General features: G+C 41.2%; 1 protein-coding gene across 1 annotated transcript; it reads right to left on the reverse strand.

Moving 5' to 3' along the window:
* Nucleotides 1-4,017: 4,017 nt before the first annotated feature.
* SPRED2 (sprouty related EVH1 domain containing 2) lies at nucleotides 4,018-100,699 on the reverse strand. Its single transcript, XM_087716822.1, has 6 exons — nucleotides 100,557-100,699; nucleotides 30,636-30,813; nucleotides 26,876-27,044; nucleotides 26,001-26,065; nucleotides 8,710-8,859; nucleotides 4,018-7,893 (listed from the first exon to the last, which is right to left on the reverse strand). Exons 1-6 carry the CDS (start codon nucleotides 100,580-100,582, stop codon nucleotides 7,240-7,242), a joined length of 1,242 nt encoding a protein of 413 aa, XP_087572948.1. The 5' UTR covers nucleotides 100,583-100,699; the 3' UTR covers nucleotides 4,018-7,239.
* Nucleotides 100,700-144,179: the final 43,480 nt, after the last annotated feature.

The raw sequence follows: 144,179 nt of genomic DNA on the forward strand, positions 1-144,179 counted from the left end.
CTCAAATGGTCAGTAAAAAACATGTGAAATTGTATCTGAATAAATTCAAATACTGCTGCTATGGTCTATTTATTATCTGTCATCTACTATCATTCATTATCTATCCACCTATCCATCTGTCTGTCCATCCGTCTGTCCGTCCATCCACCCACCCATCCACCTACAGGTAAAGGCTCCCCTTCGCAATATGTGCTAGTCATTCCCGACTATAGGGGGCGGTGCTCATCTCTGTTTCAAAGCTGAGGAGCCAGTGCTGTCCGAAGCAGTCTCTGTGGTCATGTGGCCGGCAATACTAAATATCGAAGGCACACAGAACGTTGTTACCTTCCCACTAAAGGTGGTTCCTATTTTTCTACTTGCATTTTTATATGCTTTCGAATTGCTAGGTTGGCAGAAGCTGGGACAAGTAACGGGACTAAGCGGCACTAAGGATTCAAACCACCAAACCTTTCTGATCGACAAGCTCAGCATCTTAGCCACTGAGTCACCGCATCCCTTACCTACTTACCATCTGCATAAAATTTGTATGATATCCATTTCACTGTCCCAACCTATATATCATTCATTCTCACTGGAAAGGCATCTTACATGGGGATCCTGCTAATGGCGTCACTGCTTTTTTCTCAAATGCATATTTATTCACATGACTGCCATCTTCATGAAAAAGGGACTCCTCTAACCAAGTAGAAAAAATACAGGATGTTTAATTTTCCAAACTGACTTGTTTAACATTGAGTCCAGTTTCCATTTTTCTCTCTCTGGAAGAAACCCAGATTTGGGGGAAAATGATACTTGTTACTCTAGTGGAAACCCTGAAAATGGAATTTCCAACAAGTTAACAAGCAGTTCCAGTTCTCGATTGTCTAATCTGTATTTTGATACAATCAAACACAGTATATTCTTGGAACATGATGGAGTGGTTTCAGCAGTCCTATCTTAATGGAGGAATAGTAAAAGATTACTGCACTATTTTATAACTACTTGGTGGAATTGATTCCTCAAATAGAGAAATAAAATAACCAAAGCCACACCCAATCTATTTTGGATATGCAGACAAATACAGATCGTGTAGGTAAGATGATTATGGAGACTGAAATTCTAGGCACACATATTTGGAGAAAAGTCCTGTGAAATTTAGTGAGTTTTACTTTGAGGACCAAGAGAAGATCTGACAGCAGAATAAAACATATCCTTGAATATATTTTTTTTACGAATCTGCTTTAAATTGCAAGGCTCTGTATAGCTGCGAAAATTTCTTGTTATCTGGGCAGTCTAATCAAAAAGCTTTTGTAACACTAATTCCAAGTGAGATTATGAAGTTCCTGCCTCTAAACTCTTTGAATGTTACATCCTTTTATAAGCTTTCTTTCTTCATTTTGACACTGCTGGTTATTCCTGGGGAAATCAGTCATTATCAAAATGTTTTTGATGACAGAAATCTGTTCTCCAACTAAAAGTGTTGATAGCTTGGTATGTTTTGGAACTTCGGAAGTTTCAAGGACATCCTTTCACCAAAAAGAAAACAGGAAACCATTACGACTTATGTACAAATAGCAGACATAGCGGCTCCTGGGCCACACATCCAGATCAGCCATTAGACTGCTCTCGCAAACTCTTCCTAACAAGAACATATTTACTACTATTGAGCTTCTCATAATTGCAATCTCACTCTTGATTTGGTTAACTTGGGAAACTGAATACTTATTTGTGGAAAGGGAGCCCGGTAATATCGGAAGGAATTCTCAGAACCCAAAATGCAAGAATAGAATAGGAAATTGATTTTTATCTGCTTAAGTGGAGATGGAGAATTCTGATATTACTTCAAGGAATAACTTGCAACCATAACCCTCTCTCAAAATGTTTTTTAACACTTAATGAAGTTTCAGAAAACATGAAATCATTCTGGTTTGACTGTGTCTCTTCCCATCAACAATGCCAAGCACTGAAAATGCTAAGTGTTAAAATAATTGCAGGCAGCACAATGAGGCTTATTCACAGATATAAATACCTATAATCCTTATAGTTGAATAGCCAATCCTAAATATGTTTATTCAATGGGCTGTCCAAAATAAGTGCTTGAAATTGCAACACAAAACATCTATCACATGCCTGTGAGATATATGTAGCCACCACCAATGTCACCCAGCACTCAAGCCAGAAATTAGCATCTACCCAGAATATTGTCTGAATTCCAGGAAAGTCTGTCATACCCTCACCTGTAGTCAGTCTTTTAATTAAAGGTCAGCTTGTTTATCTGAATTTGATCATTGGGTGCAGAATCATGTGAGCTAAAACCCGGAAGTTCGGCTTTTCTGGAGCTGCCCCTCCGATGAGCATGTGCATGCACACACAACATTTCCGTACCATCTTTTCGGCACTCGGTTCCGAAAAGGTTCACCATCACTGCCCTAGACATTTGTCTTGAATCTTATCAATTAACCAAAGTGTCCAGTTTGTCAAAACATGAAAAACACTTACTTGTTTTTATATGATGTATTTGTATTTACATGATACATTTTTAAAGCAATAGCTACAATGATCATACTTATTAGAAACAATAAAAAAGAAGTTAAGAACTAAAATGTACATCATACACTTGTATATATATTCTTTACACAGAGGTAAAAAGGCTTATAAAAATCAATACAACTGAGTTTTTAACTTTTAGTATACAGATACATAATGGAAGTTTGCTTCAGGCACTTAAATCTGTTAACGTGAGCAATAGCTTGAAAAAAAAATCACAACTGAGGAAAAAAACCCACCTTTTCGTTAATGGATTGTTACCACAGATACAAAAATAAAATCTGAATCATTTCTCAGATGATTAATGTCAGTACTGAAAAGCTGAGAGGAGGAGAAAGCCACACACTGATCAGCTGCAGTGTGGCGATCAATAGGAAATATTTACACCCCGCCCCCCAGTTATCCCCATTTCTGCTCGTGCTCCTCTGAAGCCTCCTTCCCAAAACAACCCTCTTGCTCCAATGCACAGAGAGAAAGAAGGAACATGAAACAAAGTGCCAAAGATTCAAAGAAAGCCAAGGTAGATATGGGAAGAAGGAATTTACAGGAGGAGGCAAGGTGGAAAGTTTTAGCTGCTTTAACAAAATAAATAGGGTGAATTTAAATGGGGAACCTTGACAATCCTTAAGATATCTTCTGTAGTGTTGTGCTTCATAGAGGAGAAAGACCTTATAGAAATTCAGGAAAATGGGACAACTTTGCAACAATAACTAGGATAATGAAGTTGTTCCATTATTTGATTTTTGAGGCTGGCTTGATGTTTGTTAGTCACCCTTTGGAAAGATGTCATTTGCTGTCAGGCACATAAAATATGCATTTGCCCCATAAATTTCTCCCCAGTTAAAAAATAATACTAATACTAATACTAAGTAAAGTGAAGAGCTTCCTTTACCATTTAGCACTTTTCCAAAAAAGGATATTTAACAGCAGTATTTTCATTTGTACTATATCATGTTGCCTGTATGTTACATACAAAATCCCAAATTTGGAATTTGAAAAATGAACAATGTAAATTTTAGAGCTAATTGACTCACCCTTTGATTGAAGGCTGCAATTGAGGAATTATTTTTTAAATAGCTGATGTAAACTAGTATGTTAAGGAGATTATATGAAGTTTTACTGAATTCTTACTGATAAACAAAGAAAAAAATATTACTTGGTTCCCTATGTATGTGAAAGATGAAGTGATCTAGTTCAGATTTTTACTTGCTATTAAGGATGAAAGAATGTTGAATTTCAATTCCTCATTTTTTCCAAGCCTTAACCCAGGCTTATCCCATCTTTGTATTTATCTTTTTAAACACTAACTTTAGGCAACAATTGTACCATTTTTTGTGCTAAATGGCAAGCATATTTCCCAGCAGAAGGCAATTCTACACTCTAATTATTTTTGCTCACCTTTCTCCTGACACCTTGGTATTGTGTCTTTTTGTTTGGAGAACTGCAAGCCAACATTCTTGCGTAAGTGCACATTTTAAAAAGATAAATTAAGGGTCTGAAAATGAAAAATCAGGTAGATTCGCAGTAAAATGCAGAACTAAAACTAATTGCCCCAATCCCAGTATCGTTCTGCAAATTATGTCAAAGATCTGAGTTTGCACTCTCCTCACTTTCCCTTTATGAGAGGAGGGTTTACAGCCAAGTGTTCATTGTTCAGCTGTGAAGATATGAGAAGAAACTCCAGGGGCTCTGGAAGGGGAAAAAGCACCCCACCCCCCTCACACACACACACAAAGGAGGACCATATTGACAGGGGGAGGAGCTTTAGCATCAAATCATCTCAATACAGCCAGGGGAGAAAAACAGGCCCAGCCAGCAGGGGAACAGGATATGTTTAATCAGTTCCTGCCTCTAAAGGCAATGCAAGGAGAATGCAAGATCTTTTTTTGGCTGGTTTCTACACTGACACCTGCAAGTCAGTGTGGCCTCTCCTCAAGACTTCTCCTGAGGTGCCCTGAGTTTAAGAGTAGCTTGTCATGGCAAACGGTCGGGTTGGAAGTTGCGTTCAGGAGGGTTGTTCATTGAGAGGGTGCTGGATCCATGTCTTTCTGGATTGGTCCAATGCATTCTATGAAGTGCCCAAAGCAGAGAACTGCAAAAAAAAGGGGGGGGGGAATGTCCTCTGATTGTGAAATCAATGCCTGAGTATAACCAGGGTTGCTCTGGCTGCAGGATTTGGCCATAACATCGCAGATTGTTGCATATGCAATTAAACAAGATCAAAGCGACAACACTCCTAGAAGGAGCTTGCTGGCCTGTTTCGCATGGAACAATGCAAATGTGTTCACTCTTGGTTGCTGCTATTTGGCAAAAACGAAAAAGCCATTTCCCTTTCTTTTAATTAAGACTCCTTTCAATGTGCAATAGAAGAGGTGGGAGAGGGGCAAGGCCACGCATGCCCCGGCAGTCAGCTGCCCAAAGCAGGAACAGCAGTGCCTGTTCTCACAAGCCAGCGCCTATAGCTGCCTCAGAATATTCAGATTGTACTATGCTATATTATAGCTAAACTGTTCTACACTTTATTCCTTTGAATAAAACCTTTGCTATTTCCACATCATATATTAGAAAAATATCATTTCCCCAGCTAATTACAAGCCTTGTACACAAGACATGACTTTTAAAAGAAGATAAAAACCTCACAAAATTAAGGTTATCACTTTGCCCTGCTGTATTTTACAACTCAGAAATCAAAAAGTGGGTTTGATACAGGTTTTGCAATGCATGCACGCTTTGTACACTACCAAGTTATATTGAAATTCACTGGCTTGTCGGTGTCGGGATGCCTAGTGATTTCAGCAGGGCCCACCTTGAGGGCTACGAAAATATTTGACCTAGTATCGGCAAGATGATAAGAAGGGCCTGGGATTCGTCCAGTTTTGAACTATTCACCCTGGTTCTCTGCAGATGCCAAATATGCTGGTTCAGTGCATTTGAGAATGAAGAACAGGGTGGCCTTATGCCAACTGCAGGTTGATCCTATTGTCTGCACAGCAGATAGCTGGGGATGGGGTGGGGAAGGGATGTTGGTTTAGGCCAATGAACCCTACAAACACCCTGATGCAACTTTGCCCGGTTACTTTTTCTTCCTATCTGTGCATTATGTCACTGAACTGAGAACAGAGGAAATAGTAACATTGACCCAACATCACTAGGAATTAATTACGTTCACAGTATAATTACTGTGCAGATCCAGGAACTTGAGAAATGGCTGCCTGGATGGGGAAACTGTTCTCAGTCAATTTCACCTAAGAACAAAGGCATGCAGGTTAGTAAAGAAAAGGAGGAGGGGACAGCTAGAGCACGCATTGGTACTAAAAACATGAGTAAATGCTTCTTTTAACTCTCCCCTCCCCGTTTCTGCAATGTCTCTGGGTTCATGATTGGGACAGTATGTGTCAATTCTTCTTAGGCTTTTCTTTAAAGGAAAAAGAGAGAGAGAGAAATAAATGCACTTCCATTGAAAGAAACTGAATGATTTTTTAAAAAGCCATGTTCTTACCTATATCTAAGTGATTGTCAAGTGCTATAGCGGCGGTGCCCTCTGGCTCTATTAAATCCATACCCAACCAATCTAGGTGCAGGCAGTCCTATGTCCTACTCCATGATAGAAAATGTTCAAAGCACCCTCATTGGTTCAAAGGCCTTCAAGGCAAAGACACTGGCCAATGAAATGCCTTGCAATTGAGGCTTCCCTATATTTCTGGATTAGTTTGGAAAGCATAAAATCTTCGATTAATTCCAGACACACTCCCACCCTGGATTCCAAAAAGTGGGGGATGGAGGAGGATTCATTCCCTTATCTTTAGCATACTGACCTGTGGACAAAGTTTAAAAGCATCATTCCCACTTTTTCTGTTCAAGGTACACAAGTGCATGTCAATCTCAAAACATGCAAACTCCCCCTTTGCCTCAGATAGGAACACCACAGCATAAAGACTGCTTTCATCGGGAAGAACATCAATGCAAAGCTAATTTTTCCACTGTTATTTGGAAGAGAAAGGCGATGTTGGCTGGGGAAAGAGGAAGAGGAGAAACCTATTTATAAATATTTCACTTTGTGTATAAAATTGGTCTGAAATCACAGGAGTTCTCAGATTCTCACATATAATACAGATAATACTAAGGCTCATTTCCCACATTTTAGCTGACTCCTGAAAAATCAGAAAATCCCAGAAGACCACCCCAAAACCATGATGGGACTTTTCAGGAACTGTAGGTTGTGCAATTGGTGGCCCTACATTACCATGGTGCACAATTATTACCCACAAACATCTTTTGTATACACAAGAATCCATACCCTCAAACTGGCTGCAAGGTGCTCACAATCCAAAGTGGGATTTCACTCCATTGTTATATACTCTCACGGGTGTGTCAAGCTTGCTAAATATAGGTAACCCCCGTGAGATGTTGCAAATTCTGTCCCAGTCAACCGTTCCCATCTCAAAATGCTTTCCTTGCAGGAGGGAAGGAATAATCACACAGAAGACCTTCTGCTAGATGACAGATCAATAATACAAACGTCTATGTGGTACATTAGTCTGTTAGAACTCCGGGAGCAATCAATGCATAGCAGCCAAGTGGGAGGGAAAGAGAAGGAGCCGTCTGGTTCCTAGATTCCAACAGGCTCCCAAGGCCGGCTCAGATGGGCGCAAACCGAGAATGCTCCAGACCAAGAAGGGGAACAAAACTGGCCTTCACCGGCTTGGAGCGCTGTCATCCAGCTGCTTTGTGTTTCCCACCACAGCACCTGCACATCACCCCACAGTGGTAGCAAGCCCGGAGGGGCAAGTAACAGCACATACAAGGGGCCAGAAAGGACAAGGCGATTAGGGCCAACCACCGGAGGCAAAACTTTTCATCGCTGGTATCGCAGGAGCAAGGGTCTGTATAGTCTCCTTCTGGATCAGACATGCAATGGTAGAGCATACTGTCTGCACACCACATGCAGCTGACTCGGCGGATACAGCTTTGGACTCGGTCTGGAGCATCCTGGCACTGACCCCGCCTGTTTTCCTCGCGGTTGAAGATGTCTCTACAATAGACACACCGTGACCTTTCCCCGTCTTCTTTTCGCCGCCGCTGTTTACACCTGACTGGCTGAGTTTTAATCACGGCACCCTTAATGTCATCCCCTCGATCAAAGTCAGTGTTACTGACATAAGGGTAATTGTAGTCATGCTTCGAGGCCTCCGTTTTGGCAAACCGCACATAGGAGTCCCCATCATCGGGATCAATGTACTTCCCCCGCACAGGGGTATGACGGTAGTCCTCATAACCTGTCACCCAGTTCTTTTCCCTTGGATTAATCCGTACAATCTCCTCGTCGTCATCGGGGAAGCTGACGTGGCGGCACGATCGTAAGATTGACTATAGGAGAGAAGGGGGGGGGGAAGAGATTTGAGAAAGCACAATTTTTTTAAGCCAGCAGGCGAGTATGACATTTAGCAGTAGATTTATCAGAGATACCAGCACAGACAATGACACAAGTAAATGCAAAGGCTAAAAATATTATATGTACAGTAAAAGCCAACACTGCAAATTATTGTGGCACACAAAACTATAATTCCCATAGAAAGGCACCCTTCCTCAACTGATACTCTCTAGAGTAGGGAAGGACACCAACAAGGGTGCCTTGAAGCTTCCTCTCCACAGCAGGATACAAGCTGGGGTTTTGGAGTATACAGTAACTCCCACAGTCACTTATTATGGCCTTAAATGAAGCCCCAAGTACCCCAAGATTGACTATTCCTTCTGAATTTAGAAAGCTAAGCTACTGTATATAACCAATCAGGACTGTAGCATTTGGAGAGAATACCAATGCATTTTCAGTTACAGTCAAAATGTACAATGCTGTTTTTTATATACATATTGAGCAGCTGTAAGAAACAGCTGGTCTCAAAGATAACCTCTTTTAAAATAGGTTAAATTTTAATTAAATTTAAAATTAAAACAATGTTTTTAAATAGGAAATTTTAAATAGGCAACACACCAAGCCTAATAAATCTTCTGCTATTTCTAGTCATGACTTGGAAGACAATAGTGGTAGAGCTCATATCACAGATCTCTATCAAAGAGCTCCTGCTTTCACACTAGCAGATATTCACTTTGGCTTTCTGGCCAAGCGAGTATGAAGAAAAATCAGCATGCTGGAGCAGCAAGGAAAGAATCTAAAGAAAGGCTCACTTGTTCTAGATGGTAAAGCTCAGGGCTAAACTGGTCATGAAAGTGGCCACGGGTGCAAATTCGGTGATGCTCAAAGGATGGAGAAGATGCTAGTGTTCGTAAAGGCTGCTCTCTTTTCTGAGAAGAATTAGAAGAACTGTCAGTGGCATTCTGTAAAAAACAAACAAATGGGACAATATTAACTAAATTGTGAATACAATCTTTCTGCAGATTTGGGTCACAATACACACCTCCCACCCTAAAAAAAAAAGCAGCTAGATTTTAAATTGACCAACTTTTCCAAAATCACGGTTGGTTATGTCAAACACTAAAACCCAGGAAAACAAGTCACAATTTTGTATCCATATACAATGTTATATCTGAAGCAGGATGAACCACAGCTTAGTCATTAGTTTTAATAAAATAGTGTTGTTTTATGAACCCAGGTGGTTTACAAACCAATATAAACAATTTCGGTGGCAAAAAGCTAGTTGAATAATCAGTCTAATCTACATAGAGGGATTTAACATTGTTTAAACCTCTTATTTCATGAAAATTAAGGAGGCATCGGGAACACTGCACTGTTGTATGTCAAAATACTACAAAACGTTGCCCCTTGCTACTGGCTATTATTGGCAGAGACCAGAAGAGTCACTATGTAGTGACTGCATAGCTGAAAGTCTGTGGGTCTTAAAATGTTAACGTTAAGAAGCAGAAATGTACCCAATCTATTTAAGTTGCTGTTACACAAATTACAGCCATAACATCAAGTTTCTACCCACACACCTGCCTCCTGTTTGACAAATTCAAAGAGATCTCTGTATACTACAATTCAGAGAAAAATAACAAGGAGTAACACTTATTTATTTATCTTTATTTATTCATCACATTTCTATACCGCCGATCTCACCTAAGTACCCTTGCATTTGCATTTCAAGTCACTCTTAAATTTCTCAGGCTAATTTTTCTGCCTTTCAATCACCAGGAAAATTTGAGACAAATTTTAGCAAATTTGTACTACACACTCAACGAAGAAACCGGAATTATTTATTTTCAACCAATGTGCAATTTGAAAAAAAATGTACAGTGAGAATTCTCAAGTCACAAAGTGGTGTGATACGCTGAAATACCCAGAGCCAGAAACCACATGTCAATATTCTGACTTGGGACTATGCAAAGGACTCCTTTAGAGATGCTGGAAACTGCATATAAACACACACACACATGAACGAAAATGGGATTTTATCCCCTTTATAAACAATGTGTACATCTGAAATGAGAAAGAATTAAAAACATGTTTGAAATCCTTATCTGATGCCCAGAATATGCTTTCACTACTCATATACAGTTTTGGCCCTCCAGACAGGCTTTTAACAAATTCGCCTGGGGCCCTGTGATCCTAACTTGCAAAACTGGGCTGACATCTGTTGCACAAATGTTAGATCGTCATGCTAGTTACCTTCCAGGTAAACCAACATTCTGGCCTGTATCCAAACAGAAAATGAATTGTTTGGATCAACTTCATCTAGGTCTACTTAGTACATCACCACCTCTTGATGCTGAGCATTGTTAAGACAACCCAATTCTTATGAAACAACCTAAAGTATTTTACAGATAAATTAAATGGCTGCTTAACTTCTGTTTCTTCCCAAAGAAGAAACTTTAGATCAATAAAAGTAACTATGCTTTTATACAAAGCTTGGCATATTTTGAAAGAATATTTTCAAACTTTTAGCGGCATCAGCTGTTGAATTCTATTTTGGCAATGGATTCCAGCTCAAATAAGTGTGGATGAACATCATAACTGCAAATAAGTGACCCCATCTGACTTCTTAAAATATCATTCTGCCTGCTCTGAGAAATCTCTGCTTGCAATAACGGTCTTTTTAATGTATCAGCATAAGCTCACAGATGCGCAGCTGAAGTCGGAAGGAATTTTTAAAAGCTGTAAATAGCAAAATATGAAGGCAGAGCATGTGAGCAAAATTTAACACAAATTTTTAATTGAAATGCTTCTATTGCAGACAAACATGGTATTTCACCTGTCATGCTAATATTAAATCTTAGACAGAGGGCAGGAATGGAGAAAGGTACACATGCTTTAGAGACTCACATTTAACACAACACCCAAACCCGCATCAATATGACTCTTCCCCTTTAAAGAAGCAACAGAGGCACTCACGTTTTGATTCCCATGCTAAGACACTATACTGTCTTAGCACAGCATCCATTGAAAGGCCCACAATGCTCATTTAAGATGTGAACAGTTAGCCTTACTGTTGCCTCTGAAGAGCATGTCTGCATAACCTTGATCCGGAGACTATATGCTGGCCCCAACTGTCCTTTTGTACTCCCAAGACTACCCTGAGAACATGCCACTGAACTGCTAAGTTTCAGAATAAAAGAAGTTATACAAAAAGAAAGCCCACATTTTAACAAATCGACAAATACAAAAAAAAATAGGCAAGAGATGCTTGTCCTTCTTCCTCCTAGTGATACCTCTTCATCAATGGTCCTGCTCCCCATGATTTCTGGAGGCCAAAAAAAAAAAATCACTTGGCTAATTAATGTTGCCTCCTCCTTTTTTAAAGCCACCGTTTCCGAGTTCTTCTGTACAGTTGGTCATGAAAAAAGGACCTCCCAATGCATAACACTGCCTCTGGACAATGCAACAGGCAACCTAGCGATTTCAAGCAGCCTGTCTCTGGGTGGCAGCCAGTATGAACAGAAAGAAAAACAAGAGGTCCATCCAGCATTCAAAAGTATCCATTATGTTTACAAGAGGTTATTTTTCCTGCCCCAAGCTATCCTTCCATTTTGCAACCATACTGGTTTGGCCATAGCATGCCTTGAGGAGACCAAATCAAAGAAACAATACCTGTTTTGAACCAGTCCTTGTTTCCTACCAGTTGCAATAAAACAGCATTCTAAAGCAGATCAGAGTATCCCGAGATTGCTTAAGGAAGAGAGCAATAATCTTGCATTATTATAATTAATTTTTGCTTTTGAATCTTCATTGGTTTATTTTCTGCTTGAATAGCATTGGAGGGAACCTACCCATAGGACAGGGAAGGCAGAAATCACTTCAAAAACTAGTTGCAGATCCCTTCCTTTAAGTATCCTTAGCTGTATTGATAGCCATTCATTATACTCTAGGCTAGTGGTTCTCAACCTTCCCAATGCCGTGACCCTTTAATACAGTTCCTCATTTTGTGGTGACCCCCAACCATAAAATTATTTTCGTTGCTACTATGTAATACCGGGAGCCACAAAACCTGGGTGGGTATGGCCAACTCAACATCACTCCCACCCAGTCACATGACATCCCCCCCAGACATGCCTACCAAGGTTTCATGGCTCAGTGTTTTCATTTAGAATAGGGTCTCTCTCTCTTCTCTCTCCCTCCCTCTCATTTCTGTTTTTCTCTATTTTTCCCCTCCCTTTCTCTTCTTTCTTTCTTTCTTTCTTTCTTTCTTTCTTTCTTTCTTTCTTTCTTTCTTTCCTTCCTTCTTTTTCTTTCTTTCTCATTGAATACGATAGCAAATCCAAAACAAAGTTATTAATTGTAGGAAATTGCTTCTCTGTAATCTTTTCATAGTGAACTCTAAGTTGATAGAAGCTGGCAAGATTGTACTAACAACAATAAGATATATATTTTGATTTCTTTTGAGTTTGACAATATAATACGTTATCCAAAATTATAAATAATCTTATTTTCAGATGCATTTTTTGCCATCACTGTTATTTTCTTTTTAAAAAATCAGACTTGCTTCCAATTTGTGCCTTCTGGCAAACTGCAGTTTTCTTGGTAAGAGATCTAGCTTGCCTTTACTTTCATCATAGGTCTGAGAAAGTTTCATTTTCTTTCTTTCTTTCTTTCTTTCTTTCTTTCTTTCTTTCTTTCTTTTCCCTTCCTTTCTTTCCCCCTGATTTGTTTCCCTCTCTTTTCCCTCTATCTCATTCTCTCCCTTTAGCTCTCTTTCATTTCTTTCTCCCTCTCCCCCTTCTCCCTCTAATTTGTTTCCCTCTATTTTCCCTCCTTCCCATTCTCTCCTTCCAGCTCTCTTTCATTTCTCTCTCTCTTTCTCCCCTTTCATCTCTTTCTTGCACGTGCAAGCAAAATGCCCTCCTGGGCATGGAACACGGCGGCGGGGACAGCGACTCCTGCTGCTGCTGCCACTGAGAAGTGAGTAACTAGCTGCGCTGCGCAGGAGACTCCTCAGCGCCAGACTCAGGTCGGTCCCCTTTGTGTTGACTCAGGAAAGAGCCAGAGCAGCCATTTCTGGATGCAGAGAGGGAAGAGTTCCAGAACCCTGCGCAAGGAGAGCCCTGTGCAGCACAGGAGAACTGGAGTTCTTCCCTCCCTGCACCCAGCCACCTGCTGCTGCTGCTCCCCATTCTTCTCCTTCCTGAGCCAACACGAAGGGTACCACGGCTCGCGCTGACCTGAGTCTGGCGCTGAGGAGTCTCCTGCACTGCATACCCAGTTACTCACCTCATAGCGCAATGGCGACAACGGGAGGAGAGTCGTTGTCCCCTCTGCCTTGATCCTGCCCCAGGAGGGTATTTTGCTTGCGTGCAGGCACTCAAGGGATGAGCACAAGAAAAGGGCTGGAGCTCTTCCCAACACTGAGTTGCCTGCGAAGGATGCGGAATCGCAAAAGCAGGCGAGAGGTTCGTGCCTTCTCGGGGCGGAGAGGAGATTGTGCGATTGGGTCAGCAGGGAGCCGCAGGAGAGGGGCCAAAGCCTATTAAGACTGTTACCCATGCTAAGCACTGTTACCCATCTCAGCGTACACGCATCCCACGTTCCTTTATTTTATTTTCCACGCCTTGTTTTATGCCTCAGAAATGGTACCTCTTGGCTTCTGTAGCTCTGCCCATCAACCTCCATCACTCGGAGAGAGCTGCTTTGCAGTGTCCTCTGTGCTGCGCGTGTCTCTCTTTTCCCCCTCCTCGTCTCCATTCCAACTCCTACTTCCTTCCCACACACCCCTCTTCTTCCGCGGGGAACCCGAGCCGCTCCTTCCCTTCGAACCGGCTTCTTGCCAGCCTCTCTATGGGAGGCTTCCCAGCGACCCCTGTGAAAAGATTGTTCGACCCCAAAAGGGGTCACAACCCATAGGTTGAGAACCGCTGCTCTAGGCTAAAAGACAATTTCCAAATTCGGTGCTCAAACTAAATTGGAACTTGAGGAGATGACGCAGGGTGACTTTTTCAACCTGATCAAGCTTTTATAGGCAATATAGATCTGCTCCCAAAAGTCACATAGAAAAACAAAGAACTTTCTTACACAGTTTTTACTATTACCATTCATTTATCTGTCTTGAGAAAATGACAAAGAGATCCAAGCAAGCTACTTCTTGGCTCAGGATCAAATCCTCACACATGGATGCACAGATATAAGTAAATTGGTTGCATTTGAGATGAAGGTGCTCTTGAGGCATGTCTTCAGTCAGCATATAGTTCAGTTTTGCTGTCTATAGAAATTCTCAATTGTCCAGGTCATGTTGTCCCAAAGGTGCTTCTTCCAAAAGGCAACTGGACTTTCTTGGTTAAGCTTCTTCAGTTCTAACTACTACTCAGTTTTGATGTTCAAAATGTCCAGCCATTTCTATGACTCAAACCTAACCCTAACCCTTTGCTATTCTATCTTTAAAAACCTTAGCAACTGAACATTAGCATGCAAATGCTATTGTGAATAATTAGTACCAACACATTTAGCAGCCTTTTAATTACAATGTCCATTAAAAGATACTGAGCTTCTCTACACATAAGTTCATCTTGTTTGCATTGCTCTTCTGCACAGACACAGGTTGCAATGAATTACCTAGGGTCTAATTTTGCAAATGCAGTTTATAAAAAATCACTACCAAATGCCCAGTTTATTTATAAAAATTGTTTATATAGCTCCCCAGTAATCAAAAGGAGCACATACCCGACTCTGGGCAGCTTACAGATCCACTTGATCAGTAAGATTAAAACACGATACAAAAATATAACAACAAAATATCAAACCTTAAACCCAAAACAGCTTTGCATTCAGAAGAATTAGATGGTAGGGGAAATATTGTTCCAAAGAAGGGGGGGCAGCAATAGAAGTAGCTTGACTCTGGCATGTCAGGAGATGGTATTCCTTAAGGGATGGGATCCAGAGAGCTCAGTCTTCAAGAAACAGCTGGAAGTAGTCAATCCTGTGTATATTCATGAAGGACTTTGAAAGTGACAGCCAGCACCTTAAGTTGCATCCAGAAGGAGATTGGTAAGAAGTGCTGCTCTCAGAGTGCTACACAGTCAACTCACAATATATTCATATCTACTGAAGTCACTGCATTCTGGACTAGTTGGAATTTCTGAGTCAACTTCAAAGGCAACCTAATGTTGAAGTAATATCAGTGGGAGGTGACAAACACCTGAGCCAATGTTGCCTTCTCAGAGATGTACCCACCTGGGATTTGGTTCCACCAGCAGCTTCTTACCTCCCCTCCACTGATCTGAAACATTCAGTCATGAAGAACACTTGCAACACTGTACCTCCCCCTTCTTGTTGACAATTAAAACAGACACTGTAGTAAAGGTCACCAAGGGATCAAACAGGCCAGGACTTACACCTTCCCATCTGCAATAGTGATTGATGTGGATTTCCTCTAGAGTTCTCTGCAAATGCTGCCATACAACCCTCTCAACAAGTCTTCCCAGTAAGGGACTGTCACTGACACACTTAATAGGCTGAGAGTTAACTAACTTTGCTTGGCCAAGCAATTTGTCAGGGTTCCAAGTAACACCCCCAACGAAAGAAAACTCCGAGGCTTGAAGTTCCTCAAAATTCCATTTTATTAGAGATGGCATATTGGCACATCTGGGAAAACCCGAATCTGAAAGCTTCCAGGTTTTTGCCCACCCAAATTAAAGTCCAAGTCATGTCCATCACATTGCCCAATCAGGCACAGTCCCAACTGGAGATGCTTCCCAGTCATACCCCTCCAGGTGCAAGGCAAAATGTCCTTGACTCTCCCGAGAAAGGAATGCTATTTTGACTATATATCTCCCATACTCCATATAACCCCACTCCTATTTTCCCATAGCATTGAATGTGGCAGGCCGAAATACAAAAGATGGCTTCCAGGCCTGACACAATAATGTCTTGAAGAAGGATTGCACTACTGCCTCTTTCAAGGCAGGTGGCACCATCTTCTCCTTCAAGGAAGCATTCAGTATTGCTTCCTTCTTGAAGGCTTTCATTAACCAAGATTCCTTCTTGAAGGCTTTCATTAACCAAGAAAGGCAGGTATCTAAGATACAGTATTAACAGAAAATGGAAGCTGGGTTCAAGCGTCATGTTTTGTCCATGGCTTACAGAATAAGGAATAGTGATCTGGTTCACTTAGAATATAAAAGAATAGAATATAAAGATTTTGGTTTACAAGTCAACAGGCTCCCAATCATACTATACCATTTGAACAAAGATGCAGCTTTTAATATTACGAAAACCAGCCTTGTAGATTCAGTCTACTAAACTTCAATTGGTTCTCCTATCCTTTCTAAACTTCTGACATATTGCAATCAAAAGTTCTTTTAGGAACGAAAATACAAATTTTTAGTTGGGTGGGTGTAGAGAACTGAACTGGCTGTAATTTGTGAAATCAAACTTAGCTTCTCTTGTTCCCTCTCACGCACATTTTAGCAATGTGATTGTAGCATATTTCACACTCCTCTGGGAGACAAATGTAGGCCAAAAGCTTCAGGAAGGAATCTCTAGAAAGGAACATAGTTCCTTAGTTCTGACTGTGAGAGGGACAAAGAAAATAATATATATATTTAAAAATGTATAAATGGTTTTGCATTATTTTATTATTTATGCTGACAATGCAGCCAAAGGACGCTTGGTTTAGTAAGCAGGAGCCAAATGTGAAGAACTTACTCACATACTCTATATGGGACATTGCAATTATCTGTACATAAAGCAGCTGGAAAAATCATTATTCTAGCTAGGCCTATGGTCAAACTAAATATACATATGCTAAACAAATCCTCTGTATTGTAAGCAAAAGTAATTTCATATTAGCAAGTTTCGCAATATCTCACATCCCTACAATCTATCTTACAAAGATATTTCGGGTCCAGTTTTCTTGCCCTTGGCAACTACTTCACATATCTCCATCTCCGAAGTTTTTTTTTGTTTGTTTCCTCCATTTCTTGGATCTGTATATTTATATCGTCTCTTTATGCACAATGTTTCCACACTCCTTTCAAATGTTTTTTTGTCTCATTTTCCGACTGCCTGCAAATGTCCCGTAACTAATATGCTTGTTCTGAGCAGAATAAATGAACGTCATAAAGTAGTGGGCTCAAAATCTGATACAATCATTGAAGGTTTGAGATTAATGTAACTGATCAAACAAGCCTGGTATATACTATTGAGAATATTTTTAAACTCAGCAATTTGGTGTTGGCCCAACTTGCCAGAAAGAACATGAAATTTCTGAATGTGGCAACAGAGAGACAGATGCAAAAGGAGATCTTCAATCTCTTATGTGATGTCATAGAGACCCTCAGGTTCATTGCTTTGTAACAAAGATAGAATTTGCTTGTTTGGCTTTACCTTTCTAGCCATATCTGATGGTCATCATTGCCTTCCCCACCACTAGGAAATCCTTCCCTCCCTCCCCCCCCTCTCTCTCTCACACACACACACACATACAAACACCAGCATCTTCATTGAAAGGCATGCATTAGTACTATAGAAAAACCAGGTTGCATTTACATAATAAATATCCTTTTACAAATAAAATACATACAATAAAGATCTCAGAAGATACTTATTTTTTGGCTTGGCACTATAGACCATGGTTCCTCAAACTACAGCCCGGGGCCCACATACAGCCTGCCAAAGTTATTAATCCAGCATGCACAGGACCACAAGGCTGCCCCACTCACATTGCTCTGGCCACCCTTTGGCCCCAGGAGGCCCAAAATGGGTGAAAACAGCCTGTTTTTGGCCCAAAATGGCCCATTTTCACTCATTTCTTGTCTGCAGAATGCTTCTGGAGGTGGGGGAGTTGAAAAATGGGGTGGACAGATGCCCCAGGATGCCAAATAATGGGCAAAAATGGCCCATTGCTGCAAAAAAACAGGCCATTTCCACCCATTTTTTGCCTGCAGAATGCTTCTGGAGGTGGGTGAGGTGAAAAATGGGGTGCACAGATGCCCCAGAAAGGCAAAAATGGGCCTATTTTTCATCTCCCTCACCTCCAGAAGATAGATAGAGAAAGAGAGAGGTAGACAGACAGACACACGCACACACACAGAGAGTTGTCGATTGTAAGCTCCTTGGGGCTGAGAAGAATTGCTGTAAAACTGAGTTTCCTGAAGTGGGCCAGTAGACTCCTAAACAACTGAAAAAATAATCTAGTAAAAAGAAAGGTCAACCAAAAGAGCAACATGCAACAAAAGCAAATAAAACACCCCCAGAAGCAAAACAAATTAAAGTTTAATTTGTGTGCATTGTTTAATGGACTGTTAAATTGGCCACACCCACCTATTCACATGACCTAGCTACGCCCACCCAGTCGTATGCCCACCTGCCCACCAGTCCAGCCCCCCAACAGTCTGAAGGACTTTAAATTGGCCCCCTGTTTAAAAAGTTTGAGGATTCCTAACATTTCCCCCAATCTATCCCAAGTAGAAGTACATGTGGAATTTTTTTTTGAAGATTTGTATAGTGAAAACTATTGAAGTGCTCTGAACTGAAAGTAGGCCTTTGACAATTTTCCACAAACACAACTAAGATTCAAAAAAACATTAAACTGTATCCCTGCTGTCAAACAAAAATTCAAGATTATTTTAGCAAGGCTGTATCTCTGTATAAAACACTGACTTACAACTTTCTCAACTCCAACACTGGGAGCACGCCAGTTAAAGATATTTAAAGAGATCCAGTAAAATTACTTTTGTTGCTGTATTTTGACAATCGACTTCTTTAAAAAAAACAAATGCATAAACCAAACTAAAGAACAATCAACTGGCTTCTAGAATTACAATTTGCTGCAGAATATAAATCACCCTGAGTTCTTAGAGAAGAGTACAATCTGATTGCTAGAAAAGAAAACTAAGTTAGTGTTTTATATTTAAGGTGCAATTCCCTTTGGCCCAACCACTGTCACCTTTCCACCAAGCCAGCCACCAATTTTCAGAAAGCTGTCATCATTTCTAACGCATTCTCGTCATTTGTTTAAGTATAGCCTGTAAACATGTAATTCAAGAAGTGGCATCATAATAACCTTAGAACAATTGTGCTGTATCAGCAAACCAAAAACTATGCTAGTGCTCCATTCCATTTTCTTGCTGGCCAGTTGAATGGCTAATGTGCCTTAAAAAAACAACCAACAACAAAATATATTTTATTTAAAAATGCCTTATTTAAAGGTCAAAGATCATTAAACCACACATATCTAAACAACTGAAAAAACAAACAGCAGGAGGAATGTAAATATAACACCACAGTTTTTGTCAAAACTGGTAGTGTTCCTCTACCATGTATGCACAGATAACTTCACTATGCAGAATAAAGTAGGTTATTCTCAAGCAAGCAATTTAATAATGATAAATTTCATTAATTAAACTTCATTACTCATATACTTCTAGCATTTTGCCGCTCACTTTCTTTTTCCCCATTCCCTTAAACATTAGGAGGAATTCTTATTGATACTCAATGTTTGTGTAGTATCCTCAGTGTCTTTCTACTTCAGAATTGAACTTCCTGTCTCTCATTTCTCTTAGTAACTGGGTACCTTCTTCATTCAGTGTTTCTGGGGAGTTTTAGGATACATCTGTGCAAGCTTTCAACCCAAAAGGCATGACAAATCCTAAACTAAGCCAAAGTGTAGTTCTGCAGTATGACATTAGCAGTTCAGAAATATGCCAGAGAAATGAAACAGGGCTGAAATGGTGAACAGGAAATCAAGGCATTGATATCCCCAGGATCTCTGCCTCAGTGCTGTGTGGGATGAGAGCAAATAACTGGTCCAAGGTCTCCAGCCAGCTTCATGCCCAAAGTGAGACTAGAATTCACAACCTCACAATTTCTAGCTTTTAAGTCTTAACCACTGCCCCAAACTGTCGCTTTCTGCACACCTTGATGATTATCTTGTTTATTTTGAATTTTTACTTTGTGAGCCTATATACAATGTATGTAGAATTCTCCTGATTTTCTATCCAGATGACAGATAGAAGTACCACACTAATTTTCATTTTTAAAAAATGAACAACCCCCTGCATCTTTTAAATCAAGGAGTGTGAAGAAATCAGTGATTGCAATCACAAGAGCCCTCAGAACAGGAGGCCGCACTCGCTGAATGAAGTCTTCCTTGTCCCCAGTCCATATAGTTTGTGTATAAGCTTGCATGTGTGTCCAGGTTTAGCTAATGTACATGATTAGCCTTAGATTCAGGAAGTGCCAAAGAAAACATTTCAACATACAGTAAATAATTCATGGAATTTACTGAAGGCCACTGTCTGAAAAAAGTTTTAAAGGGGAATTAAATACATTGATGAAATATGGTAATATAGGAATTCTTCACTCAGAAGTAACAGGCATCTCAGTACAACAAGTAGAAAGAAAAGCTATTGGCTTCATGATGGTCTAATTAGCATTCTTACTAGGTTGCTTAAATTCAGGAAGATGTCTGAAACTACATCCAATCTGGCATGTACTTACATTACTCCCTTCCATCCCTATTGACTCCCAACATGATGCTTCGTCCAAGTGACCATTCAAGCTCTGAGCAGAAGTGGCCTGACTGCTAATGTAAACAAATTCTCCTGGAAAAAGCTTGTCAAAACCAATGGGGGAGTACATAACTTTAGCCATAGATTCCAAGGCAGGCAGTAATAGCAACCGCTTCATGTTTTCCTTGGTCTGGCTTCTCCTTCTGCATTAAATGTGAACAGTCAATGTATATGCTATCCTACTATATAAAAAAAAACCCTGAATGGTTCTTCGTTCAACTAAAGCTAGATCGTTCTGTGCCTCATTAGTAGCAGTATAACTATCAAGCAATCTGGTTAGCCTATAACTATTTCATTTCATTTTCCCTTTATTTGTATGCCGCCCTTTTCCCTGGGGGGACTCAGGGTGGCTCACAGTTCAAAAAAAAAAAGGGGGGGGGGAAGGACAAACAATTTCTAACATAAAGACAATACATCATTATTAAAAACACAACAGTCACACAATTCGAGTGGGGTTAGAATCTTAACCCCAGGCCAGCCGGGACAGCCAGATCTTTAGGGCGGCACGGAAGGACTGGAGGGTGGTGAGGGTCTGAATCTCCACGGGGAGTTCGTTCCAGAGGGTCGGAGCAGCCACCGAGAAGGCTCTCCTCCTGGTAGTTGCCAGTCTACACTGGCTGGATGATGGAATTCGGAGGAGGCCTAATCTATGCGATCGTATCGGTCTAGTGGAGGTAATTGGCAGTAGGTGGTCTCTCAAGTACCCAGGTCCAGTACCATGAAGGGCTTTGTAGGTGATAAGTAGCACCTTGAATCGCACCCGGAGATCAACAGGCAGCCAGTGCAGCTCGCGGAGGATGGTTGTTACGTGGGTGAAACGAGGTACACCCACGATCGCTCGCGCGGCCGCATTCTGGACCAGCTGAAGTCGCCGAATGCTCTTCAAGGGCAGCCCCATGTAGAGCACATTGCAGTACTCCAGCCTAGAGGTCACAAGGGCACGCAATTAACTAGAACTAACTCAAAAGTGTTAACAAATCAGGAAGACCTGCCCTAGTGAGTAAATACTACATGTACAGTAAAGGACATAGAATGCTTGAACGCCACAAAAGGGGGAAGAAGGGGTGTTCTTTCAGCTAACGGAGAAACTAAGGGCAACCTCTGATCGCATTCATAAGCTCTTTATAAGTATTCAACTCAAACCTTTGTTCTTGAGAGAGAAGAATAAACAAACAAAGGTGCCAGAGTGAGAGAATATGCGGAGAGGAGGCACCCATTTTGGCTCTACTCTTATCTGGAATTAGCTTCAGCCCTGCCTTACCACATGATACAGTCTTTAACAAAAGGGGGGGGGGCAATAATTGCCAAGTTCTGCTTTATGAACTGGGCTCTAATATTGTTGGTAATTTCTGAGTGTATTGCTGGTGTATAACCATACTAAATTGATGATGATTTCTTAGACTAATTTTTAAATGCATACTCTGGAACCTATATGTAGGCCTGTGGCTTGCCATAATTTTGTTAGTAGTTATTTCCAGTATGACTGCAGCATAAACAAATGGGTTGCTAAATCAAATGGCAGCATGTCTGGAGAAATCAAGATTATGGAACAAGAGCTTGTTAGAGCCAAAGAACCATAGCTTCAAGTAACAATTGTTACATTCGGATAATAAAAAGTCACAACTTTAGTGATGGTCCAAAATTCGACGTTAACAGTTCCAGAAATTTATTTTAAAGGCCTTTTGTTTTATCATGGAGTCTCTATTCAAATGGGTTCTTAAAGGAAAAAAAACAGTACATCCTTTGTGCTAATTTTCTGACCTAATGTTTTATCCATTCAACATAGTTCCAGCCTTCCAAAATGCCACTCTCAACCTGCCAAAATCAACATCTCTACATTATGTACAGTATGATTTGATAAACCTTTTAACTTTTCCAGATGGTTATCTTGGCAGGAATCATTTTGACAAAATGTGCTATCCAGTGCCACGCTGCAATAACGATTAGTTACATACAACATTAAGTGGTTAATTCCTGAAATACACTATTCTTCACCAGTATATTACTTCTCCCCCCCTGCCCCACCAAGGATAAGCTGAACCAAGCCATTCAGGATGGCTCATCCCATTTCAGAAGTAAATGCCGATGTGAGGAGGTGGGCGGGAGGACAGATAGTATCCAATTTATCTCAAATACCCAGCTGCCCTATTATGGAGAAAACCATAATATTGACAAAGATAGAAGGAAAAGGAAGGCAACAAGCAGCAAGATGGATGAGCTCAAAAGGCACTGGCAATAGGTGCTCCATTAGAAAATCTGAAGGAGAGCCAGATCATCCTGGAGAGATCCATCTATGTGGTTGCTAAACGGTGACACTAACTTGATGGCACATCAGGTCATCAATAGGGGTGTTAGCAATTATGCCAGTTCCTTGGATTGTCTTGTGCTTGCGACTAGAAGGTAAAAAGATACAATGCTTTCCACATGACACTGTTTGCAATTCCTTGAAAGAAAATCTGTTCTATCCCCACGTACACAGGAGAAAAGGTACAGCCACTCTAAGAAGTTGTAACCTGGGGTTAAGTATCTTTAAATCTGAAGCAGTGAGGAGTCTGAATATTTATCACCTCACATCAGATGCTTCTCTAACAGTTGCACCGTGAAAGGCTGAGTACTACAAGAAAGCAAAACATCAAGGCTCAGTACTGCTTCTCTGCAGGTGAACTTTTTTCTAAAAGGTGCGTTGCCTGAATGCACTCAAGGCATATGTTTGTTGCTGGCAACCCAGTATTCTTTCACAAAAGACAAACTGAAGAAGTGACTTTACTCAGGTTGCCTCTAGAGAAGAGCAAGGGGTCAGGATAAGAAGCATGAAGAAATTTATTTTCAAGCATATGGGGAAAAAAGCCCAGAGCCTTAAGAGTTAAGGAAACAATACATGGAAGAAGAGTCCCCTAAAGTGGTGCTTCATCTTAGGAAGCAAGGACATGTTTTTCAGCCGCAGCTGAATCATTTTTTGCTCCTTTCATTGCAATGTGTGCTTTTGGCCACAAACTGGGAGAGAAGACAAAAACTAAGCTCTTGAAATTCAAACATAATTAAAGTTTATCATCCAAAGGAGCAATAGAGATCTTTTTAGGGGGAAGAGAGGGAGTGGAGTTTCAATGTCAGAGAGGCTAAAGTAGAGAACATATCTGCTTCTTTCCAGGGATATATCAGGACCAATAAATACTGGTATTTGGGGTATTTTGAAGCACTGTAAGTATGGATAAACATTTGTGGAAAGCTATATGTCAGTGTTTCTCAACCTTGGCAACTTGAAGATGTCTGGACTTCAACTCCCAGAATTCCCCAGCCAGCATTCGCTGGCTGGGGAATTCTGGGAGTTGAAGTCCAGACATCTTCAAGTTGCCAAGGTTGAGAAACACTGCTATATGTATCTATTGGGATCCTCTCTCCCTTTGTGCTCCTATCTAATTGTGTAGAAGAGGAAGCCATTCCAGCTTTGTGATGCTCTCCCTCCCTTCCTGACTTTCTTCCCTCCCTCCTCCACCATGGAATCTATAAATCACTTCTGGCAGGTAGCTGGGAAGCAGCGGCTAATGATAGTTCTGCTCTGGAGGAAAGGAAGTCACCTTTTAACCCTGCCTGCTGTTGTTTGTCTTACAATAAGACTGGAGAACAGATAAAAACAACATGCCAACTGTCACAGAAGATCTGATCACAACTGCAGCAGGAAACCTTATGCCAGACCCACAACACGTTCAGACTGAGGATGTCTGTCCCTCAGTCCGAGTGTTTTGATGGGATGCCTTTAACCCTACACTCATTCAAATGCTCCGTACATTAAATCAGGGAAGAATCAGCCAATTTTCTGAATGGAAAAATCAAGAATATTGCATGCCTGTTTCAGTCCACTAGAGATGATCCCATCAACACTTCGACTTATGAAAAATTAAGGGAGGGGGGAGAGAGGGAAATAGAGAAGCATCATGCAGTTTAAGTCATGAGAGCTAAGGCTTAATAACAGACCAAATTCCAAAGGAAAAACTGTGCCAAAAGTACAACACACAGTACGAATTAAATTTAATAGGAAATGGTGAGATGCTGATAGCCTGAACAGCTTTGTGAGTAGGTCTAGGCCAACATATGAATGGAACCCTTTTGTTCCTTCAATGATAAATAGATTATAAACATAATAAAAAGGTGAGTGTGTCTGAATGTCTTAAAAGCTACTCTTCAAATAATGTCCGGTAAATAAATCATATGAAGTACTGAAACAGAATCAATTCAAATAATCACCAAGGATCTATCTAGCCAGTTTACTTTTCAGTTTGTGAAACTTGAGAAGGTGGACAAAATTCCTGGAATGATAAGGTCTACCATGCCTGTTTTAACTTATTAAATCTTCTAGGACAGAGCTGAGCGATTGGGTCAAGGAGATGATAAATGCTTTCCTGAAAGACAGCAAGGTCCTGATTCATCTTGAAGCTCCTAGCAGTAAACCTTCTAAAGACACCAGCCTTTTGCTAAAGCATACTTTAGAAAAACAAAAACAAAAAACAGATGTGGGGAATAAGCTCTGAGCATATGGTTCAGAGTGTCATGGTCTGATTGAGATAGATTGTTTAGATCTGCTCTAGCAGAACTTCTGGAAGAGATCATTTGGAGATTACAGTTGGAACGCCATTAATATGTCCTTCTCTTCCTTCTTTTTCTTACCTGGGAAGAAATGAAATTTCTAAACTAGTGCCACAAAACTTTCTGAAATGGATACAAGAACCTAAGCATTAAGTAAGATCCTAGATTTTTCTATTTACTTACTAAGGTTGGAGATTGTTGGTCTTAGAAGATTCATTAACCTGTGAGATGAAGCTGCATTCCCACTTGAAGCAAAAAAGAGGAGTGAATCAATAGAGCTATTCCCACTTAGGGGTGCCTGTGGTAGTGCAGCATTTATCACCTCCATCCAATTTGTTAACTGTTCTCTTTTCCTAGGGAAATTAATTGTGAGAACTTTAGAATGGCTGCTCAGGATAAATTTATCAACTGAATGGCATTTTTAAAGCCAGAGACTAAATTGACAGCTTTCATTTTGTTATCTTTACTTTTTTTACTGATAGAATTATGCCATAATATCTATTTTGTAATTTGTCTTATATTTTTGTTACAGAAAAGCAAAAGAAATGTTTAAAATAAAGACATCAATAATGAATATTCTCACATGTAAATTTGCATGTAACCATTTAGCCAAAGTTGGCTGACCTCAAAATAGCTAAGTAGTATTCAGCCTGATAAGTGCTTGGATGGGACACCACCAGGATATCTATGCCTGGGAAATCAAAGCAGTATTCTAGAAGAGTACCAACCTAACCATTGAAATATTCTTTTCAAGAAAACAAAATGGAGGTGATCTTTGTGTTGTCATCAAGAGCTCCGTTTCGCTTAAGGAAGAGTTTACTTTCACTTTTACAACAACCTTCTGTTTGTGCATATGGCAATCAGTCCCCTAAGCTCTACTTTCTCATGAAAGACAAAAACCATTCACTGGCCACAAACATGAATTTGATATGGAGGGTACTTACAGTAAAGACATCGTCATCCCCAACTTCAGTTTCATTGTGGATCGTGGAAGATGATGTTGTAGAACCTGCAAAGACATTTTAAAATGTGTGTTGCTCATTTAGATTAAATATTATATTCCAGCCCATCCTATTTATAAAAATTAAGCAGAGGGTAAATATTTGTTCTGGATACAGCCATCCCTCTCATAAGCCACCTGCTAAGCCCACATTTCTAAAGTCAACCAAGCCAGAGTGTTGTGCTGGAATGAAGTAGAGCACCTGGTCTCATGCTTAAAAACCAGGTCAATGTTCTTTTAGAGCAAAGACATTTTATTGCATTTTCACGAAAGCAATTCTATATGGTATTTATATATTTTGGGTGAATTCCTGATCAAGTGTTTTAGAATGGTACAAAAAAATAGGTGAATTAGGACTTCGACTTCCTCTTGCCACTCTCCAACTGTATAAAGCCCAAGGTACGAATCAGTTGGCAAAATAATAATGAATAATTACAATTTAACATCAATCTTAAAAAAGTATATTCAAGATAACAGCAAATATGGAATAAAAAGAAAGATCCACAGTATGAGAAATACATGACACTTGGTCACTCTGGATTAACCTTACAGTTCCTTCTAACAAAACAGTTCCTAGATAGTACAGAGGACTGAATGATGGGCTGAATGATGGGATCACATTCTCTGAAAGCCAATACAGAAGGTTAAGACTCTGATTTAAGTAACGTAGCAGGGCTTCTGTGAAAGACATGCAACATTCTGTCTTCAAAGTTAGCACCAAAATCAAAACAAAAAAATGGGAAAGGGGTGGGGGGGTGGAGAATAGAGAAGACAGCCATTTTGCTACACACATTAAAGTGGTAGGATTTTGTATAGTACCTTCTGTGAGATCTTCAATGGCTTTTCTCACCCCTCTGTCAAATGCTCGTGCATCAGCAGGGCTTAGAAAAGTGAGTCCAAATTTTCGGTTGTCAACTTTCCAGTGGTGAAATGTAGGATTTGCCTTAGTGTAGATCAAGTCTTTTTTCACATAGCATTCCAGCACCACCTGGGGTGAAAATGCAAAGATGTGCAATGATGATATTTACAGGCAAAGGACACAAGTTTATTAGCATAATTTACTACTTCCTCTTGCAGGCATGAAAAAAAAATCTGCTTGCTTTGCAGTTGTTTGGTATGACTTTTCTTTCAACACAAGAAATCAGGAAAATTAAATGACACGACAACATGCTTGAAACATTTCCTGCTTGGCTAATACAGGAACAAAAAAATTTATATTACACACAATATTTCATATCTCTGCAAAGCCAAGTTTAACTTCCTTAGGAACTTATTCTTCACATATGTGTGTATATAAATGCTGTACCATTTCAGCATTCATGACTTTACTCCTTTTCATGCAAAATGAAATCCAATCTATATTGCTATATAGTTAGTAGCATGGAGTCATTGCTGCTCTTCGTTACCCATTTTATAATGAAAACTGCTTAATCTCACAACACATGGTCAAACTCAACCACAGTTTCAACTGGGAAATTATCTTAGACCAAGCCAAATCCCAAAATGCTAGGGAATTCCTGGAAGTCTGGCATTCAGACAAATAGACATGTAGAGATAAATCACATTTAGTACAGTACAAAAGAGAGAATAAAAAAGCTAAAAAAGGAACAAAAAATTAGAACACATCCTCTTCAGCAGTTTATACCCAGATAAGCAGGGATTAACACAACACAAACAATCAAGCAGAAAACAATACCCTAATCAAGGGACTACCAAGGAGAAAACTATATTCCTACCAACACTGGCAGTACAACCTACTGAGAGCAAGCCCCACACTCACTAGGACTCATGATGTTGTCTCTGCAAGCAAACAACTAAGCTCAGAGAATACCAAGGATTCCAACCCTGAGTTACAAATATTCTTTTCTTTTGGGCAATTAGTACCACACTGACCACTCACATATCATAATCAACCATGTAATCATTATGCTTTTTCTCTTCCTGTAACAGCTTTGTCTAATTTAGTATCCTCTGGACATATTGGACTACAGTTATCATAATACATTGGTAGAAGGCCAACTGGCATGCTAATTAGAAGATACTAGAGTTTAATTTATTATAGTGCTTTGACCTTAAGCACATCTCCAAACCAGTATCACTGAATCAGTAAAGCCCAGCTCATTAAAAACATCTGTATCACCAAACCATAATAACAGATTCATCATCTCATTCATATTTATTTTAACAGTACCTCCATTTATCAGTGGTTTATCCACTCACTGTAGAACAGCCACATTTTTAACAATTTCCAAAAATGTTATGGTTTTGGGGGTTGTGGGAACTACCCACCAACAATTTTGCTATTTTCTCTTTTCAACAGGAAACAGCTAACATCTATGTTTTGCGATACTGGTTAAGACATGGATAGTGAGATCTGAATTATAACTAATACTGAACATAACAACCTTATAAGTTATTTTAAGTTATTCATTTATGATTGAGTTGTAAATTAAGTTATTCATTATAAAGGTTTAAATGTTTCTTCTGTCCAGCCAAGGGAGCATGGCATTGCCTGAGAGATGTTCCCATCATGTGGCCAGCATGAAAATATGAAACACAGTGACTTTTCCCACCAAAGCAGTACCTATTTACCAGCTTGCATTTGCATGCTTCTGAACTGTTAGGTTGCCAGAAGCTGGAGCGAGTAACGGGAGCTCACCCCAATATGCAGCACTTGGGTCTCAAACCTGGGCTTTCAGCTTTCCAGCTGACAAGTTCAGGGTTTTAATTGCTGAGTCATCACTTCTTACTCATTATGATTGCCACCAATCATAATGGCCAAATGCAATTCAGAACTCCCTGGAGAAATGGCAAGCAATTTGGTTAACATGCATCTTTCTTTCGGTTGACAGGATATGCATATATATACTCGCCCACGATGCAAAAAATCCTGGCCATATTTTCAGTGACAAACCTGAAGAATTTGGGGTGCAGAACAAAGGCAAAAGCATACTCAGAGTCACCTAGAACCTCAAGCAGGCCCCACATTTGATGGGACCACTCCAATTGTGAGGCCACCTAGAAAGCTAGCTTGATTTGAGGAAGCAAAACTTGCTTTAAAAGAAGTGGAAGAGGCAGAAAGATTTAATGAGGAGGGTAAAGCCAGAAGCAACCCAAGTAGGAATGAAAATGTTCAGTAGCCACAGAAAATGAAAGGATGGAATGGTTTTCTTCATGAATGTGACTGTCTGCTAAACAGCATTAACTTACCTTATCTAAAGTATCTAAAATATATAAACTGCTTCTAGTTCATACTCTGCTTTTACCAACAATAATTCAACCCACAACTAACTTGTTTTTTGTTCTTTGTCAATTCTTCTTGCCTTAGAAATATTGTCTCCCCTTTCTTGTATTTCCTGGCTAGCATCACATTTGACTACAATTGGAATGGAATATTGCTGAGAAAGGCACAATTGGCTGGGACTCTGAAGACTTCACATTGTAACGTTTTATTGCAGGCCTCATTTGTTATGTCCAAGACCTAAAGGTGCAACAAAACATGTATCTATTATCTCTTTAGCTTGTTACCCCATCTTTGGATTAGACTAGAATAAACTTGTGGACAGGGGCACCTTCTGATTAAAAGTGGGCAAGAAGAGAATTCCAAAAATTTGTCCCACAAAGAAGCAGGGAGCTATGGCCAGAGCAACTCACAGTCACGGCAAAGAGCTAAGTTTAAATCATCACAGCATTTTTGATCTTCCAGACTCTTATCTCAAATGAAATGGTATGAATAATTCAGTCCAGAAGTGGGTTCTACCAGTTCGCACCTATTTGGTAGAACCGGTTCGTCAAATCTACCGAACTGGTTAGAAGAGGTTCCACCAGTGGACCCCAGAAAGCAGGCCACACCTACAGAAGAGGTTCCAAAATTTTTTGAAACCCATCACTGGTCCTTGGATATTATTATTCTATACTATCATGCTCATATTTATAAAACTCAGTGCCTCTGTGAAAGGTAAGGATGACTACTGCGTTTGTGGTGCAATCAGAACATTTCGTGTGTTGAAGTTGTTTTAACGCAAACCAAAGATGCCTTTTAAAAAACAAGTTTATATCATATTCTTATGCATGCCAGTGCTGTGTGTGAGGTAAATTAAGGTGGTTCTGACAAGTGTCGTCGGCATCTTCATATCCGGTCACATGGGCGGCAAGCCACTCCCATCCAGTCACATGGGCAGCAAGCCACTCCTACAAAGGAGGCCACACCCACAGAGTAGGTTCGAACAACTTTTGAAACCCACCACTGATTCAGTCCCATTTCAAAAGCTTGAGTTACCTCATATAATGTGGCTGGCTTTGCTAGTTGTTTAAAAGACATATTTCTAATCTGTTTAATAAATTATGGAGAAAAAAATGTGTTGTTTCCCATTCTCATTCTCTTTAAATGTTTAAGGAGTTTAAACATGAATATGCACCTTACTCTTTGTGAAAATAATAGATAACATCCATTTACAATAAGAGAAGCTTTGTAGATGTATCACACAGGAGTTTAGGAAGTGTTAAGGAAGTTTGGGGGTGGGGGCATTTGGGAAGAAAAGGGGCCAAAGACAATAAATACCAAATCAATTTAATTTACCAGTTTGTCTTTTTGCCTTTCTCCATGGATGAGAAATCCATTCCTTCCATTGGCCTCTGTGCACTGGATCTTGCAGACACCAACCCTACTAAGGCCACCTCCTTCTTGGGGCAGCCATCCTCCACTGGAGTCATCTCGGGTCATAACCACAGCTTTGACTCGCACAATATAGCTGTCACTGCAACAGACAAAAAACAGGAGGCGAATAAATCACAGAGTACATTTCACAGATTTCAGCATCTAATTATCTAAAGCTGCAGGAAAAAAATCAGTAGTCTTCTGGGGTTGTAGACCTCAATTAAAAATGTGATTTGCCATCACAGTTAAAAAGTGATACCACAGAAAGATTCCAGGTGTCATTCATGCCCAATCCAGCCGAAGACCTAAAACTGCCTCGAAGAAAATCTTCATACATTGAGAAGGTAGATCTCACTCTGCACGCGAGTAACCTACATTCGGCACCAAATTTAATTCCACACACTAAGTGACACAGATGATTTTTTGAAACAGGGATGCGGGGGAAGATGAATAGCTAACGGATCTATGGAGTGAGATCAATGTTTATGTTTCATTGTGAAACCAAAAGATTCAATCTGGCTTTATGGGCCCTTGCCGATAAAAGCTGACATCAGAACAAATGCATTAGACAAAGCTGCTGTGTGACTCCGGCAGCATGGAGCTATTGGTACTTGAAACAGGAAGGTCAGAGTTGCAATAATATGGTTATTGGAGATGAGAGAGAGGAATGGTAGGATAGAAGGGCAAGTTGAAGGGTAAGGTGTCCAAGTACAATAAAACAGCATTAGTCAGCATTCCATCCTTCCGAGGTCGGTAAAACAAGGAGCAAAATTGTTGGTGACAACATGCTGACTCTGTAAACTGCTTAGAGAGGGCTGTGAAGCACTGTAAAGCGGTATATAAGTCTAAGTGCTATTGCTATTACTCTAGAAACCCTAGGACTGAGAAAAGAGAAGGATTCTTTAATTTTGCTTTTATTTCCTCCTGTTTTGCCAGGTTCTGAATCCCACCCAACTTATCACAATCTGACCCAGAGGAATCTTTTGTTACACTACAAACATTCCAGCAGGAATGAAGTGCTGGCTATTGTTCATTCTCCTTTCTTAAAAGATCAAATCATGTAGCTTGCCTAAGGAAGCGCCATCTCCCTTTCTCTTGCTCTTTTTCCGGTTATTTTATATAATAGAACTTAAACTATTTTCCTTACAGAAAGAAAACATCCAACAGGATACTCACATAAACTCATTATCAAATCCTTAATGAAAGAATGCATTAGAATAAAAGCAACTGAATTTCACAGACGCAACTTTCAAGCTGCTTGGGAGTCCGTTTTCCCAGGCAGAGTACTCAGGCCACCATAGGCACCCCGACACGAGTGACATTGAACTGGCCATGCCCTCCTCGGCCCCCTGAAGTCAAACAATGCAGCCCTCAATGAAATGCAGCCCTCAATGAAATTGAGTTTGACACCCCTGATATAAAACATCATTTTCTAAATATTTGAAAATTTAGAGTACCTAAATATTCTAGGTAAACCATTATTGACTGTGAAACTAATCTGTTTAGAGATTCAAAACAATTATGCTTCCTTGCTGACATGATGAGCATTAGCATTATTAATAGTACTTATATAGCACTGCTCAATTGCTTAAAAGTATTTCTCATACTTTACCCTTATGATAGTCATGTACAATAATCAGCAGCATTCACAGGATATTGCAGCTATGGGGCTTTGAGAATGTGCTAGCCTAAAATTTTAGGCACAGGTACATTGTTCAGTTTATGACAGGTCAGACTCCACTCAGACTTGCAGAGATTTCCATGCACTCTTTCTTTAAAATAAGCCCACCTAGTTCAATAGGTTTTCTCTTTCTTTAGTATATTCTTTTCTTTCTTTTTCCTTGTACTTTTCCCTCCTCTTGTTTCTTTTCTTTCTTTCTTTAAATTTAGCTTGTATTATTAATATGGCCTAAGGGATGCGATGGCTCAGTGGCTAAGACGCAGAGCTTGTCAATCAGAAAGGTTAGCAGTTTGAATCCCTAGCGCCGCGTAACACAGAGAGCTCCCGTTACTTGTCCCAGCTTCTGCCAACCTAGCAGTTCGAAAGCATGTAAAAAAATGCAAGTAGAAAAATAGGGACCACTTTGGTGGGAAGGTAACAGCGTTCCATGTGCCTTTAGCATTTAGGCATGCCAGCCACATGACCACGGAGATGTCTTCGGACAGCGCTGGCTCTTCGGCTTTGAAATGGAGATGAGTATCGCCCCCTAGAATCGGGAACGACTCGCACATATGTGCAAGGGGAACCTTTACCTTTATTAATATGGCTGTCAGACAAAAGGCCCTATTTATTTCAAAGGGGTGGTAGTGGTGAAAAATTATTAATTTCAAAAAGTTTTATGCTGTTTCAATCCTTCCAAGTGACTGAAAGGAAATGGCCTCTCATGTCTCTCTCTTCCTGGCCCTCCACCAGCGTGAGTTCATTACAGCACCCAGTACCTGACACCCAACGGTGTGCTTCCTCCCTCCATGGTTTTGTGGCAACGCCAACTCTTGGACATTGACAACAACACAATGAATGTGATAATATTCAACGCCATCTTCAAAACCATAGGTTGTAACTTCTCAACCTAATATAGATCCATCCATCCTCAACAGATGTGGATGTCTTAAAGAGCAAATGGAAAAAGATATCTGGTGAGCTGCAACTTGCAAGAAGTTGATATAATGGGAGAGATAATAGTAAGATAAGGAGAATCATATCTTCTCCATCTCCACTGAAGAGACCCATTCATAGTAATGGTAGCATCCTGACCTGATCTACAGATTGGAATGAAGATAAAGGAAGAAAGATCCATGATCAGATGTACCATGGTTTATTATTATGGCTAAACAATTGCAGTTGCTTATAACTTAATATCTTCTAGGCATGATGCCCCCTCCCCATCTTAGCTGGTATGAATGTTGCCAGTTAGTTGGAAACTTATGAGAGGCAGAGCAGGTGTGCAGTTTTTATAGTTATGACTTTTGTATTTCTTAAGAATAATTATAATATTCTCTAGGAGACAATCAAAGGTTTGTAATTTCTTCAGAAAATCACAAATAGCCTGATATACTATTAGCATGAAATAGCACTGAGGATATCTAAAGCAATCTATTTATTGAATTGTGCATTTTGAAAACCTCAAAGAATATTCCTATTCAAGACTCTAGGGCACCATTTTATGCACATCCTATGTATTTGTAAAAAAAAATCCTTTGTCATATTACATTATCTTTTTTTTTAAGAACTTCATAGTTAGGACCCTAGACATAATAATTAAATGATACTGGTAAAGTTGCATTACTTATGAAAACCTGAGAATCAGCTGCTCTTCCCTTTGTTAAGCAGACCTTGTGACTGGATTATCAAATTTATGTCAAAATAAGGGCAACCCATTCAGTATAGTTGAAATCTTGACAAGTGAAGCTGCTTTCTGATTTTGTCAGCTTGAATGCAACAAATGCAATTGTATAATAAAAGCACAGACCAATTATAAATATTAAAAATGCCTAATATTCTAATTAAAGAAATATTAATATACGTAAGGATGTGATAAGGGAAAAATCTGCAATGAAGCCAAAGGCAGATCTATCACTTTTAACTGAGGAGAAGTGAGAGTTGTATAATGGGTTGCAAGAACAACCTTTAGATACAGAAGAAAGAACTGCAGCCTAGATAATGATCCGATAAGAGGAAATTGAGTCCATAGCAGGAATGGGGTGGATAAAGCATTTAAGGGAGAATTGATTCTCTCTTGTTCTCTGGTCAGAGAGTGGGGGAGTGCTTTCTGGCTTGCAATTACCATAATCCTTAGAATAAAGGTAATATTAGTATTCTTGGTTTTGGTTTCTGCAGCATCTTGAAGGGCTCACAAGCTGGAACTCTTGGATCTCCAAAAACTGGGAAAGCAACGAGCAATTGAAATGATCTGTGAGAAAGGTGGACAAATCCTCCTCCAATAATATATCAGAATTCAGGGATATTGTCCGTTTAGAGGAGGGGTGTCAGACTCAAGGCCTGCCAGCCAGATCCGGCCCACAGGGTGTTAAATCTGGCCTGTGAGGCACCTTGGAAACAGCAAAGGACCAACCCCCTCTTCAGAAAACAGAGCTCTGTTTTTGCTGGCAGAGGGTTGCAAGAAGCCGTCAAGAGGGTTGCAAGAAGCCATCTCAGCCAAAAACGGAGCTCAGGAGCACATTTTCATTGGCAGAGCATCCGGGCCTCCACAGGCACCCTCGACACAAGTTACATCGAGTTGCCTACGCCCACCATGGCCACCTGAGGTCAAACACAAACCCTCAATGAAATTGAGTTTGACACCCCTGGTTTAGAGATAAGGGAAAGTGCGCTGGCTATGCAATCTACAATCAGCAAATGTAATGATGACTATCAAAACAGATGCTTGGAAAGGGAGACTAAATGGATCTTCAGACTACCTGTAGTTTCTGTGAGAACATGTAACTAACTTCAATGAAGTGATTATTTAATGGGCTTTCTGATACCTCTGTGGAAGTTTCCTGCACTTCTAAGGCAAACATCATTTTGAGGCCTTAGGCCAGTGATGGCTAACCTTTTCCCCATCGCATGCCAAAAGTGGGGGGAGCACAGGGGGTTCATGCGCAGGCATGCTCACACCCATAATGCTATGCATGTGACCCTCTGTGCACATGCACGCGCAACCCCCTGCTTTTGGCGTGTGATGGACCCATTTTTCACCCTCTCAGGCTCCAGAGGTTTTCTAGGAGCCTGGGGCGGGAGAAAACAGCTCCCCCCTGGTGGAGGTCCTCCGTAGGCTTCCCTGAAGCCTCTGGAGCATGAAAAACAGCCCCAGGGGCAAACTGGAAGTTTGGGAACTGACTTCTGGTTTGCCCATAGGGCTGTTTTTCGCCCTCCGGAGGCTTCAGGAGGCTTCACTGAAGCCTACGGAGGGCGAAAAATAGCCCAACATGCAAACCAGTAGTCCATTTCTGAACTTCAGCGAAGCCTCCGGAGGGCAAAAAATGGCCTTAAAAGAAGGCTGAAGTCAGCTGGTCAGCACGTACATGCATGCTGGAGCTGACAGGGCAACGCCTCATGTGCCATAACAAATGGCTCCGCATGCCACCTGTGGCACGCTTGCCATAGGTTTGCCATCATGGCCTTAGGCCATAGCACTCAGGAGGGGGGGAATAGATGGGTAACCTAGATATTGGGGTGTTCTCCTTCCAATGTCTTTATGAAAATTGTAGTACCAAGTCAGGTCCTTAGAATTCTATGCTAAACATTAAGGTTCAACAAAAACAGAAATAGTAAACTGCCAATACATTTATAAATAAACCTAACTTAAAACTCATTAGCAGGCATATTTTACCACTGTTATGACTTCAAAATGGGCTATTAACAAGTGGATCAGCATGGGAGATATCTTTTGGAATTCTTTCCGGAGAAATTATCTTTAGATTTACCTTACCACCTTCCAAAATATAAATATATGAGTAGGAAAGACTAATAATAACTTATTAATTATGGTTGCTTTAGACATTTAGATTCAGGAGTAATATATGTCTCAACTGTAATGCTAGAGAAAATGAGCAAGAGACTTCTATTCATATCCTTTTTTTTAAACTTCTGATGGGCATCTGGTTGACTACTGTGGGATGCTGGATGAGGAAGTTTTTAATCTAAGTCAGCTTGACTATTTTTATTTCTACTTGACTCAAAGTTTGGTGACCAAGGCAAAAAACTTGGAATTATCCACGCTGGTTCTCTTTAGACAGGTGTTTCTTTTCTTTTTTTCATATTTTCTTTTTCTTAAAGAGAAAGTGTCAATAAATGGATAGAGAAGTACTGAAGTTATACAATTCACTCAACCTAACATTAATAAAATATAAGCCATAACAAGCAACATTTTATTATATTTAAATATTAAATGTTTTAGCTTAATGCCAAAATCTGTAATAGCAATCTATATATGTTTAAAAAAAGGAAAAACCCACCCTAAAATATTATAATTATATTTTTTTTATTTCTCCCTCCCTCCCTTCAACCTCCCTTCAACCAATTTATAGTACCTATTGGCATAAACTTAAGAAACCATACTCGAAATGCTTTTATTTATCTTGTCGCATATTAAATGATATATGTTGATACCATTCTTACTGAAAATTGTTTGAGACAGGTGTCTCTTTCTTTAAACAAGTTGATGCATTCTGGAAAAAAAAGGGTGCTTGGGCTTTGCAAGCTCAAAATTGGTCACAATGCATGATATAAGATTATGTGGATTCACGATATAAAGAGATGAAATCTGTCTTTCCTGACAAAATAGCATTAACATTCACAAATTGGATCATTACTTTCTCATTTAGACAGCTTAGCTTGTGAACATAGATGCATTTTTCACAAGAAGTAGAACATTTTAAAATTTATTTTGAATTTTGAAGCCAAATTTCTGTCATCCTGACTTTTTAAGCATACCCTGATATGATATGATATAAGATGATAATGTGCTGACATATGGATCTGTGAATTTGTGAATCCACATAATCTTACATCAATGCATTGTGACCAATCTGATCTTGCAAAGCCCAAGCATCCTTATTCCCCTACAAAAGCATCAAATCTCTTTGGCACAGCAATGCACTTTAAGAATGGAGTGCTCTTAATGACTTCACAATTTACAATGAAATAATCATCTGGCTCTGAAGCACCCATTCAGCAAAAGAACATTATAGTGTCAGAGGTCAAAGGCAGGCGTTGTTAAATCAGGGGCAGACAAAAGGGAAGGGTGGAATTCAATAACGAAGCAAATTAATGGTTGAAACTCCATTCAGAATCTGCACTAATTCCATTCAGCTTCACATTCTGCGTTTGCATTCACATGATGTGTTCGTCAAAAGCAGCAAAACAGATTGATCCAATTATGTCTAAAGAGGGCATTTAATTGGATAACTGGAAGGTGTACATATTTTTTAAAGCTTTAGACTTTTTGGGATGGGGAGAAAGACTGATACTTTCTTGAAATACTGTCAAGCATTTTTAACAATTCTATTTTCACTTAAGGGCATAATTTTATTTCAAAAATTAATATGCTAACACATTACACAGATTAAGGAGGTAATATTGTAAAATGAATCACCTCAGGCTACTGGTGTTATATTTTTGGCTATATTAATATTTATGATACTCTCAGAATTACAAATTAAAGTTGAAAACTAGAAAACATTTTAGTATACTGTTTTGTTTTACTACCTATAATTCTAAGCTATCTTTCCCATTTGTTTTGTAAAATTCTGTCAAATTTAGAAATGCTAGTGGTCACTAAGAGCTTTTACTCTAAACCCCCAGATGAATTTGCATTGAATCTTAATGACTGCCAGGCTTATTTAAAAAAAGAAACCCAAACCTACAAAAATTGTAGCATGAAAGAGACTACCTTCACTGCTCCTAGCAGGAAAATAATACTTTGTGCCAAAGTCCTGTAGTTGCGACTCTGAAACACACCAACTTGGTTGACTGAAAGATTAGATTTTTGCTCAATGTGAATAAACTTTACATCATAAAACAAATGTACTTTTATTAATGCTATCTACTCATTAGAAGCACCAATTAACTATCTTTAAGGGTTATACCAGGAGAAACTTTCTGATGAGGACATATTTGGAATTTTCAGTGGCTTAAGATGGGCACAAATGTGAAATGGCTGCCATTTGCCTCTCTGCAAAATGGACACCACAGCAGGCACGGAAGTTTCAAAACCACCATTTACAGAAGGAAAACTAGTTCTTGAAGATATTCTCATCTCAGTAGAAGTTTGAAGGGCCAAAGGCATTTCTGCCAATAAGTATGTTAAGGGACAATGTTTTGCTTTGCAGCGTTTCTGCCACCTGTTTAGTTTCATTTTTAGTTAAAGGAATATTTTTTAAATGACAATTGGGACAATGAGTCAGGTGAGCACAATGGGAGGTGTCTACTGGTCTACTGCTGCTATGTATAATATATGTTGCCAACACATGGATAGTTGTACTAATTGATCAAAGCAGGGAGAAAAGTGATTAATTTGCTTTTACAAGCAAACAGGATTCAAGTCTACTCCCTATAGTGGCAATCCAGAGACTAACATTCTTCAAATGCATTGGACGCTGACTCCCATCATCCTAAGTCCGTGATGGCGAATCTATTGCACACATGCCAGAGGTGGTATGCAGCACCCGCTCTGAAGGCAGGTGAGCCGTCACCCCAGTTCAGCTCCACTGTGCATGTGTGTGCTGGTGTTCGAGTCTCTGCCGTGCATGCGCAGGGCACGTGGGGGACTGAGCACACATGCACGGGGCAGGGCACGTGCATGCATGGGGGGGCACATGTGGGGGGGCTGTGCACATGCACAGGGGTGGGCTGCATGTACAGGGCACGTGCGGGGGTGGGGCATGCATGCATGGGATGGGGTACATGCAGGGGACCACAGGTGCATGCACGGGGGGGGGGGGGCAAACATTGCATTTTGGGGGTTTGGGCGCACACGCTTTGGGCACTCATCCAGAAAAGGTTAGCCACCACTGCCCTAAGCCAACAGGGAGGAAGGGTTATCATATTCTAGAGTTGATCTGGAAAATTTCAGCTAATAACCGAAGTGTTGCCATAAAGCAAACTGCTAAAGTTGGTTCTTGCTGACCGTGTCATAATTCAAGAATCCCCTTCTTAAAATGAAGGCAATATATTACTGAACATCAGTTAAGCCAAGAGAGACAGCCCGGAAAACTTCCTGGTGATGTACTTTTAAAAAGAGACCATTCTCTAATGGTTGCTTAAAGCCATTAGTCAGGCTTTCTAGGAAATGAATTCATAATTAGCCTCATGTCAGATAACGCAAAAGCACTTCAGTCACAGCAGGTAACACGTGGAGAGCTTGCCAGTTCTTCTTTAGCATGTTCTCATGTTAAAGCATGGTCAGCTACCAGCCTTCATTTATGAGAAGGCAAACTAGTCTTCTCGCATCAGCCCTACAGCATACACAATATATTTAATATCACACCCTCAACTTTGTTTATATATCATTTCACATAATTTTTCTATTAATGTTTCTAGAAAATAGCTAGAAATAAGATATTTTCTATTTCTATTTTCTATTGGTGGAACATAGTAAGTGGTAGACTAGTTGCAATTTTGAAAGAGCTAGTTCTTATCTGTTCTTAAATTTCAGTTTTGGTCAAGCTATCATGGCAGAATTCTATTACATTTGTCTAGAGGCAACAGAGCTTCTTAGACATCAGAATGTTCTGCCGCGTCTAAATTGCACAGCGTTATTCAAAAGTTATTACAACACTACATTCCTGGCAGACAAAAGCATGTAAGATAACTGCTCCAAATGCTCCATGAAGTGCTCCAAAATCTCCTTGTAGACGGCTGCGTTGACCCTGGTTTTAATGAAGCACAGTGGTCCAAAGTCCTGTTGCTCAGTGGTCCAAAGTCCTCTTTTCTGATGAGAGCAACTTTTGCATCTCATTTGGAATGAGTATGGAGGAATAATGGAGAGGCCAATCAAGCACAGTAATCCACGGTCATTGAACCAGGTTTTAGTGCTTTTGGCAAAAGTTCCTCTCATCAGAAAAGAGGACTTTGGACCACTGAGCAACAGGACTTTGGACCACTGTGCTTCATTAAGACCAGGGTCAACGCAGCCATATGCCGGGAGATTTTGGAGCACTTCATGCTTCCTTCTGCAGACGAGCTTTATGGGGATGCTGACTTCATTTTCCAGCTGCCACACTGCCAAAAGCACAAAAACCTGGTTCAATGACCATGGGATTACTGTGCTTGATTGGCCAGCAAACTCGTCTAACCTGAACCCCATAGAGAATCTATGGGGCATTGCCAAGAGAAAGATGAGAGACATGAGACCAAACAATGCAGAAGAGCTGAAGGCTGCTATTGAAGCATCCTGGTCTTCTATAACACCTCAGCAGTGCCACAGGCTGATAGTTTCCATGCCACACCGCATTGAGGCAGTAATTGCTGCAAAAGGGGCCCAAACAAAGTACTGAGTACATATGCATGCTTATACTTTTTGATAGAGGTTCAATATTGTTCTATGTACAATCCTTGTTTTATTGATTGCATATAATATTCTATTTTTGAGATATTCTACACCATAATCATCACAATTATGACAAATCACGGTTTGAACTATCTTGCTTTGCATGTAATGAGTTTTATCTCATATATTAGTTTCACCTTTTAAGTTGCATTACTGAAATAAATGAACTTTTGCATGATATTCTAATTTTTCGAGTTTCACCTGTAGTTTTAACCTATGCAGATCCGAAAAAGCCTGAACTAAGAGAGAACTTCTTTGCAGTCCTATATAATTTAGACTTGTAAATCTACAAATTATGGGGGACAAAATGGAGAAGCAGCAAGGATTCCCAAGTCTTCATATCCTCCCTGCCTACAGATATTCCTCAACAGTCAACTGGATTGTTTAGCCTTATTTAGATGGCTTTTGTTGGCAATGGCTTGGTGTGTCAGTCCAACTTCAGCAAGCATTATTTTTAGATATAAGTTATAACCAAGCTTGGGCCCCACCCAAAGGTGGGGACAAGATAGAAACGAAATGTTTGACAGTCAAAATACAGGGTAGCTTCAAGTAATTAAGTGGAAAGGGCTGAAGTCAGTTTGTCTTAATTATGAGGATTCAAGTTGACTTGAATAAACTTGCCAAACAACACACCTTCTTCCTTCTAGTAATTCTCCTTGATAACAGAGTTTTCTCCTTATAGATATAGGCCTGGGATGGTGAACCTATGACATGCCTGCCACAGGTGGTACACGGAGGCATTTGTCAGGGAACGCAAGGCATTGCCCTGTCAGCTGGCCAGCACATGCATGCGCGTGCTGGCCATCTACGTTCAGCCTTTTTAAAAGCCATTTTTCACCCTCCCCAGGCTCCAGAGGCTTTATAGGAGCCTGGGGGGGCAAAAAGAGCCCCCCTGCCCCCCAGAGGCTTCAGGAGCTTCCCTGAAGCCACCAGAGCGCAAAAAATGCCCCTATGGGCAAACCGGAAGTTCAGGAACAGACTTCCGGTTTGCTCGTAGGGTCAGTTTAAGCCCTCCGGAGGCTTCAAGGACCTTCAGGAGGCTTCCCTGAAGCCTCCGGAGGACTAAAAACGACCCTATGAGCAAACCAGAAGTCACTTCCAATTTGCTCATAGAGTCGGTTTACGCCCTACGGAGGTTAATAGCAATAGCAATAGCAGTTAGACTTATATACCGCTTCATAGGGCTTTCAGCCCTCTCTAAGCGGTTTACAGAGTCAGCATATCGCCCCCAACAACAATACGGGTCCTCATTTTACCCACCTCGGAAGGATGGAAGGCTGAGTCAACCTTGAGCCGGTGAGATTTGAACCGCCGAACTGCTGAACTGCAGTCAGCTGAAATAGCCTGCAGTGCTGCACTCTAACCACTGCGCCACCTCGGCTCCTACGGAGGGCTTAAACCGACCCTAGGAGCAAACCGGAGGTACTTCTGGTTTGCTCGTAGGATTGTCTTTAGTCCTCTGGAGGCTTCAGGGAAGCCTCCTGAAGGTCCCTAAAGCCTCTGGGGGCCCTCTAGGGAGCGGGGAGGCTGTTTTTGCCCTCCAGAGGCTCCTATAAAACCTCTGGAGCCTGGGGAGGGCAAAAAAAGCATGCAAAAAATGGGGGGGAGGTGTCACAGCTCTCATGCACGCATGCGCACTGGGGGGCATCGTGCATTGCATTATGGGTGCGGCATGCCCGCACATGACCCCCCTGCGCTCCCCCCTTATGGCACGCGAGCCAAAAAAGGTTTGCCATCGCTGGTATAGGCAAATCAAAATGTTTCACTTTTTTTTTCATTGGTATTTATATGCTCATAGTTTGAACAGCAATTATTCCTGCAGGAATAGAAGATGTAGAATCTTGGAAGATACCTTAGAGCCGTGATGGCGAACCTATGGCACGTGTTCTACCCGGAGCCATTTCTGAGGGCACGCGAGGCATTGCCCTGTCAGCTCCAGCGCACATGCACGTGCTGGCCAACTGATTTTCAGCCTTGGTTTTCAGCCATTTTTCACCCTTCAGACGCTTCCCTGATATTGGGCTGTTTTTCTCACTCTGGAGGCTTCAGGGAAGCCTCTGGAGGGAGAAAGCGGCCCAATAGGCAACCTGGAAGTCCATCCCCGAACTTCCGGTTTCTGTGTTGGGTTGTTTTTCACCCTCCCCAGGCTCCTAGGGAACCTGGGGAAGGTTAAAAATGGACCTACCAGGCACACCGGAAGTTGGAAAATGGGCCATTTCTGGCCTCCAGAGGGCATCTGAGGGACAGGGGAGGCCATTTATAGTGCACACATCCGTGCTTTTGGCACCCGAGGTGAAAAAGGTTCCCCATCACTGCCTTAGAGGTCATCTGGTCAACTCTCCTCAATTCAGAATCCATTAGAATACCAGTATCTCATAGGGATGATTATATAGCCTCTGTTTGAATACCACCAACAAATTAGAAGTCATTAGTTTATGTGACAACCACTGACTGACAGCTATATTATCAAAAAATTCCTACTGATATCTAGTAGACTCTCTTTCTTTGCGATTTTAACCCATTGGTTTTGGTCCTTCCCTCTGAGACATTAAAAAAAAACAACCAAGTACATTTCCTCTTCAGTGTAACATCCTTTCAGATATGGTAATAGATATTGCTGCTATCACATCTCCCCTCAGCACATCTATTTGACAGGTTAACCATTCAACCAATGGTTGAACCAAAGTTCAAGCATTCCTCACAGTACTATCTTCTATACAGCTTACCATCTTGATAGCCTCTAAACTAATTTCAATGTATCACTGTGTCTTTTTAACTGGAATGCCCAGAACCGGTTATCATACTTCAAGCAGGATCTGATTTAAGGCTGAGTGAAACACTTCCTTCCCATGATCTGAATTCTGTGCTCCTGTTTGTGTATCCTAAGATTGAATTAATTTGGATTGGATTATCTGGGGATCTTCCTGAAGTCATGACTCCTACTTAAAGAGCAGGTGGCAGTTGTGGCTAGGAAGGTCTTTGCTCAATTACATCTTGTACCAATTATACCATTTCCCGGGTCGGGAAGCCCTTCTTTCAGTCATTTATGCACTGATCATCCCCCATATGGACTACTGCAACATGCTCTACAAGGCACTCCCCTTGAAGAATATCCAGAAGCTGCAACTGGTGCAGAATGCGACAGTGCAGGCAGTCTTGGATGTCCCCAAGGGTTGCACATATCCTCTGCTATAAGGAAGATGATAACTGTATAGCCTTGTGCATGAAATTTCTGAATTATGAAACTAGATACTCAGTTGTTGCCAAAGTCAACAATAAACTAACATCTGCCCATGTCTTCCTTTTTTCCCCTTTGCACATTAATTCATAACTTAAATGCTTATTTAAAAAAAATAGGCATAAGTTAGGAAAGACTGAAGACAAAGGAATAAAAACCAGAAAACTTTATGCTAGTATTTATTTTTTCTTGATACAGTCAGAAATAAAAGCAAAAAGCCAAGTCACTATTAGATGAATGGAAAAGTACTGTTCCTACTGAATTATTCTCTGAATAACACCCAATACAAAAAAACTGGGGACTTGTACAAAACAGATAATGCCATTTTCACAGTCAGATCAGAAGTCTCCCTGCTTCGTCCATCACAGGGAGACAGATGAAGGGCCCACACCCATTTTGTGTGGGGGACATATATGCATGCACAGGTAGGCATAAGAGAACTACTGTTCTTTTCTTTAAATATTAGGTGTAACCTGATACTGACAGCACCTGCCTTCAGTCTACAACCTACTTGAGACTTTGAACTATAGATCTCAGGGCTGAAACACCTGGCTTATTTTTTATTTTATTTTATTTTTTAAAGAACTTTCTTGCTTTTTCTTCATTCACTCAAGCAATTGGCCATGGTGGTTTAGGCTAGAGTTATATTCCAGATATCCTCAAATTTTTTCTTGAACTTTCCTCAGGCAAGGCCACTTGTTTGTTCATCTTCTTTATTTTTAAAATCCTCATGTCAAAGTATTTACACAAATAAATTATTCATTTCTGTACCTAGCTTCGTCTTCCTGGGACCTTGCCCTTGAAAAAAAAGCCCTGGAAAATTAGTTGAGAGATAACAGTCATAACACTGATTTTTTCCCCCTTTTCTTTTCTTTCAAAAATTGTACAATTACACAAACACAGTACCAAGAGATTAGGTAATTCAATAAGATTTCCAGGAAAATTCTTTTTCACCTGTAAGCAATATTCCAATCAAGTGAAGAAAAATCTATTAAAATGAATTAAAAGATGAAAAGGGTGCAACAGTGCAAAAATCATTTCAAGTGAGCTTCTTCTATTTTAATCTGTTTGAAGCCAATGTTTCTGACATGGAACTATGCTTTAACCTCTTTATATGGCACCATTATTAATATAATTTGCTCACTGACTCAACAACTCAAATGCTAAGCCATTAGCTAAATACCAAATCGGTTACACAATTCTATAAATGTACTTTCACCTGTACTTCAGTCTGTCTGCTCCATTCTTTTATTTTAATGCTACATTTACATATTCTCTATGTAAATGAATATAACACACAGAAATGAAGTGTGAAACTGAGGCCATTTGCATTTGACCATATGCACCTTTTTTTTTTTTTTTTTTAAAAAGAAACTTTCCCTAGGTAAAGGGAGTCTGTTATTGCACCTCACACTTAATTCTACAGCATTTCAATCTGGCTCACAGTTAAATACCTGAAGGAAAATTCATAATTTAAGGATGGTTAATCACCTGCAAACTTAAGTGGATTAAAAACTTAACTTCCAAAACAGCACATGTACATTGCTAAAGCCCAATTCTCCTTTTTCCTTTATTCCTTTTTGGAACTGAGAATATTCATTGCTCTCCACCCACATCACAAGCCAGTGAGAACGATTCATGCAAACACAAGTTAATTCTTTTTAATGAAACTAAAATTAAAATGCATCTTCTCTTCCACCATAGATCTCTGCAGCATTCATAGATTCTTTTAAATGGAAACTAGAATGAGGCAGAGAAACAAACCCAAGTTATATGAGCAAGGGGAAGGCACATACCTGCCACCAGATGCCATTTCCTCCACATTTTATACCCCAGTGTGCACCATTTCCCCATTATTGCTACAATAAACCATATGCTAAAATGAATTGCCTCGCTGACTTGAGTAGCAGCTGGTTAGCAGAAAAGTGGCTTCCCCAGGCATGATTCAGTCTCCTGACAAATATACTGCGCCATACTAGATGAGTCATCAGAGGACTGTTCTGCATTTTATTCAGCAGTGGCATAGTTTTTCATATTTCACTGCCCTGATTCTCACCGTGAATAACAAAAACTGACCAAAGGTACTGTACTTCTTCATTCTTTGGTACCTGAGATTTTGGTTAAACAATGCTGCTCATACCCTGGATTTGCGGCGGAAGAAACTACAAATGTAAACCAAAATACTCATGCCTCTCTAACAGGAAGAAAATGAAAGAACAGCTGCAGCATAGGCATTTTATTAGCACAATATAGATTTGCAAGATGTTAGTTTGCCTTTGCCTTCAGGTACTTCTTCAATGTAGAAATAAAACTGCACAACTTCTGACCCATGAAGTCAGGCCTGGCCAAATTTTGCTAGCCACAACATTGCTCCTTGGCTAAGCCAATTAAATTTGATTTTCCAATGAACATCATATGTGTTCAACAGGCACTGCAGTATTTTTATTACACAGTTCTGTGTGGACTAGAGCAGGGGAAGTCGCAACAGTCATTCCTCATCTGAAATTTTGGGTCTTCAAAACTCCTTCCAGCTGTGAGGTCCCTAAAGGATGTGTCTGAAGTCTTTGGCCCTTTTATCTTCTGTTGGGTGGGCTTGATGATTGGAATGGGAGCAGGAGGCCTCTGGAAGGCAAGCTACCATCATACCCACCCATTATCCCCCCAAGCCCAAAAGGCAAATCTGAAATTGTTTTACTGAAGTGTGTTGCTTTTGCTGTCAAATTCTGATGTGATCTCAAAGTGGTATGATCCTCATGTGGCCCATGGGCTCTCTCTCTCAATCTGATGTGTCTCAACCAATTAAGCACACTAGCAAATGCCCAAATCTATATGTGCCATGAAATTGAAAGAAGTAGAAAGCATCTGCACTGATAAGTAGCCTCTGCTCAGTGAAGGAGTGCATGCAACTCTTTGAGTATTTGCCAGCATGCCTTGCCAATATTCCACCCACCCCAAAAACACATATTTCAGTCTTAAATCAGGCTTACTTCTAGTTTATAAGACAATCTGGAAATAAAAGTTTAACAATAGCTGAATAACGGCAACCATGGGGAAAAAGGGAATGTAGCCTTTTAATAACTTCTGTAGAAGCATCTTTCTGTACTTGCCTTATAAAAACGACACTTGTGAAGTCTCGTGTAGTTTCTCCAAACTACAATGTCCTGCTCCAAAAGGAAGAGAGAATTGTAGGAACAACCCATCCTTTTCTTTTGCTTGCTGGTTCACCAGAAGTTGGAATAATCAGAAACAGTGGCTTTCTACGATGCGTGACATCTCAACAACTGTCTGATGTAACTATCAAGAACAAGAGTAGCAGAACTAAGTTCAAGTTGTCCCACTACTATTTTTAAATGGGAATCATGGTTCTGAGTGGAGCAGACAAGTGTGATACGCAAAAAGTTTGACCACACGGTACTTTCTAAGAAAGAGCATGAGAATTCAACACCTGTATTCTGCACTGTCTATCGTAGTTCTGGGGAAAATCATAGGGAAAATCTGAATAGACAGACATCTCAAACAAAATAGTTAGTGCTGCGTGCTTATGTAAATAGAGCCCTGTATGCAGCCTAACTCTGATTAATCCAGCATTAACTGCACAGCTGCCAGAGCATAAAGCTCTGTAGCAGAGGCTGCTGGTGAAAGATGGAAGGTGTCGAAGAAACAGAACAAATGAGTCAGACCAAAGGACGAGAGAGCACCGTGATATGGGAGAGAAAGAGAACAGTGTTTATTTATATAATGTGAATATTTTAAAAGCTTTAGTCACAAGTAAGTTATCAAAATAACACAGAGGATGATATCTGGAAGAGATCCAAGCTGTCGTTTGCAAATGTATAGGATGCTAATGAAAAGGATGCATCGAACGGGTGCTATTTTTAAATATAGCTGGATGTAAAGCTCTAATTGCTTTTAATTCACTTGGAGTTCTTAAAGATGAAAAAGTAGAAATACTGAACTACTTTTGAAGCAGATTCAAAGAGCACCGATTGACGAAAATGAGCAAGGTGTTTCAAGGATTTCAGTTTCATTCAGGTTACCATAAATGGAAAAATGTCCAATGTTTATTAAAAATATCCTTCCATCCTTTCCTAAAAGCTTAAAAATGGTAAACATGGATATTTATCTTCCCAAGTGGGAAAGGAGGTATGGTTGAAATCAAAACTAAACAAGGGTAAAATTATTAAGTAAGAATTTAGGCTAATTCCCCCTGCCCCAACCTAGAAACAGGATATTTCAGAATTTGCAGTTAGCTTATTCCATAGTGATAAGGTATTAATCATTCTGTAACCATGGTTTATGGAAATCACACCACTGTAGCTTGCTCCAAAAAGTTCTGTTAAAACTAGCAATTGCTTATGTGATGTCACTTAGCCAGAGAATAGTTTTTCAAGTCATAATGCAATCGAATCGTGCAGTAATCCCAAAACAGTTTATGTCATCCATCTGTACATGTACAACTGAAGGCACAATATTGTCATTTTATTCTTTCAGATATCTTTTTTTTACAGCTGATTCTGTCAAAAATCACACTGAGATTCAAACAAGCTACAAATATGCTAGCCAAAGGTCAAGGAGCGAACTGTTCATCCTTAAATATTTAACTAAAATGAATTTTTTTCCACTTAATGATTCCAACATTTAGCAATAGCAATTAGACTTATATACTGCTTCACAGTGCTTTACTGCCCTTTCTAAGCGGTTACAGAGTCAGCATGTTGCCTCCAACAATCTGGATCCTCATTTTACACCTTGGAAGGATGGAAGTCTGAGTCAACCTTGAGCCTGGTGAGATTTGAACTGTCAAATTGTAGGCAGCCAGCAGTCAGCAGAAGTAGCCTGCACTATTGCACTCTAACCACTGTGTCACCATGGATTTGAATTCATTCAGACTTGAAATCAGTCTAGTTTTCAATTTTTTCTCCTGAAGGGTACAATTTTGCTAATTTGGAATGTGATCTGGCTTTGGTTCTGTGTCAAGTGTACTCCATTCTTTCTGGATCTGACTGCTTCATTTGAAGGTTGACATGGTGCTTGCTATTCACCACTCCTGGCTTGGCCAAATCTTTCCCTGAATGGCTGAAATGGCATGTGCTGAGGGAAGAATAGTTGGAAGAAATTCAGATCGTTAACCTGGCTAATGTTTTATGTCTGCTTATAATTTGCTTAATCTATATACCACAATGGTTGGATTCGTATAGAACTAAGCCATAAGTTCAACAAATCACATCGTGTTTATTAGCTTAGTATGACACATACACAACTTGATTTTCCTTTATTAATGCCTACTGTGGTTTTATGCCTACTATGATAGAGCTTATTAGTTTGAAAACTGAAGATGCCAGCCTTCATTGATTTGCTCTAGACTTCCAGATGGCAGAAGGTGGTGAATGTTAGACAGGGGAGATACTTTGTATGGTGAGAATGAGCGTTGGCTTACTTGAACGGACGTTCTCTGTGCGCTGCGGTAGAGTCCAAGCATGGGTTAAAGTCTGTCTCTCTGCCCAAGGACTGGATTGAATTTCTTTTGACCACGCCTCCTAGTCTCCTCTAGTTCAGTTTTTCAATGAAGGGATGGTCCCTTCAAAGATGTAGCTCCTTCTCAGCTACAGGTATCCTCCAAGAACTACAGTCAAGTGAGTCAATGATAAACAAACCCCAGGGCAGGGTTGGACTCTCCCGCAACACACAGAGAACAAGCATTCAAGTAAGCCAACGCTCATTCTCCTGTGTGCTGCTTGGAGAGTCCAAGCATGGGACATACCCAAGCTAACTGTCACTAGGGCAGGAAAACAACCCCAATCAAATGAAGTCTATCTACTGGAATGGACACTTGCAAGACTTGACTGCCAAAATAAGCATCTGCAGAGGCAAATTTGTCCAGTTTATAATGTCTTACAAACGGTGAGGTCGACCAAGTCATAACCTTGCAGTTCTCCTCAACAGAAGCCTGGGTTGCCCAGGCCGCCGTGGTGGCCGCACTCCTAGTGCTTGGCCTTATTTTTGGGGAGGTTTTATTATTTTTGAGGTGCAGGAGACAGCAAGCGTGGTGACCTAATGACTGCTGCTGTGTTGCAATATTTTCAGGGAGGGATTATTTTCAGGGGAGGGATTATTTTAGCGCATGCGCTCAAAAGCCTGATTGGGCTTATTGCCTGGGGAGGTCTTATTTTTGGGGAAACAGGGTATCCAGTCAGATCAACTCAAGCAGCCACCCTTGAGACTGTGCTTATAGCTGCTCATTCCAACTAAGCTACCGTATTTTTCAGAGTGTAAGACGCAACAAGGTTTTGAAGAGGCAATTTTTTTTTAAAAAAGTAGGTAGGTAGATAGAGGGATAGAGAAGGAGAGAAAGAGATAAATACAGTAGGTAGGTAGGTAGAGAGAGTAAGTAGGTAGGTAGGTAGAGGGGTAGAGAGAAAGAAATAGAGAGAGAGATAAATACAGTAGGTAGGTCGGGAGAGAGACAGTGTGTGTAGGTTGGTAGGCAGAGGGATAGAGAGAGAAATAGAGAGAAATACAGTAGATAGGTAGGTGTTTCTGCTGGCACAGCACTTGATCAATGTAATTCTCATCAATCAGTTAAAGAGCTTTTAGAAAGGAAAAAAAGTTTTTGCACTCTGCAAACCTGCTCACAAAAACAGGCTCATTTTTTTCAAAAAAAAAAAGGCATGAATAGCCTTGGGGTGGGGCCTTCCTAGGGCAGGTACAAAGGCCAAAAATGAGCAAAAATGGCCTATTTTTTGTGAAAACGGGCCTGTTTTTTGTCAAAAAATTTGCATGCATGGCCTTATGGAGGCTGCTGCTGGGGGGGGGGCAAAAAATGGCCCGTTTTTCATTCATTTCTGCCCTCCCCAGCCCCCAGAAGCTCTCTGAAAGCCTCCATAAGGCTATGCATGGCCATTTTGATGAAGGGGGAAGGGCTTCGGGAGGCAAAAAATGCTGTATTCGGTGTATAAGACGCACCCAGATTTTCAGCCTCTTTTTTGATGAAAAAAGGTGTGTCTTATACTCCGAAAAATACAGTAATCAGAAAAAGAGCTAAATGTTGAAAAAGAGACAAACCAAGCCAAGTACACCAATTATTAAAATAAAATAGAATTCTTCATTGGCCAAGTGTGATTGGACATACAAGGAATTTGTCTCTGGTGCTATAAAGGATCTTATAAGGAGAGAGATATGAAGATATATGAAGAGCTTTACATCAAGCTGCTCAATTTCAGGATCATCAGAATGTGAATAATACCTTTCCTTAATATGCATCAGATTTATTGAAAGGTTGTTTTAGGGCATCTCAACCACAAGTTTGTTCCTGCCAGAAGCTTGATTTTATAGAGCACTTTGGTCAAGTATCTTCACCCTTATTCTTGCTATTTAGTTGGGAAGAGCACTTGCTGTCCCTGTGTACAATAGAACTCCTTTGTTAAGTACACAACTGGACTAACCAATCTAATTGTACAGCATACACATCCAACAGTATCAAATGGATTGATAGGTATTCTTCAACAGAAAGTGCTATTAAATGAACACATTGCTATTCCAAATGATACTCTCTTTTTAAAGTCAGCATTGCAATTACTTCATTTGATCAATTCTGCATTCACTGTACATGTTTCAGGTTATCCGAAAAATTCCTATAGGACCTCAGTGAGAAGCCATTGCCTTAACCGAGCCACGTGATAACTGGAGCATAACAACCCTGCAGATACTATTGATTATAAATCTGCTGATATTCATTAGCTTTTCTTTTATCTGCAAGTAAGATCATGGAATAAAAAAAGATTCCTAACAAAGACCATGTCCTTTCCCTCTTTATCTGGACTTCCTACCAACCATGCTACTCTGTGGCCACCTTCAATTGAAGGAGATTGTTGGGCTCCAAAGTTGTATGAACCTGCAGCAAGAGGTAACTCAGTAGACTCTTCAGAATAACACATAATAACATCTTCAGGGGCATAGCTATACTGAGTTCGGAGCCCTTCATTCCTTCATGCTGTATTTTTTTTAAAATTCAAAACATTCCCATGTTATTTCTTAAATCAAAGTTGCATGCCATAAATCACCATGCAGTAAATGTACAAGTTGAAATGTATCTGAAGCTGGTCTCAGTGCTGCACCACAATACAATTTTGAGAAAGTTTCAGGTCTATAAATCATGCTGGTTTCAAGAGTTAATTCCTATTTGCCTAGTGTCTTTTGAAACAATATATTTAAGTGTACAGAAACAGTGGCATTTTTATTCTGGGGACCATTAATACTGAAATGATTACAACCCACTCCAAAATAAAAAGCTCTATTTAATCTAGGCTCCAGAATGATCTCACTGTCAATAATGTTTTGAAATTGCATGGCAATATTTCAGAAATCCAGAATATATCGTTCAGGTACATCAAAAGAAATCCATAAATAACATTCTAATAGTCTGACAGATGATAAATATCTTGGATCAAGGTATAACAGGGTTAGGATTACCTAGATAAATTTAGATCCTAAGTGAATGAGTAGATAGTCAAGACAATTCAGTTCTCCATTCATTGCTTTTCAAAGCTTTTATCATGAAGATAAATCCCAATAGATTTATTCCCAGTATTTGACTAAAGCAACAGTTTTCCCAACTAATTCAGTATGATTTTTTTTTTACAAAAAAGAGATTCAAGAGAAGAAGAAAACATCTAGTTAAATGGGAGTAAGAAATAGTGGGCAAGCAATTCCTCCTCCACTCTTGCTCAGATTTTGTTGCCACAGAAACCAGTTTCTCTTCTAGCCTGACAACTGGAATTAGTACTTCTAAATAAGTATATTTGGTCTTTTAGATGTATTTGACTGCATCTCCCTCCATCATCAGGCAAACTAGTAGTCCAAATCAGATGCAGGGCACTATGGCTGTTGCTGGGATTTTTTTTTTGTTATTTACTTGAATTAAATCAAAAAATTAAACAGTAAAACTGAATATTTATTTAAAATATTTGCATAGCTGTCCATTTTACAGCTAAACATTGTGCAATTTACAACCCAAAAATAAAAGAACAATAACACAATAAATAAAAACTCAAGAACCAGAAAAACCAAAACACAAAAACCTAGTACCATAACCACACTTCCCTGCTACCACTCACTACATTTCTATCCCACCTTGCCTTTCTATAATTCTATAGTTCTATAATTTTAGAATTATATCAGAATGCATTTCATTAGATTGCAGTTTAAATCTAATAATATTTCTTGAGGAGGCTGTTCGAGAAAATTAGAGGATTTAAGCTACAGCAACTCAAAAAGTTATACTTCTTTTATGAAATGTTCACATACAAAAGCAGTTCTGAAAAGCAAAATCTATAAATGTATAAGAAAAAAGGTAAAAAGGGGCAGAAAATAATGGGTGGTTAGTTCCATAAGCATACCTGAAAGCTTTTGTTTTATATTGATATATTGAAACATTTTAGATTTATATTGACCCATTGAGACATCAAAGACTTAAGTTAGAAGCTACTGTACAGAACCCCAACGTTGAAAATAGATTTTGAACTTTCAGAGTTGTCCTGTTCACAAGTATACTGGCAAACTGATTGGTGTTATCATTTTAAATATTATCACTTAAGGATTGGATCCTACAGTGAACAACCGGCCCAAGAAAAAGATTAACGTCCAAGTCAATCTTGATTTCTGACTATTACATGGACAGGTCCCTGCAGTTTTCTTGAAAACATTTTCAGAAGTTGTTGACCCAAATTTCTATGGCTAAGTGAAACATTTGTTAAGTGAGTTTTGCCTCATTTCACAACCTTTCTTGCCACAATTGTTAAGTCAATCACTGCCATTGTTAAGTTACTGACATGGTTCTTAAATGAATCTGGCTTTGCCTTTGCCTTTGCTTGTCAGAAGGCCCCAAAGGTGATCACTTGACCCCAAGCGTATGAACTCTGATCATATGAATGCTGCAACAATTTTAAGTGGGAAAATAGTGATAAATCACTTTTTTCAGTGCCATGGTAACTTTGAACAATGACTACGTAAATGAATGGTTGTTAAGTGTTCTGACCTAGGATTCCCAAGAGCATGAAGCAAACGCCTTGTCCCGACAAAAAACCCTTTTATTAATTTACTGTGAATTCTGCTCATTCACATCCAGCAAAGTCTTTCAAGGGAGGATTTATAGTCACAGACCTTATCTGGCTTGGAGAGCTAATAGGCTGATATTTTGCAAAATGGTAAGGAATCTCGGAGAGTCATTATCCAATTAAGCGAACTAATTGTCTCCTGAAAACCCCACTCCCCTTTTGCTCCTCTTTTATTTCCAATGGGAGGGGCCATTCATTGTCCACCTGTTACTCCCAAGTTGACCCCTGTTCTTTAGCTGTTCCCTTCATCTGACAACTCCAATGCGCACATTGGAAAGAGGCTCCAGTTGTTTGTCTGCCTCACTGATGTCTAACTCTGAAGGCAGCTGATAACTTGCTTACAGCTCTGGCCCCCTCTCAGCCTCCAACACTAAGCCCTCATCAGAGCTTTCCCCAGGCGCCAGGACTGGCCCATGTTCCTCCCCAACCTCCTCACTGTCCAAATCTGCTGCCAGCTCTGCTGGCCACTGACGGGCCACAACAGTAAGCTGAGGACTACCTGTACTCTTGTAGGTCTGAAAAAAACTCCCAAATATATTTTCAACAAATTACATAATACTTGTATCAAAATAAACACCTAAGGCCTGGGCAAGTTTTATTTACATTTCATTTAAATTCATAAGCATGTGCCTTAAAGTTTGAAAGCTTCAACATTTCCATTCACTATCAAATAAGGTAGGGGTGTCAAAGTCAAGGCCGTGTGCCGGATCCGGCCCATGGGGTGCTTACATCTGGCCCGCAGGGCTGGCTTGGAAATAGCAAAGGATCAGCCCATGGTGCTTCTGCTAGTGAACACGGGGCATGGATGGCTTCCTGTAGCAGCACACACCCTGTTTTCAGCCTCGATGGCTTCCTGCAGCACTCTGGCAGCAAAAACAGGGCACGGGGCACCTGCATCCCATTTTGGCCAGCAGAGTGTTGCAAGAGTCTGTCCAGGCTAAAAACAGGGTTGGGAGGGGAATGTACAGCCCCCTCACGCCCCATTTTGGCCAGCAGGGTGCTGCAGGAGGTGTACATCCTGTCTCCCTACCTCCTGGCCGGTGGAGGACAACTACAATGCAGATCTGACCCTCAAAGAAATCCAGTTTGACACCCCTAAGATAAGGGATCCTTGGTGCTCTCTGAGCTTGCTTGTTTTCTTGTAGACATTTCATTACCTTTAACTAGGTAACATAATCAGTGCTAGTAAGGAGTGCTGTTTGCTGTCAGTTTATATTCTGGTGACATGCTTGTTTGTGCAGGTGTGAGTGGTTTTATATCAGATAATATATATCAGATAAGACAACTCTGAAAACTTGTAAGGATTAAACAGATATGTGACTTGCTAAAGATTAAGAGATTTGAGGAAGGGGGTATACTCTTTAATGGTGAGCAAATTATGGCATTCATCCTAGATTTAATCCCTTGGTGTTAAGGCTTTGTACCAAACACAGCAATTAAACACTTAGTCTCACATTTCCATACAGACAAGGTTAGAAAAATAGAGAATTACTGCAGGAAATTAAGAAGTCTATTTAGGAATCCCTATTGTGAGATGAACAGCCATATAAATCATGTAATAAATAAAAATATAAGGAAAGAGTTCTGCATACACAGGTAGTCCTTGACTTATACAACTGTTTGTTCAGCGACCATTCAATGCTACAATGACTGAAAAAGTTATTTATAGCTGTCCCTCACACTTATAACCACTGCAGCATCCTCACGGTCACATGATCAAAATTTGGCAACTCTCATGTTTAGCACAGTTCAGTGGTGGGTTGCAGGCGGTACACCCAGGTTTGGGCACACTGGATCCTGCCCGGAGCACCGGATACCATTTCAGTACGGTGCTCTAGAGGGCCCACCCGACCTCCTTACCTGTGCTTTAACTCTTTGGTGCTTCCGCGCACGGCGCCTGCACAACGCACCACCGAGCAGCTGGAGTGTCGCCGAGGCTTGCGGAAGCGTCACAGGCAAGTACAACGCATGTGCGTGCCATGCATGTCCATGTGGGTGATGCCGGGGTCGTTCCAACCGTACCGGTTGGAACGGAATCTGGAACCGACCACTGGCACAGTTGTAGCATTCTGGGATCCTGTGAACACCATTTGCAACCTTCCCAGCTGACTTCCAAGAAACAAAGTCAATGGGGGAAGTTGGGTTCGCTTAATGACCACTTAACAACTATAGTGATTCGTTTAGCAAGGGTGGCAAAAAGGTCATAAAATTGGGTGAGACAACAACTCCGCTTAACCAGCAAAATTATGGTCTTAAGTCAAGAAGTACATGGAGTCAAAGAGTAAAAGGTAAAGGTTCCCCTCGCACATATGTGCTAGTAGTTCCCGACTCTAGGAGGCGGTGCTCCCCTCCATTACAAAGCCGAAGAGTCAGCATTGTCAGAGGATGTCTCTGTGGTCATATGGCCAGTATGACTAAACGCCGAAGGCACATGGAACACTGTTACCTTCCCACTAAAGGAGGTTGTTCCTATTTTTTTACTTGCATTTTTACATTCTTTCGAACTGCTAGGTTAGCAGAAGCTGGGACAAGTAATGGGAGCTCACTCCATTATGCGATGCTAGGGATTCAAACCACTGAGCTACTGACCATTCTGATTGACAAGCTCAGTGTCTTAGCCACTGAGCCCTTGGTGAGTCAAGGAGTACTTGTATCTTATTCTCTGTCTCTCTCAATTCCAACATTTAAATCTGGAGCCTCTTTTAAAGTCAATGGCTGCTTTGCTGCTTGTTTCCCAGTCTTTTAAGATTTCTGCCATACATCCCTTATTTACAAAATGCCTTTCCCTGGCATGACCATCAGAAAGTCATTCCCTTCAACTCTTATATTTGGCATTAATACCGCTATTCTTTAGGCATAAGGCAAGATCCTTCTTGTTCATTATGCTTGTGACAGCATGCAAGGATTTTTTTTAAAAAGGCCTTTTATCTGCTAGCATTTGATTAGTTACCTGAGCATCTGTTGGGGTTTCTCCCTAATAACTTAATGTATCGCATTGGGTTTTATGATTATGAATTGCCTCAAGAGTCACAGCCCAGTACAAGACGGGATGCAAATTCAGTAACCCAAGAAGCAAGACAACAGTTTTTCATAGAAAATTTGCCCAAACAGATCCCATTCCCCTCTTTTCTCTGATACACAATATCAGCCTCCATTTTGCTTTTCTATCCATTACTCTAAGGGAGACCAGAAAAGGCCATGCCAGGTTAATTGTTATGGGAGGCCTGCTTACGCAGCAGGAAAATGGCCAGCCCAGCATTGCTCCTAAGGAAAGCCCACTCCACTCCTTTTTTATTCTTTGGTTTTGTAACTACCATATTTTTTGGAGTATAAGACGCACCAAGGTTTTGAAGAGGCAAATTAAAACAAAATAGGTGAAGGGATAGCGAGAAAGAGAGAGAGATACAGTAGGTAGGTAGGGAGAGAGAGAGGGAGTAGTTAGGTAGGTAGGTAGATAAAGGGATAGAGAGGGAGAGAAAGAGACAAATACAGTGGGCAGGTAGGGAGAGAGAGAGTAGTTAGTTAGGTAGGTAGGCAGGCAGGTAAAGGGATAGATATAGAGAGAGAGAGAGAAATAGAGATAGAGAAATACAGTAGGTAGATAGGGAAAGAGAGAGAGTGTAGGTAGGTACTGTAGGTAGAGGGATAGAGAGAGAGAGAAATAGAAAGAGATAGAGAGAGAAAAATCCGTAGGTAGGTAGTTAGGTAGGGAGAGAGACTAGGTAGGTAGGTAGATGTTTCCAGGTGTATTTATCCATGTGCTGGAGAAGGAAATCACTGATAATCTGCAGCACCTAAGGCTTTGTTCCTGCTGGCACAGCACTTGATCAATGTAATTCTCATCAATCAGTTAAAGAGCTTTCCAAAAAGGAAAAAAAAAGTTTTTGCCTCCCCCAAACAGCCAATTTTTCGTGAAAACAGGCCCGTTTTTTTTTAAAAAAAAGCATGAATAGCCTTGGGGGAGGGCTTGCAGAGTGCTCCTGGGGCTTGGGGGGGGGCAAAAATGGGGTGGGGGCCAAAAACAGGGGGTGGGGCAAAAATGATAATTCAATTTTATTTGAATTATACCATTTTAGTTTACTGCACATCAATCAATCTTGGAGGCACCATCTGACACTGGCAAAATCTATGTAAAAACCAATTGGGGGGGGGAATTAAATGTGATGGAAAAGATCCACTGGGTCTATTTCTTACTGCCTAACCCACCCCTTTAGGGATTTTTTAAAAAATCCCTAAAGCAGAAGGAAAAAAGATTTGGAAACATGAATTCTGCTGTCATTTTCATCGTTTTGCTGGTTTGATTTTTAGGTAAACATGTGCAAAATGTTTTAGCTTGAAATGGCTGCTTTGAGTTTCCAAGAACATGTAACAAAACTTGGCAATTTTAACCAGCCCTATTCTGTGTTTTCCCATCATTCCAGGCACTACAATAGGGTTGTCATTTTGCGGTTGGGTTGCTGTTATGAACAAAATGTACCTTTTCCCAGTGTAGCCAGTGTAGTACCAGGGAATAGCCATGTCCTGGCTACCATTACTTTAAGCCAGATGGCATATGAAAAATGTTCAGAAGAAAGGAGGAGTTAAGTTGCCCTTTATTTTCAGTGTTCTCCATGTTCAAGAAAGATACTCTAGGGAAGAACACCATTGTTGCTTTTGCTAATCCTGTGCATGGTATGCAGCTGCCAAACCTAGCCAGTGAGTTGCTTCAACTTGCTAGGTTCCAGTACCTAAAGAAAAAGTGATAGGGCTGTTATTTTAAAATAATAATTATAATTGGGAAAAACTTTATAGAAAGGAGTGGTGCTATGGAAAAAGGAATTATAAAGATATTACTGTTTTGTCTTGTAATGTGTGGGCTAAGCAACTAGTTAAATAAGGGGACACAGTGGCTTAAGGACACTGGAACTGCCAGCCAGAAATGATCTGCAATTGCTTCTGCTCACCCAGCAGTTTGAAAGCAATAGCAATATCATTTAGACTTATATACAGCTTTACAGCCCTCTCTAAATGGTTTATAGAGTCAGTATATTGCCCCCAACAATTTGGGTCATCATTCTACCCACCTTGGAAGGATGGAAGGCTGAGTCACCCTTGAGCCTGGTGAGAGCTGAACTGCCAAATTGCAGGCAGCCAGCAGTCAGCACAAATAGCCTGCAGTACTGCACTCTAACCATTGTGCTGCCATGGCTCAATATTGCAAATAGATAAATGGTACCATTTCAGTGGGAAAAACCTAGCTGCGTTCATGTGTGCAGAGAGCAGAAACCAGGGCTGGACCTGGCCAGATGCCAGGCATCACGACCCAAGGTGAGGCAAGACCAACAGAGGAGGCCGGAGCAGCCAGCAATCTGAGTGCCTTTAGCTAACTGGTGTAAAGGTGGCTTCTCCACGTGGTACACCAAGGTTAAGCATGCAAGGGCAGAACAGAATAAACTAGCAAACTAGGCTGTCAGGACTACATTACGTCTAGCATAGATTTCCCTGGCATTGTATGCCACATGCTAAATAAATAAATAACTAGTTACAGTTTGGTTTTTAGCAAAAACGTCCCCCACCCCTCACCATTAGGTTGACTTAATGATTGCAACAAAAAAGGTTGCAAAATCGGATGAGTCATTATGACTGTCATGATGTATGACCCTATTGGGTTGGCCCCATTACGGGTTTAAGTTGAGAATTATCTGTATTAAAAAAAAAGTTTAAAAAGCATTACCTCACCAAATTGTCTACAATGGGTAGTGGGAAACTTTCGGCATAGATGTCAACCTCAATTAGTCTTGTTGTTATGAGATAAAAAAACAGAGTGTTCCCCCCCCCCACCGAAATCTTTAACTCAACTTTTGGTGCTTGTCTCATTCAGAGTATACCAACCACTAAAATTCCTTATGACAAGAACATCTGAAATATCCCCAACATCTATCCTACTTCATAATTATTTCAACTGGTGCACCATTCCATAGATCCCTCACTACTATTTGCACAGTGAGATATTATCTGATGCAAGCAAAGTCCAGACTCACTGCCTATTTATTTTATTTATCATATTTGTGTAGCCACCCATCTCAAAAGGGACTGATTGAAAAAACGGAGGCATTTCCTGGGGAATACGAATCAAAGAACCAAAGAGTGGGGTTATCAGTTGGCTTCCCCTCCCTTCCACTAGGCAATGCAGATCCTTCTTCAGGTAGTTGCCTGAATTAGGGCTGCAATTTTCCCACAGTGAGGTACATGAAAAAGGGGCCAGAGAGGCGGAAAAGTCAAAACTCCTTAACTCAAGGAATCTTTTGAATAATTGTGAGACATGTTGTCATAAGAAGCCCTGACAGCAATTTATCAAATACAAAGCATAGCAATAATGCACCTACAATCCAGACACAGAATAGTTTATGCCAATATCAAAGCCAGGATATTGCACAAGTAACCCAACATAAGAACACAGATTTAGAAACTTTACTAAGTGTGTCAACAGGCTTATTTATCATCCATGAACCTGAAACATATGCTCAGACGCTTGGAAATTCATTACCTGTCCTTGCACAGCTTAAATGGAACTATATATTATGCATACACCGATCTTGGATGTTAGAAAAGATCATGTCTAGACAAGTGTTGCTGGCAACTTTCTCTGTACCAGTAGTTTGCAAAAAAAAAAAAAAAGGTAGTTATTTCCCCCAAATGCTGCTTTTGTTTTGTCCATTTGATATTGCTGCAGGCCAAATAAAACTAATTCTATTCCAAAAGAAATTCTCATATTGGCAGGGAAATCTGTACACTATTGCAGCCCTTGGATGGGAGTTGCAGAGCCAACCTGTGATTTATCACTTCCAATGGGACAAAGGGCTGTCCCTTTGTGTTCCATAAGTGGGAACCCATGGGCTGAATTCCAGAAGTATCTTTGCACATTTCCATTATTCCACGGGTGCTTCTGTTCTTTTCTTGCATGTCCATAGCCTGTGCCAGAAATTACCCCAGACCAGTTTTGAGGACTCAGCAATCTATTCTACTGTACATGTTATAATATCAAAGGAGGGATATTGCTGGATATATACTTTGTGTTTTCCACACAACCTTACTGTATGCAAGGAGGAGTTATGGCAAAGCAGCAGGCATCTCCATCACAAAAATGTTTCAGAACCAGAATCATTTCTGTCAGTGAATACAGTCAACCACATAAACATTAATATTATATTTGTATACATATCGATCCATCAGGGAAAATTGGTTCTATTCTTTCATGGCCAGATAGAACTCCTCCAATCATTCATTTTCCCCACTAACTGGAGAAGACTATATTCATTTCCATCTTCCTTCTACCATCAAGTTGGCAAGAAGGCATTTCTAGGATGAATCGCATATTAATTCGAGGCAGAAATTTGAAGAAGAAAACATGGACCCAACTCAAGAGTTCAGACTTAGCAATAAAGAGAAAAGTAAAGTAGAGAATTGTGTGTTTGATGTAATCCAACTTATGATAGTCCATTATGGAGTATTCCAAACATTAATGTTTGACTGTTAAGCCAAACTGATAACATATGGCTCTCTCATCTCTTAAACAAAGGGTGTCCATAAAGCAAACTAACAAAAACAAAATATTGTTGCTTTTAATATACAAGATACGTTGCAACTGGTAGATAAAAAATCAGAAAGTCTTCCATTTCCTATGTCAAATCCCATCTGATCATCAAGAAGGCTAGATGTTTTAGTTATAAGTTCAAAGCACCAAGACTCCAGCGGAGGAATAAAAAACATGCATGCATACCACAAGACTTGAAATGCTCTTCTAAAAAATAAATATGTCTTGACTTGACTAATCATAGACAAGGGCACATGGAAGAGAAATACCAAACAAAGGCATTAATATTCAGTTAATGGTTTATTTACAACATTACCAATGCCACCATATAACATTTTTTCAATAATCTAAAATAGGTAACAACCAAAAACAGTTTATCTACGAAACAGAACATCACCCTATAAACAATTACAAACTAGAAGTGTGCATACCTTTGCTTATAACAAGAACAGTTTTAGATAAACAAAAATCATCAGGGATTTTATAAGATCAAAAGCAAAGGCTCTAGGGCCGCAACAAGTTATGGCACTTGCAGATCAAAAGTACCCAAATGCGTGCTTTTAAATAATAGCAAATGATTGACTCTATTCAACTGAAAGCAAGAGGGAACTAGTTAGACTTTAAAAAAATGCCACAACCATCCAGAAAAATGGAAAACAAGAAAACCTCTACAGCATTTTGCACAATTTTACAACTTCTTATACAATTTTGGAGAACTGCAAATCATCACACAGAAAACATATGTCTTTATACAGCCTTTGGTTAACTCTCATACAATCTCTTTTGAAGCTGTCAACCCAAGCTGCAGCATCTCCTCAGAGCTTGATAAACAGCACCTCCCCAAATGTCTGTTTCTGACTTCCCTGGGTTATACAAAATTGCCCTCTTCGGGGAGTGGGGGGGGGGGGGGGGAGAGACTAAACCTGAATGTTAATTGAGGTGAATCTGGTCAGTCCTAAAGAGTTCGATTCAAGCCTTGTGGATTAATAGTATGTTCTACTGAAGAATGACATGATGGGTAATGCAGTTCTACATAGTAGTTGAATGCATAAAAATATATCTAGTATATAAACTAGGGGTCTTTTCTTGCTTGTGTACATTCAGAACTTGATCTCTCTCTGTTAATACTGCACCTGGCATTTGATCATTGGTGGCCTGGTTAACATTCCAGTTTTTCCAATTTGGGGAAAAATGTACCAATAGAAGATGTTTTAAACACCCCATGAGTGTTTAAAAGCACAAATAATTTCCATTTCACTGGCTATTTCACAAATGAATGACTTCAACTGACTCTATAAATGACAGATACACCACAAGGAATAATTTGTTCTAATAATGACTTATTTAGTGCTGGATTTGATGTGCTACTCAAAATTACATTGAGTGTTAAATACTGTCATGTTAAACCAATGGGTTAGGCTATATTTGTTTGACACATGACCAACTGCTTTTGTGACCAGTTGCTCTCAACAAAGATGATCAACCTGATAAAGGGTAAGGACTGAAAAACTGCTATGTAACTACAAAGGAGAACATCATTAAAGAACGACAGGCATAATATTGGATTCTCCTTTATTCACAGAGGGGGAAATAAACACATTAAAATTCCTTTGCCAATATTAAGATCAGCCTGTGCTTTATCCGTGAAGCACATGCTTTGTGCAATGTGTATCCAAGGACTGAATACGTGTCTCAAATGTCAGGTACAGATGGCTAGAGAGGCGGGAATGTAAGAGCCAGAACAAGCCTAAACGACACACCTCAGCTTGCTTTCCAACATTTTCTGTCAAGAAATAACATATCCGTATCTATGCCACAGTTCAAATACTGAAATCCTAAAACACACTTACTTCAAAACATCCACTGTTGAGAATGTAGCATTGGCTTACCTGATACGCTCATTTTCTGAAGAAGTGGAGACAGCATCCTTGTGTGGGTTATTCTTGCACCATCCAATAGAACGGAGTCTGCAAAGTTTAAGCCCCGCCCCTTCCTGCTGAGATTCCCAGCTTTTATGATGGAACAAATATGCAGATAGACGTGCATGGAAAGAAACAATTTCTCCCTCAAAATAGCGGCCCGGACCCTAAGGGTGGGGCAGGATGCTGTCTCCAGTTCTTCAGAAAATGAGCGTATCAGGTAAGTCAATGCTACATTTTCCTGATTCAGTGGACACAGCATCCTTGTGTGGGACATACCAAAGCTTGTCCGACATTATGGGTGGGAAACAGTCTGGAACAAATCCCTCTGACTAACCCTGACCTGCTATAAAACACACCTCCCAAAGGCTGCATCAGCCGATGCGTACCTGTCAATCCAGTAGTGTCGAGTAAACGTGGATGGAGATGACCACATGGCCACCCTGCACACCTCGTGCAAAGGTGCCCTAGTACCCCAGGAGGCTGTAGTAGCCGCGCTACGCATAGAATGTGCAGTGATGTTATCAGGAGGTGGTCGATCCTGAGAGGAATATGCCTTTGCAATGCATGCCCTGATCCACATCCCTAATGAGGAAGAGGATGCCTTGAGGCCCATAGAGTCCGGTTAAAAAGAAACCAACAGCGTTTCAGTGCAATGGAAAGTCGCCGTTGGCTTTTCCAGTAAGCCGGCCTGGCCTGAATAGAATAAAATATAGGATTAATTTGGTTGTTAATTTAAATTTAATTTTTAAAATTTTATTGTAAATATCAATTGGGTTTTTGGGGATATTTTATTTAATGTCCCTTTTAATTTTTGTAATATGTGTTTTCTTTTATGTTGTACGCCCCTCTGAGTCCTTGGGAGAAGGGCGGCATATAAATCCAATAAACCTGAAACCTGAAACCTGAACCTGCCATCCTGCGTAAATAGATCTTCACAGCCCTTCGAACATAAAGGGTGTGCCAGTTGCATTCTAGGCGATGAACTGGGTCAGGGCAGAAGTTGGGAAGCACCAAGTCCTGAGAGTGATGAAAGATGGAGTTCACCTTAGGTACGAATGCTGGATCCACCCTGAGAAGTACTCTGTCCGCATGGAAGGTGCACAGATCCTGTCGCATGGAAAGAGCCGCTAACTCCGAGATCCGGTAGGCCGAAGTGATTGCCACCAAAAATACGACTTTCTGTGACATGAAGAGCAGGGAAGTGTCTTGCAGTGGCTCGAACAGAGCCTGGGTGAGTGCCTGGAGAATGAGAGGCAGGTCCCAAAAAGGGTAGCGATGCATGGTGGGTGGATGCAGGTTAGCAGCGCCTTTCAAGAACTGTCAAACGAGTAGTTCGAGGTCAGAGATCTGTCAAGGCCTGAATACAGGATGGAGGACAGGGCCACGACCTGGTGATGGAGGATGTTGGGTGCCAATCTGGCTGCCAACCTGTCTTGCAAAATTGGAGAATGTGGCACATCCAAGCTTGGATGGGAGTTACCTTCTTGGGCCGGCACCAAGCACAGAAGGCCTTCCAGGTGTAGTCATAGATACAAATGGTAGCCAGTCTCCTGGCTGCCTGGATTGTCCGAATGACATCTGGTGACAAGGCCTCAGTCGTCATTGAGCACCACTCAACCTCCATGCAGTCAACTTGACACACTGTGGGTCCAGATGTGACATGGCCACTTGGAAGAGACACGTGTTGGAGAGGAGGACCCTCCACAGGGGAGCGACTGACTCAGACAGGAGATCCGCGAACCATGGATGACGTGGCCAGTGAGGCGCTAGGAGGATTAACCCTGCCCTCTCCTCCAACAGTTTTCTGATGACCCACTGGATCAGTGGAAATGGAGGAAAGGCATAAAGAAGGCCCTGCGGCCAGTGACATCTCAGGGCATCCCTCCTCTCCGCACCTGGAGTTGCATACCTCGCATAAAACCGAGGGACCTTCTTGTTGCGACTGCTGGTGAAGAGGTTGACCACGGGGACTCCGAACCATCTGGTCAGTTCTCTGAAGTGGGTTGCATGGAGTTCCCACTTGGTCTAATCTACCTGTGATCGGTTCAGCCAATCCGCCGTGATGTTGTCTGTGCCCACGATGTGCTCTGCTCGCATGGAGAGAAGGTGAGTCTCCGCCCAGGACAGCAGCTGTTGGGCCTCCTTTATAAGCCACTTGGATCGGGTTCCACCCTGCCAGTTGACATGGGCCTTCGTTGTCATGTTGTCCGTCATGATTAACACCTCCGTCCATTGCAGCTGACCCTGTCTGACTATATAACTAAGGTTAAAATAATGGAGGTGCCAATCCCTACAATGGGCACACCAGGGCCAGGGTACTGGATCAATGAGAGCAGACAATGGCCCCTGTGGACAGCCATGCCAGGGCTTGTCCTTAGCCTGCAACAAGAGACCCACTGGTTCCTGTGCCAAAGACCTCAAGCTGTTAAGCGAGGTAGGGCTGGCAGCTCCTGTTCCAAGGGAGCTGCACAAGTGCCTCTGCTTCCTGTCTGATCCCGTGTTGTCTGGGAGGGGGAAAAGAACAGTCCTCACAGTTATGACCTGGTCCCAGTTAGTGTCCTGGTGGGATTTGAATCCAAAGCCTGTTCGCTGGGCCTGCAGTCTCAATACCAACCCCAGAGGGCACCCAATGGTAGTCTAGAGGGAATCCTCAGGGCTAGGTCAATAGACTGGGATCCAAAATGGCGGCCGCCACTAAGCGAGGCCTCCAAATAGTTTTTCACGCCAAAAGGGCACTCAAAATGGCGGCCACGGCAGAACAAGTGCTGCAAGCTCTCGGGCTGATGTGGAGAAGCTGATCCCGGCTCTCCTCACCCCCACGTGGAGATAAACGGAGGGTGGAAACCTCTCCCAACTCCCTGCGCTCCGCTATCACTTTAAATGGTGCGGAGAAGCCGATCCCAGCTCTCCGTGCTCCTTTAATTGCAAACGGCGCCGAGAAGCCGATTCCAGCTTCCCATGCCCTCAAGCGTCTGCAAATGGCGCTGAGAAGCTGATCTCGGCTTCCTGTGTCTCCACATGGCACCAAAGGCTCCGCTCCTTGCTACAAGCCTCCCTCCAACCCATGCGGTCGCTCAACAACTTACTGGAGGCATCTGCGGCCACAGATGCCCTCCTGCGATCAGCAGCCACCTGCGCTGCCTTCCGACGACTCGTGGTGCTGATTCCCTCAAGGGAGTCAAGCAGCCTGTAAAGAAAACAACAGGGGGGGGGGCTAAAATCTAGAAACAATGAAAAGATAAGAAAGTTAAATGGAAGAGGAAAAAAGAAAGCTCAGTATTCAGGGAGACGTCTTGTTCAATAGATTGGTGAGTCTGAAAAGCTGGAAATCTCAGCAGGAAGGGGCGGGACTTAAACTTTGCAGACTCAGTTCTATTGGAAGGTGCAAGAATAACCCACACAAGGATGCTGTCTCCACTGAGTCAGGAAAATAACATACAGTTCAGAAAAAAGAAAAGCTCAGTATTCAGGGAGACGTCTTGTTCAATAGATTGGTGAGTCTGAAAAGCTGGAAATCTCAGCAGGAAGGGGCGGGACTTAAACCCTTATGGCCCCAACTCCTGTTGTAAAGAAACATGTCTTCTGACTTAAATACAATCTTCAGTTTATTTTAGTTATTATACAGGAATACTTTAAAAAAAAATCTCAAAAGACAACAATTATTATAAATGCTATATTAGATGGTCTGTAATCCCAGACAACTGCAGTTCAAGATACATAGTTAATCAAACAATGGCTTAAAGTGGAGGGCCCAACCACAAAGTAAGCTTATAAAGTTGGCTATATATGAATTTAGTCATTTTAAGGAAAAAAATTAGGAGATACTGGGACTTTGAGTACAGACTCACAGAAAATTAAGCCTTTTCCTTATCATATATGTACATCACCATTAATAAGATTCCTGGACTACCAACAAAATTCTGCAAGTGGTTCAGAAGACAGAAATCAGAATAAGGAATTAAGCATTATGAGGACTTGGTAAAGTTCCTGGGCATGTTCATCAAAACCGAAGCCCAATGGGAGATATGATAGTAGTCTATAAATGTCTAAAAGGAAGGCTGCCCCATGTAAGGGTGGTGGTGAAATTAAGACCAGAACAAGGAGAAACGGGCTAAAGATAACAAGAAGAGATCCAGGGTTAACATTAGGAGTTTCTTAATGGTAACAGGTGTTAAGCAGTGGGGCAGTTTGCCTAGAACAAGGGTGTCAAACTCGATTTCATTGCAGGACACATCAGCATTGTGGTTGTCCTCGGTGGGTCTTGGTGTGGCCAGGGTGGTCATGGCCGACTGGGCATGGCCCAGGGGAGCATGGTCAGCTCGATGTCACTCACATGGGCCGCGCAGTGTTGGGGAGGGAATCCAGCAGGTGGGGTGGTGGGCGGGAGCCTCGTCCCACAGGATGAGGTGAGGCAACATTGGGGGTGCTGCCACTGTGAGGCAACACAGGGGATAGGGTGGCTGGTGCTGGAAGTCATCAGCCATCTGCTCCACCCCCACGGTCCAGCCCAGATGGCCACCATCAGGTTGCATATCAGGATTCAGTAGGTCTGGGCCAGGTTGAGATGCTGCAGGCCAGTCCTTCACTATTTCCATGACAGCCATGCAGGCCAGATTTAACCATCTTGTGGGTCAGATTTGGCCCATGGGCCTTGAGTTTGACACCCCTGGCCTAGAACAAATGCAAGATAACTTTCAATGTACGTTTTCAAATGTGGGCTTTGAGGAATTGTGTAGTGTAACAGCCCCCCAACCTTTTGGGCACCAGGGCCGGTCCATGGATTGGGCTTTAGAGAACCCTGGTGTAGTGGATCCTTCCATCAAGCTGGAGACTGCATCTTATAAGATCTCTCCCAACTCATGTAATTCTCCAATCTAAATTCTTGATCAGTTCAGTAGAAAGATAGTGAATAAATAACAGATTGAGTTGCACAAGCCAGTAATCAAGAATGTTCATATGACGCATCAAATGCAGTGATTGAATATCTGCAATTCAAGCTCAATGAAAAGACACAGAAGTATAGATCTGTTAGCAAGCATTGGTCAAAGACATTGGTGCACCAGACACAGCATTGTGACGTTCAGGTATCTAGACATACGAAATATATTTAAATATAAGTAGCTAAGGTTGGTATGTGGGCTGTTGATCTGAACTCCGAGTTTGGCAATTTGGTTGCAAACATTTCATTACCATTCGAGGAGACATTGTCAGTACACTTTTAATTCAAAGTCCATCTGACATATACTTTCCCTAAAATTGAAGTTTATTGCTGAAACTTTGGATTAATGCTAAAATAAGTCTCTTGCTGCTTCTATGTCAAGTTCCCTGCACCTTACTGATAAATCAATATTATTCAGCAACAGTGAACATAGAATTCATCTGGTAAGAGTACCCTATGCTTTAAGAGTAATAACAAGAGGTAAACCTGCCCCTGTTGGTCTGGCTACCAACCCAAGAGTATATAAAGTAGATTTTCCCTTGCCACTCAAGGTATGCAGACTGCCAGCCTTCTGGATTGAAGGGCAGAATAAAAAAAAGCAAGCCACAATATCACTCATGTTGGCAGTAGTGTGCCATGGAAACAAGCTACATTGCCATGGAGACTACCTGCTCTACTGGCACATGTTTGGCATTGAAGGAGAGGACAGAAAGAATTAGTTTAGGAGTTTATCATGTTTCTTAATAGATACAGGGCTGAACTATGCCAATGCCATGATATTTACATGCACGAATAATGTGGAGAAGAGCAGGCATAAGGTGGTCAAGCAAAGTTTACATTCACCAACTTGGAAGTACCATGAATTCAGGATTGTTTCTTGAATTTAAATGGTTAGGTTTTTTTTTTAATTCCTCAGTTGTTAGTATGTTGCAAATACTCAAATTTCAGCACACTAGTTCTGTCCCTGCAGACAACTGCAGTAGTTCCATTTATATGACTGGTAAACTAACTATTCAATAACCATGCCACTGGCAACGACAGATTTTTCAGCACCCAAAGAACCACCACTGTGCAATACTTTTGTTCTCCACTAGGACTGTCCCCACTAAACTCAAAGTCAGAAATAGTGGCACACTGCCTTTAAAACAGTAAAAAGTCTCAATTTAAATCAACTCGATTTAAATCATAATTTTTAAAGAGCAACTGTCATTTCTGTCCTGCAGTAGCTCCTCCTCTGACCTGCTATTTACTCACTGACAGTCCCAATTTTGCAGGATAACTAAGCTCCATTTCATGCTGAATAAACTAAATTATTAATGTATCTTAAATATAAAACTATCTTTAGATTTTTACTCCAAAAGCATTTTATTAAAATAAATTTCATAAAAATAAAAAAATCCAATTTAAATTTTTTAAAAATTCATTTTTTTAAATCATAGATTTTTATCCACCATGCTTTAAAGCAATGCGACTTTCACTGTTCCCAACCTACAGGGCAGAACTTGTCCACAGAAGTACTCAACCATCTACTCCACTGCTGTTAAAAAGAGGCCACCCTCATAGTGAAAAAGTCGCTTGCACAGAAATCCTGTACTTCATCAGTTGATGGGGGTGAAAAAGGAGAATGGATATGCATCTGGATGTTTATGGTGCACTTTAGCAATAATATACATCAGGTAAAATGGTTATAAAACTTGCTAGTTTAGTTGGGGTAGTTAGCAATGTTTACATCAGTTACCAAACTATTTTAAATCTGATTAAAAAGCTAATTTGACAATGCTGTAGAACCCATTCAGTGGCTAACGAGAGCCACATTCAAACAAACGATGAGTCTATGTACGAAAACTGGCATGTAATGTATTTTTCAAAGTATAAGATGCACCTTTTTCCCTCAGAAAAGAAGCTGAAAAATTGGGTGCATCTTATACACTGAATACGGCATTTTTTTGCCACCTGAAACCTCACCCCTTCACCAAAATGGCCCTGCAGAGCCTCTAGGAAGCTTTCAGAGAGCTCCTGGGGGCTGGGGAGGGCAGAAATGAGCAGAAAATGGGCCTTTTTTTTGCTCACTTTTGCCCCCCCCAGCCCCCAGGAGCACTCTATAAGTGTCCTAATGCCCTTTTTTGACAAAAAACGGGCTCATTTTTGTGAAAAACAGGCTGATTTTGCTTGTTTTTGTCATCCCCCACCCCAGGACACTCTACAAGCCTCCTAAGGGCTATTCATGTCCTTTTTTGGAAAAAAAAACGGCCCCGTTTTCATGAAAAACTGTCCTTTTTGGGAGGTTTGCAGAGTGTAAAAACTTTTTTTAAATTTGCCTCTTCAAAACCTTGGTGCGTCTTATACTCCAGTGCGTCTTATACTCCGAAAAATACATACATATCTGAGGATTCCATTGTGAAAGTGAAATTCGTTATGCAACTTCCAATGTCTACTCTTATAGGATCAGACCAGAACCCTGGTCTGAAGAAAGTCTGAAAAATCAAATCTTATGTGTTTATATTGTCTCCCGCCTGGAGAAAGGTAGCTTGTGCTTATGAAATGCCAAAAAAAAAAAAAAAAAAAAAAACAACCCACAGCTTTGTTGATGTTTACATTCATGAGCCTGAAACTAAGCATCAACGTCACGTATTTCCTAATAGGTATAGGAAGTATACTAAGCATTAAGCATTAAGATATCGCATATCCAGTTGCAAAAATCCCTTACTTCATTTCAATAATCCTTCCAGGAACCTTGTAAAGTGAGTCAGGAGGTGAGGATAGTAGCCTCACACCTTCTGGTATGGGGTAAGGTTAGCCAGGGCTACAAATCTGACATGAGTAACACAATAAACAGCATGTGGTAATATTATAACGGCTTCCATTTTTTATACAAAAAAGTTATACATTCACAAAGATATACTCACTGCTGGTATGTTAAGAGTACAAACCCTCCATTTGGAAAGTGGTGGGGGAGGGAGTTCTGTCTTAGCAAATCCCTTGCCAAATGTTTCATATTCTTAAAGTGATCAACACACACATTCAGGCTGTATTCTTTGTTGTGTATAAGAATTTGTGGTTACAATATCATGGTATTGTCCTGTCCTATTTATTTTTTCCCGGCAGTTTGCCAAATGCAGATGTGCCAAGTATAATGATAGAAAATGTTGCTTATGCTAATGAACTTTCAGGATGCCATTTTTTTTAAAAAAAGATGCTTTATTGATATTTGTAGACTATCTCAATCCAATAGCCAGAAAAATGCGCTTTTTGCTGCTGCTAACAAGCTGTATTTCTGCAGTGAATGACCATTGGCTTACCTGAAGGGTTCTTTTCTGTGCACTGCGGGAACAGTCCAAGCAATGGGTTAAATTAGTCTGGTTGCCCTAGGATTGAGGAATCTTTTTCCTTGGCCACACCTTCTGGTGCTCCTTGACGCCAGATTTTTGACCAGTTCTGGAACCAGTGAAGGTTGAAATTGTGATGATAACAATAGAAGGAAGTCCAAGTTGACTTGATGGACCCGAATCCCTGGATCCGGAGACTCCATTGCTTGGACTCTCTCGCAGTGCACAGAAAAGGACCCTTTAGGTAAGCCAATTGTCATTTTCCTGTGCACTGCTTGGAGAGTCCAAGCAATGGAACATACCCAAGTTAAATGTCACTAGGGCAGGTCTGTCCTGGGATTTGGATGTGGAAACAACCCCCTGGAGAACCCACCTGCCGAACGATGCCTCGGCTGAGGCAAACATGTTCAATTTATAGTTTCTGACAAAGGGCAATGGGGATGACCATGTAGCCGCCCTGCAGATTTCATCTATGGTAGCCTGGGTTGCCCAGGCCGTGGTGGTGGTGGCGCTCCTCATAGAGTGAGCAGTTATGTGTCGAGGTACTGCTCTGGACTGGTGTTCATATGCAGCTGCAAGCCACCTGCCGATAATAGAAGATGTTAACTTTCTTTCACATGGACCCTGGCTGAAACAACACGAAGAGTGCCTCTGATCTGCGGAAATCAGCTGTTCGTTTGATGTATCTCCACATGGCACATCTGACATCCAGAGTGTGCCAGACACGTTCCCTCGGGTGCCTTGAGTGTGGGCAAAAGTTCGGTAAGATGACTTTTTGTGCCCTATGAAACCAAGTATTAACTTTTGGGATCAAGGCAGGGTCTAGATGCAGTACCACTCTGTTCAGATGAATGATACAAAGCGGGAGTGGCGGAAAGGCGTATAGCAGTTCCTGAGGCCACCTACAGCGGAGAGCATCTGTCCCCTCTGCCATGGAGATTGGAAGTGGGAGAAGAAGCATTGTAGCTGCATGTTCTCGCGGGTGGCAAACAGGTCGACCACGGGGGTGCCAAATCTACAGGATAACTGGTGGAAGAGAACCAGGTGCAATCGCCACTCTGCATTGTCTATGGTGGTCCTGCTCAACCAGTCTGCCTGGGTGTTGTCCACCCCAATATGTGATAAGAGTGGATGGATTCGATGTGATGCTCTGCCCACCTGCCCAGGGCATCTGCCTCCGCCATGAGTTTTTTGGATCTGGTGCCACCCTGGCGATTTATGTGTGCCTTGGTGGTCCATCATCAAGAGCATGTGTTGATGCAAAATGTCCTGTTGAAAATGATGGAGGGCCAGTCTCGCTGTCTGCAGTTCCAGGAAATTGGCAGCTGGAGACCACTTGCCCTGGGTTATGCAGTGTCCCATGTGTGTGCCTCAGCTGGCAAGACTGGTGTCCGTCGTGATGACTACTCTCGCCGGCTCTTTAAAAAGATGACCTTTCAGAAGAGCTGCTGATCACCACCATCTGAGGGACCTCTTCATGGTTGGGAGAAGATAGACCTTCATGGAGGAGTTGCTTTGGTTGGATATTTGATGAGGCAGGAGGAACCACTGCAACTCCCGGGAATGGAGACGTGCTCAGGAAACTACTGAAATGCACGAAATCATCTTCCCTAGCAGTTGCGAGAGGAGCAGCACAGGGACTTGCCTCAACCCCTGAAACTTTGTGTGCTAGGAAGACAAAGTTGTCTATCCTGTCCTGGGAAAAGGATACCTGCAGTTGGAAGTGTCAATCACTGCCCCTAGGTGGAGAAGCTTGGTAGTCGGAGTGAGATGGCTCTTTTCAAGGTTCAATGAGAACCCGTGGTTGCGGAGGGACCTCATGGTGACTTGGAGATCCCGCAAGGCCTGTTTCCTGGACGACGACTGGATGAGGACTCTTACGGCTCTGTGCCTGAGGTGAGCTGTGACTACTGACAGAATGTTTGTGAAGGTCCTGGGTGCCAACAACAGGCCAAATGGCAGAGCCCTGTATTGATAGTGTCACCCTGCATAGAAGAACCGCAGGAACCTTCAGTGTTCTGGCCAAATTGGGATGTGTAGGTAAGCCTCCTTTACGTTGATGGACGTTAGGAGGTCCCGTTGGCGAATCCCTGCAAGGATGGTTTGCAGGGCATCTTGAACCTCCTGTATGCGATGTGACAGTTGAGGTTCTTGAGATCCAAGATTGCCCTCCACCCCCCAGAGCTCTTGGGGACCAGGAAGAGTATGGAATAGAATCCCCTGCCCTCTTGGTCAGGTGGTACTTTCTCTATGGCATTGATCTCCAGGAGATGATGTATCTCCTGAGTCATGAGCTCCCTCTTGAGGTGACACGAGGGGGTGAGGCATCAAATAAAGTTCCTTGAGGGGGTGTGAAAGGAACTCCAGGGACAGTCCCTCTCTGACAATCTGAATGACCCAGCTGTCCTCCGTGGTCTGCTCCCATTGGGAGGTGAACAGTTGAAGCCGTCTCCTGATGGGAGGTGGCTGTTGGTGGTCACTTGGATTTGTGGAAGGGCCTGTGGGAGCCCCCTCATATTTGGGTTTGCAGAAGTTGAACTGCTGCCTACCCGTCCTGAAAGGACTGTCTGCCCTGGGAGCGATCGGTGGACTGATTGTATGACCTGGGAGCAGAAGCAGATTAGGAGGAGTCGTTGGACCGATACGACTGCCTCCTGGAATAGGGAGTTGACGTACGATCCTGCTTCTTAGTCAGACTGGGAAGAACTTCTGCTTATCTTTAGACTCAATCAGGAAAGGGTCCAGGACATCCCCAAATAGCTCGCTTCCATTTGGCCGGGAAGAAAGCTCTGAAAAGAACCTCCGCTGCCATCCAAGGTGGCACTGTCAGTGGAGCACCCCCACGCATCTGCTCCTACCTCACACACTGAAGAGAAAAAAGGGAATGAGGAAAAGAAACCAAAATAACACAGGAAATGAAAAGGAATTAATAAGTGGCAAGGAAAAAAATACTAAGGTGAAAAAATATACTAGGAGAGTCCAAGCCTGGTTTAAATAAGCTGGAGCTCACAATTTTAGTCAGTTAACAGGCCAGACTGAGGAAAAAAACAGGTGTCAAGGAGCACCAGGAGGCGTGGCCAAGGAGAAAGATTCCTCAGTCCTAGGGCAACCAGACTAATTTAACCCATTGCTTGGACTCTCCAAGCAGTGCACAGGAAAATCTCCATATATGCTGACTTCAACTCCACGGCTATCATATTGGCAGGCCATTGTGTGCTATGAAAAGTTTTTAAAAGTTTTACGGTTATTTTTTAGTCTTATTTTTATGAGTATGTATGTTAGATAGCATTCTTGTACTGTTCCATTGCATTTGTGACCCCATCACATAAAATACTAGTTGAGCAAAGACTTATTTCAATTTTTCTGCGGCAGCATACTGAAAATTTCTGAATGTTCTAATAAAACATTCCAAGCTGGATTATTTTGTTTCAAGCAGTTTAGTTGTTTTTTTTTAAGAATGTGTATGCCCCTTAAGTTTACCTTCCAATATTCAAAATAGTTCATTCTAAGAAATACACTTTGGGAACTCCCTTATTTGGCATAAACGTCTTACCGAAAGTTAGAAGAGAGAGTGGGAAGGTCACCGAAGAGGGAAAGGGTGCTGCAAAGACCATTTTCAAATCTCGTGAACACAGAATATCTGGAATTAAAATATAGCTACAAAAAAGACACTACCAAAACAAACAAATGAAATATTTAATAGTTCCCATTACTACTCAGTAGTATTTTAAATTAATGCTGGGATATTCCCTAGTGATAATATCCATGTAGATACTTTAGGCTACACATTTTTAATTTGTTTTTGAAAAACCTGACACAAAAAGCTTATATGGATCTTTGTGTGTTGCATTTCTCCCTTGAAAAACATCACTGTTCCCCTCCCCACTCTACTAAACAGCATTAGATAACATGGAGCAATAAGGTTTTACTTCTTAAACCAATATGGCATTAATTAGAAAAATCCATTCTCTTCTGGTACTCTTCCAGGCACAAAAATTCAACCAAACAAACCCCCTTCAATACTACACAACATTCAAATGTATAAAGGATATATTACCATCTATTTTTGCAGCTTTAAATTGCTGGAAGGAGAACTATAATTTGCAGTTGAAAACAAATAATTATAGATACAAACTGATGGGAACATTAAAACCTAGCCTCCCTTAAACATCTAGGTTAGCACCTTTCCTATTCTCAGCATAGCTTTCAATTCAAGATCTACTTAAATATACAAGAGGTAAGATACATCTCTTCTTTATGTATCTTATATATGTAATAAAATATGTTAATGCTCACCATCTTAGCACATGGTCTATATCCCATTTGTTTCCCGCATGGACACATGTTCTTATAGTCTCCTGTAGAATTCTAATAAAATCAGACTTCATATCCCCCACAATGATGGCAATTTGTCCAGGTTCTCAAGGGGGAAAAAAATCCTAAAATCATCATCTTACCACATCAATGTCTAACAATTGCCAGGTTTTTATTTTGACATGCACTGTTTAACTTTTGACAAACAGGAACCCAGGAACATAGGCTGAGTCTGGAGGGATACCCAGAGTCTTTTTGGCAAAGCTGAACATGTCATTTCTAATGAAAGGGATACAGCTATTTTTCGAAGGGTTTGCAAAACCAGGTTTTGAAATCTACTATGAGTAGTTGGAGTTTTGCATCTTTTAATACTGTAATTTTTAGGTTTTTCTTACTGTACGCATAAGAAAAAATAAGAAAGGTGTGAAATAATGTAAACTTTCAGAATTAGATTGTAATTCAAAGTTTTAGGCTATTTCCACATTAAATTTCATGCCCCACTGACAAGGGATAGGACATGAGATAATCAGGAAAAAATAAATATCTGGGGCCCAACTATTCCACAGTCTACTCTATTTGAGGGTTAATGCATTCACCATCTTTGAGTATTGCTTCAACTTGCAAATCTCTCTCTCACACGCACCTTTATATGTTGCAGCTTGAATTCTTAGTAACCCTAGATCAGCTCCAGGGCATGAACGTTTTATTCATTGCCTATATAAACAGTCAGATTCTTTTCAAGTGTTAAAATACAGGCCATGAATCTTCCACATCTTCCTCCCTAAAAGCTCTTAAAATTACACTGTTAAAACTTGTTTGTGGAAAACATAAGCTGGGAGGGGGCTTATGTTTATAGGCCCTCCCTCACTTCTGATTATTACTGCCCTGAATGCTTTAAAAAAACAAAACACCAAGCACAGGAATGGTAGAGAAAGAAGCTCTTCAATTTAAATAACTGGAGAACACAAGTTGACGTCTTATAGCCTGGACTGTTCCCTCAAACTTTTAAACAATATCAAGATCTTTGGAGCAAAAGTAACCCACCATGAGAACATAATTAGAATAGCCAATATTAATGTAATGTGTAGTTTATGTCTTATTTCAGATCTGCCCAATGATAGAGGCTTAGAGGCTGCAATTCAGGCCAAATCACATTGCTACCCTCATTTATCAACTATTTCATGGGTATTGTAAGCACAAGTCCCATCCAGTTATTATATTCCCTGTAGTATTTTAGTCTTTTAGTGAGCAAAAAAAATCTCCCTGCTCCCTCAACAGCCTGTCATTCTAGCAATTCTCATACCAGCTCTTAATTTCTTTTCCAGTAAAACTACTGTAAAGGATTCATTTAAGGATTTTCTCCTAGTCACTCCTCACCATAATTTTCTATAATCCTTGCCATAATTTCATATAATTGTAAGGAGCATCCCCCTAAAATGCAATAATGGCTTTGTACATTTGCCATGTTAACCATCCCTGGAGGGATGCTATCCTTCCTTTTCTCTGAACATGATTTCCCTTCTTTGCAAAAAGGCCACCCTTCGCAACCAACTGGAGTGTTAATAGCGAAGTGACACAAGTGATCCGCTCAGCCACATATTAATTTCTAGGGCGATGCAGTGATCCAGATTCAAAGGGGGAAACGCTGATTCAGAGTTGTGTGGGAATTTAAGTCGCTGTTGACGGCTTCTTAAAGAAGTAGCATCTTTTCCTGGCCTCAATCATATAGTTCCTGGCAAACTTGAAAAATTAGACATTTAAACTGGTTCCAGCAGATGTTTCCCTCCTTCCCTTCCCCCCTCTCACACACACCTCTTTTCCTCTTTGAACCCAGGTTACTACACAGTGATCTTTACTAGCATGTTTGAGATAGAAACTAAATTGTATGTTGCAAAAAATGCTAGTTACCAAAATCTTTCAAGCATATATCAAATATGCTATGGCCATGCTGCCTTTAATGCAAAACTGGATTACGCTGCAGTTTATTTATTTATTTTGTTAAATTGATTTGCTGCCTATCTCACCATGGGGCGACTCTAGGTGGCTTACAATAAAAAGAAATGTAAACTAAACAGAAGTAAAACAATAAACAGAACTTCGAAATAATGAAAAAGAAAATGAGAATGCATCAATATAACAAAAGATGGATAGGCAGAGAACCGGGGTGGGGTCTGCCACCAATCCAGCATCCACCCCCAGTGTGGAACTCCCCCACTGGATCTTCAAGGCCAACTGGCAGAGCCAGGTCTTTGGCCTCTTATGGAAGTATAGGAGGGCTGGGGCAGATCTTACTCTGGAGGGTAGGATGTTCCAAAGGGCAAGCACCCTGGCAGGGAAGGCTCTTTGTCAGCCTCTGCTTTGCTGTTGCTTCGACTGCCATGAAACTGGGAGGGAGGGCATGGTATTTGGGAGGGGTTACTCATTGTGCTGGAGGAAGGTTCTGGAGTTCAGCTGCCTGTCGGACTACGCATGTGTAGGAGATTCCCGCCAGGACTAACGGCACCGACATTCCATCTTCATGATGCCTTTTGAAGTTATCTCACACCTGACACTTGGGAGAATTATGATTGGACTGTAGCTGTGATGCCAAGGGGTGGGGAATGGGCTATTCTATATATCAATCGCTTTCGCGCCTAAATAATCAGACTTCGCTTTGCTATGCCTTTAATCATTTATAATTAGTAAAAGTACACTTGATTTCTACGCATGGAGTCTCGTGGTCTTCTTTCCTAATTATCTAATGGAGAGGTTCTGACACTCTTCCTCTGGATCCTGATAGTCAGGAGTTCTTTGATCTATGGGTTCTGCATTAGGACTTCTCTGCTGGCATGAGTAGGACAGCCTGTCCTAGTGGGATGAGGCAGTTTGTCAGGTAGCCTTGGACCTATTCTATTAAGGGCTTTAAAAGTCCTAACCAACACCTTGAACTGCAGCCGGAATCAGACCGGTAACCAGTGAAGTTCATGAAGCAGAGATGTAATATGGGGCCCCAAAGACTGCTCTTGCTGCTGGCACTTTGCTGAAACTTCCAAGTGGATTTCAAGGGTAGTCCCATGAGGAATGCATTGCAGTAGTCCAGACAAGAGATGACCAGGATTTGAGTAAACTGAGCGCAGAGGGTCATGATCCAGGTAAGGTCACAGGTGGTTATGTTCATACCATGTCCACTACAAAAGTTTCTTTCCAAGATGCAAACCTTTGCATGCTCTTCTGTTGTGTTTGATTGTTTTAGGTATTTAAGACAAATTTAGTTGCCCAGCTTTTATTAGCAACACAGGCAATCTATGATTTCAGATCAGTTGCTTAGGCTAATATAACCATTCAAAGTTATGACAAACCCAACAGAAGCTACTTAGGACCTGGTTCTGAAGTTATGACAGTCACCCACCTCCCACAGTTGCGTAACTGCATTTTGGATGTTGAGCATTTAGAGCTATTTGCAGCATTCCAGAGTCACATAAGGGGACATGGTGGCTCAGTAGCTAAGACATTGAGCTTGTTGATCAGAAAGGTCAGCAGTTCGGTGGTTCGAATCCCTAGCGCTGCATAACGGAGTGAGCTCCCGTTACTTGTCCCAGCTTCTGCCAACCTAGCAGTTCAAAAGCACATAATAATGCAAGTAGAAAAATAGGGAACACCTTTGTTGGGAAGGTAACAGCGTTCCATGCGCCTTTGGTATTTACTCATGCCGGCCACATGACCACAAAGACATCTTCGGATGTCTGGCTCTTCGGCTTTGAAACGGAGATGAGCACCGCTTCCTAGAGTCGGGAATGACTAGCACATATGTGCTAGGGGAACCTTCACCTTTACCTAGAGTCACACAACTGTGGTTTGTGACAGTTTTGCTGGAAACAGGCAGTTACTACCAGTTTCTGGCAAAAAACACTCATCGTGAACACCACCACATTCATTTAATGACCCTTGCCACAACAAAAGGATGTAAAATCCAGGTAGACACATGATGACCTGCTTTACAATTGTCATAACTTACCATGGTAATCGTCAGGCTCAATTTTGGTCATAAATTGTATTCTTTCTCTACTAATTTCAAATTGGTCTGTATTGTTCCATGATAATGGGAATATTCAATTCATTGCCTTGTTTCTATTTAAAAATTTGCTATATACACAGATAATCAAGTTTGTGTGTGTGCGCGCGTGTGTGTGTGTGTGTGTGTGTGTATAAATGAACATTCATTAATTTCATCATATTACTCTTTCTGAGACCATATATAGAAAATAAGTGCAAGCACAAGATAAGTCACATTCTTAGATTTGTCCTAGCTTAAAACAATGCAGTTTAATTGAATCGTGTTCTTGTTTCTGTGCATCTAACAGTTTTATTTCTCTGGCATGGGAGATTTATCTTAAAGGATAAATAATTCTATTTTGTAAAGATTAAGTGGCTGTGTTTCTTTTAAAACACTTGTAAAAGGAGACTATTTAGAACAAGCACAATACCATGTACCCTTATATATTTCTTACTGATAAATTCACTCTTTTTTTTTACAGCACTAGCCATAGGCTATGTTCACAGAAACTGCTAAGGAAATTACTGACTGGTTTTGATTATCACCTTAAACCAAACAATAACTATGCTTAAGAAACCATGACTTAGTGCAGGGGTGTCAAACTCAAGGCCTGTGGGCCGGATTCGGCCTAGGGGGTGCTTAGATATGGCTTGCAGGGCTGCTCTAGAAGCAGTCCACGCTGCCTCTGCCAGCAAAAACGGAGCTCGGGGGTGTATGCACATCTCTCCTGAGCTCCATTTTCGCTGGTAGAGGGCTGCAGGAGGCTATCACAGCTGAAAACAGATGTCGAGCTGGCCATGCCCCCTGTCCACCTGAGGACAAACACAACCCTGATGCGGTCCTCAATGAAATCAAGTTTGACATTCCTGATTCCTGCAATGTGTGAAGCAATTCATGGTGTAACATATTTACTCAATGCAGCCTTAATTATTCATTATGACTGATTCTGCTTATTGCACTAAGATTCTTGACTTCTTCTTGTCATGGGAATCCGCCCATTGTGCTTCATAAATCATTATATGCAGCATAGCATGCTATGCAAATCCAGTCCCATGAATAAGTACAACAAAAGTTTAATACATGACATTAATTATGGACAGTGAATTTGCACATATGAAGAGTAGAGCAGCAGAGCAACTCAGATGCCTCAAATCCTACGAATGAACTACGGTTCCACTACTTAGAAATAGCACAGCTGCATCAACTCTGCAAGCTGCCAAGACAGGTAACCTCTAATTTCAATTAAATTTATGAATTTGACTCTTGATCACCATGTATCTTCTTGGCAATGCTACCAAAGTGGTTTCTCACTGCTTTATTGGCTTCCCAACCTAGATTGTAAGCTCTGAACTTTCCTGGTGTTTTTCAATGCAAATGCTAATCAGTAACAACTCTGATGAAGTTTTTTTTTTCTGAAATCACCAATGATGACCATGGGCAAAGTTAAAGAATTAAGTTCAGTTCCTGATTGTAACTTTGCTAGATGGCCTGAAGGCACTCCTGACTTGGAATACTGCATCAGGATTTAGTTTGTAATGCTGCTTGGGGCAATGTTTCTCAGCCCATCATATATTAAATCTCATCACAGACAAAAGTACAGGGTTCTACCTAGCCAGAAACAAAAACTCAGCTTTTCCAAGGTAGGCATATGTAAGCTTACAGGTATTCTTTGACTTATGACTGCTTGCTTAGTGACTATTTGGAAGTTATGCAAGACCTCCCTAGGGGTACTTGCAAAACAGTTCTGAGGCTTTGACAGCTTGGCAGCTGGTCTGCATTTATGGCTATTTGCAGCATCCCGTGGTTATGTATTACGACATTTTTTCACAAAACCAGCTTTTACTTTCATTTTTCAGCAAACCCAGCCATAGCAAACCATTTGTTCACTTTATAACTGTGGCGTTCGATTAATAACTGTAGCGGTCACTTAACAACTGCTGGGGGGAAAAAATCATAAGGTCAGGTTGGTTATGGGTGACTTAACGACCACAATGGGTAGACTTCATTGTGTTCGTAAGTCAAGAACTACCTGTTCTACTTTTATGAGGTACAATGAGCTTTAAGAACATGAATATGACAGTGAGGATGCTGACAATAATTTTAACAACCCTAATTGTAACATAAAAATGATTTCTATTTTATTTTTGCTCTTAAATGCAAATCTTTTAGAAACTGTTTCAGTCCTGGACTCCAGAAAGCTCATTGCTGACATATTCAATTCTCTTGGCCTAAAACAAAGAAATCTAATTCCCCATATTATTTGAGAAAGGGAGTGAAGTGCTAAAATGACTTTGATACGGATTTAGGGACATTCTTTAAAAACATTTTCAACTATCTGAAATATTTTTGGGTGGAGGGGTGTCTTCTGGTGAACCATTATGGTGAAGGACCATTGGACTTATCTGAAGGGTCGTTTTCAGGGCGCTGCAAAGGAGAGTCCAAGCAAGGGTTAAATACAGCCAAACTGCCCAGAACTGAATTGAGCCCTAGGAGCCGCACTGCACGCCGGCCACCAGGACGCATGGACGATGGCCACGAGAGCCTCAGCGGGGAATCCCCCCCCCAGCGGAGGTCACGGCAGCGCTGGCATCGGCACTCCAACCCGCACATTTCCCCAACAGCTGCCTGAGTTCCTAGCGGCTCCTGGGTACTAAGCAGGACGCCGGGGGAACAAGGAGTGAGATTCAAACGTTAAATCACAGGGAAGAGCAAATAATCTCACTAAGCCTGCTCACACCTCAAATTCCAAACTACTTACAATTTAAGCTCAAAGAGAGTCCAAGCAAAACTGTTAGAATTGAAGAGAAACTCTAAGCATGTCCACTGGGCTAGCTGAATTGAAAAAAACTGAAGATAATCAGCACCAGAGGCGTGGCTTAAAGTTTCAATTCAGTTCTGGGCAGTTTGGCTGTATTTAACCCTTGCTTGGACTCTCCTGAGCAGCGCCCTGGAAAACTGATATTCCTCTAGAATACGCTGTGGATGAAAATGGCACCCAACTGTAGGATTCGGGCTCTGAAATCTCTCTGGATTAAAGAGAAATCACAAGATTACCCACACATATTCCATACAAGGTTTCTTTCTTTCTTCTGTAAGCAGGTGGCCGGAAATTCATTTTTGTGGTCTGCTTGTGATTAGCTGGGAGTCACAGGATTCCATCATGCTTAGAGTCACTAATGTTGCCCATATGGACTTTATGTTCAACTGAAGCTGATCTCTTAATCACTTTAGATTTAATTTTTCCCCTTTTGGCTGTTTTTCTTAAAAATAAACATTGAGAAACTTCCGACTGGTTTTATTGAAATCACCAACTGAGACTCCTTTAATCCTTTTTTAAAAAGTTGAAATACAACTTGTACATTTTAAAATGTACAGCAAAAAGATGATTATTTTTTCTTCTTTTTCCATTTTTCTTCACCTTCTACATTTTCATTTTTTTAAATGTATTTCTATATCATGTAATATTAGTTCTATATGTGTGATACAATATTTAATAAAAATCATTGGGAAAAATGAAATATTTTGGGCACTGTAGCATTATGTAAGAGAGAAAAGGGGAGGGGAGCAGAATGGATATGTAATACCTCTACTGAATACTGACCATTAGACAGTTACAGAATAGCAAGGTTTATCTGGGTAGCTTCAATGCGCCACAGGAAAACTCATCATGTAGCAAGCAATTCTTGAACAAATATACCTTGTAATTATAATGAAGCAGGAAGGATAATTTGGGGATATTTCCTCATACTTTGGCTCTGTTCACACCCTTTATCTGAATTCTGTCTTTGTGATGAACACCTTCTCATCAATGAAAGGGGGTGCTCAAGTTATACCCATGTTGGCACTTACTCCTAAAGAATCTGAACTGTTCAATTATGCCTGTCTTCCGAGACTATGATCATGAACCATAGTATGGTTAGTATCGCACACATACAACTAAACTTGCAAGTGACTTTTTTTTTAACCGCAAACCTTGATGGAAACAACCACCAGTTCAAAGAAATAACGGGTTCCACCAATTTATCCAAAGTCAGAGGATTTGTAAAGCTAGACTGTAGATTTATTTTGTGTTTATTTTTATTTTGTAATCAAATGCCCTCTTGGCACCCTGTAGTTTAAACAGTCAACAACGAGCTGGATTTTTGTCCTGGAGATAAGGCAATTCGACAATTGTCACACTTACACTTCCCAGGACTGTGTTTCCTGCCTTAAAAGCAGAGACTAATGTCATGGCAGCAGGACACAGCAGGGGTCCAAGCGACACAGCCAAAATCCATGATGATAAATAGAGCTGAGTAGTAATCGCCACCTCAAAGCCATTCATAACATTTCATAAGGAACCGCTTGCCTGTGAATGGGAGATAAAACTGATGCTGCAAAGCCATCGGAAATAATATGAGCAAGCATAACGCTGGACTTTGGAACCAATGAGGAAAGTGGTGCATGAAATATCTTCTTGCCAAAGGGAAAAAAGCTGTAGAAGGCAGCTGCTGAAGCGCATGTCCTCCCACTCACATAACAGAAGCTTCATGCATCAAGGAATATCTTGGTATTGAAGTGTTTTACAAAAGCTGAGATAAAAGCTTAACTGGCTAAGAGATACTGAAGTTCCCTCATATCTCACTTTAGCCAAGAATTCACTGAGGTGGCCTTAAGAAAGCACCCTGCCTTTCATCCATGTAGGGCAGTAAGTGCAACCTGTGCTGTTTAAGGACACAAAAGCATAATAAAAGCTACACGGAACATGTCAAACTCTGTTGTAGAGCATTGGTCCTTTTTACATAGTTTCAAGTGATTAATTCTATTTCTCTTACCAACTTTGCAGATAATACAATTATTAACAGTAAACTAAAAAGAGTCTCCTTTTCAATATCTTGCAGCCTTCTAGATCAGGGGTGCCCAAACCCTGGACTGAGGACCAGCACTGGTCCTCGGCATGCCAGAAACTGGGCCGTGCAAATAAGTAAAGCCCCATTCGCAGGATGCAGGCAGCAAGCAAAACCACGCTCCCTCCAATCCGTGGAAAAACCAGTCCCTGCCCAAAAGGTTGGGGGCCACTGTTCTAGATAACAGTCTGAAACTGACTTGTCACTGCAGATTCCTAAGCAGTTCCCATTTCCACATTATCCTTATAGGGATCTAGAAGATTCGCTTGTCAATTCATTATTTATGGTTGGAATTGATACTGTGTTTCCTCTTCCTTGCACTTCAGTATTTGTGGGAGGAACCGACACCATCCTACTGTTCTTGTATCCTCTTGCAAATAGCCTAGTGAGAAGGAAGTATTTCTGGTGGTATACAAAATGAGAAAAGAGAGGTGAGGGGGAAAAAAATAGGAGCACTTAAATGTTTATGAAAGGGGAACTGGAATTCTGAGAATTCAAATCCAATTTTTATGAGCTTCTGTGAGGTTAGCACCATAAAAGAAACTAGAACTCATACCACAAGCCTGATTCAGACACAACACTAACAAAGTGTGACACTTAAGAACAAACATTTTATATATTCTTTGTGTCTCTTTCATTGTACTCAAAAAGGCTCAGAAGGACCCTTGGATTTACCTGAAGGGTCGTTTTCAGGGCGCTGCAAAGGAGAGTCCAAGCAAGGGTTAAATACAGCCAAACTGCCCAGAACTGAATTGAAACTTTAAGCCACGCCTCTGGTGCTGATTATCTTCAGATTTTTTAAATGAAGACGTGGAACCGTTGCACGCTGAGAAGTCCAACAAGTAATCCAACAATCACACAACAAACAAGTCCAACTGGAACTTCAAACTGAATATGAAAACAGCGGAGCCAGACCCCCAGGCGGGGTGGACTCTCCTTCGCAGCGCCCTGAAAAAGACCCTTCAGGTAAGTTCAATGGTCCTTTTCCAGAGCGCTGCTCAGGAGAGTCCAAGCAAGGGACATACCCAAGCTAAATGTCACTAGGGCAGGAAGCAGAAGCACTGAAATGAATACCCTGCAGCACACGCCTCCCAAAGGCCCCTTCCGCTGAAGCAAACCTGTCCAACTTATAATTCCGCACAAACGGAGACAAGGAAGTCCATCCACCAACCTAGGTCGTCGGCCTCCGACATCATGGACCTGGACCGCGTACCCCACTGGTGGTTGATGTGCACCTTCGTTGCAACGTTGTCCATCAACACCCTCACGTGATGTCCCCGAATGCCAACCTGAAAGTGAATCAGGGCTAACCGGACCACTCTCAGTTCCAGCCAGTTTATGCTGTGCGATGCCTTGGCTGAGGACCACCTGCCTTGAGCAATCTGATTGCAGAAATGGGCCCCCCAACCGTACAGGCTGGCATCCGTCGTGATGGTGAGCCGGGTCAGCTCCTTGAATGGGGACCCCTTTGTCAGGGCTAGAGACATCCACCACCTGAGCAAATGATATACCTTCATGGAAACTGGGATGAACCTTGGTGAACTGCTCTCATTGGCCCTTTAGTAAGGGAACAGGAACCACTGGAGAGGGCGAGAATGAAGTCGTGCCCATGGCACGATGGACAGGCATGAGATCATCTTGCCTAGGAGCTGTGACAGCTGAACGACCTTGGCTTGGGAGGATCGCTGCACCTGTGTGACCTTCTCCCTGAGGCTTGACACCCTCTCCAGTGACAGGAAGACCTGGCAGGCGACGGTGTCGATGACAGCCCCTAGGTGTTGCAGCCTGGTCGTCGGATGAAGGTGGCTCTTTTCCAAGTTGATGGAGAAACTGTGGTCTTGAAGTACCTGCATCGTGTATTGCAGGTCTTGGACCGCTTGCTGGTGCGATGACTACTGAAGGAGGACATCGTCCAGGTAACAGTGCAGCCGCACCAGATGGGATCTGAGGAAAGCCACCACTGCCGCGAGGATCTTCGTGAATGTCCTGGGGGTTGATGACAGGCCGAACAGCAGGGCTCGGTATTGGTAGTGCTGACCTACGTAGGTGAACCTCAGGTACCTGCAGTGGGCTTTGCAGATGGGAACGTGGAGGTAGGCCTCTTTGAGATCTATGGAGGTTAAGATGTCTCCCGGCCTGATGCAGCCCAGAATACATTGGAGGGACTGCATCTTGAACCTCCGATAGGTGATGTGATGGTTCAACCTCTTTAGATCTAGGATCCCGCTCCACCCCCCAGAGCTTTTGGTAACCAGGAACAGGATGGAGTAAAACCCTGATCCTTCCTGTCCTGCTGGAACTGGCTCTATGGCCCTGATATCCCTGAGGTGCCTGACGTCCTGCTCCATGAGGGACCGTTTGACTGGGCATGAGGGAACGGGGCACCTGATGATGTGATGAGGGGCAGGGGAGAGGAACTCCAAGGTGAGTCCCAGCCGGATCATTTGCAAGACTGGGCGTGAAACAACTGGAGCCGCCCTCCAATGGGAGCTGACCAGCGACAGTCACTTATACCTCCTGAAGGGGCGGGAACCAGAGCCCCCTGGAAAGGGGCAACGGGAATAGTGCTGCTGGCAACCACTGTCCCAGAAAGACTGGCGATCCTGGGGCCTATCTGACTGTTGGTTAAAAGGCCTCTGCGACTGAGCGGAGCCAGAGGAAGACTCCATGTTCCAAAAGGGCTGCCTCCTGTAGGAGTAAAAACCCTTCTTGTCGGATTTCTTGGTAACCGACGGCATCACTTTCTTTTTGTCCTTGTTTCAACTAGGACTGGATCCAGGACCTCCCCGAAAAGCTTGTCACCCTTGAAGGGAGCAGACACCAACTTCCACTTGAAACGCATGTCAACGTTCCAGTGCCTCAGCCACAAGAGACGCCTAGTGGTAACATTAGAAGCCAGGGCCCGAGAGGCAAACTTAGCTGCACTTAGGGTGGCATCCGCGGTGTACTCTGTGGCAGCCATGATCTCATTAATGTCCTGGTGCAACTTGGTGTCTCTAACTGGAACTCTGGCCAATAGCTGTCTCAACCAGAGAAGGGCGGCCCTGGAGAGAAAGGAGGCAGAGGCGGATGTCTTAATCACCTATACAGCTGCCTGATGTGTCTTGTGGCAGGCATTTTCAGACTTTTCATCCTCAGCCTTGAGACCCCCCCGAAGGTCAGGCGGGAGCATAGAGGTCAAGGTAAATGCCGCCACAGGAGGATCGATGGGGGGCAGCTTAAGTACATCCTTCAGATAGCATCCACCATGTACAGCCTCTTATCATTGTTACTGGGGGTAGCCATAGTGGCTGGTTGAGCCCACTGCTTCTGAACCAAATTAAGAAAAAGTTTGGGAACAGGCATGATTTCCTGATCCGAAACAGGCTCCTCAAATAGATCCCCAGTAAATCCTCCAGATCAGCAGTAGCTTGAACCGGGGCAGGGGTAGACCCCATGCTAACTTAGCCTTATCCAAAATGGTTTTGAAATTGGCCAATTTAAAGAGTCCCAACAACTTGGGCTTTTCGGTGGTGGCACCTTCCTCCCCAGAGAACTCAGCCTCCTGTATAGGAAGAATGTCCTGCCCCTCCTCCGAATCCTCGGAGTCCGAATCCTCAGAACACAAAGAGGAATGGGGGGAATGAGATATAAGTGGAGGAGATGCGGCCCCGGCAAATGGCTGGGGCTGGAGGTGCTTAGTTTGCGGGTACGTTTGCCCGAATGCATCATGCCCGCTTCAATGCCATGGGAAATGGCTCTATTAATAACCTCCTGCATCTCAACTGACAGGTCAGGCCCTAGATCTTCCCTGGGGCAAACCCTGGGGTCGGATCTGGGAGGTGGTTGTTGAGAAGCCAAGGGCCCCGGGCCCAGAGCCTCCTTCAGATCCGAAGGACAAGCGAAAAGGTCAGCCTGTTCTGCCATTGAAGAAGCCGGAGAAACTGCCATTGCCATAGGGGTCATGGGTGAAAACTCCCGTTCCTCCTCCTCACTATCCGAAACAGGCCTTGACTGAGCCGTGGCACGACATAACTGTGAACGTCAAAAGTGCGCCGACAACCCCGCGGCGCTAAAACCGCGATGTCAAAAGCGCGCCGACAACAGCGCGATTTAACTTAAGGTAAGGTTTAGGGTTAGGTTTAGGGTTTAGGTTTAGGGTTATTTTTAGGGTTATGTTACAGCATGCTTCTGTCGGCGCGCTGTTGTCGGCGCGCTGTTGTCGCACGGTTTTGACGGTGCGGTTTTGTCACCACGCTTTAGTCACACGCGCTTTAGTCTACCGCGGTTTTGTGGTGGAACCGACTGAGCCAGTGGAACCTCCATAGAGGGCTTCTCAGGAGACACCGAATGGGAGGTCTGTGCCTGGTGCTGGGCCTTGGAGGATTGTTTTTCAAGAGCCTTCTGGCGACGCAATGCACCCTTGTCTGGGCCCGCTCCCTGCCTAGGCCCCGGCCTAGAGTATGGCTTTGATCCCCTGATGGCCTCCCGGGCAGCCATGCTGGCCTGCCTGGAGAAAGCCCTGGATGACCCCCCCTACTTGGCTAGGGTCCTCTGGCACCTGATCAGCCATGTAGAATACTGTGGATGATGAAAGGGATTGCTTCCACTCACCACCTTGCAAAGCCCTCCGCAGACCCCTGAAATGCTCAAGAGAGACGCAGGAGATCGTAGCACCTAAGTCAGGCAATTGGTAATAAGTGCGAGCGTTAAATGCGCCTGCAGAAATAGAAGGTCTGTGACCAGTACTCACAATTAGCTCAAGAGAGTCCAAGCAAAAACTTTCAGAACGAAGAGAAACTCTAAGTGCGTCCACTGGACCAGCTGAATTGAAAAAATCTGAAGATAATCAGCACTAGAGGCGTGGCTTAAAGTTTCAATTCCGTTCTGGGCAGTTTGGCTGTATTTAACCCTTGCTTGGACTGTCCTGAGCAGCGCCCTGGAAAAGCATAATTTGTGAACATAGATTATAATATACAGTTTAATAAGACAGCTAATATCTAGACCTCTCATAGGTCAGCAACAACATAACATTTACAAACTTATAAAGAGTAACAGGCAATTATTCTCACTAAATTTCATGATTACATTGCTTCTCAGGTACATTCTAGACTAGTGTTTCCCAACCTTGGCAACGGGAAGCGGTCCGGACTTCAACTCCCAGAATCCCCCAGCCAGCGAATGCTGGCTGGGGGATTCTGGGAGTTGAAGTCCGGATTGCTTCCCGTTGCCAAGGTTGGGAAACACTGGTCTAGACAATACAATAACTAACTAGGATTCCCAAACAATTCCCTTTATATAAGCAGCATATCTTCAACTCAAACATCTGTTTTTCACATGTGAGATTGGGAGTCCATTAAAGGATTCACAATGAAAAGCTTTTTTCCCCCCACTCACTTTCTGAGGCACAGCCGAATTCCATTATACTCTAAGCAAGTCAAGTATGTTTGGGTAGACGTTTCTGACATTTACCTTTTTATGTAAATTGTTATTGCTTATTTTCTCTACTTTTAGACAAGTTCATCCCATGCTCTGCTCCTGGTCAAGTGAGCATCAAGTGGAAACACTCCCTTTAGCCTATAATTCTCTTCACTTAGGTTTACTAAGTAGTTTTGTTAGGATAGTAATAGCACTTAGACTTATATACCACTTCACTGTGCTTTACAGCCCTCTCTAAGCGGTGTACAGAGTCAGCATATTGTCCCTCAACAATCTGGATCTTCATTTTACCCACCTCAGAAGGATGGAAGGCTGAGTCAACCTTGAGCCTGGTGGGATTCAAATTGTCGAGCTGCTGGCAGTCAGCAGAATTAGCCTGATTACTGCATTCTAACCACTGTGCCACCACAGTTCTTATGTGGACAGTAGCTGGCTTTTCTGCCTGGCTTCCTGTCGCTATGGATTACAAATCAAAAGTGGGCCTTAGAACATTTTTTTCATAATTCTGTTCTTTAGAGCAATTTCCTTCCTCGTTTCTCCCTTGTTTATCGGCAAGGCCAAAATCAGAGACATTTGCCTAATTATGATTTAAGTGATATAGGTTACGATGCAAGGGAGCTTGATTCTCCTAACTGCTTGTATTATATAATGTAACACCATAGCTGAGGCTAGGAAAGTTGATATCCCAAAGAGGAACCTCACAATGTGCAACTAAAATTTATTGAAACCAGTATAACTACCATGGCCAATATTCATATATGAGATATTAATCAACTTACAGTTGCAAGATGGGGAAAAAACTTTAGTAAGGAGAGGGTATGTGCTAATATTTATAAGTGCTTATATGTATATCTTGCACACTCAAGGGTATCCTACAATTTGCTTAGTAAGAAGCCAAAAGAAGTAGAGAATATGAGAACACTGCAAAAGATAAAAGGATAAAGCCTGCAGACCAAAAAAGTCTCCTTGGTACAAATCCATTCGTCCATCCTTCATTTCGGTGTTGAGGTGGTTAAAACAGCAAGGTAGAAGCCAAAATGCTGTGATGTCTAGACCTGCCTTAGCCATAAAGCCAGTTGGTTAACCCCGATCCAGTCCCTCTCTCTCAGCCATAGGAAGAGGGCACTAGCAAACCAGACCACTTCCAAAATCCAAGAAACCCACAAGAACGTGTCCAGGAGTCGATATGACTCAAAAAGCACTGAGATATCTGTCATTACATTAGTTGCCTTTTATTCACAACTAGTTGATAACCCAGCATTGCCCAGGTATTTATTTATAGGGGGAAAATGCCCAGACCAAACATAATGTCTAATGTTGGATTACCAGAGGGAGCCCCCTCGTAGAGTACTGTGAAGACGTTACCATGGCAACTCCACTGCGCTGTACAGTAAAGCCATTTTACGGCAGTATAGTAGAAGCCATTTTAAGGCACAACAGGCTGTATCTTAACAGAACACACACTCCGAGGGGTTTTAGGGGTGTCTTATTTCCACAATATTTTTTCCAGTTATATGTGTAGCAAGTTTGGTTGAAATTGCTCGAAGTGTTCCAGAGTTATACTGGAACACGAGTGCGCGCACGTACACACACACACACACACAACACACACACACACACAGAGATATATACCCTTCCTCTGGAGACTCCTGAGGTGCTCAATTAGAGTTTTTATCAACCTAACATCCATGTTGGCCTGAAGCAATCATTTAATATATCAGGTGGGCTCCAAGCTGGGAATGGCTTATGTTCTTCATGTTCAAGATTTGCAATTAATTTAAGGTGATTTGGGTTACTTGATGCAAATCTAATACCAGTAAAGAGAGAAAGGAATTCTAAAAGCATCAGATTTAATAATAAATTTTCCCAAATGCCCTTTAACAAAAACCTTCCCCCCAGCAATTTAGCAACGGTGTTGCCATTTTCTCCAACAGAAAGTAACTCAAAAGCTATTAGGTGCAGGTGTTACTCATTAAAAACAATAGTTGTGTGCAGAACATTAAACATTCCATCAGAGACCAGATTTCAGAGCCTAGAAAAGCTTCTATGCACCACAGGCAGGAGAAGCAAACACTTTTTTTACAGTGGACCTCAGCCAAAAATGTGCATACATGCGTTGTCCCACAAAGGAAGGCCTACATATATCATCTTGGTTTTCTTCCAAGCAGCTCAAAGTAGCATACATATATAGCAAGTTTCAAGACCAAAACTGTATGAATTCAGATACATTCTACAAACTCTCCCATTTTTTATATAAAAGTTTTTTTTATTTTTAAACAAACAAAAACAAACATACATATAACATAGAAATATCATCAATTACATGTGTTGTTTGGTCACAAACAATTGTGCATCACCGCTTTCAATTGTGTATAAAATCAGCAATTATCAACCCAGCATACATGAGTACATTGTTATCATTGTAAATCATATATTCAGTTTACTCTTATAATTCCTTCATTTTGGACATGTATTCTAAGAATTAAATTCATAGGTATGCCAACTATCTGTTACATCATTATAAATCTATTTAATAATAACATATCTTTATAGTATCTCCCATTTTTTTAATGCTTCTTTCATATCACACAGGAAATTCCCATGGGCAAGAACATACTTGCCACATAGAGAAACCTTACACTGGGCAGCTTTACAGTCTACAGAAAAAGGATCCAAGGCAGGGGATATTCACCAGGACCCTGGTAAGTTAGTTGAGTGTATATTTGCATGGGAAAGAGAATGAGCAGGCAAGAGTTAGACATAAACACTGCTGAGACACATATACAATCCTACTGATGATGTTGAATGGTACAATTCCTCCAGTATCTAAATGCCTGCAACTCAATTTTCATTTATATCTTCAACTATAGATTGTAATAATATTACAGCTTGTTTTTCCCCCTGTTAAAAATTTATTACATTAAACCCTAAAGCACAAAACAAGGTTAGCTTTATCGTCCAGAGCTGATGTTGGTAGGACAAGCTTGTTTTGAAGGAATATACCGACTCTGAGAGTATCACTCCGAAATAAGATGTGGGATTGCAATCTGACATTTAATTTTACACTGGAAAGGGGATAGATGAAATGGTAACCACCAAATTAAATGCTGGATGACCATCAGAATTTGAAGGTATGAAAGATATCTCACCGAAATATCTAAAAGGAAACTTGCATAACCATTGCAAGGACTTTTACATTCTGCACTCCAATAGTCATTTAACTGCAAACAATTGAGCTGTATTTGATAGGACTTTCTAAGGCATGCATACATTTCTTCTGTTATATATTTTCCTCATTGTTGCCTTAGTGATCTTAACGTTAGACTTCTACATTTTTCCAACTGGAATATTTTAGTACTATCTATGTTATATGTTACTGACTTCAAAATGTTTTAATGTTTGACACATTTCAGTGGTTCAGCTTAGGGGGCTGAAATATAAATATCAAAACGCAGTTTTATTTGTTAATCAAATTTATATAGCTGTCCATTTTACCAAAGAAAGCTCTGAATGGCACATAACATAGTACATAAGTTGTACTGATTTGTGATGAGACTATCAACTGAGATTCCTCTCTAAAATGTATTACTCTACTACCATACTCTAGATCGGTAGTTCCCAATGTGGGGCCTACGCCCCACAGGGGGGTAATTTGATTTTTAATGGGGACAGTTTGAACCTTGTATAAACCAAGTTAGTGGCCTTTTAGGCTTCCTCCACATGAGTAGAGTTCACTTTTTGAGTAAAGTAAGAATTACCACATTATTTGGATATATGACGCACCGGAGTATAAGACACACCAAGATTTTGAAGAGGTAAATTAAAAAAAAAGTTTTTGCACTCTGCAGACCTCCCAAACCCTCTGCATGCCTCATTTTTTGTGAAAAACGGGGCATGCAGAGAGTTTGAGTGGCCTGCAAAGTATTCCCGGGGGGCGGGGGCGGAGATGAGCAAAAAATTGGCCTGTTTTTCCTGAAAATAGGCCAGGGTTTTTTTTGCCAAAAAAGGGCATGCATAGCCTTTAGGAGGCTTGTAGAGTGCTCCAAGGGGCTGCTTGTTTTTGCCCTCCCCGCCTCCCAGAAGCAGTTTGCAGGCCTTCCAAACCCTCTGCACATCCATTTTTGTGAAGGGGGCAGAGTTTCATGAGGCCAAAAATGCTGCATTCAGTGTATAAGATGCACCCAAATTTTCACCCTCTTTTCTGGGGGAAAAAGGTGTGTCTTATACTCTGAAAAATACGGTATATGTCACATCAGGATTTTAGAGATGCTTAGGTGGGGCATGGCCAAAAAAAGATTGGGAACTACTGCAGTAGATGGTAACTTCCTGGCCAGTAATGATTTTTTAAAAAATATTTATATATTTTTTTCTCAGAAAATAAAATAAAACTGACCAATAATCTCATTTTTCTCACGTACTATTTAAGTGGCATGTTGGTAATACAGGTAGTCCTCAAGGAACAACCACAAATGAGCCCAGAATTTCTATGGTTAAATGAAACATTTGTTAAGTGAATTTGCCCCATTTTACGACCTTTCTTGCCATAGTTGTTAAGTGAATCACTGTAGTTGTTAAGTTAGTAACACAGTTGTTAAGTGAATCTGGTTCCGTGACCCGTCAAAAGCGCGATTGACAAAATCGCGCCTTTGACGTCATCACAGCGCGACGAAAAAGATCGAAAAATTCAAATAAAAATTAATAAAAATTAAATTAAAGCAAGCTGATTCACATAAAGGTAAGGGTGAGGGTTAGGGTTAGGTTAAGGGTTAGGGTTAGCTTTAGAGCGTTAGTGTTAGCGTTAGGGTTAGGTTAAGGGTTAGCGTTAGGTTTTTCGTTACTTTAACGGTTAGGTTTAGGGTTAGGTTTAGGGTTAGGTTAAGAGTTAGGTTTAGGGTTAGGTTTAGGGTTAGGTTTGGGGGGCTTAGGGTAAGGTTTTCGCTTTATTTTTACATTTTTCGAACTTTTTCGTCGCGCTGTGATGACGTCACAGCGCGCTTTTGTCGAGCGCGATTTTGTCCTACGCGCTTTTGTGGTGGAACCTCTGGTTCATCCATTGACTTTGCTTGTGAGAAGGTCACAAAATGGGATCGCATGACCCCAGGACACTGCAACCGTCATAAATATGAATCAGTTGCTAAGTTTTTCAATTTTGATCATGTGACCATGAGGATGCTGCAGTGGTTGTAAGTGTGAAAAATGGCCATAAGTCACTTTTTTCAGTGCTATTGTAACTTTGAATGGTCACTAAATGAACTGTTGTAAGTCAAGGACTACCTATACTAAGCAGTTAAAGAATTAATATTCAAATTCTTCTTTAACCATATCTGACATAACACACAAAAAGGAAAGGTTTTGCATTCTTACAATGTAGGGGTGGTAAATGAAACTGCCTAAGTCACACCATATGATGTCCGGTAACATATATAGGCATCAGAGGTTTGCTACAGTCAATGATAAGGGATCAATAATAATGACAATTGAGCCCCAAATTTCTGTTGCTAAGTGAAATATTTGCTCCATTTTCCGACCTTTCTTGCCATAGTTGCAATTGCAGTTGTTAAGTTAGTAAAACTGTTGTTAAATGAATTTGGATTCCCCGCTGACTTTGCTTGTCAGAAGGTCGCAAAAGGGGAATCACATGACCCCCCAGGACACAGGAACAGTCCTAACTATGAACCGTTTGCCAAGCATCTGAATTTTGATTGGGTGGGGTGTGCTGCAATGGTCATAAGTGTGAAAAATGATCACAAGTCACTTTTTTCAGTGCCATTGTAATTTTGAACTGTTGTAAGTTGAGGACTACCTGTATTAAATATAAACCCTAAAAATCCTCATATCATTAGAGTGAAACTTGTGAAAATGTTGGCAAAAATGGTTGCTTGGAGGTTGAAACATTAAGCAAAAGAAATGGTGATAATATAGTCGTCATGTTTATGGTACCCAAACCACAATACTGAAAACACACAATGTTAAGATAGCGGTAGCTCTCTTGCAACATAGTTCATTATGCATTGTCAATATGACTCTGTTGCTATACATATCTGCTCATCCTAATTTTACCATTTCTGGGAGATGGATATGCATGCTTTTATTACAGCATGTTCTATCTACATTATAAACAAATGCTAAAAACTGAGATTTGCAGCAGACAAATCTCCTAACCTCCCGCTGCCAGGACTAAAATAGTTCTTGCCATAGGTGGAAATGACTAGGCTATTGTTTATATCCTCATCTTGCATCTCTGCCAAACAGGTTTGTGTCAAAATGCCTTCTAGAAAAGGGTCAAGGAGATTTGCAGTCATCTTGGCTCAAACCTGTGTCTTTTGCCAAAATATAAAGTACAACACAAGCACCTTGCTGAAGGTGTTATTCACAGGTTTCTGTACTGGTAGTCCTCGACTTAGGACCACAATTTAGTCCAAAATTTATGTGAAACATTTGTTAAGTGAATGTTGCCCCATTTTACTACCTTTCTTGCCACAGTTGTTAAATGAATCTCTTCAACTGATAAGTTAGGAACCCGGTTGTTAAGTGAATCTGGCTTCCCATTGACTTTGCTTGTCCAAATGTTGCAAAATGTGACCACATGACATTGGTATACAGCAATGGTCATAAGTATGAACCAGTTGCCAAGCATCTGAATTTTGATCACACGATCATAGGTTGTAACTGTGAAAAATGGTCCTAAGTCATTCTTTTCAGTGCCATTGTAACAGTCACTAAATGAACTGTGGTAAGTCAAGGACTATCTGTATTTTATTTGGCTCTGCATTTAGGCTACATTGGCAAGTAAATGGAATCCTTCACTCCAACGAGCACTAGTTTCAGTGAAAGAGTAAGCCACCAAGGTAAGTAAAAATATTTGACAACCTGTGTTCTGTTGGGTTCACATTTCAGATATATTTTCTTACCTAAACAGAAGAACAGCATAACCATTGATAAAAGATTCATGGGAATGGGAGCAATTTCCCAGTTCCTGCTGGTTTCCACATGGACCTTCCTTATGGGAAACTTGCAGGAAGCACTGGAAATAATAGTCACATAACTGCAGCAGCATCGTGATGCTGAAATGGTCACAACTTTGCCAAACTTCAACCCCACAAGTGTCATGGGCCCCAGTTTTTGGATGCATTCTGTGTAAATTTGAACCCTCTTTGAGGTTCCCTGGTTGCCCTGCGATTTATTTTCAAATCTACAATATGGAAGTACAACACTGAAATATACTACAAATTAAAATATATCACATTAGCTCATCCCCGCCCAAGAAATACAAGGACATCACTTCTTAACTTATATCTTCCGCTCATTAGAGATGGAGCTTTTTTCCTCAACTCAATAGTTCCAGTTGTTCCATATTTCTCACTTTGGTGGTAGGGAGAGGGGAGAGAAAGAGGGAAGTAACAAGAGGAAGATACGGTGCTGCCAAGCTACTGCAGAGCCAGGATTTTAAAGTTGTCTTCTATGAGGCTTTTTCAGTTTCCCATTCTAAGAAAAACTAGGACAGCCAGTCTAAAAACAGCTATTCTATGCCTAATGCCTATCCAGGCACCATGTACCCAAGTCACTATGTCCAGAAGCTCTCTGAGAAATCCTGCAAGTTGCAACCTAAATACAATTGCCAAGGAGCAGCTAAGAGCATTGTGAACACTTAACAGCCTATTGACAACACGGCCTAATACCAGTATCATTTCAGGGCCAGAACCCATTTTGTCTCACTTGGGTTGTGCACACACAATATAGTACTGATTGTTCTTTTAATTGTATGGGTGTTATGTGTGTTGCCTTCAAATCAGCATTTGTCTCCTGGCAGTTGCCACAACTACTGTATTGTAGTCTTTGCAGTTTGCTTGGCAAAGTTTTTCAGAAGTGGTTTGCCCTTGCCTCCTTTCTAGGGCCCAGAGACAGTGACTGGCTCAAGGTCACCCAGCTGGCTGGATGCCCAAGGTGGGACTGGAACTCAGTCTCTTGGCCTTAATCACTACACCAAACTGGATCTTACATTTAACTACTATTCACTGAATTAGCCCAGTTTCCCAGCTTCACACAGCATACTGAGCCATAAATGTTCCATACAATAAGATTCAAACTAATAATCTGCATTTTAGCTTAGCAAACTCGGTCTTGTTGTTTCCAGTCATTTTTTTTAATTTTCTTTTTGTGTTTTCAAGGTTGGGCTCACAGCTGTATGGCAGCTGCAGATTATATACAGATTGCAGGTGCAAGGAATATTGAAGCAGTCTAAACTATTCTGAAATAGTCCATCTTTGTCATGCTCGGCCGACAAGGGCATTTATGTAAGAGTTGTTCTTTCCCTCTCTAACCCCCACCCCATTTCCACAAAACTGAATTAGCAACAGCTACATCCTCTCCACGGATGTTCATTTTAAACCTTCATCCACCAACCCCTTACATTAGAAAAATAAGAAAAAAATAGTGTGAGTCACTTCCCAATTTCCAGAACGCAAGAGATGCTTTCTTTTCGCCCAGAAGCTCTATTTAGAGAAAATCCATTTCCTAATCTTTCAGAAGTGTTTTCTTATCCCCCCCCCCTTCCACGTTTCGCCAACGGTGCAAGAAAGGTAAGGACAGGCCAGCAGAGGCAGCCAGCGAGCGAGCGAGCGAGTGAATGAACCAAGGCTGAAGGTTACTGGATTTATGAATGTCAGGATCATGTGACAACAACGGGAACCTGTCTTATTCACAAAAAAAAAGAAGGCAGAAAAAGAATCCAACCATATGCAGCCGTAGGGAGCAGAAACAGCTTCGCCCGAGTCAGACAGCGAGAGGCACTTCTAGCCCTTGCGGGCGAGCCGGATCACCTTTAACCGCCAGTAGTAGTCCAGGGAGCCGCACCCCGCCACCCAGGCAATTTTAAAGAACGCCGTGCCTCAAAGGAGAGGCGCGGTAAGCAAGGAGATTAAGTGTAGTCTGGAAGCACGCTGAGAGGGATTTGCTTGGAAGTTAACTAACTTTTACGGGCGAAGACGATCGTTAATGGTTTCTCCCGCTGTCTCTTCGGCCGCCCACCTCCATTTCTTCAGTTTAGACTCTCACACAACAAGCGACGGTCACGACCGGCTGCAAGGCTAACAATGAGCTGAAAGCAGCGAGGCGGCCGTGCCTAAAATTCTATCGCTGCCTTCCTCCCCCAGGCCAGCTTCAGAGTCAGCCAAGGCCCAGGCAGGCAAGCACCGTGGCGATCCGCTCTCACCACCCCCCCCCGCCCGGCCGTCACCGTGCAGGAGGAGAGGGAGGTGGAGGAGAAAGGAGACCCGAAGCCTCCCTCCCCCCATCTGGCAGCCCGAAGCCGCCTTGCAACAGCGATCAAACCTTTTCCCTCCCTCCCCCCTTCTGAGATCTCTCTCTCCCACCCCCTCCCTCTCTCTCCCACGGTCCGAACAGACTCCTGGCCTCGAATGGTGTTTTTTTATGAATGGAAATGTGGTATGCAAATGAGAGCAAGTCAAGAAAAAAAAAAGAAATGGCGGATGTGAATGCTGCAAAAAAAAAAAAACTAGGCAGGGGAGAAGTGAAAGGGGGCAGAGAAACGGGGGGGGGGGCTGGCATCAATAGCGACCCTCAAGCTTACAGAGCGAGCAGCATGAAGAGAAGGGACGCAGAGAAGTAAGGGGGGGGGGGGAGAAGCCCGTCTTAGACTGATCCCGAAAAAAGTCCATCAATACTTCTCTACGCCTTCTCGCCCCCCTTTTGCCAGAAAGGAGCTTGGTTAACATTCCCCCTTCCAAACCCAGGAGGCTTGTAGAACTGGGGCGCTTGCGCGCCCTGCTCCAACCTCTCGAGCAACGGCGAGAAGTGGGGCGCTGGGAAGCCGAGGGCTCCCGGGCGAGGCGACCCAGACGTGGGATAACCGCAAAGCTTGCACTTCTTTTTGCGATCGCCCGGGCACTGGGGCAAAGCGGCTATAGGGAGAAAAGCTCGCCACGACCACACCGAGCACCTCCCCTCGCCAGATGTTTACAAGCATGCTGCTCCCCCTCCCCCTGCCCCCTTCAGCTCGTCGGACACTTACTCGTCTGGATGGGTTTCCTCGGTCATTTTCTCCTTCTCAAAAACTCATCCCCCGCCGCGGGCAGCCGGGCAGCACCTCTTCATTTTTTCTTTTTCTTTTCACGCCCCCCCCCAGCTTCACATCGAGGGCAGAGAGAGAGAGAGAGAGAGGGAGCCGATCGAGCTCGAAGGATGCGGGGAAAGAGGCCGCCTCGGCTTCGCTGGAAAGCAAGCGGGCGGGCGGAGTGGGGGGGGGGAGAGAAGGGGGCAGGGATGGGGAGGGAAAAGGAAGGAAGCCAGGCAGTTTGCTAAGGCCTCGTTGGCTGCCAAGCGCAGGGCTGCGAGGGAGACGAGACCTGCGACGGAAGGGCGCTCAGCGCGCGGGAAGGCAGCGGGGCGCCGCGTCGGCCAACGCGCCCGGATGGTGCTGCAGCCGGCGGCCCCGTCCGAGCCCCATCTCTGTCTCTTTTACTCCATGTTGGATTCTTAGCCGCCACCGCCAACAGGAGGAGGAAGCTGGGCGGAAGCGATGACGTTATCCGAGCAGCCCAGCTGCTTTCGGGGAGGGAGAAAGGCAGGCAGGCAAGGCGCCAGCTAGTTTCCCTCCCTCAAGATGGTTGGGAGCGAGGAGCCACCGTCCAGGCGCAGAAGGAAGCGGAGGCCACTCCGTACGGGGCTTTGCAAAACAAAAAATCCTCGCGCTCCGCTGCTCCTGCCCCGAGGCCTCACGAATCGCCGCTGGGATCTCTTGCCCCAGGGATGCGTCCGGGAGTCCTTCGGCCCCTTCTCCAGCTCTTCATCCGTGCAGCCGGCGGCCTCGCCGTCTTGGCGGGGCGGCGCTGAAGCGAAGGTTGAAGGCCCGCCTTTGCTGCAGGGTCCGTGCGACCCGCGCGACAGGCGGTCAAGAGTCCGAGAAAGCGCTTTTGAGCGCGTGCAGAAGGGGTGTGTTTGCGTGTTTTGAATGGCAGAAAACGCCTTCCACGTGGCTCTTGAGCAGAAGTCGAGCAAAACTATGCGCTCAGAAACACCTTCCTTCCCTCAATCAGAAAACATGGCTTTCTGACACACTCTTTAACCTACGTTGCTACAGAAACAGACGCAGAATTACTTAACTCAAGTTTAAAATCGGAGTCCGAAGGCCCGAGCAATGTAATGCAACCATATAGTTTCCTTCACGCTTGCCAATACTTCATCTGTCCTTCCCTCCCCTCTCATCTCCTTTCCCTGTCCCTGTCTTCTTTTCCTCCTAAGGGGAGCCCACTGATCTAGGATGCTGTATTTCAGTGGCAATGATAAAATGGAAAAGTAATCTTCATTATGATGCCATAGGTTTAGTGAGAATACCGTTTGACCAGAAAACAAAGTATCCCCTCAACTTCCATCTCCCACAATCCCAAGTCAACAGGCTAAAAAATAGGGGAATTTTAAGGATGTCATGTTGGAGAAAGCAGCACTTGGCAGCTCAGTAGAACTGTTTGATGGATGCTCCTTGGGAAATTCCAGAGATAAAATATTTCCTTTCAAACCCAAGCAAAACTGTACCGTTAATACTCTTCCTATCCATGTATAGATTGTCCCCAATGAAGGCTTTATTCTTCAAGCCAGGATTAATACTCATTAATATCTGTATTGACAATAAGACACGCACATTGTGGAAATCAACATTAATCGTTGGCTGATATAATGTCTGAAACCTAAAGAACAGATTTTCCAACTTCAAATTGTTTTATACAAAGTAGAAAACTATAAAGAAAACAGATCAGTGTAACTTCCCCCCTCCACAGTTTCACATTTCTTCTGGTGTGTTTATTTTGAAGAGGAGGATGATTTATGAGGATAATGAGAAGCAAATCAAGAGTATTTAACATCAATAAACATGTGTTTAAAAAAACCTTGGAAGGAGTTAATGACAAGAATAAAGCAATGCCAGTAATGTCTAGCATTGGGCTAAAAAACCCAATGCGAGACAAATTGTCACTTCAATATTCAGGTTTTACAGCAGCAATTTTAGTCTCCTCAATTGATGAAAACAAATAAATGACTTCAGTTGGAAAGTTAACACTGTAAGAAGGTTAGCAAAATTTAGCAAAGTTAGCAAAACCTTCTAGCAAGATTGTTTCCTTTCCTTTGCAATTGTAAATGACTTGGACACATATTTTAATATTACCAGATTTGTTTTGCTACTTATGTAGTGATTGAGGAGGGGGTGGGGAGCTATTGTTCCAATGGTGCTAAATAAATGTCACAATGGAAATAAAACAGACAGTAGCATGCTGATAGGATCAGGTGTTTCATCATAATCTGTATATGTCATAAAAGCTTGTGACTGCCATCTTCACTACTCAAATGGACATACTGTTTCTTGTTCTTTTAAGTCAAGCTGACATAAAGAGACACCCCCAAAGTCATGATATATACAGAATCTCATAGGGACTAATCAAGTATGACTGCTATGCATTTTAAGCAATCACTGTGCATAGTTAATATAATATAATAGGCAATTTTGTAAACTTCACATGAATGTACAATTTCTGTTGCTACATGGAGCATTTCTTAAGTGAATTTTACCCCATTCTATGACCCTTCTTGCCATAGTTGTTAAGTGAATCACTGCAGATGTTAAATGAGGAACACGGTTGTTACGCTTCCCATTGAGCCTGCTTGTTAGAAGGTCGCATAAGGGGATGGCATGACACTGCAACGGTCATAACTGTGAATCAATGTCCACGCATCTGAATTTTGATCAAGTGACCATGGGGATGCTGCAATGGTTGTAAGTCTGAAAAGCGGCCATATGCCACTTTTTTCAGTGCTGCTATAACTTCGTATGGTCACTAAATGAACTGTTGTAAGTCAAGGACTAACTGTACAGTGGTGACCCCTGAGGCTAGCACCTTAGGATTAGTTATGGGCAATGACTTTAAGGCATAAACAGCATACCTTGGCCATGTGTTTTTCAAAAATGATAAAAAAAAATGCAATTGCATCTGCTTTAATAAGCAGGGGATTTCCTGATATAGCTCCTTTATAAGAGCAGAGTTGCTTAATTTATAAGACAAGGTTGCTTCAGATTCGTCCTCTGAATCAGAACTGATGGCAGTTAATGAAATTAAAGGGGCTCCAGTCACTCTAATAGTATACAGTAAATTTAGAAGAAGAAAAAACAACTCTGCATACTGCAATCACAAGGAGTGTCACTGATATCACTGCTATGGCTCCTGAGTGCTCTGTTTGAAGCCTGATAACCACTTCCTCTTGCTTACTTTGTTTCCCCGTCTCATCACAAGAAATGGCTATTCATAGAGGAAAGGCTCCCTACAAAAGTCTATGATTTCCAGATAAAGCTGAAGCCTGACATCCTGCAGCAGAGAAAAAGGAGGATGGAAATATATCATACTACAAAGCAGAACAGAAATTCTCAGATTGCTACCTACTCCTTTTTCTTTTAAGATGGCTGTTCTGAGATTTTCCCTGAAGAAACTTCTTGGAAGAGAAGTGAAACGTTTTCATAGAAAAACTACAAAGTCCAGTTGCCTCTTGAAAAAGCACCTTTGGGATTCTCTGGTTAGTGTTTCGAAAGATGACTAGCCCCCAATAAATAGTGTTGATGCTGTGTACAAATTCAGTCATTAATAAAACGATGCTTATGACAAAAAACAAAAAAGATTCATCTTGTGCTCAATGTAAAAAGCTTGTTTTTTGCATTTATTATACTCAAATATATACTATATTAGGAAAGTTTTTCCTCTATATCCAAGTGGAATAAATACAAGAACAAGTTACAGTTTTACATTGGTTTCAATATGAATTAACCTTTTTTTTAATTTTACTTTAAAATGGTAAGGATGTTTCACGGTGAATATAATAATGGAACAAATAACTTCTATGCAATCTTTATTTGGGGGACTTATGATTTAATCAATACACTAACCACACACACAAAACATGTATAACGGGCAACAAATGTCAGAGAATGTGATATGGCATATTGGCATAAATTAGTATTACAGAAATTAGAGCAATGTGTGATGAAAACCTATGGGTAAAACTTAACGGAAATGGAATATAGAAAAGTCCTAAACACAAAATAGAAGTAATAATCAATTTTACAATTTATTTATTTATAACATTTATATAGCTGTCCATCTTACAGCCAACTCTGGGTGGCTCCCAATTAAAAATGAAAAGATGGATAAAATCATATGGCACATATAATTTGCCATCTTAATTATCAATTTAACAATTAGGTAAATTAGCTACAAGCAAATTAATATTACATTTATTTATTTGTATAATTTATATTCCACATGGTTCCACAATGTCTGGGAGTTTTATAAATGATAAATATAAAAATGTGTTGCAATAGAACCAGACTCTGATCCTCCTAGTATACTTTGACATCATAACTTTATGTACATCCCAAGTATATGTTGCTATTCTACATCCACCTCCTAGTTGGTGGGATGTGTACATACTGATGGAGATATTAAGAACTATATTAAGAACTTCCCAAATATCGGCATGTTAAGGGGAACTTTATAAAATCCGAGGTGACACTGTGCTTCATAATACAGGTAGATAAGTATAAGTATAATCTTTATTGTCATTGTACTTAAATACAACGAAATTGGTTATGAAATTGATCTCGACTTACGACCACAATTGAGCCCAAAATTTCTGTTGCTTAGTAAGACATTTGTTAAGTGAGTTTTGCCCCGTTTTACAACCTTTCTTGCCATGGTTGTTAAGTGAATCACTGCAATTGTTATGTTAGTAACATGGCTGTTAAGTGAATCTGCTTCCTCGTTGACTTTACTTGTCAGAAGGTTGCAAAAGGTGGTCACATGACCTCAGGACACTGCAACTGTCATAAAAATGAGTCAATTGCCATGCATTTGAATTTTGATTACATGACCACAGGGATGCTGCAATGGTCACATGTATGAAAACTGGTCATAAGTCACTTTTTCCAGTGCTATTGTAACTTCGAATGGTCATTAAATGAACTGTTGTGAGTTGAGGACTACCTGTACAAAAGAAATCAAGGATGATAAGTGGGATGGGGTGGGATAAAATGATGGGTTACAAAGTGGTCTCTAGGGATGGTAGCTTGCACAAAACACAAATGTCTGGAGGGAAACTGAACATAGGTTGCTCTTATGGCATATGGAAAAAATATGTCAGAATTGATTGGCATTATATTTAACATTAGCTGGGAATGTTGCAGGAGAGTCTATTAAGACTAAAGCCAGTATTTTGATCTGCCCCAATGGTGTGAAACTCAGATAGAAACAAGGACCACTAAACCATACATAAGAATCCCTGCAGGCACTTATTGACAGAAAACCACATATTTATACCTGTTCTTAAAAAGAACATCAACCCATTAAAACCAGAAAGGTTCTAATTACGACTAATACATAAAAATAAATGTATTATTATGAATTTAACTATTTTAAAATTGTATGTGTATTCATACATTTATTCTATAAATGCATAGCAATTAAGAAGAAACCAGTTCTAGATAAAAAAGAATAAAAATGTATGCTTTAATATGTTTTGAACAGTTTCAAAATAGGTACAAAACATATCACTATAAGAATATTCAAAATTAATGTTCTTTGCTGGAAAGTTGACATCTTTTCCCATAAATTATTTCATCAAAAGAATTACAAAAAAGCATTTATATCCCCTCCCCTCTTTCATTCTTTCCCTTTCTTCTTTTTTCTTTTCAGGATGTATTCTAAACTTATTTAAAATTTAATTATTAACTTAAAAGTGGGAATTTATTATAACATTAGTAACGATCACAGACCTTGTGCAGCCCAAGGTCAAGAGATATTAATTAAACCTTTTCTGAAGGAAGGCAGGAAATAAATCCAACCTACTTTAGAGGGAAGGGATCCTTTGTTGCACTGGGGATTCTGGGGTCTCAAGCAGGTGGGCTACCCCAAGCAGACTGCCTATCTGCTGAGTGGGAAAAAGCACAAGCTTGCTGCCTCAGCTTAATTGCAGCACCCAGAGATGCTTGGGGTGGTTGGTGCTGCTGCAGCAACACAGACTGAGAAGGAGCACTTGTTACACGATGCTCTGTTCAATTTGTAGCTAGCACAGAGGTAGGTTCCTACCGGTTTGGTAGTAGTAGTAGTAACTTGGTGACTTGGGTCACTGGAAGCGGCAGCAACCCAGGCCTGCCACCCCCCTGAACGAGTTTTCTAGGCACCACCATTTTATTTTTGCCTTCTGCGCATGCACAGAGCATTTTTGTTGCACTGCACATCAAGCATGCATCAAAGAGCATGTGCGGCGCATCCCTGAGCGAACTGGCAGTAGCGGCAGCTGGAACCCACCCCTGGCCCTGCAGTGCTGAATGACTGGGCCTGCACTGCTGCGGTTAGGCCAACACAGCAAACTTGTCCAGGAGTTTATAGTTTATAGTTTTATTGATTTGTATGCCGCCCACTCCCGAAGGACTCTGGGTGGCTTACAATAAAACGAGGGAGGGAGAATAATACACAAACAACATTAAAATATACAACAGTCACAATCTCCAGGGGGCTGGATATTTCGAGAGCCCCCCGGCCTGCTGGAGCAGCCAGGACTTAACAGCTTTGCGGAAGGCCGGGAGGGTAGTAAGGGTCCGGATCTCCACGGGGAGATCGTTCCAGAGGGCTGGCGCTGCAACAGAGAAGGCTCTCCCCTGGGGAGTCGCCAGCCGACATGGGCTGGCAGATGGAATCTGGAGAAGAACCTAACCTGTGTGATCGAATCGGTCTATGGGAAGTGATCGGCAGGAGGCAGTCTCTCAGGAGCTTGTGAATTGCAAGCTCAGGTTTTTTTGATGATTGGTGGACATTATTATTTAGTTTAAAAATGTCATATTACCTATTTTTATTGTTATTTTGTGAAATATTTACCAAACTGTATTTAGTTCAGGCCACACTTGAGAGTATCGTGTGTTATACCCAGCCTCGGGCCATGTGTTTCATACCTCTGGTCTACAGCTTCTCTGCATTAGTAAATAGTGATGGAAGAGCTTGATTGAGGAAAGCAGTGATAGCTGTAGCTATAGTGCTTAGACTTATATACCGCTTTGCAGTGCTTTACAGCCCTCTCTAAGCAGTTTACAGAGTCAGCATATTGCCCCCAACAACCTGTCTCCTAACCACTGCACCACCACAGCTCCCAATGATGGCTATAATCTCTATATGAAGAATTATGGATTTATCAAACATGGGAGAGGAGCGGTAAAACACTACTATATTAGAAAGACAATGCAACCCAGAATTATCATTTTGGAATAATAATGTGTGTTTGCTTTCTGAAAAGGCATTTTACTGATATAATAGAAAGAACCGTTAGCACTATTTTATAGTCAAGGTATACTGCTGAGTTTAAAAATTAGGCTGGATGGTTTCTTATATGTAAAATAATACTTGTTTTCTTCCCCCACCACCCCAGAGTTATTTTATTTCTTCATTGTTTTCTCTCCTGCCTCTAATATATATTTATATAATTTTGTTTTAAATTAAGCCATGTGGGCTGAAGAGATCAGCAACTATTGGCTCATTAGGTGATGCCTCTGTATTGGGAATATTGTAACTTGGAATGTGAATGGAGTAAAAGGTAAAACATGAGTTAATGAAAAAAAATGAATATATATAGTATATCCAGATCCGGATCCGGATCCAGATCCAGATCCAGATCCATCTCCATCTCCATCTCCATCTCCATCTCCATATCCATATCCATCCATCCATCCATCCATCCATCCATCCATCCATCCATCCATCCATCCATCCATCTATCTATCTATCTATCTATCGTATCTATGAAACTAAGAGGAAAAGGAAAATAAATCTGAATGAAAATCTTATGGTGTGAGTTTGTGAATACATACAGGGTATTAAGGATATCAATTTAATTATGAATAAAAAGGCTAGGTATGTCACATAGTATTAATTTTTATCTAAGTAATTGTGGGTATGTATAAAAATAGTAATCCATAAATGGGTGATAATTGTATGTTACAATTGTACAGTGAATGGTGATAATGGAAGCAGGTTTCTCTCCTACTCCAGCGTTGTGGACTCAATGTGCTGAGTATTTTACAGATTGGTTTTAGAAATTAATTGTAAGTTCCCAGAGTCACTGGTAGGATGGGTGGTATATGAAATAAATAAATAAATAAATAAAGTCAGGTGGTAAGTTCTGGGTATTTTAGAGATTAATGGGGGTAGGTCATATTATGACAAAAATGGAATTGAAATATAGGTTATGAAAAGGAAATAATAAATGTGTGAGAATTTTGAAAAATTGTAACGCTGCAGGTGTAGATGGTGTAGCTGGAGTAATGATAGATTTTGGAATGTTTCACATGACTATAAAATTGAAAGTTGGTTGCTGAATGCAATAAGAACAGAATGTGATGCAAATAAAGCATGAGGAAAAAATGGATTAAATTAATTAATGATTCAATGCTAAAGTAAGAAGTAAAGTCTCCTTAGTTTATTATATTTATGTATAGATGTCTTAGGAATACTTGTGATTGCATTAGAGATGTGTTACTAGGGATGATGCATCTGCATATCATTTTGTTCATACAAGATACCCTGTTGTTGACTTAGAACCTGAATTATTTGCAGTAAACGTTAGACAGATGACATGAGGCAAATGAGAGCATGAATTTGAGTATTAGTGTAAGAAAGAATAAGATAATTGTTTTAACAGGGAAAATAGAATAAACAATTGCAAGGTATACCTTACATGATGAAATGTTTACAAATAGGTACCGTAATTATAGAATGTTTATTAAAGACAGGAAAATGAATTGAAACATTTTAAGAAATACAAATGCTTGTAGAAGAATATGGGCATCATATGATCTGTTTTGAGAGATGAATGTTTTTTGAAAGAAGTGAAAGTGGCTTTTTAAATGGGTGGGAAGGATTCTACCTACTTGCATAGATGGAAGTGAGAAGTGGGTATGTCATGAGAAACATAAAAGTAAAGAGAATGTAGTGGGAGTTCAGGCTACTTACGAAGTAGGGTAAAACAAGAAGAGATAAGGATTAGAATGAGCAAGTTCCAAATGAATGTGATTTGAATAAAGCATGACCAGTTCAAAAGAAGTACCTAGAAATGGTTTTGGCCATTATAAGAAAACAAATTAAGGTTGAATTTCAAACAAAATATACAAAAAAAGTGTGAGTGGGTGGAGAGTGAGGGGAGGACCAAAAAAGCTGTAGCTGAGTGGAAATTATAACTTTCTCAAAAAGAGAGAAGTGAGAACAAAAACAATGTATGAATAAAAGATGGTGGAAATACGGAAGTTTTGCATGGGTAGCAAGATGGAAAAGTATGGTGTGAAATACATTTAGGTAGACATCCTCCTCCTTCTCTGTCTCAAATGTACTAGTTAGAGGAAGTGTTCAAGCTCTAGGTATCTTGGTTGTAGGGTGCTACAAAGCTTGGCATACTACTCAACTCCAATATCACATCAATATAGAATGATTGGCAGAGATGAGTCATTGGTATGAGGTCAGGTATCATCATTATTCTGATGATATTGAATTTTGCTTTTCAACTCAAAGCAATCAAGGTCTTACTCTGGTCCCAAAGGTCTTTTTCCAAAAGACAACTGTAATTCCTTACCAAGAAAGTCCACTTGCTTTTTGGAAAAGCACCTTTGGAACAACCATTCCCTGGATGATTGAGACTTCTTACTCTAATGTTTGGAGACTTGGAAGATGTAGCTGGGAAGGAACAAACTGAAACTTAATCCCAGCAAGGCTGGGTGGCTTTGCCTTAGAAGCAACTTGATTCAAGGAAGATTTTCTTGATCAGGTTTACAGTCTGGGAGTCTTTTTTTAAAAACTCATATTACCTTGTTCCAATTGTATCTACTCATCCAGTAGAATCAGGAGAAAGAGATACCCTTTGTCTTTCTCTTCACTCAGAAAATGCCACCCTGTAGATTTTAGCCACTGTTCTTCTCTGAAACTTCATTTTCCCAATCATCCATATGGCTTCAACCTCACTGGACTTCTGAAAGACCATTAAAACTTGGCTTTTGAGTAAATTTGGGGAACAGATGTGACATAAAGTCAGTGGTGGGATTCAGCCAGTTCGCACCACTTTGAGAGAACTGGTTATTAATTTTCTGAGCAGTTTGGTGAACTGGTTGTTGGAAGAAACCGTTGGGGCAGAGAACCAGTTGTTAAATTATTTGAATCCCACCACTGCAAGTGTCACTTTTTGTAGTGTGATGGTGGACTAGCATATTAAATCTGTTTATTGTCCAGACAAAGCATGGAACTGTGAGTTTGGCTTTTATGTATATTTTTAAACCTTAACTTATAAAACAGGTACATAAACGCTCAGTCAGTGAAAGTAGTCATTGCTTTGACTTTTATGTATAATTTTAAACCTTATTTTATAAAATAAGTATATATATAAATGCTTAGTCAGTGAAAATTAGAACAGCATATATGCCTGCTAAATAAAGAACAAAATTTTGTCATCTCCCTGTCTGCTTGCCTGCCGATCTGTTTGTCTGCCTTCTTTGGACTGGCTGTTTTTTCCTCCCTTTTTTGCTTTTGTTTTGTTTTGATGGTTTGTACAACACTGCTTACTCCAAAAGGGAATATATGTGCATGCACAATATACTCCTTGGGCAAAGATAGGAAATGTGGAATCCTGAAGCTTTACTAGGCTGACTTTACTTTTACTTTACTTGGACCAGAATTCCCCTGGGACCATATTTGAGCATTGTGGAGGAGTTGCATCTCTAGTCTAGAAGGAAGAATCTTCAGCTGAGATGGATCATCATGGGAAGTTATGCCAGGAAAGGAGAAATGGCTCATTTATCTGACAGTGCAATTCCAGGCATGTTTGTTTAGTTGGAAAGAAACACCACTGATTTCCAAAGCAAGGATTGAGCACACAGTTGTGCCCTTGATGATATTTTCAGTGTCGTAAGATCGCATTGTAAGATGTATTGCTAACAGGAGTGAAAAGGCAGTGAAAGGTACACTTTATTTTTAATTATTTATTTGTGGAGAATCAGGCATGATATTATTTCAAGGCAGCAGGTTCTGCTTAGTCATCTTCAGCATGCTATATAGGACTTCCACTTTCTCTAAAGAAAAAATGTGTGCAGTTCAAGTATTTTGAAAACATCCGGGTACTCTGGTTAAGGGCAGGAGAAATATTTGATTATGTCAAATGGATTTCCTTGGCTGTGATCGTCAGATGCAGTTAACTGATTGTTTTGTGACAGCCCAATGAAGGTTCTTCCTGAATGCACGACTGACTGCAGGATAAGGGGAATTGCCCTGAGTGACTGGAGGAATGCTTGCCTGATTCAATCAAACAGAAACTATCAGGTCTTTTTGTGCAGGGTACTGATAGCGCTCTGAGTGTTCATCACACTTACAAGTGTGTGTTGTCATTGCTTACAAGAAATCAGTGGGAGTGACCAACAGGAATCCCAATGCCAATCCCCAGAAACCATTTATAGGCCGTTTAGAAATGTGAAAGATAGATAGCTAGTTAGATAGGCAGGCAGGCAGACAAGTGGGGCTTCGGTGTGTAGGACAATAACAAATGAGTTGAAGCTATACCAATAGTGTACATCAGAAGATCTTACTGGGGAAATTAGTGATCTGATGTACAATGTATAGTATGAATACTGTGCTAAATTGAGATGACTTACAAGAGGGTGAATCAGTTTTCAGGCTTGAAAGGAATGGGACAAAGAGGCAACCTGGGATCCATTTCTTATATTTATAGTACATTTGAACAGGAAAGCAAAATGAATAGAATAAACCAGACTTTTGAACCCCCTGGTGCCCAGCCATCTAAGTAAGGAGATATAGTTCTCCAGTTTCTTACTAAGAATTATGAAAACTGTTATTGCCCACATATTGGAACATGCCTGACAGTGGTGGGTTTCAAAAATTGTTCAAACCTACTCTGTGGGTGTGGCCTCCTTTGTGGGAGTAACTTGCCGCCCATGTGACTGGATGGGAGTGGCTTGCTGCCCATGTGACCGGATATGAAGATGCCGACGACACTTGTCAGAACCACCCTAAATTACCTCACACACAACACTGGCATGCATAAGAATATGATGTAAACTTATTTTTTAAAAGGCATCTTTGGTTTGCGTTAAAACAACTTCAACATACGCAATGCTCTGATTGCACCACAAACGCAGTAGTCATCCTTACCTTTCACAGAGGCACTGAGTTTTATAAATATGAGCATAATAGTGTAGAATAATCATATCCAATGACCAGTGGTGGGTTTCAAAAAAAATTGGAACCTCTTCTGTAGGTGTGGCCTGCTTTCCGGGTCCACTGGTAGAACCTTTTCTAACCGGTTTGGTAGATTTGACAAACCAGTTCTACCGAATAAGTGCGAACTGGTAGGAACCCACCTCTGATACCTGAGGAAGATATATGTGGATAAACAGCTAAATGTCCTCAAGTGTGCATACTATACATATAATGGGTTTGCCACTTCATTATTTTACTCAATTGTAGGGTAATATGTTATTTTGTATTGATGATAGTTTTCCCCGCCCCCCCTTCTTTTTGTATGCTCTGCAGAGTCAAATAGTTTGGGTTGAGTTAAAAATGCTTTTTGAATGAATTAATGAATAAATATATACTATTCAGCTGTTTCAGAAATCTGTGACTTCAATAGCTTATTGTTTTCGGTGTAGTGATGTGATCACTGTAGATTGTAGGGGAATAATGTAAACCATTTTTTTCAAATTTAGCAATTCAACTAGAGGTAGTTAGTCCTTGACCTATGACCACAATGGAGGCCAAAATTTCTGTTGCTAAGCAAGACAATCATTAAGTGAGCTTTGCACCTTTTTTTGACTTTTCTTGCCCCAGTTGTTAAGGGAATCACTGCAATTGTTAAGTTAGTAAGACAGTTGTTAAGTGAATCTGACTTCCGCACTGACTTCATCATCAGAAGGTCACAAAAGGAGATCACATGACTCTGGGACACGGCAACCATCATAATTATGAACCAGTTGTCAAGCAGCCGAATTTTAATCATGTAATCATGGGGATGCTATAACGGTCATAAATATGAAAAATGCTCATAAATCACTTTTTTTCAGTGCTGTTGCAGCTGCAAACAATCACTAAACAAATGGTTGTAAGTTGAGGACTACCTATTACTTTCTATGCTGCCCTGACTTGTGTGGTATGTGTTTCCTAATAAACTCACTTAGCCTTGCGGAATATTCTAATGTTGAAAAAATGTTGTATGCTGTAGTTTTTATTATGTGTCTTTTTAAACAGCTATAGTTAATGTGGATATATTTTATGGTTTGCCTTCAAAGAATGAGTCGTATGATAGCAATAGCAATAGCAATAGCAATAGCAATAGCAATAGCAGTTAGATTTATATACCGCTTCATAGGGCTTTCAGCCCTCTCTAAGCGGTTTACAGAGTCAGCATATTGCCCGCAACCAAAATCCGGGTCCTCATTTTACCCATCTTGGAAGGATGGAAGGCTGAGTCAACTCTGAGCTGGTGAGATTTGAACAGCTGAACTGCAGAATTGCAGTCAGCTGAAGTAGCCTGCAGCGCTGCATTTAACCACTGCGCCACCTCGGCTCTGTTCATGATGTGCTCTGCATAATAACTGGACACACGCTATAAGAAACGATGGCTTTTAATTGTGGTTTGTTAGGAGGAAGCAAGCCAGAGGCCTGGTTTTTTTTTTTTTACATAAAATTAAATATATAAGAAAGGAGGCCTCTATGACTAATGCAAATGTCCCCAATAACAGGAAGGGGCAAGTGGGAAGAAGTCTCATGCAGGAATACATTGGATAGCTTATACTAAGTCAAACTTCTGGCCAAATCTCTTTTGTAGGTATGAGCAAATAGGCTTATAATTAATTCTGTAAAATGGAACTTTAATGGACCAGACAGTCCAGGAATAATTGCACGTTTCTGATTTGAAGTAATTAATTTTGCTCAAGATGCATTTTTAGAGGTTGCTTTCTAAGAGCACTGTGCCTATGGTATCGTCTTCCACAGAGTTCATTCAAATCTCATCTTAAAAACCCTAAATAAGAAATAACGTAAGGGACTATGCATTGCAGTTAACACAATGCTTCTCTGTCTTGTATTTATTTTTTAAAAGTCTGTCTCTTGGGAAGCACGTATATGAACTTTGCCCAGATTGAAATGCTTTAGATGCTGAAGGGGAATTGATTGTGGTAATCCAAGGCATATGGAGGACATCAGGCTGGGGAAAATTGACCTATATATTATAGTCACGAGTACGAAACATTAGCTAGAGGCCATTGTATGTAGCTATTTGCCTGCATTTCAGTCCATATTCATTTGTTATTTGGAAACAGTGACTTTAGCCAAAGCTTTTAATATTTTTGACTACTACCAATATACTTTATTTATTTATCTGGCTTACTAATTTTGGACCATATTTCAGAGCTTAGTTCCATTGACGATATCCTGATTTGTTCATTTCCTTCCTTCCTTTATTGTATTTCAGCAACACTTTTCGTTAAGCAACATCGGTTTCTACCCTCCCTTTCCATTATCTCCATTATTAGTTTATACAAAATTAACTTGCTTCCATTCATGTGCTTGCCTTTAATGTTGGTGTAAGAATGGGAAGGATGTCTAATTTAATTTATATTGAGGTAGATACAGTGGCGGGATTCAATTTTTTTTACTACTGGTTCTGTGGATGTGGCTTTGTGGGTGTGACAGGAGAAGGTTACTGCAAAATCCCCATTCCCTCCTCACCCCACTAACTTGCTTTCCAGCTCCGTTCTCCTGTTCAGGGCAACAAAAGAAGATCAGCCGGGAGGCAGTGTGGGTGGGGCCAGCCTATTTGCGGGTTCTCCAAACTACTCAAAATTTCCACTACTGGTTCTCCAGAACCTGTTAGAACTGGTTGACCTTATTATACTCAAATGCTTGTTAAAGAACTATGCCGGGCATGGGACCTGCGAAGCCGTAAGGGGGTTAGGGAGGGGGGATTATAGAGGGGAGGGGGGAGGGGGGAATTACAGTTTCAATCCTTAGAACAATAAGAATTCACTTGTGTACTGTGGCTCGTTTTTCTTTTTTTTTTTCTTTTTTTCTTTCTCTACTTTTATTGTAAAAAACAAATTGAATTGTATGGATACACCAAAGTGAGGAGAAGAGGGAAAGAGAAGGGAGAAGTAAAGAGGGAGTGAGAGGGAATGTAAGGAGGGTGAAATGGAGGGAGGGGGAGATGTCTGAGGGGGTAGGGAAGTAGAAGAGGGGAATGCTGGAGGGGTGAAAGGAAAGTTGGAGGGGGAGAAGAGAGGGTGTATGGGGGAATGAAGTGTTATGTGGGGTTTTTTTTTTTTTCCTTTTTTCTTTTTTTTTATGCACAGTATATAAGTGATTGTATAAAATGAAAATGAAAATGAAATAAAATAAAATGTTTTATGAGAAAGAACTGGTTGAATACCACCTCTGAGTTATACACTTAGACACTGTAATGTAATATAATAAATACAGCACGACATAGCACAGCACAGCCCAACACAACACAACACAACACAACATAATGTTTCTATACCCCTATGTTTTCCACCAAGAGTCTGTTTATTCATTTTTTATCTTGCTTGCCTTCCAGGGGTTGAAGACAATGCACAAAAGCCTCCCTCCCCTTCTCTATCTCCCACAAAAGCCCTGCGAGGTAGATTGGGCTAAGAATTGTGATGGGCTTTGGGCTCTCTGAAATAAAGGGAGGGGAACCCTCTTCCCAGGGTTATGTATTCTGCATCAAAATGTACCAAATCAGGCCTTGTTGAATTTTAAAGTCTTCCTGATAAACTTTTATGAATGGAGGTTTCTGGAATCTGTTCTAAAATCTTAACTACAGTGAACAATTCATAAGTTTTACTAAAGATATTGCTCTGCTTCTAAGGAATGGATCCCTTGTTGATGTATCCCATCTATCTATCTATCTATCTATCTATCTATCTATCTATCTATCTATCTATCTATCTATCTATCTATCATCTATCTTATCTATCTATCTATCTATCTATCTATCTATCTATCTATCTATCATCTATCTTATCTATCTATCTATCTATCTATCTATCTATCTATCTATCTATCTATCTATCATCTATCAATCTATCAATCTATCATCTATCATCTATCATCTATCATCTATCATCTATCATCTATCATCTATCATCTATCATCTATCATCCACCCACCCACCCACATAGAGGCACATGTGCAAGCACACAGACATACACAAAGGTAGATACCCTGTTTCTCTGAAAATAAGACCTCCCTGGATAATAAGCCCAATCGGACTTTTGAGTGCATGCACTAAAATAAGCCCTCCCCTGAAAATAAGCCCTCCCTGAAAATATTGCAATCCAGCAGCAGCCATGAGGTGACCACCCTTGCTGCCTCCTGCATCTCAAAAATAACAAGACCTCATCAAAAATAAGGCCAAGCACTTATTACGGGGGTCAAAAGAAAATAAGACCCTGTCTTATTTTAGGGGAAACAGGGTACCTTCTAAGACACATACTTTCAAATTCTCCCTAGTAGATGCTTGCCTTGTTGTCATAGCAACGTCTTTCCAAGTTCTGGTATTCACTCCTTTCAGGTTCCCGCAGGCTGCAACCAGCTTCTCACTGCCAGTAGCAAATCACTTAGCAGTATTTATTTATTTATTTATTCCTGCCTGCCTGCCTGTCTGACCCAGATTGTTGGGGGCAATATGCTGACTCTCTGTAAACCGCTTAGAGAGGGCTGAAAGCCCTATGAAGCGGTATATAAGTCTACTGCTATTGCTATTGCTATTGCTATTGCTATTGCCTGCACCTTCCTAAGATTTGCTTGCTTTCCTATTCTAAGGAGACCTGGCTGGGAGAAGTTTCTGCCTGTTCTACCTTTGTAGTGGAGGAAAAAAGGCACTGGGCTTTCTGAGGCCAGAATGAATGGGTTGCTGTCCTTTCATTTGGATGCTAAGGAAGAATATATGAAGAACCAGACATGATAGTTTCCAATGTGTTGCTTTTCAGAGGGGTGCTGCCAGTTCTAAATCTGGCTTGGCCTCCTTACCAACCAGCAGGCCAAGAAACAAACTCCCTTTAAAAAAACAACAACCCTCTTTTTAAAGCTCCAACTTCAAAAAGTCTCTTCAAAATAATCAATTCAGGACAGTTGGTCATGCATTAACAGAACAGAGTTGCGTTAGCAAAAAAGTGCTTTAGTTGAACAGGTCAGTCTTTAGAGATCTGTCTTTCTGCGAGAGTTTAAATCTGACTGGATATAATTATATGGAGAGAAGTCCTTTCTCTCTGCTCTTGGGAGAACATTTTCACTTAAGAAATGTATCCCTGGCATCTGTTTTTTATTTGTTTGTTTGCTTAAATGGGTTTGATAACACACACACACCAGTTAACCTCTTTAGAAAGTATGCATGAGTCGATGGAAACAAAACAAATTACAAATGAGACTATTATAATCCTATATAGCAAAGATTTAAGTAGTCATTGCTATAGGTTTGCTAGATTCTTAAAAAAGTTGCCTTTCTCAGGTAAAATATGAAAGTGGCTCCCAACATGAGGCCCAGGCCCCACAGGGGGGGCAATTTGATTTTTAATGGAGGCAATTTGATTTTTAATGGGGGCAATTTGAACCTTGTTTAAACCAAGTTAATGCCCTTTTAGGCTTCCTCTATGAGTAGAGTTCACTTTTTGAGTAAAGTAAGCATTATATGTCATGGGGGAGGGGGCATCAGGATTTTAGAGATGCTTAGGTGGGGCATGGCCAAAAAAAGTTGGAAACCACTGCTCTAGATTATAGAAGTGCAGATTTTTTGATGGAAGTTTTGTGTTTAGCCTTTCAGTATTTTAAGGCTACACTCCAAAAACTGGGCAACTCTGGGAGAAAGAAATAGGGATGGCTGGGAATAAAACTAAAGTTGATATAAGTATTTAATCAGAATTAATGAAACAAACAGTTACTTAAATGCATGAATATTCCTCATGTGTTTAATAATTCCTCCTTTTTGTCACATTGAAAAGTATAGTTCAGTAGCGCGTTTTAAGGGTCTTTGGAGTTGCAGATTCTGTTTTTCTGCTCCAGACAATGCTGTCATTATTAAGTTGCTTTATCTTATTCCCCAAATGTTATGGATAATTCAGACAATGCACCTATCAGGCACAGAGGAAACTGCATATCAAATGTAAGAGATGTCCCATATGGTTTTCAGTGTACTGTAGGCAGAGGGCTTCCTGAAAACCTTGGAAAATATTTGTGTGAGTCATGGATGGAAGAACATTCATGCATGCTTACCAGCTGTGACCCTGCTAGGATGAGTAGAGATCATGTGGGCACAACATGGATTGTGGTTTAGGTTCGCCTAAGTCAGTGGTTCCCAAACTTGGCAACTTTAAGACCTGTGGACTTCAACTCCCAGAATTCTCCAGCCAGCTCTGCCAAGTTTGGGAACCACTGGCCTAAGTGAACCTAAACCACAACCCAATCTTTAGTGAAGGACTGCTAAACCCTTTCTATAGTTTCTCATCAGATCTTCCATTCTTTTTCTTACCAGAAAAAAAATAGACTAAGAAGACAAAGATGGAATAGTTGTGTAGATTTTTTAAAATCATTAACAGAGATATCTTTCCCAAAACATTCTCCTAAGACAGCGAACTTTTTTTGTCTCGGGTGCCAAAAGCACATGCACGCACACTATTGCGTTCGCTCACGTGCCCACCCCCATAATTTTATGCCCCCTCATGCCATAACCATGGCGCATGCGTGTGTGACCCACCTCACATGCATGCACAGCTTTCTTGGAGCCTGGGGAGGGCGAAAATGGCCTTCCCCGTCCCCCCTGGTGGCCCTCCGGAGGCCGGAAATGGCCCATTTTCCAACTTCCGGTGGGCCTGGTAGGTCCGTTTTTTGCCCTCCCCAGGCTCCAGAAGCTTTCTAGGAGCTGGGGAGGGTGAAAAATGGCCCAACAGGCAAACCGGAAGTTCGGGAACAGACTTCTAGGTTGCCCGTTGGGTCATTTTTCTCCCTCTGGAGGGCAAAAAACGGCGGAAAATCAAGGCTGAAAATCAGCTGACCAGCGCAACGCCTTGCATACCCTCAGAAATGGCTCCACGTGCCACCTGTGGCACTCGTGTCATAGGTTCGCCATCACGGTCCTAAGATGTAAAATTAATAACTCATGCTCTGTTACACCAAATTTCCTTTTTGGACTTCTGCCAGTAGTCAAAGTGCAACTTCTACCTTCCTTAAACATTGTCCATGATGCTTGGCGTTGATAGGACTTGGTGTCCAGCAACATCTGGAAAAGTCTACCCATTCCCTCCAAAGACTTTAAGAATTGATTGGGTTGTATTGCCAAGATCTGCAAGATTAAATAATTTCTTCACTACCAAGAGCAAGAACCTTATCGAGTTTTTACTAGGCCAGTTTGTCTCTGCTTTAGAGATTTATGTAAAGGTTTAGACATGTAGTTCTGATGTAAGCCAACAATTAAATAAGTTGGTGCTGTAAATGAACATCTATTCAGTGCTGGTAGAAAAAGTCCATATGTGCAGTTTGTGATCTTTGTTACGTAGATTTAAGAAGTATTTGGACTCTGTGTACTCTGCTCTCTGTAATACAAACAGCAGTTATTCTAGAAGGAGATTCTTAGCAATTCCTAAGGAAGGAAAATAGCATTATACCAGATCTCTGACATTTTCTACATTCAAATAACCATGTTGCATGAACTGAAAGTTGTTTTTGTGAGTCTTAAGTATTCATCTTTTTTTAATGCGTTAACTTATTTTTATGAAGGGAGGAGAATTCTTTCAAGAATTGAGTGAGAGCGACATCTTGTGGTAATTGCCTCAACTGCATGTAAATACTATATATTGGAATACCAAGAGGGGTATGAATACATATGGATTAAAAATGAAGCGTGCTGTAGTTTCCATGCTTTGTGGCAAAGATTATATATAATGACACAACACTTTTATGATTTGGACTACGGTTGGCTAGTTTATCTAGTTATTATTTTATTTATTTATAACTATTTCTAAGACCACACATCTTACCAAGGGGGCTTTGGGTGGTGAGCAAGTTTAGAAATAATAATAGAAATAATTGTAACAAAACAAAGCACTCATATGTGAAATAAAAATGGGCACCTAAGGGTTCCAGGAACTGAAATAATCACACCTCTACTCCTGAAACTTCCTGATCGCCTCCTATCCAATATTAAGGAAGGCCAACTCTGTGCAGTTTTTCCAAGACCAGCAAAGGGTTGCTACCTGTTGAGGATGACTTCCTAGTATGCATGTGGAATTATTATTCACAGAATCAGGCCAAGTACACACAACCATCCAGTGTAGCTTGCAAGAACCTTTAATTAGACTTTAAGCAACTCAGGAAGTCAAAAATCCTTGGAGTATTTGGTTGCAATGAGCTTCAAACTGTCAGATCTGAAGCAGAAGGCAGAAGCAGAGGTGATGTTATGATTGAAAAGTCCAGGAATCCAAAAATGGTTCAGCAGCTGTTCCAGGTTTCTAGGAGTAGAGGTTTCTCAGGCAAAACATTCCTGTAGATGTGTAGGCAGAGCTGGGGTGGGGATGGGGTGGCGGCAAAGTTAAACATGTCATTAGCTTAGAGTCATTATGTTGCCACAAATGATCCAAAATCTAGTTCCCCTTTAATTCCTTTGACGCTTATTTACTGCCAATTTAGTGATGGCTAGATTCTTATCTATCGACTTGAATAAATCTTCTATGCTGCAACTTAATGTATGGTCCTGATTCAGATTCTTGGAACCTGACCATTCCAAAGAGAAAAGCACAGATTTCTGGAAAGCAAAGCCATGATCTACAACCAAGATCTGCTGGACAGCAAAATATACTAAGTGGAGTCCACACCATTTCTTTCTGTTGGGCTAATGCTAGGATTGGGATCAGCTAAGTGAAAATGTTTAGAATAAATGAGATCGCCCTCTTTAATGGAAGTGTTTTCTTTCGCAAGATAGCGAATATATATCAACCTGCAGAAAACACGAACCTTACGGATGGCATGATAATGAGATGGATGGCATATGCATTTAATAAATAAATAAATAAATAAATAAATAAATAAATAAATAAATAAATAAATAAAACTTCTACAAAGTTCTTAGTGGGTGGAATTTGGTATTGATGTATTAAAGCCAATATGAAAGACTTCATAATGTGAAACTAATTTTACATTTTAGCTTAGGGGTAAGTTGACTCTGTGCTTATTTTTATATTTTTCCTGTGCAATAAATTGTAAATAAATATCTGTGTTCTATGAGTACCATTTCACTCATATTATATCATGCATATGAATCTCATTCTGACAGTGTTGAACATTCCTGCCCCATGGAGGGCCTGGCATGGTTGCAAAACTTGCTTCTGTAAAAATATATATAAATAATATAATGTTTTTCTTTTCATTTGACTTCCATGTGTAAGATGCCATGGTTTGCATGAACAAGAAGGGAAGAGGGAGTGTTGGTAAGGATGATGAGATAACCCTATATCTCCACATTCTTTGATCTGTAATAAAGTAGAATAGAGTTTTTAGCTCTTCCTTAGGCACAAAAGCCAGTTGGGTGATTTGGGGTCAACCACTCCTCTCAATTATAGACTGGAAGTATGAGTTGTATTTATTTGTTAGAAAGTTTTGAGTTTATTATAAGTTTCAGGAAACAAATCTTACAGGAAATGGAAGAGAAAGAGATCTTGGAATTAAAAAGTATTTCTGAGACATTCCCATTTAAGTTTTGTTTCTTGATGAAGAAGCAAGGGTTAAAAAAAGAGCATTGGTCAGGAATACCTATGACAATATGAGAGGGAATGTGGTGTATTGATCAAGTAGTTATATTACGAGTAGAGTTTTTAGCTCTTCCTTAGGCACAAAAGCCAGTTGGGTGATTTGGGGTCAACCACTCCTCTCAATTATAGACTGGAAGTTGTAAAACATCCCTCTATCTATTAACCAAACCAACTAACCAATCTTCATTGGATCAGTGTGGTAGATTACAGCCCATGCTGTCCATGCACATAGTTTAGTCCTAATCAGAATTTGGCAAACCATAATAGCATTAGAAATCATGGCTATGTTGTCTGTCTGAAAATGGCCTCTTCATAGAATCCAAAGCTCTTAATGGGACGTTGTAGACCACCCTGTCCTTTGTTCTTGCCACAGAATCCCGACTTATATCTTCAGAGCACAGCACTTTCCTGCCCGTTGTCTTCCCATCTGGTTGTACTGCACCGCCTGTGCCCCTAGGAGGCGTGATAACACTGTGAGAGACCGCTCAGTGGAAAGCCTTGAAGGCAGCACTGCTTATTTTCTCCCTTTGAAGAAGACAGGTCTTATTCTCTTATTGACATAGCAAACTTTTTTTTTCTGTTATAAATATGTTTTATTTTCATTTTCATTTTCATTTCATACGGTCACATATATACTGTGCATAACCGGGGCCATATAACATTGAGCAATAAACACAGCCATCCTTGTCAACAATACTCCCCAAGATACAAACCCAATATACCACTTCAACCCTCCATATACCCTTTCTTTCACCCCCCTCCAACTTTCCTTTCTCCCCTCCAACATTCCCCTCTACCTACTTCCCCTCCCCCTCTATCACTCCTCTCTCCCAATACACTCCCTCCTTTCCATCTCACCCTCCCTCCGATCCTCTCTCCCACCCTCTCTACCCCTCTTTCTTCTTTCCTTCTGCTCCTCCCTTCGGTGTATTTCTACTATCTATCAATATATTCAGCTTCCTATTTTTACACTAGAATTAAAAACGCAACAGTATACAAGTGCAATCATATTAGTCACTTTAAAATCTGACATAGCAAACTTGTAGCCGAGTTGAGAAGCAAGGCTCCGTGCTCCACCACACAATATGGGTTTTGCCAGGATTCAATATCATACAGAGCTATGGTTTTAGTGATGATTTATTTAATAAGCCGCAAGAGCCTGTGGTTATGCCAAGTAGCAAACCATAAACCCTGGCTTATAAGCTACAATGTGCTGAAAGCCAAAACCAAACACTGATGTAACAAGTGAATTCTATTTCTGTAGATATAAGTGAAAAGGCAGTCTTACACTAGTCGTCTTCCAAATAATATTTGTTTTGTCTGTGTATATTTATGTTTATGAAGCCAGTTTGGTACAGAGGTTAAGGCATCAGACTAAAAACTATCGTGAGTTCTAATTGCTGTGTGTGTGTGTGTGTATGAACTCACAATAGTTTTTAGTGTGTGTATGTATGTGTCTGTGTATGTGCGTACACACACACACATCCATCTGCCCAGAGTCACCTTATAGGTGAGATGGACAGCTTAAAAGTTTCATACATACAGTACATGCATACACAGATACACATTCCTAATTCAAGAGGATGTCCTTCCCTGTGTTTGAAACATCATGCTTCCTCTACTCACACTTATTAAAATGTTTCTGACCACATCAGATTGGTGAACTGCAGCTCTTATAAGAGGCACGCCTCCTAGTATTGTCTCGAATGAAAATAAAGGATCGTTGGAAAGGGAGTTAAGGAATAAGGTGCAAAAAGGCTCCACTTAAGTGCCCCAATAATTCCAGAGCTGGAACTGGCTTTGGCTAACAGGAAAGTATTTTAAGGACCACCAGGATTTGCTTCAAACTGTTGCTCCCTTTGTTAAAATCTCCTGGATCTGGATAGTTGTCTATCTTCAATACAGAGGGATAAAGAGTTTCCTTTCAAGGAAAAGTTGTATGTGAACATTAATATTTTGGGGTGCACACAATTGACAGCTCCCTGTTTTATTGAGTGCATTTGTTTCGGAATATGGTAATAAGAAATATACCATAGAACCAATTAATATTCTTATATCTTTCACACATATACAGCATACCATAAGCAAAGCATTTAAGAGTACAATTTCACAGAATTGGAAATTTGAAATACACTACTGAAGTTAAAGAAAATAAGTGCTATAAGTTTAGTTTTTAAAGACGTAACATGAGGGCATTTGAACATGAAATGAAAATACTTGGATTCTAAAGAAACAGCCTGGACCTTAGAAACTGAAGCGACTATAAGACTGATTCATGACAGGAAGAAAAATCCATGACAGGCTTCGTGTGGTTCTATCCGTGTCCAAGTACACAATTTTGAAAAGAGCAAGCCAAAAGAGAAGCTCAAAGGATTTTATGCTGTGATGCAATTTATGCCAAAAAACATTTAGGCTAATTATATTTCCCACAACCCCCCCCAATCATAATTATAAAATTTTGGATATAACTTCCCATCTGTACTTCAAAACTTGAAACTCCGGGGAGACTATCATCCTTTAAGTGAACTTTTCTCCTCATCCTCCTTTTGATTTTCTTCCCAGAAAAGTCACATCTTATTTTCTTATACTTGACACCAAACCTACGTGTTTATTTCAAAACTAAAACTAAAGTTAGCACATTTTTCATATTCACCAAGTGGCAGGAAATTGGTATCAGTTTTTAGCAATCATGGTAAGAGAAGCCACTGAGGACTTTGAAAATGGAACTTGGAAGGTATATTTACGTTAACTCCTGTGTAATAAAATAACTTGTTTTTTGGAAACCATTGTTTGCGTTCCTCTTATTGTTTCCATGTTTAGTGTCTTCTCTTTCATCATTACATGCTCAGCTTATTTGTCTTGTTAGCTTACTGTCCTTATGGTTTATCACCCTTTTCCTAACGATCCATACTGATTTGCATCTCTTATTTTCAAATAAGAAAATCCCTCAAAAGCATTTCAAAAAGACCAAATGATTGATTTGCATGAATCATCTTCAACTTTAGGAGATGTGGTAGCTCAGTGGCTTAATGACACTGGAGATGGTCTTTGTGCCACCGGTTTGAGCCCTACCAGTGTGTGGCGGGGCACCTGCCACGTAACACCTCAGACTGAACAACGGTTAATAAGAAAGACAGAAAAGAGTGAACAGTGTACATGTCACTCTCTCTTGGGAGAGCAGAAGAGAAGAGAAAGAACTTGAGAAGATTGCATAATACAAAGACATGCAACTAGAAATAGAATGACTGTGGCAGAAGCAAGCAAAGGTAGATCCAATAATAATTGGGTGCAATCCCAAAACAACAGGAGCATCATTTGAACATCATCGGAATTGACTTTACTTGAAACAGCTTACATTCTGCCATGATATCTGTAACATTATAAAACATACACATCTGCCTATTCCAGGTCCTTGGAAAGTATTCAATAGGTAGACAAAAGTGCCAAATCCAATCTGAACACCTGGCTGACTCTGCGACGAACAATAATCTTCAACTTTATAGATTTTGGAAGGCAAATACTTTGTGAGTGGCAGTTATCTCAAAGATCATTGTTCAGGAGTTTCTACATAATTGCTAACTGTTGAACATAATTATCAGGGCCTGACATCATGAAGCCCCTGTACATGTGGGAGGAACATAGTTATTTGCAACAGGGGAAGAGTTTTACACTTTGGTGACCAACATTGTTCTAGTATGTTGAGCTTCGTCTTGTTTTGATGTGACAGATGGTGGCTGTAACATATAAAGCTGGTATCAATGATGCTTATCTGTAATGTTCCAGTAATAATGGGATGGCGCTTAGCCTGAAGCAAGGAACTCAGATGATCACCTTGGTTCTAATCCAGGACCAACTGAAAATAACAGTGGAAAACATCTGCATGCCTTCTATTGCTGAAGACATCCTGTTTTTTCTTGAATTACAATTTTCCTTATTATTGCCAACTGCAATGAAGATATAAAATATGAATGCATTTATTATGAATTATGTACATCTCAGATGTTTCTAAAAGCATTTAAATTTTCCAGTATAAAGGATACTTTTTAAAATAAGAATTGATTTTGATATATCCAAAAGATTTAGATTAAAAGCTTGTTCAGAATTTTTGTAATATTGATGTCTGCTATTAAAAATGATTTATAACTAGGCTGCTTGATAGGAAGTATCATGGTTTGACATGATACATGCAAAAATAAGATAAATGTATTAAATTCTGGTGTAAAAATCATTCATTTTGCCCTGAATTCTAATAGATTTATCTTGCTTTATCAAATATTATATTGACTGTGGGTTGAGAAGAATGTTAATCTTTACCATATGGTAATAAAGTATAAGACTGCATTAGTGGCAGGAGAATATTTTATTTAAAAGGAGAGTCAGAATGAGGTATGGATTAGCTGACAAACAAACATTCAGAAATTTGTGTATCTTCATGACCAAAGCTGTTTGAAAAGAAATGCTGAATTAATGTGGATAAATTCTTCTAGTCAAGTGACTCTGTTCTGCATAGACTAGTATCTAACTATCTTGATTATTAGGGAGGATTATATAAAGGCAGACATACTAACACCACAATCACATCAGCAAGATCTTCACACTGGGATGGCTTTTAATTTAGTGGCAGACTCAGAACATATGCTCTGCAGTGGAAATGTGTTTGTTCAATTATCAGCATCTCCCAAGTACAATTGAAAAAACACGCACACCAGCTCCAAATCTTATCAATTCATTTATTAAATTTATATGCCACCCATAATGCTATTTTGCCATCCTAGCATTTGCAGAGGGCTAGACTGGGGCAATCCAGAAGTCTGATTCAGAATACTAAGGCGATATCCATATACATGGCAGGTTCAGTTGTTTTGAGAACCATTTTGCATGGAAATTTTAGCCATAGAAGATTAAGCTTCTGCAAAGGATATGATTGTCCAAAATTTAATGGAGGAAAGAGTGAACACAGCTTCCTTCGTTCATTGTAATGAGCCATGGTGGCGCAGTGGTTAGAATGCAGTATTGCAGGCTACTTCTGCTGGCTGCCAACCGGCTCAAGGTTGATTCAGCCTTCCATCCTCCCGAGGTCGGTAAAATGAGGACCCAGATTGTTGGGAGCAATATGCTGACTCTGTAAACTGCTTGGAGAGAGCTGTAAAACACTGTGAAGTGGTATGTAAGTCTAAGTGCATTTGTATTTGCTTGAGTGTACCACAATTGTACTTGTTTTGAAAGAGAAATCTCAGTTTGACAAAGTTTTGATGCTGGTCACATGAAAACTTGTGAGTTATGTCTAGCCTAAAACTTTCATTAAAACCAGACTTAAGTGCAAGATGATCTCCCAGATGCATTTTCAATAATCAATGCATGCCAGTACTAAAATGTCTGCTGAGTCATGTTTTCAGAGGTCAGCATTGCCAAAATTATGTTGACAGGGAAGAGACTGCAGCTGTTCAGACTTAATTAGAATTTTATGTCTTTGTATATAAGAGCCGAGGTGGCGCAGTGGTTAAATGCAGCATTGCAGGCTACTTCAGCTGACTACAGTTCTGCAGTTCATCTGTTCAAATCTCACCGGCTCAGGGTTGACTCAGCCTTCCATCCTTCCCAGGTGGGTAAAATGAGGACCCGGATTGTTGTTGGGGACAATATGCTGACTCTGTAAACCGCTTAGGGAGGGCTGAAAGCCCTATGAAGCGGTATATAAGTCTAACTGCTATTGCTATTGCTATTGTTTGAGAGAAGGTGAGGGGAAAGCCCTGAATTTAAGAAGACTGTAGAAGATATTCTTTATATAATCTTCACTAGGAACCAGAACTCTTGTTTCTCATCTATAAAATGGGAACAGTTTCCTTTAAAGAATGGAAGTGGGGGATAGATGGATAGACAGACAGACAAACAGACAGACAGACAAAGGTAAAAGTTTCCCCTGTCCAGTCATGTCGGACTCTAGAGTTGATTATAGGCAGGCAGGCAGGCAGGCAGGCAGGGACAGAGACAGAGACAGAGACAGAGACAGAGACAGAGACAGAGACAGAGACAGAGACAGAGACAGAGACAGAGACAGAGACAGAGACAGAGACAGAGACAGAGACAGAAATAGAAATAGAGATAGATAGAGATTATATACTTTTGATTTGTTGTGTAATCAGGATTATCTTCTTGAGTTTGTCGCCCTAAGGCCGTGATGGTGAACCTATGACACATGTGACACAGGTGGCACGTAGAGTCCTTTCTGTAGGTATGTGAGCCGTCACTCCAGTTCGACTCCAACACACATTCGTGTGTGCCTCCTATTGGCTAGTTGGTTTTTGGGTCTGTGCCACACATGTGTGGGGTGCATGTGGGAGATGCGTCCGCATGCACGAGGTGTGGGGTGCATGTGGGAAGGTTGTGTGCACTTGCACAGGGTGTGTGTGTGGGTCATGCACACATTGCATTATTGTGGGGGGGGGGAGCATGCTTTCAGCACTCGGTGCCAAAAAGGTTAGCCATCACTGCTCTAAGGTCAACAGCTTTCAATTCCAGTTTTCTGTTTCTGCACAGGGTAAGACTTCTGGGGGAGGAGCCTGTCGCCGACGGGAGCTCAACGGAGCTCCTCTCAGAGTTCTGGTCTGTATATCTTATAAGATATATAGATATCTCCCCTTTCTGGCAGAAAGGGGCAGGGAGAAGTTCGGTCGTTAGGATCTCTTTGTAATTCACAGCATTTTTCTTCGCTGTGAACGGAGAAGAGGTTCAACAATAGCTGAGCTTTTACTCCAGCCAGTTCTTCTCAGCTGCTTTTTTTTGCAGCCCTAGGCAGGTTGCCCCCCCCCTCAGGACAAAGCTAAGCTATTTAAAATTAATTAATCCGAGCGGGGACCATTCCTGAGAAATCTCTTCTATTATTATTCAAAATACCAGCTTCAATTTTGTAAAAGGCTTCTTTGTCTAGCTGCGTCACAAGATGGTGATTTTATAGCTTCTGTGTTTGACTTGTGACGTACTCAATCAGCCCTACTCTCCTGAAGACTTCTCCGTATCAACTGTTAAAAGATTACAAATAGTATCCCATCTAAAACTGAGGGGAGCAGAGACTTTGTTTGTTAGCTTGTTTGATTTTTTTATTTGTTTAGAATGGCTCCCAAATCGAAGCAGAAGCACTTCCTTAATAACACAGCTCAAGAAATTGCTATAAAGTCGCTGCCCTTGCCTCCTACTGGAGATTTGTTAACGCAAGAATTTCTTTTCGAAACCCTTAACAATTTCAGACAGGAAATCAATCAACTTATATCGGATTTATATGATAAATTTGATGCTAAAATTGCTCAAACAAAGGAGGATATGATTGGAATTATGACAGTTATGACAGACTATATTGCCGGAATGGAGGATAAATTGGAACTTTTGGAAAAAACCAACTCTAATTTGACATCCAAAATTCAAACGTTACAACAGGAAATTGAAAATGCTCAAAAACAACTTGTCATGATAAATTATAATAAGACTGCGTTTGCAATAAGAGTTAGAGGACTGCGTGAAAAGGAACAGGAGAATTTGAAACAGACCTTTTTTGAGGCTCTTAGCCGTTCGGTGGGAAGTCCGGGACTTAACTTTGATTGGCAGATTCAAAAAATTTACCGCCAGAACTCGTGTTTAGCAAAACAGCGACAGCTTCCGAGGGATATAATTATATATTTCACCACAAGGGAATCCAGAAATGTGATAATACAGAAGCTTTACAATAAGAGGCTGAGAATTGATGGACAGGACTTGATTGTTTTTAAAGAAATACCATCTCAAATATTAAGAGCAAGGAGAGACTACACTTTCTTAACTGAAGAACTCAGAAATTCTCAGATACAATATAAATGGGAAGTCCCAGCTGGCATTACAGTCACATTTGAGAATCAAAAACATCGTCTTAATTCTGTTTGTGAAGCCCGAGATTTTTATTACAAGATTCTGAAGGCGGGACTTCCTGATTCATCCAGACTTGGAGAGAGACAAGGAGAAGGAGAAGATAAGCAGCGGGACACGTGGCTACAAAGCGGAGGGCGTTGCTTTCCTCTTCCGGAAGGGCAGAAGAGTAAAGAATAAAGATCCAGCGATGCTTTTAAAATACTTTTCAAATTTTTAGTTCGAATAAAATTTCATGATTCCTGTCTGGTATAAAATGGCAAAGCTGTATATCGATGATGAGATATGGAGACTGAAAGAAGCGCTGCTGATTTTGGACATATATTGTATATAAGATTTGTTTGAACTCTAACTTAAATTGCGCATGAATTATCTTTCCAGGCGAGGAGAGCAGAGATCGTGATTTTCTTGAGTTGTGGTTTGGGACGAACGGAGTTGGGAGGTGCGGGGGAGATGGAAGGGTAGCAAAAGTTCAATTAGATTACTCGGAGTCAGAATGCAAGCTGATTTTTGTATGAATTGCTATTTGAATATAAGGTTAAGAAAGATTAGTTGGAGAGTCTCCAGGAAGGTGGAGTAAATATGAGAGGAGCAATGGATGAGGATAAAATATATATGTGGACACGGGTAAAGGCAGGGTGGAAGGTATAAAATTTATATGTGGATGTGGGTAAGGGCAGGATGGGAGGTGTTGGAAATGAAAAATGAAAGAAGTACTTGAGTTTAATGGCTTTATAGAAAGGTTTGGATATTTGGATAAAAAAGAGATAAATTAAAGGTTTGGATATATAGATAAAGTAATAAGGCCCTTAGTTGGAGAATTCCATTTGACTAACTTACTTGGTTCCAATATAGTTTGAAATCCTGCAAGTAATAAAATAACTGAAATTAGGAATGAGGTACATTGTTTAAGATTTAAAGATGATGGGAAGCTGTGTTAATGTAGTGGGTTTATTGATTTTTCCTGTTTTTTCTTTTTTGTGTGTGTGTGTCTTGTTTTTCTTTTTTTTCTTTTTTTACTATTTCTCTTTTTTTTGTTTTTCCTTTATCTTTTATCTTTTAACTTTTTGGTGCGCTGAATCCGAAAATGACCTCCATTTTGTCATAGGACATCACGTTTCCTGACAATTTAGGTAATATGTTAAATAAGGCAATACCTCAAAATAAATGGAAATAGACTTATAAAATTAAAGTTTTATTACAATATTTTCATGAAAATCCTTTTTTGAACTGAAATGAGCTCACCTACACACACTGAACTTGATTCTTCTTCCTTGTGAGGGTCCTCTTGGTGCATTTATGCTTGTGAGTAGCATCTGGAATGTCTTTCTGAAGCATCCAACAGTAATCTGCCATCATTGTAATGCTCCATTTTCCATGGTATCTCCTTTCCATCTCTTTAATGTCTTGGTGGAATCGTTCACCTTGTTCCTCACTCACAGCTCCCAAATTTTCAGTAAAGTAGTCAAGGTGGGACTGGACTCATCAGGCAACCTAAAGTGTCCGACAATCTTTCAGCATTCTTCCGGCAATCTTTTTGTAGTGAGGATCTTTGTTATTGCCTAAAAATTTCTGTACAACTTTTAAAAATGCAATCCACCCTTCTTTTTGAGGATCCATCATGGTATTGACAAACTCTTGATCAACTATAAGCCTTCTAATGTCTGGTCTGACGAACACACCTTCTTTCAATTTTGCCTCCAACAGGCCTGGAAACTTGGTGACCAAGTATTTGAAGCATTCTCGGAAGTGATTTTACGAATTGCTTCATCAATCCCAATTTTATGTGGAGAGGTGGTAGAAGAACTTTATGGGAAGGTACCAAAGCTTCTCAGAGGACATCTTTTTCACTGACTGTCAGCACCCTCAGCTGCCAACTCTTCTTAGTCCAGTGATTTTGTGGGTCTTGACTGTTCCACACAGAAAACAAGGGTATTTGGTATACCCAGCTTGCTGCCCGAGCAGCATGCACAAGACCTTCAAGTTCCCACGCACTTGCCAACCATGTTCTTCATATTTAAGTTTACAAAGAACCAATTCCAAGTTCTCATAGGTTTCCTTCAAGTGTACAGGTATGGAAGTGTAAAAACCGTTGTGGAGTAAAACTGCTTTGAGACTTCTTGTCAGCCTCTGTTTTGCTGCTTGCTTTTCGGCTGCCATTGAAACGGGGAGGGAGGGCATGGTATTTGGGTGAGGGAAATAATCTGTGCAGGAGGACTGTTAATTGGGAGTTGCTCACACCATTCATTTGTGCATGTGGAAGGAGGGGAGTTTCCCGCCAAGGCCAACTGTCCAGCATACCAACCTGATGATGATTTTTGAAGATGTCTCCCACCTGACAGCTGTGGAGATATACGATTGGACTATGGACTGGGGTACGAAGAGGAGGGGAATGAATCATGTATTATATCTAATGCTTTCTCACTCTTTTGCTCAGATCCAGCTTTGCTTAGCTTCTCATTACTTAAAATCAGTAAAAGTACACTTAATTCTGCAAAATGGAGTTGAGTGGTTTCTTTGTGGTTATTAAGTGAAGGAGCCACGACATTAAGCTGGATCTCACCTCGCACCCCCCGGAGCTGACACCTTCCGAGGGGGGTGCACCCAAAACCTGAAGAATGTCCCACCAAGGCAGTGATCATGAAGAAGATATGGGAGCAGCTGCAGGCCCTTTGGAGATGGAGCGGATGACTGGCCTGCAGTTGGAAGAACGATCTGTTGGACCCAGGTGGACTTGGGGAGTGGGACGGAAAGAAGATCCTGAAGAACCTTTTACTGGGATTACATTCCAAGGGGGGGGAGGTGCAGACGCCAGATGGCTAAGGTTCTGCCTTTAAGTGTAAAATACGGAGGAGAACCAAAAGAGCTAGGTCTCTTCCTTGTTCAAGCGTGGAACTACATGCAAATGTATGGCGATGAACTGGGTTCTGATGAAGCCAAAGTAAGGGTTATATTGATGGCTTTGGGAAAAAAAGCGGTTGATTGGATGGTAGGATTGTACAACGCTGATTCCTCGCTTTTGAGGAACTTTAATGGGTTTATGGCCACTTATGGCCACTTTGAGGAAGCACTTTGATGACCCCCTCACAGAGCGAAGAGCTAGAATTAAATTTACAACACTTACCCAGGGGAAATGGCCAGTAGCTTGCTGCCCGAAGAATTTCAGGAGCTGTCAGCTTTTATGAGGGGGTGGTCTGAAGAAGCATTGCTAGACCATTTCGCTGATTGGTTAAACAAACAAATTGTGTGAATAGGAGACCTCCCCATAGATTACAGCCCTGGTATGAAGCAGCCGCTGATGTAGAAATTGACCTGGCCAGGCTGAAGTACCAAGGGGAAGGTGAGGACGAAGAATCCCCCCCTGCTAACCCCCCCAAGAGTTCCAAAAGTGGGGAAAGGTGGATTTGCAAGGAAGCCCAAACCCTTCGTGTGCTTCCGCTGTGGGAAGGAGGGGCATCGTGCTGTGAATTGCCAGGTCAAGATGAGCCAAAACACCCCACCCCCTCGGAAAGAGAAGAGGCTGGAGAAATCTCCCAGCAAGAGGAAAGAACCTGCCTTAAAAGGGGAGGAACCTTCTCAGCGATTCAACCCTGTGGAGGGAGGAGATGAAACCCCCAGCTCTCCAGAAGGAAGTGACTCTGATGATGAGGAATGCTGGGTAAGTTCCCGTTCAGGACCCATGACTATTCCAGTTGAGCTTAGAGTGCCCTCTTCTGGCGCACGAGAGAAAACTCTAGCTCTTTTAGATTCCGGTTGTACATGATGCATTATGAGCCGGGAAATAGAAGAGAAATTGGGATTGAAGCTAAAAAATTTAAAAATCCCAATTGCATCTTGCCAATTGGATGGCTCTATTGCGGGAGGGAGCCCTGCTCATTTTGTTACTGAGCCTATTGAGATGTGGATGGGAACCCACCAAGAAACAATAAGTTTTATTGTAGCTCCAGGGATGGACTGACCCCTTATATTGGGATTGCCCTGGTTGCGTAAGTGGAACCCACACATAAATTGGAGGAAAGGTTGGTTACACATCCGTTCTGCTATGCCCCCTGAAAGGGAAGAAGGGGTCCCTGAACTGAATAAGCCAGACCTCAACCTGGCAGCCAGGGGACAAGAAAAAATTGAAGGGGAGGAAAAAATCCCAAAAGAATACTGGGACCTGAGAGATGTTTTCAGTGAAAAAACTTCAGATAAATTACCCTCATACAAACCCAATGATTGCAACATTGACATTCTCTTTGGTGTAAAACTCCCTAAGCCTCAAATTTCCTCAATGACCCCTAGAGAAATGGATGAATTGAGGAAATTCATTGACAAAAATTTGGAAAGGGGTTTCATTGAACCAGCTAGGCCCCGAATGGCTGCTCCAGTCCTATTCAGAGAGAAAAAAGATGGCTCCTTTCGTCTATGTGTGAATTTTAAAAACCTGAACAGAGTATGTGTCCAAAATCTCTACCCTTTACCACTGATGAATGACATGCTGGCCCAGCTGGGTAAAGGGAGGATTTTCACAAAGTTAGATGGAGTTGATTAGTTGAGGTATGGACTGATCACAAAAACTTAGAAGCGTTAACCCCCCCTCAAAAAAAACTATCCCCCAAACAAATCATATGGGCACAACATTTCAATAGGTTCAATTTCACTTTGAAATATATCCCAGGAGAGAAAATTTTTATGGCTGATGCTTTGTCCAGACTTCCTCAATATAACAGTTCAAAGCTTAGTGTTGTCCAACCTGTCATACCAACAAGAAGCCTTGCTGTTCCAGTTGTCACAGAAGCCAAACCACTTCCAACTTGGATGTCACACAAGACCTTGTTGCAAAGCTCAAGGAAGCCCTTGAGATTGATGAGTGGTTTCGCCAACATACGGATGAATGCACCATGAAGGATGGCCTGGCTTGGATTGGAGCTAAATTGTATGTTCCCGCAACTATTAGGGCCATGGTCCTTCAACGTGCTCACGACTCATGCATGGCTGGACATTTTGGTTTTGTGAAGACCCTGCATCTTATCAAGAGACAATTTTGGGGGCCCTCATTGAAAAAAGACATTGAATCTTATATCGCTAGTTGCCCCACATGTGCTGTGGCAAAACAACCACCAGGAAAGCCTCAAGGATTGCTCTAGACAGTAGCCCGTCCTGAGGCACCATGGAAGGAGATCTCTATGGATTTCATTGTTGAATTACCAGAGAGTCAAGGAAATATGGTAATTTGGGTGGTTACCGACTTGTTCTCCAAGCAGGTTCATTTTGTTCCTTGTTCCAAAATCCCTTCCGCTAAATCCCTGGCTAAGTTGTTCATTACACATGTCTATTGTCTGCATGGGGTGCCGGACCGCATCATCTCGGATAGGGGGGTCCAATTTACCTCCTTGTTTTGGAAAGAGTTTCTGAAGTTGATAGGCTCCGCCCAGGGCTTAAGCTCTGTCCACCACCTCAAACTAATGGGGCCTGTGAGAGGACTAATTCAGTACCGGAACAGTATCTCTGATGTTTCATCAATTACCAACAGGATAATTGGGTGGAATTGTTGCCTCATGCTGAAGTGGCGTATAACAACTCGGTACACAGCAGCACGGGATTAACGCCCTTCAAAGTGGTGTATGGCCATGATTTTGTGCCTATCCCCAAAATACCTCGAGAAAAATCGCAAGTGCTGTCCCTTTCTGAGTGGAGTGACCAGCTCCGGGAAATGTGGCCTTTGGCTTACCGAGCGCTGGATGTGGCACATCAAGCACATAAGAAGCAGGCGGATAAAAAGAGGGCGAAGGCCTCTTGGTGATAGTGTATATTTATCCACCAAATTTCTCTGAACTTTTCAAAAGTCAAAGAAATTAGGCCCAAAGTATGTTGGCCCATTCCTGATTATCAAGGTCATCAACCCTGTGTCCGTACGTCTAGAACTACCTAAATATCTCAACCGTGTTTACCCGGTGTTTCATGTCAATCTCTTGAAGCCAGAACACACTTCTCCGTTGCGGGGTCCTTTGGCAGCTCCTCCCACCCCGCTCCTGATTGAGGGTGAACAGCATTTTGAGGTTAATGGGTCAATAAGTCCCATGTGCGGGCTCCTCGACTTCTCCATAAATTCTACTCTGCCTACGCAGACAAGCCTTGACCTCGATTGATTTCTCTTTTCTTTCCCTGTTCCTTTTTCTTCTCTGTTATGTTGTTCATCTGTTTGTCTGTGTTCTTTCGTTTCTGCAGGGGTGATCGCCCTTTTTTCTGGAGGAGGGCCAGATGTCAGCCTCTGTTTTGCTGCTTGCTTTTAGGCTGCCATTGAAACGGGGAGGGAGGGCATGGTATTTGGGTGAGGAAAATAATCTGTGCAGGAGGACTGTTAATTGGGAGTTGCTCACACCATTCGTTTGCGCATGTGGAAGGAGGGGAGTTTCCCGCCAAGGCCAACTGTCCAGCATATCAACCTGATGATGATTTTTGAAGATATCTCCCACCTGACAGCTGTGGAGATATATGATTGGACTATGGACTGGGGTACCAAGGGGAGGGGAATGAATCATGTATTGATATCTAATGCTTTTGTGCTCTTTTGCTCAGATCCAGCTTTGCTTAGCTTCTCATTACTTAAAATCAGTAAAAGTACACTTAATTCTGCAAAATGGAGTTGAGTGGTTTCTTTCTTGGTTATTAAGTGAAGAATCTATAAAAAGACGCCATTGCTCTGAATCATATTGGATTTTAAATTGACCGATCAGACCTTCGACATCAATGCAATAAAAAACTTGTCTTCCTGGGTGAAGTAAGGAACGAACTCCTTTTCATGATGTCTGAACCATGAAGATGACATTCCTGGCAAGAATAAATTCCTGATTTTCAGCCTTGATCTGAATAACTCAGCAGCATCTTTGGGAAGATTCAGGTCTCTTACGAAATCATTCATTTCCTCCTGAAAAAACAATTTTGGTCGTGTATCATCTTCAAAACCAGAACCTGATTCATCATCTGGTTCAGGTATGACTTCACCTTCATCGGAGCTAGGTATCTCTTCCAAGGTAGCAGGGGGCTTGGGTACTGGTATATCTGTGCCATGGGGGATGGGACGAATTGCTGAGTGAAGATTGGGGTATGAAATGGAATGCTTATATTTGGAATTAAACCCTTTCACATCGCATGAACAAAAGTAACAGTCATCACTATGGTTCTTTTGCTCTCGCCATACCATAGGAATCCCATAACGTTTTTATGAGGCGCCCAAACTTTATCTTGATCTCCAATTTTTAGTCCAAAGTATGCAAAGTATACTTTTTTCACAAAGTCTGTAACATTCTGCTGTTGCTTCAACACTGTATATTCACCACAGATGACACAGAAACTGTCTAGAGAATTAACACACTTTCGTGGAGTCAAAACATAACGGTTGAAGAATGACGAGCTAACATGAATTGCAATGAAAAAGTGTGAACAGCCTAGAACCAAGAACCTGATGATGATTCATGCACAAGTGTGGCATGCAGGAGAGAGCAGCTATGTGTCTGTACACAAGATATCACAGTGCTGGCCATGCTCCCTGCACTGACCGGAGATGCTGCTATCTGCCCTATGTCTTCCTCCCACTGGATTCTTCAGGAAAGATTAATCCCTTCTACCATTAGAAGCACAGACTTAAAACTTGCTTTGCTTATGTATATATTGCTGACCATCAGATTTACAGTGCTATATGTTTTTTACATAACTTGGACAAAGCCTTTAAGGTTTTTTTGGCATTTTATATCTTAAATGCACTTATGTGAATTAATTAATAGTAATTTGGACTTTAAATTTGGTTATAAAAACCCATAATATAAAAAAAAATACCAAAAATTATTTTTTTTTGATAAATTTGAAGACAATTTTACATGTTGCGCAAATCATGACGTCTAGGAGTTTTTTCAATATTTTATTTGTTTTCAGCACACCAAAATACATGGAAATTAGATGAAAATAATCAAACAGCTTTTTAGTCGCAGACCTGTGTAATGTGTTAAATGATTTATGCATGCATCTAACATGGGTCTGAAAGAGAAATGCGTATTGTAAGTGTAGAAGTGTCACATATGTGTTGGGGATCCTCTTTTTATGGCAAGTCCCTGGTTATGGATTGATGCCATTTCCTGCTGTTGAAGGTAAGCGATAGTTTAAAAAAATACGTTGGCTGTTGTGACATGTGTGAAATGGCTCTGAATAATGTTTTCTTTGTAGGGCATAAGGGAATTTTTCTTTTAAAGCATTGTAAAAATAGAAGCACTCCTCCACACGCCCATCCAATTGTAATTTTAATGATTGTCTAAGTGTAAGAATCCCTGTTGTGCCAGTTTATCAAGCTTGTTTAATTATCCAGCTCTATATAGTTTCTTTTCTTTCTTTTTTAATGAACAAGACAGAACTTAGATGAAACCCTGAAGCACCATCTAATTCTATTTATAATCCTTTGTTTAGGGTTCTCAAGCCAATTTACCTACCACATTATACTCATATCCCAGTTGAATTAAATTAATTATACGATTGAGATTTCAGGCATAAAGTACTTTAGCTGAACACAGCATTCTAGCCATGAAAATTCTAAATAAATTGAAGGGATAATATGGATTTGTTCTGGTCTTATGAAAAAAAAACTTTTGTTCAGTTAAGGAACTGCCTGTCAGAAGTTCAGAATACCCACATCTCTCATCAAAGTGAGAAGAAAACAAAATCTGCACAAACCTCCTGTTGGAAGAAATGTCCTTCTGGGTTCGTCTCCAAATGGGGAAAAAGACACTGGAGACATGGAGGCTGCTTGGAAAGATGGTTTTAATGGTGGACAGGACCTCGTGGCTTGAGTCCTAAACAGAGAAGGTGATCACATGCTTCAATGTTGGTGGAGAAGAAGAGAAGGGCTGAGGGAGGGGCATGGAGGCTTCTTCGGACAGTGCTGGCTCTTGAGCTTTGAAACAGAGATGAGCACCACCCCCTAGAGTTGGGAATAAATAGCACATATGTGCGAGGGGAACCATTACATTTACCTTGTTTAGTTTTGGAAAGAAATATACAACCTCACCTGTCCTACTGTAGATACCCCAGTTCTCATTTCAAAAAAATCATTTGTCTAAGGACAGTAGAGAAAAAATCTCTCTCTCTCTCCTCTCTCCCCTCTATCTCAGGGGAAGGGCAAGAATTGGTAAAAGACTTTGATTGCAGAGCCTTATAACAGCCAGCAATTTTTCAAAAATTCTAGTACTGCTTTAAATTAATTCCACCATTGTAATCAGACTGAAGGAATTCAGAAGAAAGGAGAGTGTGTGTGTGTGTGTGTGTGTGTGTGTGTTCAACCAATTGGAAAGGCCGCCTCCCTTCCCCTCTGTTGGATTGAGCCTGGCAGGGCTTTGTATATGGCACACCTTCTACGGTTAGTTTCTTTCCCCTCTTTCTACAGTGGAGGAATTTTCATGAAACTGAGAACAAGCTCAAATGGATGTGAACATAGATTAGGGGAAACAGCACAGAAAGAAGAATTGATTTGGATGACAGTGATGTGTGTGATTTGGTCATGGAACAAACTTTTCCTCCTAATTAGCAGAAGTGTGGAAGTCTCTTTTCTAAAAAAAAAAAAGTATTCTGTATTTTTATTTCTGAGAACAGAATACATGTCATTTGTGGAAAGAAAACAGTCAAACTGAAACTTGTGTCCTATACTATTATCTCCTGATGGATTTTTTTAATTGCGTGAACTCATGCATAATCACTCCAGGAAATCTGATAGAAAATTAGCTTTTCAGAACATTGGTTATGCCAGTGAAAAAATTTCAAATTCAAGGATTGACAAACCTGGTGCTCTGCTGATATCACCATTCACAATTCTTATCATTGCCGTATTGGCTGATGGGAACTGAAATCCCACATATTTGACCCCAATTACTGCAGAACTGTGCTTGGCACAAAAGTGAACCTCCCTCTGCTCCCAACCTGGCAGAAGAAACAATCTCTCAGGGCCTTATATTTATCGTAACTGGTTGTGCGAACTATCTCTTAGGGCAGTACCTATTTTTAAACAGAGAGAAAGGGCAGGGAGGGAGAGGGAGGGAAGGAGAGAGAGAGAGACAGAGAGAGAGAGAGGGAGGGAGGGAGGGAGGGAGGGAAGGAGGGAGGGAGAGGGAGAGAGAGGCAGCTTTGCCAGGCAACATAAGATAAGAGGATAGCAATATGGTGTTGGAAGGCAAGGAAATTGCAGTGGCTCTTATCCAGTCTTGGGTTCCTACCGGTTCGGCCCGGTTTGGCTGAAACGGTAGTACTTTGGCAGCCTGGGTAGCTGGAACCAGCAGCAACCAGGCCTGCCATGCCCCCAAACCAGTTTTCCCAGTGGTGGTGTAGGCGCTGGCATCTTGCTTTTTGCTTCAGCGCACACGTGCATCAAGTGCGCGCATGCACGGCATGCCCACAAGCGTACTGGCAGTAGTGACTGCTGGAACCCAGCCCTGCTCTTATCACACTGTGAAAGCTGTGCTGTTCCATTGCCATTAGTGAAATAAAATTCAGCTGCAAGTACTTTTGCCTTCTACAAATAGATACAGGTAATCCATGACTTAGTGACTGTTCCAAGTTACAATGTCTCTGAAAAAATGACATATGACTGTTTTTCACACATACCTCCGTTGCAGCCTCTCCATGGTCACATGATGAATCTTTAGACCAGTGTTTCTCAAGGTTGAGAAACACTGCTTTAGACGCTTGACAAATGACTCATATTTATGACGGTTACAGTGTCTTGGGTCATCTCTTGTGACCCTCTGACCCGTAAAGTGAACAGGGAAGCTAGATTCACTTAGCTTAATAACTGCAGCAATTCACTTAAGAACGGTGGCAAGAAAGCTCATAAAATGTAGCAAAGCTCATCTAACAAATGTCTCATTTAGCAACGTAAATTTTGGTGATCAGTTGAGGACTACTTGTGCTGAAAGGAGAGCATCTTCTGTTTCATCTTCTGTAGGGCCTACTCACGGCTCTAAATTGTAGCATCCCAAGCCAAGAACATGCAGAGTCTTCAGGGTAAAACACAGGGTAAGATGATGAAGTATAAGCCAACATTCATGCCTGTTTGTCTTCTCCCTCTGCCCTCAGTGGGCTCATGTGAATCATTCTGCGTGTATCAGTTAATTTCCCTGAAGTTGCTCTTCCTGTTCTAACAACTAGCTTCTTCCAAGCAACAGCACCTGTGGACATGATGACCTACATCACACAGCTAGGTGACCTCTTCTATTTGAGAAGGCTGCAAAGCCCTCCTCGGATGGCTGGACCAGGGAGTGTGACCACAGCAATTAGCAGGAACTTGCTGGAGCTGGATACAGCACATTTAATGCTCTGTAGATTTCTTGATGGCATTTGATCTTGGAGATTCAGGAGCTAAGATCATAGGGCAGGAGTTTTGAAAATGGAGAGAAATAAAAAAAAATCTAGATAATAATTCTCCAGTGCTGGGCTTGATGGCAGGTTGAATAGTGCTTCTGACCCAACGCTGGAAACATTTCTGAAAGGGGCGATTCGCAATCGAAGCCCTACGAGTCAAAGGGAACTAAATTTCCTGCTCCAGTGAAAGTTAATATTACAAAGAAACAAAGTGTTACAACACTTGTTCCCCAGGTTGCAGCAATATAATTAACGAGCAGTTGTGCAATTTATGGGGGAGAAGTGTGCGATGCAGTTATGGAGTATAAAGGTGAACGGGGGTGGGTGGGATATGCTCTTCAAAATGCCCATCTCCTGCAAACTCTGAATATTGCCTTCAAGGCATATGCTACATTTTTTCCCTGCCCCTCCTTTCTCCTTTAGTGTGCTGTGCTTATATTAGTCACACCCATTTATTTCTACCATAATTTATGTGTTAGTTCAAACTTGGCAAGAGTGCAGGTGTTGCATCCAACATTTGGTCTTGCTTCAGAAGTTTCTATGAATATGAATGCCTATAGTTTTTTTTTATAAGCTTACTCTATCACCATAGCAACACGTTTGTTAACTTAAGAGCTTGTAGTTTTAATAGAACTCTTATTCAATGAGATGTGCAGTGCAGGGTTCATCCAAGTATCTAGTTTTATTTATTCTCAGTTTATATGGGAAAGATACAGGCTGATGAGGGGATATGTTTAATTTGATTTAAAAACAAGTTTTGGGCAAATCAAAGGAATCTTCAGTGTTGTCGGTTCTCATTACCACAATGGGTCTCAGTAGCAAAAACAGTCTTTAGAAATTGTGTTCAATATATCCTCTTGGATTAAGGCGGAACAACTTATTTATACAATTTTCTATACTGGCCGTTATACATAAACTATCATAAAAGCCTTTGAAAATGTATCAGGGAAAAAGCACACTAAACCAGCAATGGATCACCTTGCAGGCTGGCAAGAGACAGGAAGTTCTTCAGATGTTTTGGAGGTAAAAAGAGGGGACAGTTTATTTATTTGTTTCAAAAATTTATATTGTCATGGCAGCTCAAGGTGGCCCTCGCACATATGTGTTAGTGGTTTGTGACTCAAGGGGGCAGTGCTCATCTCTGTTTCAAAGCCAAGCCAAGGTCATGTGGCCGGCATGACTAAACACCAAAGGCGCACGAAACGCTGTTACCTTCCCACCAAAGGTGGTTCCTATTTTTCTATGGTCCATTGTGAAGTGTATATATGGACTGAGTTGGCTGTTTGTACATTTCACAATGGGCCATAGTGATGGCCATTGCAGGGGTCTTGGAGGGAGAGGCTTCAGATTGGGCCGCGGACCTCTACAGTGAACACAGTCCAGAGTTGTGGCATTGTGGTCTTTTTTGGATGCCCTCTGAGAATGGTTTGAGGATCCGACCTGGGTACAAAGGGTTGAAGGGGACTTGATGGCATTACGCCAGAAGGACTTACCGGTTGCTGATTATATACGGGATTTCTGGCGGTTATCGGGAAAACTAAGAGGCTGGCCAGAGGGACTTTAAGTATATCAGTTTAAGACCGGCTTATATAGATCAATCCGCAGGCATGTGTATATCGAGGCCTACAACTCCGCCTGTGGTCCTGGTATCAAGCTGCTACAGAACTAGAAGCGAAGTTGAGGGACCTTAGACCTAGAGACAAGGGAAGTGCTAGACCATGCCATTTCCTCGATTGTACAGTGAGCTGTTCTCCGGGATCGTTGACGTCGGAGGCAAGATCAATGGAAAAGACAGTAACAAACAGACCTCCCATTATATGTTTCCAGTGTGGAAAACCCAGGCACAGAGCAGTGGACTGCAACACGATGACCCCAGCCGCACAGCCTAAGCCAATCCAGGCGAGTCCAGTTCCACCTAGTAAGGCCCGGAAAACCATGAGGAAAATGCTGGAGAAATCTCGGGGCATTCAGCAAGCTGCCACTGAAAACTCCACAGTGAGGGTTGATGACTCTCGAGATCTAGCATATGCAAGTCCTCCAGCGGAAGGGTGCGAAACTGATGAGGAGAGTGAAAATGACCCTATGGTGAGTAGGCCAATAAAACCCTTCTGGGTGCCTGTTATCCTCACTACTCAGAGGCGTCGGACATATGATGCCTTAATTGATTCTGGGAGTACTTGTTGCCTCATAAGTCTAAGCACGGTGAGGGAGTTGGGGATAAAAGTTCAAAACCTGTCCTGTCCCATATGGTTTGAACAAGTAGATGGGTCAGTGTTGGGTGGGGCACCAGCTACCCAGATTACAGAGAAAATCAGACCCGAGCTTGGGGACCATTGGGAGTTAATCCGGTTTATCGTAGTGCCATGGATGATGGAAACTATGATACTTGGCCTTGCATGGCTGGATAAGTGGGACCCCCTCATGTGGTGGGGGCTGGTTGTCGGTGTTTACGCATTGGGGTGGGCCCTGAACCACCGC

The sequence above is a fragment of the Thamnophis sirtalis genome, unplaced genomic scaffold (assembly GCF_051295495.1).
Source record: "Thamnophis sirtalis isolate CommonGarterSnake01/CBP01778 unplaced genomic scaffold, rThaSir2_p1.2 scaffold_5, whole genome shotgun sequence".
Taxonomy (NCBI): domain Eukaryota; kingdom Metazoa; phylum Chordata; class Lepidosauria; order Squamata; family Natricidae; genus Thamnophis; species Thamnophis sirtalis.

Coding starts and splice junctions, on each gene's coding strand:
- SPRED2 (XM_087716822.1), bottom strand. CDS start 100,582: ATGACCGAGGAAACCCATCCAGACGA. Junction 30,814..100,556: donor GAGGAAACCCATCCAGACGA/GTAAGTGTCCGA, acceptor TGTCTGTTGCAG/TGACAGCTATATTGTGCGAG. Junction 8,860..26,000: donor GGGATGACGATGTCTTTACT/GTAAGTACCCTC, acceptor TGTTTTTTACAG/AATGCCACTGACAGTTCTTC.